Source organism: Chrysoperla carnea, chromosome 5, assembly GCF_905475395.1.
Source record: "Chrysoperla carnea chromosome 5, inChrCarn1.1, whole genome shotgun sequence".
NCBI classification, from domain to species: domain Eukaryota; kingdom Metazoa; phylum Arthropoda; class Insecta; order Neuroptera; family Chrysopidae; genus Chrysoperla; species Chrysoperla carnea.
Genome location: NC_058341.1, coordinates 43,098,814 through 43,220,709, shown reverse-complemented (window position 1 = coordinate 43,220,709; position 121,896 = coordinate 43,098,814). Strand labels below are relative to the sequence as shown.

At 29.2% G+C, this 121,896-nt stretch overlaps 1 protein-coding gene across 1 annotated transcript; it reads right to left on the bottom strand.

Annotated features, from left to right (window-relative positions):
• Positions 1-438: 438 nt before the first annotated feature.
• LOC123299894 (glutamate receptor ionotropic, kainate 2-like) lies at positions 439-63,218 on the bottom strand. The gene is made up of 16 exons (XM_044882299.1): positions 63,098-63,218; positions 58,730-58,879; positions 57,116-57,467; positions 56,602-56,743; positions 55,933-56,082; positions 34,042-34,209; positions 8,976-9,181; positions 8,696-8,912; positions 8,510-8,594; positions 8,303-8,441; positions 8,106-8,243; positions 6,797-6,995; positions 3,458-3,689; positions 2,244-2,359; positions 855-1,004; positions 439-783 (listed from the first exon to the last, which is right to left on the bottom strand). The coding sequence occupies exons 1-16, from the start codon at positions 63,186-63,188 to the stop codon at positions 589-591; spliced, it is 2,730 nt and encodes a 909-aa protein (XP_044738234.1). The 5' UTR covers positions 63,189-63,218; the 3' UTR covers positions 439-588.
• Positions 63,219-121,896: the final 58,678 nt, after the last annotated feature.

Sequence of the window (121,896 nt, the reverse complement as noted above, 5' to 3'; positions counted from 1 at the left end):
AAGGAAACGAGGATAATACAAAAACAGAAAGTTAAAAAAAGAAAAGTAAATAGTCGTAAGGTATAAAATATTTTAAAAACTCTTCATCTACAAGAATTCTATTTCTGGACTTCATCTGCAGTTTTTATTTTTTCTAATGGTTACTTATTGTAAAAATTCGCAAATTCACAACTGGCGTTAATTTATAATTTTGATTACTTTTTGTTTTTTGTTAACTTTTAATCATGCATACGGTATTTATTTACATCATGGTGTCTTCGATTATAATTGATGTTTTTAGTATGATACATACAGCGTAAACTAAATAATGACAAATATCTTGTCTAGTAATCTTAATTAAAGAGAATTGAAAAAAAAATAATGACTTGACATGAATCCAAGTACGGATTCGAGTGTATTTTTTTCAATTCTCTTTAATTATAGTTTTGAAATAATGTTGAATTAATTATCTTACTCTTTTAAATTTATAAAATTGTTTGCTATCAAGATATGAAACCGCAGTTTTTAATAATAAAAAAATAACACCTTGTAGGCTAAAGTAAGCACATTTATATAAATAATATTAAATTCTGTTTTACAAACAATATTTTACAAACGATTTTCTTTTTCAAACATTGCATCTAAACGTAAAAATGACGATGCACCACGTAACATACTTGCAGCAATACTTCGATTATCACCATCGGAACTTGATTCGGATGCATAAGCTTTTACAGGTTTGGATTTATTGAAGATTTGTATAGCAAACTTAAATTCTGAATTTAAAGCCTGCGTATAAGTTAACTGAAAAAAAATAAAATTTATAATATTTACGTAATGCGAGGTTGAAAAATGTAGTCATTATAAGAAGATACCTTATTTTCAACGGCTACTTTTCGTACATTCCATAAAAATTCCAGAATTGATATTAAAAATGCAGTTGAGCAACCAGCTATTAATAGTACAAATACACCAGCAACTTGTGAGAAACCCATCTCATTTGCAGTGTCATCTTTTTTATCTCCCTAAAACAATAGTTTCAATGAATATAATTTTGTATCTCATTGACATGGAAATTATCTCATAAAAAAATTATGCATTATACAAGCCATCATGAATCAGGAGCAACCCTTGAGATAAACACGAATAGCTTCCAGTATACAGGGTGTTCTGTTATTGACTGCAAAAAACCCAGTTTACCAAAATTAGCTCATCAAAAAACTCTTCCAAATTTGGATCTGATATCAAATTTGGGAGATACGGATATGAAAAAATTGATAAATTTTTTCATTTACTGACTATCATTCGAGAACCAGTAGCAAATGATAATCAATAGACTTGAGTAGGTTTCATTTAATAATATTCAACTATGGGAGGGATTTAAAAAAAGTTATAAAATGATTAAATTGGATTTAGTCAAATTATCGCACTTTTTATATTTTTATTATATTATTGACAGAAAACAAATATTAATATGAGTAAACATTATTTTATTGAACGCAAATGAACATACCATGCCCATATGGGCGTGATTTGTTTGTTTACTATAATGCTCACAATAATATTTATAATACAATAAAATTATAAAAAGTAGGATAATTTGACTAAATCCAATTTACTTATTTTATACTTATTTTAAAATCCCTTCCATAGTTCAATATTATTAAATGAAACCTACTGATGTCTATTGATTATCATTGAAAACTGGTTATCGAATGATAGCCAGTGAATGAACCAATACCCGTATCTCCCAAATTAGGCCTCACATACAAATTTGGAAAATCGTTTTTTTAAGGCTCTTGGTGAGTTTATTTTGATAAGCTGGGTTTCTGCAGTCAATAACAGAACACGCTATATAAATATACGAGATCGACCGACTCGAAAGGATTCGACCGAATTTTATGAAATTCTTTTCAGACCATTACAATAACATCTCATACTAGGAAGTTAATAAATAAATTTGGTATCTAGACTAACTTGTGTTCTGTGTCAGGTATCGTTTAAATGAAGTAGGTATCTAGGATGGTATCAGATTAAAAAAATTAAAATGATAAAAAAATTATTTTTGAATATAACTTAAAATTCGGAAATTTTGACGGTTAAGATGTGAAATACAAAAACCAATTTTTTTAAATGAGTTTCAGGTTCTATAAAAACCTGGGAAAGCTATTTACTATTGATAGAGAAAAGAAAGTTTAAAAAAAAATTTATTTGGTTCAATATAACTCTTCAATCAATTTGCAGTACATTAAAAAAATAATTACCCCACATTTTTCAACTACATCCATTTCCTCCCACCATTTCTTTTTCAATAGAGATAATTTTCCTTCCTCTTGTAATTTCAAAACTGTTTTACTGATTTGTGTTCGATATGGTGAATCTGAATAAAAAATAATAATTTCTTGAGTAGTAAAATCTTACAGCAAAAAATATAAACGATTTAATTAATGGACTTTGCCAATCGTAATACATGGTTTATATGACCGAAAGGCTTTTATGACCATCACACCTAGACAAAAATCGTCCATTATCGTTTTTTTTGTTGTTTTTTTTTAATTTTTGGCGACCATGGATGAGTTTCATTTCAGAAGTTTCCTTGGTAAAGATACACTATTTAGTAATATAATTTTGTGGATGAACATATAAGCCCATGGTTTGAATATATGGTTTACATTGAAAATTTAATTCTATCTTCATTTAAAAACAAGTGATTTATTGAAAATTTTATAAGAGAGCAACGCTGCAATGGATTAAGTTGTCCCCTCCACGTACTCTGCACACAACGAATAAATATAATTTTGTATTTACATACATTGCCCATGAAAATATTTTCATATTGCGGTACGGAATACTAATAGAAAAAGATAAAATCGTTTAAAAAATCAGAATATTACTATTAAATCAATTTAAAATATTTTTGATACACATTTGTACAGGGTGTTATTGTATATCAGCTTTATTTCATTTTTATTGGACAGTCATCTTGGGTCGGTCGTGGCATTAACAATTGGTTCACATTTATTAAGCCAGGATCCAGCAATAAAGCAAAATTATTGATTGTTTTTTTGTAGCTATTTGGAGTTTTGACAAATATAAGTTTGATAAGAACAAAAGATGACTGGCTTTAATCGTCGCTCAAATAAAAACGTCAACTTTGTACAAGTCAAATTATTCGATTTCAAACAAAGGAAAGGATGTTATAAGTCTCAAAAGAGTCGAAAAATTGTACAATTAAAATTCCATTTTGAGCCAACTGAGACACCATTCTGTCAATCATTTTCTTATAATAAAAACAACAGTTTACTATAACAGAAAGATCAACTTCAAGGATAGGATGAGATATTCCCCTGGAAAATAAAGCCTGTTTAATTTACATTATTTGTTACAAAAATGCTTTCTCTGAAGAAATATTAATCTGGAGAAATTAAAATTGGGTAACCTTCCATGATAAACACTTTGTATAAGAATAACCACTTACTGAATGGCATTGCAATCCCATAACCTTTCGAATCCAGTTTACCACCAACCATTGTGAGCTCACATTGCCGTTGTGTCACGTATTCAATTGACGAAGATTCCATGAAGAATGCAAAGTTACCTTCAGCATTTTTTACACGTTCAATGCCTTCATTATTATTTTTTAAGAAAACTGATGGACGTGTTGATTCCATTGTGGACCACATTTTCTGATAAGTAGAATGGTTTGAATCCTAGAAATACATTTAAAATTGAATATATTTCATTTGCATTTACAATTCGTTGTGTGCATAATCACATTTAGCACCTTGTCCGGCAATATTTATAAGATCTACAGCGTGCGCCATAATTTATATCGGTATGTAAACATTAAATAATTTTGACATTTGTCAACATGATGAGTTGATTAGACATGTTTTTGAAACTTCAATTCAGTACAATTTTAACTATGAATCACATCACATCGAACCAACGTATCGAAATTTGAAAATAGTCGTTCGGCTGTGTTAACTCAACGTGTATATCGTGGGAAATATCGTTGTCAACAGTCATAGTATAACACCACTGTTCGTAGTTTGGGGTAAAATTTTGTTGAACGCAGGAAACTGTTAGATCGTCAGCGTGACGATCAAACAGTCTTCATCAAACAGTCGAATGGTTGACACAGACCATGATTTTTTTTAAACAAATATGATGACTGACGAGAATCATAGAGAGAATTCACACGGGATCCATGAAACGTCATTGCATGCGCAAAAAGTGGACCAAAACGTAGCAAAAGGACAACATTTTGGCTAATAGAGGTCGCTTGATTAAAAAACTAGTCTAAATGAATTTTAAAGAACCAAGTTGATTAAAAATAACTAATATTTTTTACAAGTTATACAATTTTATATATCGCTGTTAAACCTTATACATCTATTCATTTCATTGAAAACGTGAGTTTTCACACTGTAAGTTGGTTCGAATCATTCAATTATGCTTTTAACAAATAAGAGTACTGCAACTAATGTATCCACGAATAATAACCACCAAAAAGTCGCAACGGTGTGTATATTCTAAGCCTTAGAAAGTTTCCGTGAACGACGTATAGTATGGATACATTATTATAATACTTAATATTTGCTTTACGCATAATTGAATAATTCGAACCAATTTGTAAATGTATTATTATGTGTTTGGAACAAGAAAAATGGTTAACCCAATACGTAATAATCATAATTCTGATTAAAATAATCTTGAAAGAACGGTGTCAGATGTGCAAATGTATATTTGTATAACCTATCTGTATACCGGTAAGCTTATCTATTTAAATCAATATTAACGTCAGAAAGAATATATCAAGAAATATTTAAAAAGCCGAAAAATCAACCCATATAGGGTTAAAATCGGTTCGGCACACCTGTATTAGAGCACCGCTCATTTCCGCCATTCAATATTTAAGTTTAAGCTTGCGTCATTGCGCTACTAATAGAAAGACGAAATATGCTAACAAATAACTACTTAATCAATCAACCATTAAGAAAGCTCATAAAATCTTTCTAGTATTGAACTCCAGAACTGCATAGTAACCTTTTGGAAAAATTCGAAAATTTGGTTTAGAGAAACAAAATATTTGTCTAGATTTTCATGAATTGATTTCTTAAAAAAAATTTCAATAGGTTTGGTGTTAAATTTTCATAATATCTATAATAATAATAACAATAATAAGTCCGTCTTCAGCTAAATATATATGAATGTAGTAATCGTTCAACATTTTGACATTGATGTATTTTTACTAAATGAAAAGAAAAGGTTGTTTCAAATGATGTTGTGGATAATAAATAATAATATCTTTAAGTAACTTTATATGTTGTTACCGCACCATAATGTAAAGTCCATGCACAGAAAATACGTACATTGAAATTAAAAAAAAATGAGCCAATTATAAAAAAGATGTTCAAGCAAATGAATTCAGATTGCTCAAGGAAAAAATCTTGTTTGTACCTCTACCGTAGGTGAGTTAAATATTATTATTGGGAAGGTATTTTAGGAACCTTAAAATTCACATCTTTTGTAATAAAAAATTGAATACATGGTGTCTAAGAATCAAATTTTTGCAATTTAAGAAGTTTGATTTTTTATTAATTTATGATGTACACATTCAAGTATTTGTAAGTTTCATTTGATTTGTCCTTTAATCCATTCCCGTCATTTTGCTCACGCTCGATTTAAAATATAAATGACTTTTACTGTTCAAATGGTGTAAGCAGTTGAATTTTTTTCTATCGTCATATAATTTCATTTATTTTCAAACTAAGAATTTTTTAGATTTTTTCAACCTAACTGCAGTTTTTAAAATTTACAAGCCCTTCATAATGTAAACAAAACGAAATTTTCGGGCCTGTACGTGTACTTTCGTTAGTTGCTGTTCGGCTCTATACGGTATAAATCGTTGAAATTTATTTGTCCAAAATATTGAAATGGCATAAAATTTTATTGTGTAATAATTTTAGTGACAATAATGAATAACTATTAATTTATTTTAAGTTTAATAAATACATATGACGTTGTGTTAAGTAACTTTTTTTTAATGATTTATTGATATTATAATTTTTATTGGAAGAATTCTTCCTGGTACATATCCTAGAAATATATTTGTTTTATTTATAAAATTGAATTTTGAATACGCAAATAATTAATTTAATGAATATTTATAGTATTTTTATTGGATTTGATTATGATAATTTTGATTTTTGTTCTAAAATCATTCACTTTTTGAAATACGAACTCGAAATAACGAACGCACGAAATATTTGATGCATGTGCAGAACGGGTGAGCAAATCTCTCATCATGCGACTAGAATTAGGTTTTGTATAGGATCCCTAAATTATATTTTCTGTATCATTGAGTTGCCTGAATTCGGTAATTACGAGGTACCTTACGTAGATGATTGAATTTATTAGATTTTTGATTTTATTAATTTTGACAATTCTGATGAGTTCAGTTTTAATTATTTAAAGTGTACAGCGGATTGTATTTTACCCATCTGACAGGTTATATAAATGAATTTTCTAACCATCCTAGAAATATTTGTATTAACACCAATTTCTTTTATTCGTACTTATATTTTACACGTGTCGAGTTTGAAGCATTAGATAAGTAATCTTTGGGGGTGGAACAGAGATAATTTCTAGCATATTAACGCGTACAAATATTTGGTTGAATTTTATTTATTTTATTCTCTTTTCTTTTTTTTTTTATAAATCCTCAAAAAATAATTTTATTTAAAATCTATATAAATGGAAGAAAATTTAATAATAAATAAAAAATCTATAAATAAAATTAATTAGAACTTACTCTGAAGAAATTTCCTGTGGAACCTCCCGCTACAACTCCATATTTTACTTTAGTTTGTTTGGCTAATTCTTCAGCTGATGAAAATGAACTATCCATACGTTCATTGGTCAAAAAAGCGGTTAAGTTAGCACAATACGATTGCGTTACAATTAACGCAAAAAACCACCAACAAGCTGTTGCGATACGAGTTGATGAGCCCCTTTCAAAATAAATAAATAAAGAGATTTTATTACCTATTAAGTCAAAAATAAGTCGTTTAATTCCAAAATTAGTTGACTTCATTATGTATGAGCCTGGAGGAAAGTTCAAGAAAATGTCAGCAAGCTTTTCAATTAGCGACAAGGTTATCAATAAATGTATTTTTTGTTATTTCAAACCCCCGAAACAAAAAAATGAGTGTAATAAATTTGGCCACAATGTCTGTCTGTGACATCGTAGCGCCTAGAAACTTTGTTGAATGGAGAGTGTTCTTAGCTATGTTTCAAGTGGGAGTTAAGGGTCCCGTACCCGGAACAACTAAAAAATAGGCCATGATCATGAAAATCGGTCCAGTTTGGAGAAGGCTCTAAGAAAAAGGTAATTTAATGAAGAGTGTTCTTAGATATTTTTCAAGTGCGAGTTTAGGGTTTTGTACCCAAAAAATTTTTCGGGGGTTTTTTTAAATTTTGTATAGTTCACTTTCATATCCAGGTAAATGAATAAGAAATATATCAATTTCTCCATCAAAAATATTATAATTTGATAAGAATTGTCGTTGTTTAAGATGTTGTTGAGGCGAATTAAATAGACTTAATATTTTTGTCGAATAAAATGATTATAAAGCCTTCTTTTTAGATAAATAAAACAAATTATATTAAATTATTTTCTGGGCGCCATGAAAAAAAAGTTTTTCTCAAAATCTTTCAGAGCTCAATTTTTAAATCATAGCGCCTATTAGAAAACTGATAAAAATAATGTTTTTATTCCAGGATAATTTTTAGCGTTTTAATTTGAAAACTGTTTTCTACAAATTTTCAAATTGTATAAATTAATTGTAGAGAGGTTTTGTTTGTGGAAATAAATATAACTCGCGACTCCAAGGAGCCATAGATAGAAATGTAATGGCGGTTGAAAACGGTATAAATATATATCTCCATATTATAAACAAACAAAAAATCGGAGAACACATTTATTTTATATTATTCACAACCCTAGTTCGTCAAGTCAATTAGTTAAAAAGATAATTTTTACACCCTCTTTAACTGCCTTTACAGTGCTAAGCTTCTTTCAAGAATTATTTCTATTTGCTTTTTTATTCTAAGAATCTTACTTTGGTAACAGATCACACCCTTGACACATGAAAGACCCCAATGACAGCCAAATACAATTTTTTAAGCACCATATATTTTCTAATTCTTCGGGTTCCGGATTACATGGGTGAGGATTTTCCCAATCTTTAGGACACATTCTGAAAAAACAGTTATTTTATAATAATTTATATACATTCCTTTATAATTTTTTGCCTACCTGGCAATTATGTATAAGAAGAATGAAACGCCTAAAAATGCAGTTGCTGTATATACCCACACACCAAAGGACAAGGGAGCCATGAAAGAGAAAAGTGCTGGTGGTTTTGGAATTGGTTTTCTAAATAAAATGCTAATTCCTGTAAAATATAAATAGTTGCTACATTATATCATAATTTTCGTCAGATATTTAAATTCATGTACAAACCTATTGTCATAAAAGGCATAGTAAAATCAACTGCAGATCGTCTATCAAAGGTTATCGTCAAATCACATACAGCAAGATCTGCATTCTGAAACCGATTAATAAGTTATAAATAAAAACCTGCTGAGAGAATTGAATTCGATTGAGATTATAGTAAAGATGTTATAGCTATTCCTATTTGATACTTACTCTGTCTAACAGCTCTTTTATAAGTCCATCCCATTTCTTTTTTGCTTTATCGTAGCTACCATAGTTACCGTCGGGTACTAAATAAAATTCATATTTAAATCCAATATGTCTAGCAATTTCATCAATTAAATCCATGACGTAGCCACGATATCTAGCATTTCCTTCAGCACTTTCGTTTGCCATCATAAAATATGGTGCTCCAAGTCTTGATGCAACTCTGTAATGGAAATCAATTTAAAACAAAGGCGGTTTATCTTATTACTCTGTTAATGCGGTTTACCTAAAGGTTTTATTTCGTATCGCAGCACTGTACTGAGCTAGTGTCTCATCATATGTCTTATTATTAATAACATGATGAATAGGATCCCATGTAGAAATTTGTTTGAAGCCCTCTGCTACGAGTTCAACAAATTCTAATGTAAATACCGTTCTACGTCCATTTTCATCAAACTGAATCGGACCTGTTAATCCATCATCCAGTTGAACCTAAAATATATGAATTTTAACTTAAAACTACAGATTTTTTATGGTTTCTTGGGTAGTTGAATCTGACTTAGAAGTTTGCAAAAAAAATTTCTTCTACCGTTCCAATATATACGCAATCGTAACACTCATACAAAACTAAAGACAAAATTCACTTTGAATTTGAGCTGTCGCATTTGATTGTAGTGAACTACAAGATTATGAGATTCTGGGCGAAATTTGCATACTTTAAAAGGTAATAAAATTAAAGTTAAACAAAATTACAAATAACTTTTAGTGATGAGCGCGGCCAAGACCAAGATCAAAGCCAAAACTGTATTTGATTATCCTAGTCTAACGAATTCAGTGTTATGGGCTAAGCATCTTTGTCTTACTCGTTGGTGTTGATCTTGCAAGTTTTGTTTGGTCTTTCACATCTGTAAGAGCTCGATCAAAGTACACCAAGTATGCTAGACAGAAGCAGTTAATTATAAACGGGCCAAGACTAATGTTTAAGACAAAGAGCAAGATTCAAATGTGTAAGATAAAAAAAGTCACATTAGTCTTCTTTTGGTCTTGGTGCCTATCTAATAAAGTTTAGTTGATATTATTTTTAGACTCCTTTTATTCGGCATAATGCTTCGGTTTCCCTTTGCTTATTGCTAAGAGTGTGGTACATATTATACACCAGTCGTAGTTTAGCGGGGAATTCACAAACTATATGGCATTTTTATCTCATCTATCCTTATCGAAGTATTTTCAGTGACTATATAATGCCGCGTCCTGCTTTTCTGGCAAACCAAGCGAGTTTAGTTTTAAAAAACAAAAATTAAAGTAGTTCTTTATAATTTAATATGGTATATAAATTTGATCTACTGTTTATAATTTGATAAGACTTTTTTTCATGGAAAATATAAATTGCACCATAAGCTTCAAAGAAGACAGAAGAAAAAGTGCAAAAAGAAAGAAGCATAATAATCTATTTTAAGTCTTTGGATCAATTTAAAATTTACCACGTGTCTGTATTTTTGAAATCACAATAAACCTTTCTTGTAAATTCATTTCAAAAACTTTTTCTATTATATTTGAATAAAATAGAAGAAAATCTTATAAACACAAAATATATGCAGCAACAAAAACAAAGGATTATAATAATTTAAAATATAATTCAGACATAAATTTTTGTGGTTAAAGTTAGTTTTGTACTACAGACAAAGCAGCATCAGAATACAGCAAGAGCCAGACTTAAAAAAAACTATCTAAATGTAAAACCGGTTTCTTATAAAAAAGTAAACAACTTTTGTTTGAAACATTTTTTGGTAAATATGTTTGTTTTCTCGCGAGAGTCCAAATTAGGGCAAAAAACATTTATTTTTCATTTACGCCAAAACTGTAAAACATGGAGAGTTGAAAGCTTGTAAGTTGCTTTAAACAGTAAGTCGATTGGTTCTAATTTCATACTGAACCCATCCGATAATATTAAGGGGATCAAAGAAGTCACTTTTCAGGAAAACATTTTTTGTTTGAAAATTCATTTCCAAGCATACAAGTTCCAAAAAACGAAAAGAAATTTTTTAAGTTATTTTTGGGGAAAAATGGCAGCCAATTTATCTTCAACACTGTTTATATAGGGTAATTCAACAAATAACTCAGTCAATTGTGTATTTTCACGTATTTTCTCTTAGATTTAAAATTTTTGTTGGTAGGCAAGTTGAAAGGAGTGTTCAGCAGTGCCGACACTCACTCGGAGGCCAGAGACTCATTGTGAAACCCAGTAAGTGCTTTTCCATCTTTTCCGCAGATTATTTCGTTTACTCATTTATATGGAGAGACTGAGTACACCTCATTCATGCATATAGCATACTAGTTAAATTAATTTTTGTTGTGACGGCGGGAATCAAGCTCGTTACTCTGACGGAAGCACTGATACAACACTTCCCTGCCATTTTTTGCAGTATGACGATCAGGTTATAGGTTAAATTTCGTAATAATCTAAAGGAGAATGATAATCGCACCGCTAATTTGCAAACCTTGCTATTGGTCTAAGACAAAATAAAATCTATAGTCAGTTTATAATACGTTCTCATATTTTAAGCAATTAAATATAAATAATATGATTGTAATAAACATGGTTCCAGGTGCAGATAAACTGTGTTTATTACATTTGTTGAATTTTTATGATCGAATTTACATGTTCTAGTCGTCTAGGTACTTGTGTATGTACGTTGTTTTTTTGTTGAAGACAAGATTTTATATTCTTTAATATAGACTATAGAGTATCTTCTATTTATCTAAGATCTTATAGGGTAAGGGTTTGTAGTAAATAGTAACCTCTACTTAATACTTCTACTGTCCACATGGTTTTGAGAAGAAAGACCTTTAGACAAAAATTAGATCCACTTCACTTTCAACCGACCCAAAAGAAGGAGGTTCTCAAGTCAGCAGGTACACATTTGTTGGTTTTTCCAAATTATTTTTCCAAGCACTCATATTCAACATTTTCTATACGTGTCTAAAAAGAATTCAATCATCAATTACCAATATCGTGGGAACAATACAATAACATATATATTATAGTTTTAAAGAAACTCCTGGTTCAAAACCAGGACAGATCGATTCGTTTGTGGCATCATAGCTGCTAAACGGATGAACCAATTTTGATTTTTTTCGTTTCAAAAAAATTTTACCAAAAGTGTTCTTAGCTATGTTTTAAGAAAATCTACTCAGCCGATTAAAGATCATCGCCACTTTTTTAGTTGATTTCAGGTAAGGTACCCTTAACTCGAATTTAAAACAGAGCTAAGAACACTCTCGATCAAATTATCCTTTAAAAAAATAAAAGCAAAATGGGTTCATCTCTTTAGGAGCTACGATGACACAATAAACTTGGAAAACTCTTTTTTTTTAGTCGAGGGTTATAAAGTAATTACAATAATTATTCCTTCAGCTTTGTTAAAATTCTTACAATCCCTATGTACGATAGTTTCAAACAGACTTGATTATACTATTTTCTACACCATCAATATAGTTTGAGCCTTTTCTATAAGCTTTTCTATCATCCTATGTTAAGAGATTTAATGGTAAAAGCATAGAAGTATTTTGCTCCATATTCTTATACCTTATACCCTCTTTGTTTGTTTAAGATACCTATATACAAATCTTAAAAGTATTTTATGATTTTTATATGAAAACGGTGGCTTTTATAAAATAAAAACAAAAAAGTATAGTTTTTTTGTAGAAGGGTTTAAAGATAAAAAACAAGCAGATTTTCAAGGAATTTATTTGTAAGTGTCTAGATTTTAGTTCAATTTATTATTAGTTAAAATTGTCCTTAAAATATCACATAATTATTTAAGGATGTGAAAAATTGCCGGTGTGAAGGCACTTTCTAGCGAATTTCTTCATCACGAAAAATGAGCGCATTGGTCATTTAGTAATCTACCAGTGATGAAATTTTTCAATAAATTTAAAAAAATTAGAAGTACAATCGATACTAAATATGTCATAAATGACAGCTTTGTTGACATATAGTATGTAGGTTTGATATCCATTTATAGAAATTTATGCAGAAATTCTACTCACTAAGAATGCAACTAACTTGTTTCAAACCTTGTCTGCCATTTCTGATAGTCTTTAAAATACGTGAGACCTCTGTTTCGATGGAGTGAGTAAATTGCAATTCCCGTTTTGGAAGATGAAGGAGTTGAAAGTGTTTAAATGCAAAATATACAAAAAAGCAAAGTTCTGGTACGTGTAAAAGTGAAGTATACGCTAGAAGGTTCTAGCCACTCGTTGTAACATCTGAAAATATTCTGTGAAACAAAATATTCTTTCTCCGGGCTTTATCATGTTTCTTACAATGAAATTTATTTGTTAAAGATTTTTGTGGTCAATGTTTTAAGCAAATCTTTACACGAAATAACTTTCGATTTTTGCCCCGTTTTCTTGATCATTTTTTGTATAATATAAATACATATTTCGACTACCAAGTAGTCATTATTAGTATGGTGATTTTTGCACGTTCATTTTAACTGTAAAAACTGTTATTATCCGTTTTTGAGCGAATGTTGTTTCCTAAATATATTTGATATATATTTACACGGTAGAAAATTTAAAGGTAGGTATTTAAAATTTTATCTAGTACGTTTTCAAAATATATTAAATATTAAACTGACGCATTATCGAAATCGAGGTCGAATTCATTAAATGAGAAAATTTAAATCTGTTTGTCGAAACAGTTCGCCATATTCAATATAAAATTTCATTAAACAACTATTACTTTGAACAATTCATTTAACAGTATTTGCAAAGCTAAAATTAATATATGTATACCTATCTAATACGACTATTGTTTATATCGACATAAGTGTTTTCACCATATAAAGGCTTAAATCCGAACATGAAATATATGGATACAGAAAATATAAGGTGGCTAATGAAGTGTGCGATTTTAAAAACAATTCGAAAATTATTTTTTAATCATCTTTATAAAAAACTTAATTCTCAAAATTAAATGCTGATTGTATTTTTTAACAATTTTTGTTGTGTTTTGTCAATATTATAATAAGTAAAGTTTTTCACATTTTTTATGTCAAATATTGAGTTATAATGGAGCAATTTATACACTAGCCTTGCACTTACACTGTGACAGATATTGCAGCACTAAAAACTTCAAGAATTACCTGGAAAAATACCTACTTCTGTTTTAACATGGTATTGGAGTTAATAAGAAAACAAGTAAAATTTAAAAAATCCAAAAATCCCCGACAAATGCGATTTCCTCCTTTTAGCTCTCTCCAAACTGAACCGATTTTATTAAAAAAAAGCTAAGAACAATCTCCATTAAATTATATTAAAAACTGAAACTTGGTTAATAGTAGCTAAGATGCCACTGACACAAGGAGACACAGGCAGGCACACATAACTAAATATACTTTTACTCAATTAGCTAAATGTACTTAAAAACGAATTTAATTTTTTCAGTATTAATTTTTTAACTTCCCAGGGGAAGTTAATGTAATGGGACCGATTTTGAAAATCTCCAGTTTTACATATTTCTGCAGTTTCAAGGCCGCAATATCCGAATAAAATCTTTTCAATGTGATATCTGAGTTTGTGTGTCTACGTATGCTATGAAGTTTTTTAATGGTAATAAAATAACTTGAAAAAACTGAATAAACAGAACCTCAAAGTGGATTAAAGACATCATTTATCTATGGAGATAATGATCGTTCTAGCATAAGCTGCAGTACATGTTCGAAGAATAATCTATGAAGGCTAAGAAGGCTTTTTTTTTAATGCTTTTCCCCCCTCTAGAAAGTTAATCGTGTGGACTACAGGGGTCGCACTCACACGATTCAGTACCACACCGACTATGTACTGATAATTTATCTTAAATGATTCAACAGAAAATTCTAAACAATTGATGAAATTTTTTACAGTATTTTTAAAATCGGACACTTTTCTGCCAGACACTCTATATCCATATATTAAACGAATAAAACAATTTTAAACTAGTGGTGTGACATCAAACGTAATGTTACAAATTGTAAATGCTTTTGGGATCATTTTAAATAGACAATTTATTAAGTTTGTTGCAGTTTCTGTCATTGCATTTATATGTATACACTCGTACTTTGTTTTAGAAGCTACACATGTAGAGTTAGAAAAGACTGCTTGCCAATGCCATTTAATTACTGTAAGGCCAAGGATCAATTTGCTTCAATAAAATATGTTTACAACACGAAAGTATTTTAGATTCTATTATTATTCACACTTTCTCTGTTTGAATAAGTAAACAAGCTGTTCATGTGTGTGCGATCCTTATGTTCACATCATCAATTTCGAACCCGTGAACACACATTCATAAAGTGCGTAGGTTCACACAAACTTTTCCTTAAAAATTTGGCTAATAATTTTCGGATCGATTACAAGATCTTCTGTGTACTAGGATATTAATAATTATCTAGTTGAGAAGAAAACACAAATTATACAACATTTTGATGACATAAGTTAAGGAATAGAAATCCCGAAAAATCCTTGGAACTTTCTTGGTAAAGTTTTATGCAAAAAATCTACTCTAGGTTTCTAAAAAATCACGCTCTGAAAGGTATGAAACAAGCAAACATTTTAATTGTTATGATAAATAAAATTGTTATTACAGTTGGGAGACCGTTCTTTGGAACACTTTCTAATCTTAGTATTCCCCTGGCTGCAATGACAATTTTATTTATCATAAAATTTTGTAGTAGTTGGATTTTTAAACTTTATTTTTCATTAAAATATCATCAAAGCTAGATTTTTCTGGATTTATATTCTTTCATTTATTCCGTTAAAATTCGGAATGTATTTAGTGCTTTATTCTAAGCTAGATACTCATTCCTAGTTACTGTAAGAAATGAAGCATTTAAGGTTGCAACTGTATGGAACAACATGACTTTCTATTGGTGAGTTTATGAGTTTGTAGATCAAAGTCATATTAATAAGTAAGTATGTTTTTACCATGCGCACGTGCTTAAAAATTTACCCAAGCTAAGTCTTTTTAAAATCATGAAATTTGAGAAAGCAGTACAATTTAATCTTATATTTTGGGCTATTCTAAGCATTTTTTATCTCGTGGAACTTTTTGCTAAAACTCATCGAAAGAAAACAAATAAAACTGGAAACTGAACCTACGAAAATCGAAAATTTTTTTGATAAAGTAAGTTGTAGAAAAACATTTAAACGATAATTTATTTTCGAATAACTTTACAGAAATATTAAGATAATTAATTTTATGAATTTTTATAACATTAAAAATTTTTTTTTTCCAAGTGCCTAGGCTTCTATTTAGGTACCTCTTGCATAGAAAGCGACTATTTTACAACTACCGAGCTCAGTTAATATAAAATAATTAATATTTAAGGGTTTGAAGCAGTTATAGAAAGATATATTTTCATGATTTTAATGACAGCTTTTGTAAGCTACCATTTTATTAAATAACATACATCATATGTATCGTCAGCCTTAAGTTTCCAACTTTAAACACGTATGTTCCAATTTATGTTCTAAAGTGTGAAATATCCATATTCGAACTTTTACTTTAAAATAGAAGTAGATAATTTTGAATAGGGTTTAATTTAGTATTGCTTATTAGCTAGCCATACATGAACAATCCTTTGATGTTGTGTTTCAGGTGTGATAACTTGTGATAAATAGAACGAGAATTACTAATCTCAAATCAGGCAGCGTTTGATTATGACCTCAAAAAAGTTGAAACATATATTACTCTGTTATTTCTTGTTATTATTTTTTAATTAAACACAAATAAATAAAAAACTAGTGAAATGTTGCAAAGTGTTTTAATTATTTTAATTTTTTTAAACCAAATTAGATTGAATTATGGGCATAAGCAGAGGCTGATTATCTATAAGGCAAAGTGGACAGGGTCCTACACGGAGCGAGGTTACAAAGGTGTACGCGCATAGAAGTTTTTAGAGAAACATAAAACTATTTGTGTAAGAATGCAAAAAAATACAGTCCGTTTATATTGACATTTGTACGGTTATTCAAATACATGACAGTTTAAGTCATATAATTTCTGCAAAAGAAAACTTGATGAGAATGAAAACTATGCAAGAGAAAAATGAGCAGCAAGCATTGGAACTTTCAATAGTCAAAGACATTACTTCTTCTTTATCTGATAGGGAAACATTCAGTATATCTAGTATAATACAGACTTGTGGTTGAACTTCGAAAGAGGTAAGAATTGTACAACAATTTTTACAGTAAAAATTCATGTCAAGGCAATTTGATCTATTTGAACACTAAAGAAAGTTCAAAATAGAAAAAATATGTTGTAACGATGCCTTCTTGTGACTAAGAAAACTGATGTTCCCGCAATTTTACAGGTAGCGAAATAAAAAATAAAGTGAAACTAAAGAACTGGAAAAAGGTATTTATTGATAAATTTAGATTACGGTAATTTTTGAAACTGCCTACGGGTGCAAAATTGTTCAATCCGCCTCTGTGAATAAACCACATTATTTAACATAAAATACAAAAGAAACTTCAAATAAACCGCAAGTATTTAACAGTGTGTAGGTTGTTTTAAACGATTTGGTGACTCAAAACCTTTGAAAATGTATGGTGTGGATGCTCTTTGTAAATGACAACAAAATCAAAGTGATCTTCAATGAGATCGTCTTAAAATTGACAACGCCTTGACGATCAGCAGGGTGACTATCGCTTACATTATAAAGATTAAGTTATTTGACGTCTTAATGTTGACCGTACTTGTATCAAATGACATGGAATTTTGTTTTAATGTCTCCAGTTTATTATAGTGTATTTTGTCGTGTTTTAATCAATATGAACTAGATATTCTGTACCTCATAGAGTTTGATACGTCCCAACTCTTGACAAATTTTTCTAAAATAAAAATTATTAAAATATGTTTATGAAGTTACATCCTGGATATCAAAACTACTAAACTTCATAAAAATTCAAATATGCACTAAAACTTTTGTATATATAATAGTAAATACCTTTAATAAAATTCTATATTATATACTTTTAAACACATATACATTATACATACAAGTCTTCAAAACACATGACGACGTTTTTATATGAGGGACTTGTTATTTACTGATAGGTTCAAATAAAAATTTGTATTTTCTTACAAACAAAAAATATCTACAGTCGTCTGTGATAACCACAACAATTTGAAAAACTTTGAATGAGTTGTTTCTGTAGGTATCTATTTATTTAAGTCATATTTTTGCCAGAACATATTATCAATACATTGATCTTTTGGCCAGGCACATTAGCAGCCATATTATAGATAAAACTAGCGAATAACTGAAATTTGCAGAAAGATAATGGTTTCTAAATTCAATATTGCGGATCAGAGTCTCCAATATCGCCATTTTAATCAATGCACCGAAAATTTCTCGATTTGTAATTAACCACTCAAAAAATAATGTCATCAAAAGTTGCAGAGTTTGATGGGTGACATTATATTCTGACATCAGATTGAACTTTGGGTTTCTTAAATAGCTAATTTAGATCCTAAACGGTAAGAGATAGAATAACACTTTAAGTAAGAAAGTTGATTCTCGTAAAAAAAACTAATAATTTTGTCTTAAACATTTTTTTGAAAAACGGTAGCTTTGGGAGGAAATGTGACTTCAAAAGATGTCATTATTGCACTTAATCGAAAGAAAATACACTTAAAGTTTCTCGATAATTGTAGGTAAAAGATATAAACATAGGTGAATATTCTCTATTGACAACTTTTGGCTAAGTCATTTTTCCGTAGACCTGTCCCGTTGTCTGTCTGCAATCAAATCTTGCAAGTCAAATTTGATTCACTTCCCGGTTTCCGATTAAGCTGAAATTTTGCATGCAAATTTAGTTTAAATGACAACGCATGGTAAGGTGGCGTCCTGATTTTCCCAACGCTTTCACCATATTTCATATATATATATATATATATATATATATATATATATATATATATGTTCAAGGTGCCTTATATATTGTATATTCGCAAATAATATCAAAATTTTAATGAAAAATACTTTTTAAGGGACAAGCTTTTATTGTACTAAAAAGTAAAACATAATTTTATCAATGAGTCACTCATACCCGACTATTTGTAAAAGCTTGATATCAAGAATGAATCGTAGAATAATTAGGCATGTGGAGTAGGTGAGACGTACCGATTCGTTTTTGATATTTTAAATTGAGCGCCACAAGCTTTTATTAATAGTCGGGTATGAGTGACTCATAGATAAAATTATTTTTTATTTTTTAGTTCAATAAAAGCTTGTCCCTTAAAAAGTATTTTTTATTAAAATTTTTATATTATTTGAGAATATACAATATATAAGGCACCTTGAACAGACCTTGTCAAGTTTTACATTTTCTAAAAAACTTGTCAAACACGCCCTTACAGTTTTTTCAATTGTAATTTATTGGATGGCTGTCAATTATGCTTTTTTTTTTGCTTGAACATTGTGACTGTTATAAACTTATAAAGTGTGTTTAGAAATAGCCAAAGGTACAACAACTAATAAATAGGTATTTCAAACTATCTATACCTATAATATAACAAACATATAATAGGTAATATCGTTATGAATAAATGATATTAATAGTTATCAATTTAATAAAACCATTAAAATGAACAAACCACACTAACTACTAGTTAGTTTCGCTTTAACTAAAACAAATATTAATGATAGAGCATTTGCGTATACATATTATATAAAATTGTCTATACAACTTCAAGTACCCATGGCAGTGATAAGTACGTTATAGAACTTCTAAAAATAGAAAAATAAAAGTGATAGTAAACAATTAAAATGATTAGCAAATTCTTATTATTTGTAAATTTCTAAGAATTTTTGCAAATAGCAGCATAAATGTTATTTAATGGGTGGCAAACTGTATACAGCATTATGCTTATAGTCGGATAAAGGAATACATAAAATAGCAGTTCTTAGGGAGTCCTCAATGACAGCTCCGATTTTGATGATCTTTTTTCAAAATGATCCTTTTTGTCTCCTCCTTAAAATCAGAAACATTCCAAATGGTGGAAATAATCTGAAAGGAGAATATGCAATGTCGCGACTGATATATCGACGTCCAGCCTAAATCACCAATGATATAAGTTTGAAATTTTGAGAAGATATTGATTTTATTCTGTAAGTTTCATATTATGAAAATATATACTACTTAACCGATTTTAAAAATTCTTTCACCTATAGAATGCTACATTATTAGTTATTTTTTGGCTGAATAATCGATCAAAAATGTTCGTGCGAAGATAATCGTTATTTCTGTGTATTGCTGCAAATGATTATCAGTCGTGAAAATTGAGGATTTGAAAATTTATTCCTGTGAACGTGGAATACAATTGTCAGTCGTTGAATTCTAATCTCAAAGAACAGAAATATGCAATCTCTTTATAAATAATGTATTATTTATATTTATAATATTATATAACAGCCCACACTGCGTCGCCATTTTATTATAACCCGAATGAGTTATATGTTCGAAGAATTGAAAGATTGTAGATTCACACTTAACACATTTAATTGTTAAAATATACTTGACTGTATTCTCTTGATGATATTTTACAATGACTTATGTATTTTGACTTGCTATTAGGGACATTCCATGGTAGATTATATCCTGAATCTTAGACCATCACGTACATAGACTGAACATCGTCTATTCTTCCGTATAGTGAGGGATGTGCCAACATCTGAGATAATTGCTTGGGTCAGTTAGAGACAATTATTAAACAAATATATTTATTAAAAGTATAGGGATATTTATAAAAAAAGTCACGCTGAATATCAGGACATTTATAAAAAAAAAACAAAATGGAATGTCAATATTTTATTTCACAAAATGTTTTACATAAAACATTGTGATTTCACTGAACTTTTTCGGCTTTTTTACTTTAAGAAATACTTATATCACATATCACTTTACATTTTGTCTTACGAATCTACAATAACAAGTATCACAACAATACTTGATTTTGACATTTCCACACCGCCGCCATGATGGATTTGCTCCAAGAAATTACTTCAGATGTTGGTACACTTTAAATCGTTTGACGCTCAGTCCATGTACTTAATGGTCAAAGACCTGATACATTGTGCATTTGGTTAAGACACAGCATGCTTCTTCACTTCATTATAATTATTGTTCATTTGATTAATGCACAGCTTGCCTAAAATCCATTATAATTATGCAATATTCCACATACCGTTTAAACAAAATTTAAAACAAAAATGCATTTTTCATTTTAAAAAAAATTCCTGCTCATCTGGAAATAATACTTTCATACAAAGATCTTTTGGGTGATTTTAATCAATATTTCTGTTATCTGTAAAACATCACAACCTTATTTTCTTACGTGGCAATTTGTAAAATCGTAAATTGGCAAATTTGGTTTTAATGATTTTTATTTTCTGCTAGTTTGTAAGTGGATGCGATATGATGAATGAGAGAGAAGACTGTCAGTGAGTTCTCCTGTGTCCTTGTCATAATCATTTGTGAATATATACTTATTATATGTATTAGTAAGTATAAGTATACGTATTAGACAAGGACACAAGGGAACTTACTGGCAGTCTTCTCTCTCGCTTTCCATATCGCATCCACTTACAGACTAACGTTCTTTATCCTATACCTCTATGTATTTCCCACCAAGTATTTACCAAGTAGTGTACAATGGAAGACAATTTTTTTGCGATTAATTTTATTGCTTTATTTTCATAAATTTTTGAATTCACCGTTTTATTTTTGCCTATATTTATTCGATCCGTGCGTGAGTTTCGTTTCCATGGTAACGATATACTACTTTAATTATATAATTGTATGGATGCATATATAATTGTATGGATTGCATTTAAAACTTACATTGAAAATTTAATATTATTGTCTCACAAATTTAAATAAATAATTATGATAATTTACATTTGAAAAATAATATTTGTGCAATTTGATTTCTTATTTTCACAATTTTTAATGCATTAAGTTTAATTAATTCGTGTTTTACAATACTTTTAATTTGACATTTCTATAACATTAACATGTAAAAAAATGCAAATTAGTAATAACAGCCCCCTTTAATGCCAAAATTTTTCACTGGAAGCGCTGGTATCGATTTTATTGTCCTTACCATGACCATGACGCACACAACCAATAGACGCATTAGCTACTGCTATCATTGCTTTGAACTATAACGAGGTTAAACGTAACATTTTTAGTAAAGGAATACGTCCATTTTAAAATAAAACGATATTATCCTCATACAAAAATAAATCATGAATATTTATTTTAATATCATCTATATATGTATTATGTATATATGGTTTTATTAGCACAGTTTTAATTAGATTTTCTATCTTGGATAATTAAAATATAAATTATCACTAATGACCTTCATTATTGTATTTCCAGATATGGCTAGACACACACACATATAGTTTTACAGTTCAATGTTTTGTTTGTTTGGAGATTTTTTTGTATTTTTATTGTAAAAAAATTTATATGCAACATTTGTATGTAATTTATATAAAAGATTTTAACTTCCGTATTAAGTATTAATTTCACTATGAACGTTTCTAAAGAACGATAGAAGAATAATTGCAACTATATAATTCATGTTAATGATGACATTGTCGACATACGTATCATAATATAACAAGTGAAAATAAATAATCGACTAAATTGTTAATTGTTGAAATATCCTGTATGGACAAGGTTGAATATCAAGGCTTGCATTATTTTTAATAAATTAGAGAAGTTTAACGTTTAACACGTTTGTAGTTTGTCTACCGGCCCCCGTTTGTTTTGAATATTTTGAACATTTTTCGTAATACTTTTTGGATAAAATATTTTTTTTTTGTATTTAAAAAATCTCTCACACTTTCTCTTTTTTGCTCTACCTCTAATGGTTTTCAACATGGACTCTACGGACAGACGAGCGTGTTTACGTACAAACGAAAATGGACTCATTAGTTGATTTTATGAACACTTATACTAAAATATTGTTTATAGCACGAATACTTCTAAGCGTTAGAAACTTGGTTGTCCTGTCTTAACTATAAATATACAATTCAATATCGATACTTCTAGATGACCCGGTGAACTTTGTTTCACCTACAATTTATTTCATTGTCACAATTGATAATCTTCATTAATCTTCATTAACCTGCAGCTCCAGTTCATTAATAGCTTTACCATCCTGAGCCCGCCCGCAAAGTGCGTTAAGCCAACGTGCAAGCCCGCTTCCTGCTTAACCCACCCGCAAATCACAAATTTTGCTACTATCTCTCGGGCAGACCTTCGCCCGTTGGCCTGGCTACAGCTTTTGGCAGTGGAGCTCGCTGCGCTTGCATATAGCTCTAATTATTACCTATTCAGAATACCTGAATGCTATTCAACATTAAACAATTCCTCAATAATATTCAAAATTCTAGATAAATATGGTGGGAGCGCAAATAAATACATAAGTTATGTAATTATTTATATGCATTTCCACCATTTATTGCATTTAATATTTTTCTCAACTTTTCTTATGTTTTGCTCAATTTCCTTAATTTTTTCTTTCATACAAACCTTCTTCTGACAATAATTAACACAGCAAAAAATGTATATGTGAAATCCACCCACATTATCAATTTCTATTTACATAAAAAGGCACATTATAACGCTTGTTTGTAACGCTTAAAAATATTGATGCTATGAACAAAACTTTGGTACACTGTCTATACATTGTATTTCAACAATTAACTCTGTCAACTGTTAGTTTTCACTTGTTATATTTTAAATTTAGCTACAATTTACGATCCTTGTGCAAATTCAGGATACAATTTTAAATAAGCATAAAGAGGAGAAGAAGTAAAAAGTTTCCTGCAATGGAAGTATAAACTTAAGCAATTCGTTTTGTAAAAATTTCACACCGAAAAAGTTCAGGATGTTACGTTTCCATATTATGAATATAATTTAACTCTGTTTTTTTATATTTGTTTACTTTTAATTATAATTTTTATTTCTTTTTATATATAGAACAAAAATAGTGGTGCTTTTTTTCTGCAGGTTAAATTTATTTAAACTAAACATAGAAATGTAAATTACTGTGGAAAATACTTTTCTCATATTAATAGTAGATATTATATGGATAAAAAATCTACATATGAGCAGTATAATATACACAGAATGTGTGAAAGTACCTATGCATTGAGTTTCACAAACAGCGATTTCGAAAGAACAATTAAACAAACCTGGAATGGCATTTAAAGTCCAAGCGACCATTAATAATAAAGCCCATTGAAGTCAATTTCATTTTTTTTAACTTACATAAAAAATTGACTTTTCCTTATATTGATTAAGAAATTAGGAGAAATACACCCGTAGGTAAATTTTATTAAGTTCTATATCGTTAAGGTTATGTCAGATGGGAAAAACGCCGGAGTTCTACACATCTTTGAATTTTTTATGAATTTATTTTAAATCTTCCATAAAATGTTTTCAATGAGACGTTTCAGAAAGTTTTGTTACCGGCTATCAGTAGTTTTGTTCTAGTACTATTGAAAAGAAGCTTCTACACGGTAAGAAATGTATGGCATCAACTACATTGCTGGTGTGTTATAGAAACGGATACTATAGTATCTACGATAGCATAGAAATTAAGTAATATTACAGTATTGAATAGGGCAATCCAGTATTCACCAGTAGTGTTGCGATATCACCAATCAGTATGGGCCTGACGAACATTGCATTGGCCACAACTATAAACCACAATTTATAAAAATAAATAAATTACAAGAATAATAAAATTCCCTTAATACAGTAGACATAATAGCCTTCACACCGATACTGGCATAGTGATATCCACAAAAAATTTCTTGCCGTGTAGTCTTTTTTTGCCGTTAACGTATACCCTTTGTAGATTTTTTATCACTTGTTTTACTCAGACTGCCCATAAACAACGACATTAAAACAGCATCGGAATAAGGAGTGAAAAATTCTAAAACAACTCTTTTTATAGTTTTTTGATGCAATCTACTATTAACGAGATAAAGAAGCACTATTAAGCGTTTTGATTCTTATTCAAATTTCTCAATTACGTACTATTAGTCGAATTCAATTTTTATAATAAACAAAATTGTAATAATTTTCTTCTTTCGACAATCACATGCTTTGTTGCGGTCTAGCGCTAGTGATATCATATAAACGATCGTATATGCCGAGGCTTCTAAAATTTTTTACTACCAGAAAAGTTATTTTCCATGATATCACATTACATGAGTACCACTGTATTTTATAAAATATGAAAAAAAAATTATGTTTAGAAATTTTAATGAAAAATTTAAAGATTCATTTTTATGTTGATTAGAAAAATTCTATTTCCTTTGTACAGCTTACACAAACAGTTATTTAAAAATTTTTGTTATAGGACAAAAAAAAAACACATCCATTTGTACAATTGCAACGAAATTATTTTTTTTAAGATAGAGAATTAAAAACTTTTCTAATTAAAATCATATTTTCCTTGAAAATTTTATCTTTTAAGTATTTGATGAGTTTTCTTCAAACATTTTAATTATCGCTTGAAGGGTTCGTAAGTGATTGATATTGTGTTTTAATTATTTTATATTTGAAATAAAAGGGTAAGTAAATTATTACAAAATTTATTCTTTCTTTTATATGGTTACTATAGTTTCTAAAACAAAAAGCATAAAGTGTAGTACACCGGATACAATTTATCTTGAATTATTTTCTTGACTTGTACTGCAATCTAAGAGATAGAAATTATGTAAAGACAAAGCTAGGTCTCTAGTGCAAATTGGCAAGCAAAGTTTACTACGAGAACGCAAGCAAAGATGACATATTTCAAAGTAAAATTTTTTGCCCTTGAACATGAAACCTAAATTAATGTTTATTGATGGGTATTTTGTTACGCCATATTTCAATTTTAAACGTAAAACGTTTTCTGTACATTTTAAATGTAAAAGGGTAAAATTTGTAAAAACGTATCGACATATACTTAGAGGCTTATTATAATAATCATTTATGGGTTAACGTGGCAAGAGTCAAAAAAAAAGTCTTGTTTAGCCCAAGTCAATGAAATGGCCATTTGAAGATGTTTGGAGGGGCTTTAATGATTATGTCAACTTTGTAATCAAGGGAACGATGCTGTCAGATACAATCATGAAATCGACGAGGGTACTCTTAGATGTATTAGGGTGTGATTCTAAGTACATGTCCATGGAATCTTGTATCATGCGCTATATAAGGTGAATTATTTTAATATATTATGGCAAATAGCTCGTTTTGTAGTTAACCAATCAAAAACAAGTTAAATAAAAGTTGCAGTTAATTGGAGACATTATTTTTTGACGTCAGATTGAATCTATTTCGTCGGGTTACTTTAGTAGTTCATTTAGGTCTTAACCCAAGTAACAGTAATGATCAGAAATAGAATCACACTTTAAATTAGAAAGTTGATCTTCATAAAAAAAAACTAATTTTTTATTGATTTCAAACATTTTTTCGAAAAAAGTCAGCTTTCGGAGGATGTACTCGACTTAAAAATAAGTCATTATTGCATATAATTTAATGAAAACACGCTAGCTACAGAATAATGTTTTAGCCAAAAGTTGGCAAGGGAATAGAGGACATTTGGCTGTGTTTAATAACTCTGACCTGAATTTCTAGTTTCAAGGTAATTTGACGTTGATCTTCAAATGATCTTGAAAAGTTGCCTGGGCTTAAATTTATTATTACAGACATATTTTTAAGTCGCACTTCCTCCGAAAGCTAACGATTTACGAAAAATTTTTTAATAAAAAATGTCAGTTTTTATCTGGATCAACTTTCTAAGTTAAATTGTATATCAGTCTCTTACCTTTAAGAATCTAAACTGACAATTAAAGCCACTCGGAGAATTAGGTTCAATATGATGTCAGAACATGAAGTCCTTCATCGAACATTGCAACTTTTGTTTAATTTATTTTTTGATTGGTTGAACTAAAAAAAGAGCTTTTAGTCATAATAGATTAAAATGATCCGTTCTGCATATGAAACTTTCTTATTGATGGGTGTTTTGTATCTTCAATTAAAAAAATGTACATTCTCTGTAGGAATAATAGTAGCCTATTTCCATGTTATATTTTTAAAATGGTCTTAAAAATCACATAAATGCACATTATAACTCTGGAAACACACTCTCTCTTACTTATTTTTCACAGGGATTGTCTTAAATATGTTTCATTTTTCATCAGTTATCGTCTCGGTCATAAGCGATTTATGTTTTTAAAGTAAAATAAAATGAATTCAGAGTAGCTACTATCAAATTAAAAATAATTTGAAAGACTATGTATAAATTTGAGATTAAAATAAGGATTATTGTCATCTGAGAGAGACTTTACCTCATTAAAATTTCACCGCACGGTCCTGATTAAAGGTCTTCTGTCACATACAATGGTTATTGTCTAGCCTCTAGTGTTCGTGTTTCGTTCTCGTCTCATTGTTATAACAATAATTTCAAAAACACACAAGGTACATTGTATTATTTTAGTTTTACATAATCTACGTATCTAATTATTATGTCCATCCGCTGTCATCTACAAGTTACTCGCAGAAACGACACAACACACTAAAAACAGTCCAAGTACGAAAAATTAGAACAGTTAGACGGATTTGAATTTTCTGCATTCGATTCGTTAGAGCGTCAAGAAATTTTATGACCTAAATTTATTTATAAGAAAAATTTTGCAATTTGCACAAATAATATGCATTTTATATTTGCATTTTCAGAATTGGTCTCCGAGGTACCTGGTTCTCTGGGTAAACGGTATCCCCGTCGTCTCCTCGATCGTCAATTCGGTTGTGTTCAACGATCCCAAAAATTTCCGAGTAATGAGCTTGGACTGATTACATAACAAATTTTCCTCAAAACTCCAAGACACGACGAGGATACCGTTCATCCGGGGTACCGGGGACATCGGAGATCAATTCTGTTGCAATATTCATGTTCAGAAACCGAAAACCTCCTGAGTAACAAATTTGAAATCATTTTCATCACTATTAACCGAATTGCGAATTTAGAATATTTACGGTCAATTTAAAATGAAATTATAAAATGCATATTATTTATGCAAATTGCATATTTTTAATTTCTATTTTTAAGTATCTAAAAGTTTTCAATCTAAAGAATAATCGATTCTTCAATTGCATCATAAATTTTATAACTTATAGTTTCAATTGGTATAATATAATAATATGGTGGTAATGTTAGGTTCGAGTGGCTGTCTTGTCGGAATCTAGGTCGGAGATGCCGTCAAGGAGAGGCTGGCTCAAGTAAGTCCGTCTTCTCATGGCATGACCTGAGCAATGACAAAGAAGATGGGACATTATCTCCTCCTCCTCGCCACTGTGACAGCTCCTGCAGTAATCGTGATACACTGTCAGGTCCAGGCGTTCAGCATGCCTGCCGCTCAACCAGTTTCCTGTAATAGCCGACTTTGCTAACAGAGGCCCTTGGAAGTAATATAAGATCTTCGGAACACCTGCGATTCTTCCCAGACCATATTTGTTTTGTAGTACCACAAGTACGCTTCTTCCTCCATCTAAGAAGTGACAGCAAGGGAAGTGTCTATAACGCGGTAGTCTTAGTTTTCAATCTAAAGATTGAAATTTCCCAACGAGTGGGTGGAAAACTCGTAGTATTCAATACATATACAGACTTGGGTGAATTAAGGCCAAGGTAAATACTGTTAATCGGTTCTTCAATTGCATCATAAATTTTTTAACTAGTTTCAATTAGTATAATATAATAATATACACTTAATTAAAAATTCCAAACACAATGAAGAATATAAATCCCAAAGGTGTTAAAGCATACAAATGTTATGTATGTATGACTGTTGTTATTTGCAACCGTTTTATTGTACCACAGTAACATACTCAGTTAACTAACTGTATGTAGCTACATACGAACCCATGTAGGTATATGTTATATGCATGTATGTATGTGTCCTTATATTTCCTATTCGTATAACGACCACCACAATAGTATCCTATTCTCATTTCCACAACAACATCCATTAAACCTCTCCATCAAACACCCACACATGTATACATGATAATTATACAAGAGAATAATATGATAATATGACGTCTTTATAATTAAATCTCGAATTACAACTTAAAAACAACAAACGGTCCAAAAATATAATATATAATAAAAATTCTGTAATAATATTGAGAAGAACATAGTGAATGTGGAAAAGTTTGAAGGTGGAAAAAATTCTTAAGGAGATATGCAAGGATTGAATAATACTAGGGATTTCAATAAAATTTTTAAATACATTTTTTGATTAACAAAGTTTCTAAAAATAACAAAAAATTCTGAGGTCATCGGGCTTTTTATAATTATTTGATCGTACAAAGTTGGCTGAAAAATGATGATTCATATAGGTTATCCTTTTCAGTTGGAAATTTCTATATCAAAAAATCTAGAGAGTGTCATAAAAAACTATCTAAAATATTAAGAAAATTTTGTATTTTATAATAATACCATAAAAATATAAAGTTATCGATGGTATAAAAACAAATTTTAATTCAATTATGAGTTCATCGAAGATCCATAATTTGATGAACAGAGACGACCATAGTTAGAGTATTGAAGGTTGAAGAGATATATCTATATTATAAAATTTATAATCACCACTTGCACACAATATATTTTTGTAGTTGCGTGATATTGTAAAGCTAAAAATATCACATTATTTGACTACAAAGCATGTATTTGGTTTATATGTGTGTACTGTGCAATAAACCAAAACTTTCTTACAATACTTAGGGAAACAAAACACCTTAAAACTATAAATAAGAGTAATCTTGCTCGTCATTTATATATTCTCAATTTTTTTATATAAATTTAAATGTCTTTTGATTATAACTAATCTTTTTGGGAAACCAAAGAAATTATGGCGGTTTCGGAGGGGCTGGGGTCGAAGAAAGTCGGAAAAAAGTGGATCATAACTAAAGTGCAATTTCGTTTTTTTAACATGCACTTTTATGAAACAAAAAATGGCAGACACAGAAATGTTTTTGCGTCATTCGGTTTTTCCAATAGCATAATAATTTTCTGAATGCACCTTGATTTTTTTAAGAACTCTTCTTCTTTGAAGCTATTATTTATTTAATTATGAATGACTATTTTATTTTAACTATTGTTTGGGAAACTTTACAAGAATTTTATGATAAAATTATAAGATTTTAACTATTCATTACTTATTTCTTTGTACTTATGACTGTTAGTTTATTTTTACCTGGCTATAAATGAACAAAATTTTCAGTACTAAATATTTATTTTACTAATGCGTATAATATTTTTGAAGAATAAAAGTTGCATTAGAGAATTTTTTCAAACTATGGACAATATTTTTTGTCTGTCACGTACGCCAAAGTATGGTTCCGTGAATCAGAATCAGAATTGAATCAGAATTATACGATTTTGGCAGAATACAACTTTATACCAAAATTTTTATCATCCACTATAACTGAATATAACTATAGTAAGGGAAATTTATGGAAATAAAATTCTAATAAAATCTGCGAGTTGTCTTTGTAGTTAAAGTTTTCTAAACCACCTCGGCAGGTCATTAATGCAATTCGAAACATCAATTCCTCGACAAATTTCTTATAGAGAAATATAAAAAAATTAAATGTGGAGAATACTGAGAGCTATTATTTGACCATTTTTGAGTTAGATATACGAAATTCAATAGGTAACTTATCGAATTGTTAATGCTGGGTCAAAATTTTGATCGGCGATGAAAAGAAGAAAAAACACTATCCTTAGAAAAATAAGGAAGTAAAATTCGTTTTGACAGTTAATAACTAACTCAAAAATGTCAACGCTCTATGAATAGCGCTTTTCTTAGATGAAAACAAGCATGCTATAGGTAATCAAGCAAAATATTTTTGCACTAGACATTTTTACAATTTTTAATATCATAAAATTAAATTTATAAATTTTTCGTATCCTCTCTAATTGATGCTTTAAGGTATCATTTTAAATTTTTGCGAAATGTCAAGAGTGGGATACTTTTTTTGAGTAATTCTATCTTAACTACATTTTCTGCTGGTTAGTGTAAATTTACAAAAGTTGAAGAAAATCAGACAAAAAGAATCCTGACCGGCTCTATCGAAAAATTTTAATAATGTAAAAAAATAACAGACTCCGCAGACTGTCAATATGACGATCGAGCATGGAAGCTTTTTTTCGAAAACTGGAAAATTGCTTTAAAACAGCATAACATGATGAAAAATTGAATTGTTTCCAGGTGGTTAGCTAAGATCCACTTTTTGTCCAGATATACACATACTTTATTTGCCACTTGGCAGAAAGTTCGTGTTCATGGATTTTTCGACGCGCCATATGCAAAAGTAATAACAAAGCTTCATGTAATAAGTTGTATAGTACAACTTACATTTACACACCATATTGTATGTTCTAAAAACATTAAATGTAAATAAATGCAAATGTAAATAATGTTATATATATTATTATTATATTTTAGAATGAGACACACAAAGTTTAAAGGTTTTATGGTCAAAATATAATTTTATAAAATAATGCCATGTAATATTTCGTGTAAGATTTTCTTCTCGGATAACTTTTTAATAATAATATTATGTAGTCAGAATAATAATGATTCCGATCCCGTATTATATTTACAATTTTATAATAATATTCTATCCAATTTTTTAAACCATGTATTCGCTCTATGCGTGAGTTTCGTTTCCATGGTAACGATACATTACTTTAATTATAGAATTGTATGGATGCATATATAATTGTAATTTAAGACTTACATTAAAAATTTAATATTATTGTCTCACAAATTTAAATAAATAATTATGATAATTTACTAATATTTGTGCAATTTGATTGCTTATTTTCACAATTTTTAATGCATTAACTTTAATTAATTCGTGTTTTACAATAATTTTAATTTGACATTTCTATAACATTAACATGTAAAGAACTGCAAATTAGTAATAACAGCCCCCTTTAACGCCAAAATTTTTCACTGGAAGCGCTGGCATCGATTTTATTGTCCCTACCATGACTACGCACAGAACGAATATATGTAATATATATCAAGGTATCCTAACTTTAGTCTCAAGTTTGTAACGCTTAAAAATTTTGATACTACGAACAAAAATTTTGGTATAATAATAATAATGGGGGTTTAACCTCCGCTTTTGTGACGCATGTCTAATCACAGAGGCCACCCACATCATTATTTGTTTATCTTTATTTATTTCATTACAAACATATTTACAATTACATTTTTGATGTGGGTGGAGTCGGTTGCTTTGTTCTTATCCAAGCGACGACAATGTGATCAACTCTGCACTCCCATTAATTATAAATTGCTCACACTGCCGCTGCCTGGATTCGAACCCGCAACCTAAGTCTAAATAGCCTAACGTTCTAAAACTAGCGCCTTAGACCGCTCGGCCATTTAGACTCTTAACTATACTTATACGTAAAAAATTTCTTAATAAATTTTGGTATAGATGTTCATAAATCACCTAATTAGTCTGTCTTTCGGTTGTCTGTCAGTCTGTCCGTTTATCCGCCTGACAACACGATAACCCAAAAACGAAAAGAGATATCAAGTTGAAATTTTACAGCGTGCTAAGGACGCGAAAATGTTTCAAATCGAGCGTGGACAAAATGATCATAACGCGAGTTAATTGCTCATGATATTACCGTTTTTGTGTTAATAAAATACAATTTTTAACTTTCACTTTTTGATAAAATAGAATTTCGTTAACGTATCCATTTATTATAGAAGGGATTAAGATATTATTATAAGGGAATATTAGATCAATATTGGCATAACATTTGAATATAATCACAGGAATTGATAATAATATAGTTGATTTGGTATCTTATTTTAATAATTGTAGACAATTTAAACCTACCGAATTATCAAATCTGCAATTCAAATGTGTATATATATTTATTTACCCCTTTAGTAATAATTTATAGTGATAACTTACATTATATAGTTTATAGTAGTCAAGTCGTGTAGATATCTACGTGTTTTTTTCGAAATTAACATTTGATATAGTTAAAGAAGGGTAAATCGTACCGTTATCGTATGAAGGTTCAAATAATGTAGAATTCAAAATTCGTTGCGTACAGAACCGAATTTTAGCACCGCGCTAGTTGTTACACCTATGTGTACATTATATAATTATTAATAAATAATGGTTTCGTTTCAATTTGATCATATTGCCTATATTAGCGACTTTTGGAAAAATTTCTTCAAATGTTCATCGATCCTACTTACTAGATGTCAAAAATGACCATCATTCGGATAAGAAGTCAATGAACTTATTTGTTAAGTTTTCCAATTTTTGTAAATACTTTTTCAGTTGAACAAAACAGCATAACAATGCTATTTTGAACCCTAAAAAATTTATTTTGATCATTATTAACTTTATTCTGAACCTTATCGATTCATATATCGATTATACCGACAGACTCTCGTTGGAATTAGTTAGAAATAACGAGTATTAGATCTATACATTAGCACATACTTTCACTTAAATATAAAAATGTTCATATCGCTTAAAACAACGGTTGGCCTATTGAATGCCGTTAAAACAAGTAAAAAATTTAACTATATAATTTGATCAGAAAAATATTAGAAAAGCGGCGCTTAATGCGACACTGCACATAAAGAATTGTAAATAAATAAAGCAATTTAAGTTCAATCTTCATATTATACATTGTGCAGCATTTATGATGGAAACGCCACCATATTTTCGTTATTAATAGGAATATCAATTGAAATATGTACACAGCCATACAGGTTGATAGGTTAGATTTCGGTTAAGATACATAACTGAAATAAGAACTTTAAACTCAGCCTACTAAAAATTTGACAAATATAGGACTGATTATTAATATTTTGCTTAGTGTTAGAGATATCAAAAAAAGTTATTAGAAATAGTTACAAAGAATATTTTTTGTTCATTTGTAGTAGGCTGAGTTAAAAGTCCAAATTTTAGTTAAGTGTCTGGAAAAATATGAACCATCGCCATACTCAAATGGATATTCCAATTAATAACGAAAATATGGGGTAGTCTTCATCTTAAATTTTACACACCGCATTTCAACTTTTAAGGGCTTTTTAGGTTTTTCACATATTATTTGTACACACTCCATGCAGGGTTTCCACCACAATTCGATACATTCGAATAATAGTGTTATTAACGTATTTCAAAACGCATCTCTAAAATGTTCAGTCTATCAAGAACAACTTAAGTAAAGGGCATACCTCTCGAATATAGTTATAAAGACGTTCACCATCGGACCATTGGTCGAATCCATCTTCACCGCCATCCTCACAAGATATTGAATCCACGCGGACTGATTGATTCAGTTCAGCCATCATTAAGCCATGATAAAAAACATCTACTGCATCATATAACAATGCCATCTCTGTCTGAAAATTAAATATAAAATTTAAAATTTTAAATGTAGAATAAAAAATGCATTAAAGGTCTTGAAAGTATTTAAATATGTTATACCAGAAATAAAAACCACTGTAAGGTAAACCTGATATTATCACTACTATTATTACAAAATGTAGAAGTGATTTTCTTTTTATTGAGTATCAACATCTTGTTTAAGGATATTTACGAAAATTTAATATTTGCTTCATGCAAATATATGAAAATCACGAAATTAATAAATTCGATTTTTTTCAATTTATTAGGTATTCTATAAATTTTATTTTAATTTTCCTGGTTCTTTTCTAAGCTTCAAAAGAAAATACTCTCTGATACGATAACGATGTAATACAAATAAAAGATACCTTTGAAATAAAAATTAATTATATAAATGAAAGGCTTTGACGCTTAATTGTATACAAGCTAATGAACAAAACACAAATAATAAGTACACAGGCCATTTAAAAAAAAACAGTTTGGACTAATAATTTCTTTTTTGAATACTCGACAAATAGCCGCCTAAGTAGCTTAACGATATAAGAAAGTTTGTAATAATAGAAGATAAAAAATTTCCTCAAAAAATAGATTTTTTTTAAATGTAAAAATAGAAAAAACTTTTTTAAAAATATAATGTAAAGTAAAAATCGACTTCAAAAATGTGTGTAATAAAACGGAGGAATCAAGTTTTTAACATTTGTAGAGTATTATATGAGTCTATATTGTCATTTATCTACGCCGCGCCCGTGAGATAAGAAGTGCTTCTCTTACTCAGTATGCGTAGAAAAAAAGTTCATTACTGCCCTAGTGTGGTAATGAATTCTTTACGGCAATTGTATCGTTATGAATTCATCACAACACTGAAAACTACTGTCAAAATGTAAACTAATAATATAAATTGCTACTATAATTTTCTTGACTTTTTTTGCGACAGTACCTACGTAACGGTTTTTCCAGCAACCTAAGTCTAAATAGTCCAATGTTCAAAGACTAATGCCTTAGACCGTTCGGGAAAATGCCTTGGAAAGTAACTGTATTTAGAACACTCAACATTTTTGAAGTCGTTTACATATCGAAAATTTATACATAAAAAAAACTCATAAATATTCTCTAGCCCTATTTATTACACGCATGATAACTTTACAATATACACAAATTCTATTTTATTTTATTTTTTCATAAATAACCATAAATTTTGAAAATTTTCCAATACTTTATTTCCTAGTAGCTGTAGTGTATACCTATCATCATAGAATCTATTGGTTTAAAAAAATGTTGTCGTCAAATATTACAAAATTCATTTATTTTATCACGCAAAAATATAAATTGAGTTTCCAAAAAATAAGAAGAATTTGACGATAATACATCATCATTATGACATCATGAGTGTGTTAATATTTAGTAATATAAAGCTCATCATAACACTAACATCACTATTAGTGTTCGATTCCATATTTTATTATAGTCACTTTTTGGAAAATTCAATTTATTTTCCTTTACCTGAAGCAAGTTTATATACCATAAAATTGACGTATTGTATACGTTATGTAGAAATTTGGTTTTTATGAGGGAAACATGGATAAAATATTATTGAGGACCATCATTAGATATTGTAATTCTGTATAACAAACATCTTAGTTTAAAAATAATAGGGAATATTCATGAAATTTAAATTTGGTTCAAATATTTTTTTCCGTAACTTTATTGGCTGGACAATTCAACTAAATCATTATTTTAGTAATTAATTACTTTTTAATTACTTAAAATTAATTAATAAAAGTACAAATTCAGTGAGAAAAATTTTTAAAACAGGAAATTCAAATTTTTAAACGGACGTGACATCATAGTACTGGCTTGTCAAATTTGTTGACATACTGTGTGGCATCAATTACTTACATTTGGTATGATATTACATTAATTTCTATTATTCTACAGCTTTTTATTATGAAACTTAATGTTAACGAGTGTAAATTCTACATTGAACTGTCACCAATTGACATATCACGTACTTATACATCATCAACAGAAAGTGCCAAAAAACTGCGTTAAATATCTCAAAATTATGATGTATTTTAAATATTTTTTTACACTTAATTACAGCATTTTTAAACAATATTTATATTTGTATAAATTTTTAATAAATTTGTATAATTGTTATAACGGTGCAAGCAGTACATGAATATTCCCTATTACTTTCGTAGGTATTCTGGAATTTGTTATTGTGAATACGTAACTTTTCTCTTGAAATTAATACAAATCGTTCGAACAAAATGTTTCGTGTTATTCTTTTTAAATTATACCGCTGCATATAAAAGTGAATCTTACCAGTTAAATTTCAAAATTAGAATGTTTGCTTTTTAAAGAAATTTTTCAAAAAATATAACCGGTTGCAAAAAAAAAAAAAAAAAAAACAAAACAAAAAAATAAAAATAAATTTTAAATAATATTTTCTTTAATATTTTGCATGCGAGCAATTTTGAAATCGACGATAGTGAGTACCAGCTAGGGTTATAGTTGGCGTCGAATAAGAAACGTAATTGCTCTCAAAGAATACATTGATGGCCTATATTGCGGGAAAATATTGATAGTACAACCAGATTAAATAGAAATCATGGTAATAAAGAAATAGCCTTGCTTCTTTGAAAGTTTTTTATTAGGTTGTAAAAATTGCTTCATCAAAAAAATAAGCCTCTCAAGAGGGGGGGGGGTAGTGGTTCCTAGCCTCCGTTATTGGGGATTACAAAAACTGTTTTTTTTTTTCAATTTTTTTTTTAAATTACAAAAACAAAAAAAATAAAAAGTAATGCATCAAACAAAATTTTTGGCTGACCTTTAAAATGTTAGAAAAATTGGTTTAATTTGGAACCAAAGTTCGAAATTTCAAGTTAAATCATTATTTTTCGAAGCAAACGTCAATGTAAATTATCGAAGTAGGCTAGATATAATTTGAGAGAATGTTACTAATAAATGCGGGTGATGTTTAGCCCAGAATACCGACCCATTTTTAACTTTCAATACCGGTCTAACAGAAGAAAATACTTTAAAGCAAATATGCAAATGCATATAATCCAATATTTAATTATTATGACGAATATATACATTTATCATTAGCTCCTAGGGTATTTAAATTATTATGAAAATTTTATTATGAAAAAGCAACCTATATAAATATTGCAACAATGAATGAGCTAGCTAGACGAGCAGGAATTTATAACAAATATAAATAATTAAATAAATTTAAAATATGTGGGTGATGATAAATATTTTGTGTATTTATTTTATACTAGCTTGATACCCGCCCGCTTCACTGAGCTTAAAAGTAAAAGCTACCACTTTATAGCCTCCGACTCTCTCTTGATCTCATTTATCCCATTTCCATAACGCTCGTGAGGATTGTTTTACACAGCTAAAATATATGCACAGTTTTCAATTTTTTTAAGTGTAAAATAGTTCTAATTTATTGAGTATATCAGAAAGGATGGCCATGCATTGTTTTATATTTTTTATTTTAAATTTTTACAGAAATCTTTAATTTCTATGGTCATAGATAGAGCAGTAAAATGTGAGGTACTATTCATTTTATTATATTTTCAACAACAACAACAAAAAATTAATAATAATCTATGTGTTTAATAACAGGACCATTTTACCGTTTAAGAGATAGTTGAGTATCATTTAGGAAACCGCTTGCCAAAATGGAACATTATGATGTATTTTAATAAATTAGAAAAATATTAATAATAATTGATTATAAATACGATTATGGCTTCTCTCCTCTATTGCACTTTGTTTAATTTAATGGAAAAATAAAAGAAAAAAGAGTGAAAATAATACTACAAATATAAAGTAAAAAAAAAAAATTAAATAAACAATTGAATGAATTAATTGTTGAAATATCCTATATAGATAATTTTTTAAAGATTTTTTTTTATATACTTGGAATCTATACTCAAATCTTTTTCTACAATCTATTTTTTTTAAATTTGAATCGCATTTTTAAACAAATTTCTCAAAGTCAAAATGTTTTTCGTGAGTTTCTTTTTCTACCATAGTTTGCGCCCTCACAGGTAAACAGTGATGTGTACGAAAAATTGTTCCAAACAAAAGTTGTTTATTTTTTTATAAGTTACATTTTTTAAAACTCAACTTCCATTCTACCTCTAACGGATTAAAAGATAGGTCCTGCGGACCCAAGTTCCAATTGACCTATGTGTTGCGCAGTTACCAACTCAAGATCATCTTTACGTTCTTAGCACGTTATTAGCTTGAATTCTCTACGTTGCACTATTAATGGTCGTGTAAGGGTTATTTTCGCGAATACGCAAAAAAAAGATTGTCTCCAAACAACCTAGCTATTGAATGAATTAAAAAAATTTGGTGGCATAAACTTTTGGGTCACCCGTCTTCGATTTTCGTAAATGCAATGGACTATTAATTTTAGTTTGATATTTAATCTATTTGATAATATTGAGGGTTTCAAAGGAGTCAGGAGTTTTATTCATGGTAGTTTTTTTCAAAATCTTCAAAGAAAGCTGCCTGTTAATCCACACTACAATGTTATACAACGATATCTATATAAGGTATTTCAACAATTAAGTCAGTCATTTGTTTATTTTCACTTGTTAACATTTAAGCTTTTATTTAATCTCTAACGGTTTACAAGATGGATGCTAAGGATCCAAGAGCCAAAAGCCAAGCTCCCTATGTTTTGTATTTACGTATTCAAACTCATTTTTTTATGTCTTCCATACGCTACAAAAATTTCAGTTGGGTATCTCATTTCGTTTTTGAATTATTGTGACAGGCGTACAGACCGCGAGCGGGCAAACTACAGCAATTTGGTTTTATGAGCACCTATGAAAAAATTTCGTTTATAGCATCAATATTTCTAAACGTTACAAACTTGGGACTAAACTTCATATACCCTGTCGTGTTTCGTATAAAAGGTATAAAAAGATAGATAAACAACCGAAAAAACAAAATGAGACCAACACATGACCGACCCCAGCCGACCATACATAGTGTACACCACACACAATGAGCAAAACAACAACAAAACTAGTTGACACACAAAAATATGAGAAAGTTTTGAAATATAAAATGTAAATTTAAAATAAACTTCGAAATAGGAATCTGAAATATTTAATATACAATTTAGAAAAAGGGTTTAAAAAAGGTTTTGTGGAATGGGAGAGAGAGACCTGAAAAACTTAATGTGGGATATATTATGTATAGAACAGTCGCTTGATAGCGTGGAGTATGGGAAATGTGAATGGTGTGAGCTCTCGCCAATACATTTTATGAAATTTCTGAGTGAAACTTATTGGTTTTACATCGAAAATTGAAAATATTATTGGAATATCTTTATGTTCTTAGGTACCTACAACTTTTCACTAAAGGTCTCGCGAATATTTCTGTGATAGTACCAGAACAAAAGATATGGGCGATTTGATATTTATATAGATAAACGTATTGAATTTAAAGATACTTCAATTCCATAATGTTCTTAGTTAAATGATAACTTTGACATGAGAAATTGGAAACGTATAAAATTTGGAATTTCTTTTTTAATACACTTAAGATCATCTTGGGTTTTTATAGCATAGTTTTTGTTAACAATGTTCGGTTTTGGTGCCATATAGAGTTTGATTGAAAAAGGTAATCACTCGATCACTGAAGTTAAGGAACATTGAGAACACTTAGTTCTAGGATGAGATACACACATTAATAATTGAAATTTACAAATTATGAAAGTTTTAATACTATAATTAATTAAAAAATTTAAAAAAAACAATTATTTCAAAGTTTTAAGTTTTCACTTCCGTTGACAGTCCTCCAGATTGACTATCTTTTTTTTTTCACATGACTCGAGGAAAACGCGATTTTAGACTTGAATTTGTTTTTGTATAGTAAAGACGGATATATCGTCTAAGATTGGCACTTTTTTTAAGATACTCTTTAAAGAGTAGCTTGCAATTCACAAACGGAACTCCTGGTTGCCAATTCATGCTTATGGCCGACAGAATTGTGCTATTTCTAGCAAGCTCATCGGACTCATGATTTCCTGGACTGCCCCCACGTCCCAGCGCTCATACCACGTTAACATTCATTTTTTCCGCCAGCTAATTTAAGAACGTTCGGTAGCCTTTTGCTACCCTGGAGATTAGATAGATCGAGCTGAAGAGTTTTAGTGCTGCTTGACTGGCGGTGAAGAAAGTTATGTCGCTGCACATGAGACTGTTCAATCTTATACATTTAACATGCATCGTAGATAATCACTACTTCCGCTTGATACACGCTACTCCATTATCCAGATTTTCAGAGAAAATCACCCAACCTATTTTTCTCACTAAGTTAGATCCGTCGGTGAAAAATATTATGCCCTTTGGCTTGACCAATCCTTCATCTCAATCCCGCTTGGAAGGTATTTTTACTGAGAACTTGTTCTCGAAGTTAGGAGGCGATAAAACTATACTGAATATCTTCATTGGGTTCCTTAGCCACAAACATATTGGTCAAGTTCCTAATGGTCATATCCACGACGACTAGTTCTCATGTATGAGATGACATGAACGAGTGGGTACGTATTCCAACCCTGCATGCTATGTAGTTTCGTTCACTGTTGGTGTTCACCGTTGTGTTGTGTATTCGAGGTTTTCTCGACAATTCTAGTTGAATGAAAATAAGTGGAAGAAAAACGATAATGTTGGTTTTGTGTGTTATATATATTTCATGTCTAGTTCATTGAAACTTATGTTTACAATCCAAAAAGGTAATTCATAAATATGTTCATGCTCTAGACAAGAGGATGATCGCGTTCCAAATTTTTGGAGAACATGGACAGATTTTGATATTATCAGTCAAACATAAACGCCCAGAAAATTTTTATAACCTTGCATATTGTTTGATGATATTTTGGGTGATAACTATTCGTTCCCCACCTGCTTCATTAAACTACTCCAGATGTGTAGGTCTAATTAATGAAAAACGAGTATGAAGTTTTTTTCTTTAGGTTAGAATTGGTCACATTATTTTAAAAAATGGTCAAAAAAATTAGTTATAGGACTATAATTTGTTTCCAAAAAAATCGTACCTTTCTCGCTTTCTACGTGTAGTCATACAATCTGAAGTCCCTGGCAATACCACAGACAATTTCAATCAATCTCATAGGCAAAGCGTGAAGCTGTTGCACATAGGGAACATAAAACGTGTTTCGTAGTAGACAGAATATTTTACAAAAGAGAAAATTTAGTAAAAATTTTTTTTAAATTACCCGACGACCTCTGTACGCAGACAATAATCCCACTTTTTTCAACTAACATGCTTTTGAATTGATGAAAAACCTAAGATACTTTTTATTTGTTTTGCCTCATTATTTTAGGAAGTGCTTCCTAATTTAAAGAGATGAGAGAACCAAAATGAAACAAACATTTTAGATTATATAAGTATATTAAAATATATATTTAATTTTTATTTAATCTATTCATTATAATTGTATGTTATATCTTGTAAGATATAAAGAATTTAAAAAATAATCTTATTGCGTTAAATAAAAACTGTTCAGTAGTTTACACAGCAACTTTAACTGTAGGAGTCCCGATTGATAAAGTCTCTATGTAAACTAAACGATTTTTTTTTCTTTTCAGTTTGTATTTTTGAGCAAGAATTTTCAAATACTTTTATAATTACGATAAGACCAGTTAATCTCTTACAATTAAGACGAATCTAATTACACTTCCCAAAGATCTAGCTGTTTTGACTGCAGAGTACCGAAAAGAAATAAACAGAACATACATACATACGTACATACATACGCTCGTAAAACATAACACTCTTCCTGGCACAGTCGGGTATAATACAAAAGAGCGAAAATCGCACACACTACGTCTGACTTTTCCAATTAATTACCAATTAATCAAGTACCAATATGATACGCGTCTTTAGTTCTTCCATTCCTTCATGTAATGTATTTTTACTTTCATGTACTTAATTATTTTTATCTATTTTACAGTGTTGTGAAAATGCTATAAATAATTATTTCAGAAGTTCACCCTTTTCAAGAACAGTAATATAATATTTAAAAATGTTTCATGTCCAGTCGAATGACCAAAACTATATTGGTATAGTATTAGAATACAAAATCAAGAATTCCGGTAACCATTTAACTCGTAACTAGAACAGAGATCACAAGACCTCTATAATATAACCAGCATGTTTGTCTTATGTACAGAGGTTATAATAAGGGTTCACAATATCGTTCAAATATATGTATACAAAAATGATAATTATTTGTACACATATTTTTCAGAAAAACAACAACTACAAACGAACTAAATATTATGAAAAAAGGACAGAGACACATTAAAAATAATAACAATAATGTTCATCGTCACTAGCGAATTTCTCTCAGTTGGTATTTTTGTATTAGTGCGAGACCAAATGACAAAAAAGAGTATTTAATTTTTCTTATCCTGAATTCGCAATACAATCCCCAATGAACTCTCGCCAACCAGTTATGACATTAATACGTGACTGGGCTTATTCGCCGCGGAATAGCGTATTTAAGAACTGAAAGAGATCTAATTTCAGCAGAATTAGTTGAGCCGTTTTTTAATGGTAATAAAAAACTGGAAGAAACTGAATCTGAAAAGTGGATAAAACACATCATTTATCTACGGGGATGATGACCGTTTCAGCATAAGCTGCAGTACATGTTCGAAGGCAACATAATCTATGAAGGCCAATAAGACCTGTTTTTTAATGTTTTTCCCCCTCTAGGAATTTAGTCGTGTGGGCTACAAAGGTTGCACTCACACGACTTCAGTACCACACCGACTATGTATTACCAATTTATTTTTAAAAGGAATGAATCAGAAAATTCTTTTTAAAAAATTTGTACTTCTTTTACTCTAATGTTTGTTACCATTCAAATATGTAATTAATATTCAATGCAAAAACCATTGCATAACTGACCAATGAAGAGTTCAAATAATATATAAAAATTATTATCAATGACTACTGAGCTTTGTTTTTATATGTTTTTAACAATAACACGTATGCAATTTCATGTTTAGTTTTTATGTGAAATAATAATAATAATAATAACAATTTTTCGTATTGTATTGTGTTTCTGTTTAATTGAATAATTTTTAAAAAACACTACTATAATTTTAAAAATAGCCCTGCTGTTATACTGCGCGAAATGATGCCAATTGATTGATTGAAATAAAACTGCACATTTTATACATCCAATCCAAAATTGGTAAATATAAATTATTTCTAAACAATTGAAAACAAACAATTGACTGAGTTAACTGTTAAAATACCATGCATAGACAGTGTTGATTATAGTGTTGATTACTCTATCACATTACACATACATACATATCACACATACGTAACTGATATCCCCATATAATACTTATTATACAATTTACGCCTAATTTAGGCCCTCACGGGTAAACAGTGATGTTTACGAAAAAATGTTGCAAACAAAAGGAGTTTATTTTTTTATAAGGATGTTTTTTTACATTTAAACTTTTGTTTCTCTATCTCTAACGGTTTACAAGATGGTTCCTACGGACCCATAGGTCAGGACCCAATTGACCTATGTTACTCATGTAAGAACTTGACCTCACTTTTAACGTCCTTAGTAGGATGTAAAAATTTCAGCTTGATGTCATTTTTGTTTTTGAGTTATCATGTTGGCAGACAGACGGACAGACGGACAGACAACCGAAAATGGACTAATTAGTTGATTTTATACACACCTATACCAAAATTTTGTTCATAACATTGATATTTTTAAACGTTACAAACTTGGGACTGAACTTAGTATAACTTACATATATGCATGGTATAAAAATTATTGCCACACTCTGAAACGCATGTCGTTCTATTATTCGCTTATGTGTAATCCCAAGTTAGATTGGTCAGGTTTTAGGGGCTTAGACTAAGATACACCTAAGTAAATCAAGAGGAGCAAGAGTATTCTGACAGAGTAAGGATGTCAACTGCCTTTAAATTGAAAAAGGTTTCAAAGAGTGACCCAAACGAGTCAATCATGGCAAAAGGTGGGCAATAAGAAGGTGAGCCATCATCTATTCCTCCTCATCTTGGCAGTTAATGCAATAGCCGTGATGTGCTGAAAGGCTCTTTCGTTTCGCGTGTTAGCTATTTCCATGTGAAATATCCATTTCAATTTCATGCCGTATATTGATCGTGTAACCTATGTTTCATTGAATTATCCAAAAATATCAACATTGAGCTCCGATTTATTGCAAATACTTGAAAGGAATACCATCGTACACACTTTCTGCTATTGTTTATAACTAACAAAATCTACAACCAAATTTTTTTGTCCCTAAATAAAGACGTCTTTTATTACATTAAGAATTTTATAGAACAAGTCCATTCATTTATGGATACCAACTGTGAAAAGTATTCTGCATAAATTAAATAGGTATAAATTAAATATTTAAATGAGACAAACACATCAACAAATTAAGTAAAATTGATCGAATTAATTACTGTTTTTTTAATGTTTTTTTATTTATTTATTGCATTAATTTATTCTATTTACATTTTTGTTAATGGAATTATGAAATATTATTTATAATTTGGATATAATGGTTTATTTAAATTGATATTCAAGTTGGTTATGTTGTTTTTTTGATAGTAGTGAGTATTCCTAAAGCAGGCATGGGCGAGTTATTTTAAGTCGAAATCACCATTATACCGTTATAACATTATTGGGTGCCATAAACTTTATTGTGTGCTCTTTATCCAAGTCCGCATTGCTCATAGAGGAGGAAGCGAGACGGGTTGTCACTGGTTAGGTTGTCACTGTCTTACTCGTATTTAAGATACAAAAGTCTGAGGGACTTCTCTAAGCCACATTTGCCCATGCCTGTTCTAAAGCACAAACAGAGTCTCAACTGTTGGCCGATTGAACCTACCTTATTCATCAGAATTTTTAGGTATTAAACTTTAAAAACCGTGCAAAAAGGGCCTTTGATGTGAAGTTAACCACTCAAGTGAGTGATATCATTAAAATAATAGAAGGTAAAAATTGTAGTTTGGTGATGTCATCTTGGAATCGACATTCCTACCTCATGATTTACATAAAGTTGAACACAGTCTCATAGCCAATCAATGAAGTTAAGCAACATTAGCATAGTCAGTACTTGGATGGAAGACTGCTTGAGAACATTATCTGCCATTTCCTTTTTATTATTTATAATAGATTTTTATATCCGCTCTATATCTTATATATAAAAGTTTAGTTTCCTTATGTCATTCCAGAGTTTTAAGTTTGCACTTCCCCCGGCAGTCCCTTTAACTGCCTAGCATTTTTATTTTTAGTTTATTATAAAATAGAGACATTTTTTAACTAATTATTAGCCAGTTTGATCCATTGTATGTATTTGTAGTTAGCTTAGTGACTTTGATCACCAATTTTTACACTATCAAAACTTCATAAAACATAAGCATAAATCCAAGAAACTTGACTCAAGGCTTGAGAAAGGGTATGCATACTAAAACTTCGACAGTCAATGTTGAGCCATCCTTGAGTGAAAATTGATAAACCAACCCCTAATTTATCAACCTTGGTCCATAGTTGGCAAACCAAAAACTTTTCAGCCTTAACTGCATCGTTAGCATTGACAGGTCCGTTTTAAACAACGTAATACGTTATTGTTCTTTATGTTACTTACAAAATTAAAACGAATCTATAAAGACAGATACTGATAAAATCCATCAAACGCGAAAACGCTGTGGGATAATCAATCGAATGACAAACAAAACAATTGATAAAATACTATAAAAAAAAAGGATTAATTAATGTTTCTAATTCAAAAAATAATAACAATGGATATAAATAAACACAGATAAAATTTGAAAATATAGTTAGTAGTTTAAGGGTGTGCATTTATGATTTTTAATTATTAATAATTTTTAATAATTAATAACATTTGTTATGATTACTACTGTTTCCGAATAGAAACACTCTTCCATTTATCGTATGTTTATACGAAATAATGTGCCACTTTTTTTTAAATAATTCCGATCATGTCTTTGGAAATTGACTTTAAAATATGTGGTGCTAACGTAACTTTACATTAGCACCACCAGAACTCTTATCAGTATTCCGCTCCTTTTCCATTTGACCTTGATATTTTAAAAACCATGGCACATATCAAAAATATATATTGTTTTCTTATTTTTCATCATGAAGTTATAATAAAATTCATCATCAAAGTTGAAAAGAAGGTACATTTTCATCAACAAGTAATAACTTTCCTTGGCGCTCGTACTATCTTAAACGTATATTTACGAATATAAATTATTGTTCAAAGCTCAAATTTTGATCCTAAAACCATTAGCTAAATTCAAAGAAAAAAACATCTTTCAAAAAAATTTGCAAAACGGGGAGGGAAGATTGTGTGAAGTCCTTTGCAGTGTTTTTATTTACATATACTAATTATAAAGAAAAATCATCTCTAATGATTGTGATGCATGTTCGAATTAATTAATTATTTTTTTTGCATTTTGTGACCAAAAAATTCAATTGTACAGATGTCGTCATATCAACGGTTTTTTATGTATAGTTTTTCTATTATATCTATATATTTAGGTATGCAATCATAATGCATTGTAATTTTTAAAATAAATGCACTATTTTGATTTGGCATGTTTGAATTTAATTAGTTTAAATAATTAATACAGATTAAACACAAAAACATTGCATAAACGGTAATAGGTAATATTATATTACCTATAGTAGGTGTACAATCGTACAGTCTGGTAATTAATGGCCAATTATAAAATAAATATTATTATTTTTTTTATAAAATATATTTATGATGTGATTATTTATGTTTATTAATAACAATAAAATATTATTAAATTTTCAATATGTATGAATTATATGGTACGTGTTTATGATCAAATTTATGGTGAAAATAGTTTAATGATTATTTGCAAACGAATTTTTGATTATGTCATTTCAGTGTATTTATTTAACACGTTTGAAGTGTGAACTAAATAAAGGGTTTTCAGTTAAAAATGATTGAACTTTAAGTTGATAGAGCATTTTATGGTTATTTGTGCTAACGCTCCCCGCTCTCTGTGCTGACTTTTTAGGGAGGGCCCTCGATTAAACCTAACGTTTCGACGACGTTCGCATGTTGTTCGATTATTTGGTGAACTGATTGATTTAAAATTTCTTACCAAACGATAAACAGTTCCTATTGGCTACCTATTTGTAATTAACTCAAACTGAGCATTCGTTAAAAAAAATTTTATTATTTTTTTCTTTCACAATTCATGTAATCTTGAATGTAGTAGACTCCCTCATTTTAAATAATATCACAATGCTTAGCGCATGTGTGGGTTATATTTGGCTGGTATCATATATCTCAAAAATTGTCTCAAATTAATGTATAACAAGTGAAAAAAAAAACAATTGACTGAACTAATTATTGAAATACAATGTATAAACAGTGTTGATGACGCACTTGTTTGTTTTTTGACGACAAGCAAGTAAAGCATAATGCATACTATAAAATTTGCATCTAATTTGTGCCCTCGTGGGTAAACAGTGATGCTTACAAAATAGTGGTTCAAACAAAAGTTGTTTATTTTTTATAAGGAATATTTTTTATATTTAAAGTTTTGTTCTATCTCTAATGGTTTACAAGTTGGACCGGAAGTGGACTAATTAGGTGATTAAATGAACGCCTATATCAAAGTTTTGTTTTTAATTGATATATCAGGTATATAATCCGATAGTACCTACATAGGATAATTTTATCCCCAAAAAGTGTAAAAAAAGGGGTCTTTTAACTATTGGACGAATAGTTCTGCAGATATTGTATATAATCCTGTATGAAAAGTTTTCATTTTGGAGGGATTTTGTAAATATTTTGAAAAATATTATTAACTATAATCAAATCAACTGGTTTTGTATATTTTTCGACTTACAATAACTCAAAATAATTTAACGAAACATAACTTGATTTTATGATGAGATGACTCACACTCTAATCATACAATAAGATTAATAGAAAATCTGCTGTATTTTTTATTTCATATGTTGGAAATATGGTAATCGGGATATCCGACATTATCATTATCATTAATATTAAAATATTAATTTATTACATGGTATCAATACCAAAAAAAAAAACTGTTCAATTAATCGAACAAGAGAAAATAATAATATCGTTGTTTAAAATTAACAACTACCCACCTATAGGCACAAAAAAGCACCAATCAACTCACCATTTTTCATTACAATAATTACACCAAAACCATAAAGGAATTAATCATATTTTAATTTTATTAATTTGGTTAAATAATTTTTAATCAGGGAATTTTTAAACATAATATGTTTTTAATTATTTTTTGAAATGACACAGATTCATACAAAAAATTGAAATTATAATAAAATGTATATTGGTGACTATAAAGTTGAATAAAAACAAAATGTTGTTAAGAAAATTGTGTAACCGATTAGATTCTGATCAAGCTGAATTAATAAAAAAAAATTATAAATATACGTGTTTAATATTATTTATTATTTGTATATTTTATGTATTGAAGAGAAATGAATATTTATTGAACAGAAATATTATATATACCATATATATATATGAAAAATACATAGTATATTAAGTTTAGTCCGAAGTTTATAACACTTATTTTGGTATAAGCGTTCAAGGAATCACCTAATTATTCTATTTCCGGTTGTCTGTCTGTCTGTCGTCTGCCTGTCGCCTGTCTGTCCGTCTGTCATCACGATTACTCAAAAACGAAAAGAGATATCAAGATGAAATTTTTAAAGCGTGCTGAGGATTTAAAAAGTTAGGTCAAGTTCGTAAATGGGCATCATAGGTCAATTTGGTTTGAAAAATTTTTTCGTAAACACCACTGTTTACCGGTGAGAGCGCAAATTATGCGCAAATTGTAAAGTATGTATGTTATGGCTATATCAGTTATGTATGTGTGACATGTATATACGTGTAATGTGACAGAGTAGTCAACATTGTCTATACTTGGTATTTCAACAATTAACTCAGTCAATTGTTTGTTTTCACTTGTTTTATAATATATTTGAATACGAATATATGGAGCAAAAAAAAACCTTTTCAAAATAAATGTTTCATTTGATGCAATCACACACTCATTACACATGTTAAACAGAACAATTTTTTTAGCCAAATGTTGATTTGTTGACCAAAATTTATTTAAACGCACTTGGTAATTACTATTCAAAGCACAGGAAAAACCGTTTGAGGTACCATTACTTTATACAAAGCATTTTTTACAGCATAATGTACCATGCCTCAACATTAAAAAAATAAATTTTTGAAAGCAGGTGGAATGTTTCTTACTTTTCCATTCAATAAAAATTCAGTTTAAGTGAATTTAAAGTGAAATTTTACCATTTATTGTGTTAAAGATTAATTAAACGTATGGAATTTGTAAAATAACATACAAAAAATGATAAGTATCTTACCATAAAAGTCACCGCAGATTTTTAATTTGATTGACCGGAGGACATTGAAAGATTTAGTCATAGATGGTGTAGTTTATAAGGCGGTACCGCAATTCAAATATCTTGGAGAACAGGTGCATAACGAGGCAAAATGAGTGCCGCCATAAGAGAAAGGTTGCAGATTGGAAAAAGGCCTTACTTTGTAAATCTCTTGACGAACAAACTAATTTTACGTAAGCATTTACGATACCCTGATTCGACCCATCATAACATATGACAGTGAAAGTTGGACCATGACACGAGAAGATAAGAAGGTTTGAACGAAAGATCATAGGAAGGATATATGCTGCAATTCCGAGTGAACGAGGAAGCATGGCGCATCCGAACCAACAGAGAAATCCAAGAGATCCTGAAGGGAGAAGATGTTGTGAAGTTTATCAAATCACAGAGGCTTAGATGGTTTGGATATGTGCAAAGAATGAAGGAAGGAAGGATACCCAAGAAAATATTGCATGTCAATGTGTACGCTGCACGAAGAGCCTCGACTCAGATGGTTGGATCAAGTTATCGACCATCCCAAGGTGATACGAGTCACTGGATGGGGATCCGCTGTCAAGGACCGAGCAATCTGGAGGAAAGTGATCGAAGAGGCCAAAGCTCAAACCGGACTGTAGCGCCTGTATTTATCTCCTTGATAATATTCTAGGATATGGCACGTAAAAGAGGCAGATATAGGACATATACAGGGCGTTCTGTTATTGACTGCAGATCGTCAGCCTACAGAATAAGCTCATAAAGACGAAGGAAAAAGTCATTTACCAATTTTGGATTTGAGCCCCAATTTGGGCGCTACAGGTATGACAAAAATTGATAAATTTGTAAATTCACTGGCTATCCTTCGATAAAAAGTAGCCAATGATAAAAAGTAGATATTAATAAATGTCATTTGATAATATTCAACTAAAGAAGGGGTATGAACTGATTTCAATTGGCTTATATTATTTTGAAAAAAACATTTAAAAAATACTATTTTATTATTCCATTGGTTTGATCAATTCCCACTTTTTTTTATTATTATATTTTTTCTTGAAAACATCCGATTCTTAGTAAATAAACAAATAACGTCACAAAGAAGGCGTTTCTTGTTTATTTACGCTAAATTAAAAAAACTCTTTTTGTGACGTAATTTGTTTTTTTACTAAGAATCGAATGTTTTCAAGAAAAAATATAATAATAAAAAAAAGTGGGAATTGATCAAACCAATGGAATAATAAAATAGTATTTTTTAAATGTTTTTTTCAAAATAATATAAGCCAATTGAAATCAGTTCATACCCCTTCTTTAGTTGAATATTATCAAATGACATTTATTAATATCTACTTTTTATCATTGGCTACTTTTTATCGAATGATAGCCAGTGAATTTACAAATTTATCAATTTTTGTCATACCTGTAGCGCCCAAATTAGGGCTCAAATCCAAAATTGGTAAATGACTTTTTCCTTCGTCTTTATGAGCTTATTCTGTAGGCTGACGATCTGCAGTCAATAACAGAACTCCCTGTATATGGCAGAGGTGTCGAGATAGAGAGGAAGGATGAAATAAAATGAGTAAAAATTGAAAAAAATGTTTGCCCATTATACCAAATAAGCTTCCTAATATTCGCACAAACGTTACATACTACTGGCACTTTACATTTTTGCGGTAGATATGAAAATTATTTGGCAAGGACCAAGGAGCAGATATTTTTTTCAATTCTTACTCATTTTATTTCCCTCTTCCCCTCTACCATATATAAGTCCTAGGAGAGAAAATGCTTCATATCGACTATGGTTTGTTATTTCATAAAATTTCAATATTTTTTGAGGAATTTATCAAATTAGTAATGTTAATTAAGGAAGTTCTGTCTTGTAAATTGTACATTGTATCCCCATATTATAAGAGATAGTTTTGTCACACGCCATACATAATTTTTAGCGAGTAACCAGAAGTGATAAATAATGTTGATGTAAAATAATGATAATTGATAAAATACGATAATAAATAAAACATAATGAAAATATACAATATTAATTACAAATATGTAGTATACCTTTTTAAACAAACAACTCACATAGTTTGATGCTCTACCCACTACTGCATAGATATATAAATGTATTGTGTATAAATAAAATAGGTGATCATTTGAACCGATACCATGATAAAAATCCATATGTTGTTTTTTTTTATAAAAATTTTTTGTGAAATGTTTTTTGTTCATATTTTAAGTATTTAAGGGTTCCGCACTTCAAAATGATGATTTTCCGAATAAAAAGCCATAAAAAATTATATTCTGGCAAAATTTAACACATTTACTTGCCATAAAATTAAATCATTTTTATTCTGTCAAAAACGCAGTCATTCATTTTGGTGACGTAATATTGATAAAATCAACTGGTCATTACTTCAAAACATTAGTACAGCAATTCTCCCCATAGCGGAACACACACTTCAAAAATAAAACAAACGATGCCACAGACAGCCACAATGGTACAGAGTTACAGACAAGTTAAACTTAGAACATCTCTCTTTTAGCCGAACGGAGGTTAAAAATATAATGAAACTGCAAACTAAATTGCTTTATTTTAACTTGAAGTGCAAGGTATCATCTTGAATGTTTTTTCTTAAGAAAAAACATAGTGGGCACACATAATTATTTTACTTAAATTACAATTAAAAGGTAAAAGGCGTGAGTATATCAAGAGAAGGTGTAAGCAATGGAAAAGATGAATTTAATTTCAAAATCCTTTTCACTATTTATTTTTTAAATCATAATATAATATTCAATTTATAAATGTCCTGCAATTTCAAACTCTCAATTCTTATCTCGTCGCGAAGTACCAAATTTTTTTCGCGAAATACAATATTTTTACCGAACAAATAGATAGACAGACGAACAAGAAAATAAGCTTGTTATGTCAATTTGTAAAAATTTATGCTAAGGCATAACTTTGTAAATATGGTATTATAGAAAATTAAAAATCAGTGATCGTATTATTGTTTTTCCAACAGGTTTCAACTGAGGAAATAATAATTAAATAATTTTTTGTTTTATTTTGCAATACAATATGTATATGCATAAAACTCGAATTGCTTATTTGATTGAAAAATATTACTAACGTTATATAACATCATTTCCATAAACAATATCTTTATTAGAATTTATTAGTCTAGAAAAACTTCGCTTATAATAGCCTAATAGTTAGTTTTAGCAAAATTTATATTTTACAGGTTGTTACATTTTGCAACAGTAGTACATGACCCCTGTAACAAAATTGCATTCGAATTTTTTTTGTAATATCTCAAAAAATTGTATGAATCTATTTTCGTTGAATTTATAATTATTTATTTGCAGTGGGCTACGTTTCTTATCGCGCGTTTGACGGATGGAAGCTAGACAAAAAAAATTTCGATATCGACTGATATCTTCTTATAGTTTATTATCTTGAAATATTAATGCTGCTTTGTATGGCCTTGTGATTACAGGGCCAACTCTACAGGCCGAAAGTCGTCAGGTCAATAGGTAATAGGTAAGTACATAACTTGTCGCGAAAAGAACATAGTTCGTGGTACGTGTTCCACGACCCTCCCTTTTTTTTAAAATTTATCAGAAAAGAGAGTGTATATTTATCAAATTATTGAAGTCCTAAAAATCAATATTCAACGTATTGAAGTCGTAGAAATTGGTGTAATTTCGACATTCATAATCAAGCGTTCAAAAAAGATTTGTATGATACTGAGAATACTTATAAGACTCACTTACTAATACTGAGAAAATGAATGTTTACTTAAAGCCGAATTATAATTTCACCTTCAACTTGATTTTTTAAGTTGATGGCAGCTTTGTGTTTTTAAATTAGTTACAGAATGTCTGGAAAAATCTCTTTAAAAAACCTCATCGAATAAAAAACATTTGTTTTCTTAGTGTCGAAAAATTTCTAAATTTGTTTTCAAAACTAATCAGTTTCAAACAAACGAAAAACATCTGAAACTTTTGTTTTTATTCAAAAAAAGTTCTCATTGTTTCAAGTAAAAGTTTATTATTAATTGCACTTTTTCTAGACTATAAAGTTATATAATGAGCAAATTATATCGAAAGAAAGAAAAAATTAATTAAATAATATTTCAATAAAGCAATAAAAACAGTTCATATCATTATTAATATTTCTAGTTTAAACCTGTTGAAAAATCAATGGTAGCTAATGGGGTGTCAAATAATAAGGGGACATGCAAAGATTGAATAACACTAGGGATTTAAATAAAACTTTATATATACATTTTTTGATTTACAAAGTTTCCAAAAATTACAAAAAATTCCTAGGTCATCGGAAAAATGATGAATCATAATGGTTATCCTTTTCAATTGGATATTTCTATATAAAAAAATCTAGAGAGTGTGATAAAAAACTATCTAAGATTTTATGCAGTGTATCAAAGTTCTTCATCACGCCAACTGTAGATAAAAATTAGCGATACAATATTTACAAAAGTCATAATAATGAAATTTGCCAAAAAACAAGTTTCGACCGTTTCTAAGGGCATTTAAATATCCAAGACAAAATGCTTATAAATTCACATTTATAAAGAAAATAAATTTCAGTTTTATAAATTTCTATCCTGCAGTTTATGACCTTTTACATTGGACATTCAAAATAACGGTATAAATATTTTTTAAGTCAATATTTTTATCGCATACTTTTTAATATCGAATAATTATTAAATAATGTTTAATAACGGAAAAATAAAGAAACATTTCTCAGAATTATAAATTCTTTTTATATTGCTACTTTAACTGTGCTTAAGGATGTTTTTTTAAAGGATATTAACTATAAACCTTAAATCGAAATTAAAAACATGAGAATATTATCAACCGTCTCCATACTGGATACATTGTAGAAGTGATTTATGTCATTTGTGTTAAAGTATAATTTTGGATATCGCATCCGGCTAGAATGAGGCGTAAAGTGATACGATGCCAATAACATACATGGCCACATATTGTTTCTAGTAGGATTCTATTTGACAGTTGACCGTAAGTTGATGCTCAATTTGCTTAGATATTCTCCCGAAAATAGCCCTAAGCAAGAAGGCTTAAAAAACGAGAAAAATTGCTCCATTTGTGACATCTCACACCTTTTGATTATTTTCTGTGCATTGAAAAAAAATTAATAATAACCTATATGAGGTTGTCTCAACCTCCTCGCGAGATTATATATGGCAAATGGTGCCACGAATGTGATACAACTACCGTATGGGGTTGGGTGGTGAACTTATCACAAACGCATGAGTTGTTTGTATGAAAGTCACATACTGCTAAACAAATTTCAAATATTGTTGTTTTGAAATGCAACATAGTTTTAAACAATCTTTTTTTGATTGGCTCTACTACTTATAAATATTATAACAAAATACTAATGTGATTGTTACAACTACATAAGCAGGTAAAAAAAATAAAAAGGATATATGCTAATAAGTTTATAAAAAAAAAATTAGATTTCTTGGAGTCGAATTTTAGTGTCCTAAGTCTACAGTTTAACCAACTGCGCTACCGATGCTTGTTATATACATACCAAAAAATGTGGTATATATTATAAAAATGATCAATAAGTTTATTTCAAACTTTCTGTATGTTTGTAACAACAATCTTCATGTAGTTTGCTCAGTTACAAATGAACTAGACATGATAGATATGCAATATTAATAACCAAATCCTCTATTTATAGCAAACGCAAAGAAATTTTCTTTTAATTCATCGATTCGCTTTATTTACACGATTATATATTCCAACTATATAAGTACAATTTTATTTTCCATCGATAAAATGCATGATTTTAAACTAAAATCAATCTCTTCCATAGAAGTAATGATTTTGTTTGTTTAATTTCAGTGATTTTGTATCAATGAATTCATATTTTGAATTCAATCGCATTCTATTGTAAATTCAAACATTTACCTGTACTTGTTCCAATCGTTAGGCAATTACTTTATTTCAATATGAAACGGATAACTTCGGAATCAGGTTGTCATTATTTTATTTTTTTTCAGTGTGCTTATGTGATGTTGCTAGAATGCGCCGATAAACTACATACGAAGGCTAATAATTCAATATTTAAGAAGAGTCTGTACATAGCCAAGAAATTTATCAAGATAGTAAAGCAAAAATAAAATAAAAAACTTACTGGTAATGTTGCTTCTGTAATACCAGATATTTTGTCACTCAAATCAAACACAACTCGATTAACATTTCTGTTATGTGGATTTATAAGACGTAATGCTGTTATGTTACTCATATCATATTTTATTTGTCCATAATCCACTGTATGGGCATCCTAGAAGTTAGTTAAATGTTAGATACCAATTACAAAAATTATTTATAAAAACTAAATTAAGGATGTACGAGCGCCAGGGCACTTTTGCATAAAAGGCTTGGTTTTTTTTAAATATGAAGTTGGACTAAGTCTAAATCAGGAATAATTGACGTGAGATATTACTATTTATATTATACAAGCGACTTGGTCCGGCTATTCCGAATTCATTCCAGAACATGTATATTATTTGCGCATACAAAATATTAATAAGAATGTGTTATGATGATCAAAACCGTTTCTAAATCCGTTGCTTGGTTTGGAAAGAGTTAGCGGATAAACAGACAGACATACGCCCTTTTTAAAAAGTTTATTCCGAATCGGATATAATACAAAATCATCCATATAAAGTATATTTCAATGAAAGAGAGCTTGCTTCCAGTCATTTTCAGTTCTTTTTTAAAATTTAATAAAATATATTGGCTAGAATTAATATTACTAACGTAAGTAGAAAATATGCCTTAATTAGAAGTTTGCACTTACCAAATTAGTTAAAAGGTATTGCATGTATTCCCCCAACATACCAACTTCCAAGGCCTGAGTTAAAACTTCACGAGTGACTTCTGGTGAAGCATCAAGAATTATATGTGTTTCGCCCGAAGCCTTAATTTCCTTTAACAATGCTCTGAAATTAATAAGTAAGCAAATTGAATGGGTTTGTTAAAAAATGTATAAAAGTTTCTTTTGGATTACTCAACAGATAAAAAGCAGTACATGGCCGGAAGGAAGCCATAATTGTGTTGGTTTATTAAACTTTCCTAGTTTATAAAAATAATGTAAGCACTCACATTGAAAACTTCGTATACATTTCAACAATTAACTCAGTCAAGTTTTTTTTTTCACTTGTTTTTTAGGAAGGAATAATTTATTTACTGCAATTATCTCGAAAACGAAGGATTTTGGTATATAAAAGTTTGTTTTGAAATTTCTTAGAAGTTTTTTGGTATATTTATGAAATATCAGGTAATCATTTAAAAGAAGAACTAATTATCCTTACCTATAATCAGGCCCTTCATTCAATTGTCGTACAGTAATTGTTGTATCATATGTTTTATGTGCTGTCAATATACCTTGTAGTCGTTTTAATGCATCATCTGTTTCATACATAATTGTAAAACTTTTCCATTCCATTGCCTTCAATATATCAGCGTAGCCTTCGGATAATACATCAGCATCCGGATACATGCTAATTGTCATTGTTGATAATTTATCGTCAGGTGGTGTTGCATCCCAATGTGTTTGTATATGCGGTATTTTTAAATTGTGACAAATTGAACTAACAATAGAGCTACATTCACGATTCTGTGGCCCAAATATTATTGCAACTCTTTCCTCGGTCATATTACATGCTGTAAAAATTTATAATTTATTGAAGCAATAAAAATGTTTATAATTATAGTTTTTTAATATATACGCACAACACAAATACGGTCTAAGCCTAGAGTAGTTCTCATTGAAGTGTACAGTTTCACATATCTGTTCTGTAGTGAATTGTGTTAACATAAAAACAACACAGAATTTTGAAACAAATGTACGTTTGGTTTGAATAGGGTTTTATATAAAAAGGTTTAATCGAGGGAAAAAAATTCTTGGTTCAATGAAAGGTGGGTAATGAAATCTATCTAAGATTTCTAGTTCGATTAAAATCTCACTTTGAGTTTTTAACTGGTAAGAATTAAGAAGAACGTTTTTGCAAAACCGAATAGTTAGAACAGAAATAAAATGGAATAAAAATACTTTTATGAGTGCTTTAATAGATACTGAATTGAAATAATTTAGGAAAAATTAATGAAATATTCTGTAAGTCGAAATTTAATATTAGAAGCCTAGTTCCATTTCGGACGTCAAATCGTTTTCTTCGTTCTATAATGCATAATTTGATCTTTTTCTATCAACATTTTATTATTCTTAAAACGAGATAGAATCTTAAGTTAGAAGGGGGGAGAGAGTTCGAGAAATTTTATTTACTCTTATATGGAAGTAGGTGGTTCAAAATCGCCAAAATCATCCTTACGTAATTACTAAATGTCCACTCTACACCTCGGACAGTAAGTAAGATGCAGGAAACTAAGTATATGGTAACCTACATAGAAAACAATCGGGCTATACTAATTCGGTCGAATTATTCTAATATTTGGTTTTTTAGTAGTAGGAAAACTGAAATTGAAATATCAATAGCCACTAAATGTGACGGTAGTGGCCCCAACGCCAACGACAACGAATTCGTGTATCATTTTTCATAAAATAAAGATTTTTCCATGTGAGCACAAAAACGAACGATTTCTCTCGTTATTTTTATTTTTATTTTTAAATAAAAATAATTTATTTCAAATATATTTTATTTTGTTTTTAAATAAACATAATTTATTTAAAATATAATTTATTTTCTTTTTAAATAAACATAATTTAATTACTTTTCCCTTATTCCAACGATGGTCAATGACCCAACTTAAAACGCTTTTGTTTTATCTTCTAACAAATATAAAAATATTACTTGGATCACCATGAATCTACCAGCCTCGAATATTGCTACTTATTGTTATAATATTGACCTGTCTAGTTTTCTACGAGCTTTATGATAATAAAATTAATTAAAATCATGTATAATTACCCATTTTTCCCGCCTTGAAACTATCCAATCTGGATACTTCATATATTTTTGATGTAAAATAGAATAATCCATCATATAAATTAGATCGTTTTTGTAATTGTTGTAAAAATGTAATTTTACTATTTGTATTGTCATGATGAAATATTCCACCTAAAACAACAAATGAATAAATTATTTTAGTATGAGTTGATATGCCATATGTTATGGATACTGTACCATCCAAAAAAATTCAAAGCCATAGAATCAGAAATTATAGCAATGTACTTGTTTTTTCGAAAGAAATTTCGGAATGGTTAATATATATTAGTGTTCTTTGCATGCAAAACAGACAAATTTGGCCAATTAATACCAAAATAAATAAATACAATTTACTAAAAATATTGGCAATATTTTCACTAAAGTGCTGGAACTTTTGTGTGGAACTAATAATGTTATGTAAAAGGAGAGTGGGAGAGTACAATTAGTAAGACTAAACTTTGGAAAATTCTACAAACCTAACAAAGATAATGAACTAGTAATTAATCATAAAATATGATAGAATATGATATAGGTAGATTTGAAAACATTTTTTCGAGATATTATTTCGTATTGACACTTAAACGAATACGTGGAAATTTTATTTGCAAATACATTTTTATTTATAGCTTTTTGTTAACGAAATTTAGGCATAATTTATCAGGGCTTAAATTCATGCAAGGTATTATGTCGGAGAGAATAACTCATATTATAAAGCAATAACTACAAATAATGCCTAAATCAAGGATAAAGTAGTTGGATATTCTATTATTATTTCTACGTTCTGCTTGATAATAGCGGAAAACTCATCTAAACGCTGCATTAAAAACCCAAGGTCATGCTGGTTAACGAAAAGTTCTAGAACGAGAGAGGAGCTTTTAAAAAAAAGCTTCCAATATAATAGGGAATATATTCATGTATTTTTTTTTTATTAATATTTTTAATTCATTGTTTACACCGTTATAACAAAGTAAAAAATATAAATACTGTTTGAAAATGCTGTAATTAAGTGTAAAAAAATATTTTAAATAGAGAATTATTTTGAGATGTTTAAATTCAGTCCTTTTGGCTCTCTCTGTTGATGACGTATTATTATGTGACCTGCCAGTTGGCGACAGTTCAATGTACTGTTTACTACAGGAGTAATATCCACGTATGTAGTAAATATAGTATATATACATGGTAATACCATACAAAATATAAGTAATTAATACCATACAGTAGGTCAATGAGTCTGACAAGCTACATACCATGACGCCACGTCCGTTTTAAAATTTTCGTTTTTTAAATTTTAATTTCTCTCACTGAATTTGTACTTTTATTCATTAATTTTAAGTAATTACAAAGCTATTAATTACTAAAATAATGGTTTACTTATTAATTACTCAAATGTCTAGCCAATAAAGTTACGGAAAAAAATATTTCAATCAAATTTAAATTTCATGAGTATCCCCTATTGATCACCAATATCTTTTCATTTCAATTTTTTATCCAATGGTTCATGTTTAACATTTGAAGAAATATTAGCGACGTATTCGGCAGCCAGATTTAAGAAACCCGGGTGGTAATTAAGTTTAATAGAGCGTTTTATTTCAAGTTCAACTTTTCTCAATGCGATCGTACTTTATATATTACAATTTTTGCTGCATACAATCAATCATGACACATATTTTAAACCTATTTATATTATATTCTAGAAAATAGCCACGAGTGCAGTGAACTTCATGTATTATGACATTGAATACATGAGTTTGCAATTAGGTCACTGAAACTGGACTTCATGTGAATCAGACGATACATTTATTTATGAAATAAAAACGAATAATTGTTATTATTTACTTATAAAAAAGTTGAATAAAAAATTACACTAAAGTAAAGTAATTGAAATTATTTTAATGATTGCATTTACTTCCCCAACACTGGAAAGTTAATTTCTATTCTGGAAAGCTAGTAAAATCGTAATCTTGCTTCTAAATGCATAATACAAAACATAATGGCGATCTTGTGAAGAAATTTTTTGCAAAAGTTCACATTATATTTAACATTATTGGACCATTTCCTTGTCATATTTCTTTCTTGAGTGCTTCAAATCTCGGTAATTAGTTATCTTGATACGCTTTAATATTCAGGTAAACTGAAACGAGTCGAAGGTTCTTTATTCAATCCGAAAAATTTTTAATTTAATTATCTCACTAATAAATACAATTTATAATTAACTTAAAAATACACTAATTTTTTATCAAACTTAACGTGGTGTTAAAAAAATAATTTGGAAAATAATGATGCGAAGCCTTTTCAAATTGATTAACAATGGGTAACTCTGTCCCACTGTTTTTAATTAAACGCAAATATTAAATAAAAACAAGTGAAAAACAAATAACTGAATTAATTTTTGAAATTCCATGTCCAGAAAGTGTTGTATCATTGTTTGCATTTTTTTTTTTATAAATTAGAATAATTTAAAAAACCACCACAATTATGGAGGTCTTTTGGCCACCATTTGTTTGTTTTTTGTTTTTCATGAATATTTCAAAAAACCATTAATTGAAGCTATCTCAAAAATTTCTACTACATTTCTCTATATTTTATAGTTTTAGAGAAAAAGAACACCAAAGTTTTGTCCTAATTTTAACCCTCACAGATCAACAGTTACGTTTACGGAAAAGTTTCAAACAAAAGTGGTTTATTTTTTATAAGGAACATTTTTTACACTTAAATTTTAGGACTCAAGATCCAATGCTGCTCATTGTTGACCTATGTTGCTCATTGACGAACTCGAACTATATTTTTAAGTCCTCAGCACGCTATAAAAATTTCAGCTTCATATCTCTTTTCGATTTTGAGTTATCGTGTTTACAGACGGGCAGACAGACAACCAGAAATGGACTCTTTAGATGATTTTAAGAACACCTACCTCAAACTTTTGTTCGTAGCATCAATATTTTTAAACGTTACAAACTTGGGACTAAATTTACTATACCTTGATATATATTACATATATAGATGGTAGAAAAATTTTTCTTTCCTGTCAGTCAGCGTAATAATGAGAACGAATGAACAAAATTCAACACATAATCAAAATAAATTACTATCACTACTTGACTTGGTTTTGTTTGAAAAATAAATCGGCTTTAACTAGAAATTTCGGAAAAATAATTACTGGAATATGTGAATAGTAATAGTTTTAATGGCAAATATTTTGTTAATAAATATGGTAAATATTCCAAATGAAAATTTCAGGAAATTTAAACAAAACCACTTTTTGACATAATAAATAAATAAAATAATTAAAACATTTCTATGCCGAGCGATTCTTAGAAAAATGTTACAAACAAAATTTTGATTGCACAAAAAGCAGTTATCTGTAAAATTATTTTTAGAATAAATAAATAATTTTATTGCGAAATGAATTCTTAGAATTTTAACCCACAAATGTTTTTATTAAAATGTATTTAATACTGGCTATAAAAAGCTTATACAAATTATACAAATTAATAAACTAATAGACAATGAAAATGACTGCATTCATATGTCCCGAATCTACCGCAAAGGTTTATAGCCAACGTTTTTTTTTTTTTTTTTTTTTATTATTTGTAACAAGTCAAATAGTTGAGTATACGAAGTTTTTTGGAAGTTTAAAGACACTTTTTTTAGTAGGTACAAACCATTTTTGTACATGTTTTCAAGCAATTTAACTTCAGACTACAGAGAATTTTTTTCATCTACAATAAAGGTTATTTCCATTTTTGGTCTAAAGTGCACGGTTATGGACATATAGTCTAAAAAGGTTTTCCTTAAAATGGAGGCACCTCTTCGCCTATTTTTGTAAGGATTTTGTGCATTTACATTCATAACGTCATACTGAACCTGTTAAATAATAAATAAATAAATAATTCCTGTAATTAAATGCATTATGGACAAGAATAACTAGCTTCTATATAGCCTCTAGTATCTTCTTATTAAGATAATAAAAAAATGGATAATTATCGTTGATTTTAACAAAGTTAGTGGTCATATTTTAAATTTTTCAACATCCGTTCTAAAAACGGCTCTCTCAGTAACTTCAGGCTACGTAAAGAGTTTGTTTACTAAAATATTTAACTTGTCGCAAGTAGTTCTAAAAAACATGAAAAAACAACCACAAAACTTATATAACTGGCAAATAAACTGTAATTTGGTTATGATTAACAAAAATTTTCCTTAACGAAAGGTTTTTGGAAATATTCTTTACTCGATCACACCTTAAATAACAATCTCAATATTTATTAGGTTACATTTACAAAAACAACAAAATACAATCTTTTTTTTAGTTAAGTTAGTATCTCACACGGATTTTACATCAAAATTACGTACCAATTGGTATTTCTTTCCGATCCCCTAAACAATAACATGTACAACAAATAAAAACAATAACCAATATTTTGAAAATTGTCGACGACACCATATTTTTTTATATTATTTTTTCATAAGTAAGTTTAAAAATAAAATTTTATTTTTCGTTTCATTTGATCATAATATTATTACGATATGAGTTTTGTGTTTAAGAATGTTCCTTTAAAATTGGTACATACTAATAATATTATTTTGATTATAAAGAATACGTCGATGTCGTGTAAATATTATGGTTATCCACGTCGATAATATTACTCACTTCTTTCAACAACGAATACTACTTAAAAAGTTTTTATAATATTGGCTTTTTTTTCTTCTTTTTATAAATTCGTCTTTTCGTTATATTCGCTTTCAACGAACGTTTTAGTAATATCACATCGTTTCTTCTCTGTTATTGGTTAGAATAGGATATAGTGGCGGTCATGTTTGGTTTGAAAAAACAAAAGATCAAAAAGTATGAAACAAGAAAATATTATCATCTGAAATTGTAATGATAAATAAAATCGTTATTACAGTCTGTGGATCTCTAAGATTAAAAATGTCTTCTAAAGACGATTTTACTTGACATAACGATTTTGTATTATAATATTTTCTTGTTTCATACTTTTTAGAGCTTCATTTTGTATTCGTCGGGATTTTAGTTTTTGAGTTTTGTTTTATTAAAATTCTTTTGAGGATATAAGTATAACAATTTATACATATTTATTTGAATTGTGCTTCTTAAGTTCTTTTCTTTCAAACTCAACACGATACCTATTATTAAATTAAAATTTTTGTTTTGTTTATGGCTTGATGTCCTCTAGAAGGGCGTTATACTTAATTTAATGTGACATCACATATATTACAACCAACGAACGATCAAAACGCTTCCAACAATACCTCATTTGTCTAATTTTGATTAGTAGTTTTAGAAGTTATGAAGGAAGAGATGAAGATACGTATAGGCATACATACCAGGCAAACACATAACCTTCGCTGTCGTCGGGGAATAATTGAACATGTGTAGAACATTTTCTTTTTCGTTACCTTCAAGCACTCAGCCCTTTCCACTCTAGATTTTATGTGTTTAACCCAAATCAATTCACTTTTTTTGTTATTTTTATTAAAGTGAAACTTGGTTTAAAGCGCAATTTTGATCCAAATCATACAAATATCGGGCTCATTTATTTAACAATTGAGTGCGCCGTTTTAGAGATACGTTCTAAAATCCGGTACGAAATGCTTTTATTTCGGAGCATGTGTGGAGATATCTCGAAAATTCTTATCTTATAATCAAATGACCTGGATTTTTTTATTTGATATGAATCTTTATTACCATAAAATATCAAAAGAGACAGAAATTGACATTTTTTTTGGAAACGACAAATTTTTGAGGCATTGTTACGTGTTATCACTAAAGTATTTTTCCAATTTGGCATTAATGGTTTTTATAAAAGGTAGTAGTAAATTTTACCTCAGGAATTGGCCACAATTTCCAAATGGGGAAAACTGTTGCTAATTTTATTTTCTTTGAAGGGAAAAATTGTTGAAAACAAAAATCAATGTGTTTTACTGATTGCACCATGATTAATTGCATCTTTCCTACAGGAATTTTGTGTAAAGGGTTTGAATGCTATCAGAAGATTCATGTGAGGAACTTATAAATTACTTCCATTAATATTTCGATATACGTGTGCCACTATCGCATGTACTAATTCTAGTTACTTACTTTTTTTTATACTTAACGATGTTTGACGAATAATGTTATTAGTTCGGCAATGCTTTTAAAAATAGATTTTATTTTGTGTTGTGTTAGATGAAGTTTTGTGTGTTGTGTATTTCAAATTAAATGTTGATTTTCTTATTTACTTAGGTATATATTCGCCGTACCATATATAATATAAATTTATATATTGTATTCATGTTTTGTTTACATGACGAAAAAAAAAAATGTAATCAAAACATAAAAAAAGTTGTAATCCAATTTTTCTTTTTTGAGGTAATTTATTTCTTCATCGAATTGGTAATAAGCAATAAATCCGTAGTCAATTGTGAAGAACCTTTATAACATACAGAAAATATATTAATGAATAGTCTCAGTTAATCGATCACTTGGTAATCGGAAAAGTTTTGTAATAACTAAATCCTTTTTTTTTCTATTTAATTTCTACTCTACTGTATTTCGAAAATTAAAACCATGAAAAAACTTATAGGCCTTGAAACGAATTTGATACCTGCATTGGTATTTTTGGTGATGCCACCTTTTCTTTGTTTCCCGAATGTAACCACAATTTTTATAACACCTATGTTGTAAAAAACAGTTCCGGCGATTGTACTTTACAGTGAGGTCAACCTCAAAAATCATGAAAGGAAAAGGAGAAGAGATTATCCAAAACTTACTTACTAAAAGAATCATGTGACAAAAAGTTCAGATTAAATTATTTAAAGATGCATGAGTGCCAGGGCAATTTTGGATAAAAGCTTTGATTTTTTTTTATATGAAGTCTAAATCAATTCTGAAAATTATAGGGGGGATTGCCCGATTATTTAAATAAATAAATGACTTCAAAAGTAAGCATATTAGTCTTATGGGAAAACAGTAGATGGATGATATGTTTTCATTAATTTGTCCAAAACTAGTCGGTGGAAATTAAAAACCTTAATGAACTTTTGAAAACGAAAAAGCAAAAACCGTTGTACCCGACAATTGAGGATGTATTGGCACAGCAGTGAGAACACAAACATGACATAATTGAAAGAAAAATAACATTTTTAACACAGGAGAAACGTGTGAAAATGGTAATCTTTTTAATTTTTTCCAGTGACGGAGAGTTACCGTTTTGACAAAAAACTAATCAGCATCACCCTTTAATACAAGAAGTCGTTGCCTAAAATCTCATTTTTTTCGCTTCCGGCAGAGAAATTCCTTAAATAAATATTTGATGATAATATATAATTTAGAGGATCACTCTAAATTCATAAAATACTTCAGCGACAAAATAAAAAATTTCATAAATGATTATAAAAAATTTATACATTATGATAAATTTTGAAAATTTGTTAATTCACTGCTATCTTAATATAGTTTTAATTTGATTTTTTCAATTGCATAAACATTTTCAACGTTTTCTGTGTATAATAACAAATTTTAAAGCTCTGTAATTATATTTAATAATTTCAGTTCAAATATAAACCCAAAATAGAATCGAACGAAAAAAATAAATACAAACAATGAACTCCTATCAAATATAAATATAAAGTACTTGAAAAATAAATATGTTTCGATGAAACAATTATGAAATAATTCCAATCATTATTGAAAAAACATTTGTTGTTTAATCAAAATGAACGTGTAACAAATGATTATTATCAATTTAGCTTGAAGGTAACGATTGAATTTGCATTCAATACATATATGCATACATTAAAGGGGTTTCCATTAAGAACTTTATCCTTCAAGAAGATTCGTTATTATTATCCCTATTTTTTAAATGTGAAAGCAAGGATATTTTTTGTAACGCATTCACGTGAAAACTAGTGAATGGATTTGAATGAAACTGTACAACAAAATAGCTCGTACATCAGAATAACACATGAGCTATAATTTATAAAGATATATTTTTAAAAAATTTTTTAAAAAATTAAATTTATTCTGACATTTTACTGTCCCATCTCTCATCATTATTTTAAACCATAAATTAAAGATTTTTGTAAAAATTTATAATAGTAAATGTAAAACAACTCATGGCCTTCTTTTCTAATATACTCAATAAATTATGACTATTTTACACTTACAAAAATTGAAATTTATGACAATTTTTTAGCTGTGGAAAGGGAATAAGTGATATAAAGAGAGGTGGAGGCTACAAAACGGTGGTTTTTACTTTTAATCCCAGTGAAGCGGGCGGATATCAAGCTAGTATATTATATGTGTAACTTTACATATGTTTTATGTGATACCTGCCAAATTCAAAACGGAGCTTCGCTAGGGCCGAATAGATTCGCTTTGGTATAATAAGTGGCATTGTTTGAGCTTGCTTTAATGGTACTGGATGAAACCTAGTGTTTTGACGAAGTTCGTGAGTTGTTTAATTATTTATTGAACCAGTTTATTTAAAATTTCTTACCAAACGACGAAAAGTCGGCTCATGTTGACGATATGATCCAATGAATATCCTATGGAACACGGTAAGTAGACCGAACTGAACACTCATTTAAAAAAAAAAATTGAATAACAACTTGATTGATTTTCCATGTAATGTTCCATAAGGTTCCTTTTTAACTCCCGAACTAAAAAAAGGAAGTGTTATAAGTTTGTCGGCTATGTGTGTGTGTGTGCGTGTGTCTGTCTGTCTGTGGCATCGTAGCGCCTAAGCGAATGAACCAATTTGATTTTATTTGAAAGGCAATTTAATGGAGAGTGTTCTTAGCTATGTTTTAAGTGCGAGTTTAGGGTTTAATACCCGAAAAATTCGTCGGAGTTGTTTTAAATTTCGAAAATTACTCTTGTCAAGGAGCTTTTATAAGCTTCATACGTATGATTGTATGTTAGTATTTGGCATACTTATCAAGAACCGATGATCATTCAATTTTTTAAACAGTTCGTTTAAAACAGTTGTTCGTAGCATTAAAATTTTTAAGCGTTACAAACTTGGGACTAAACTTAGTTTATCTTGAAATATACTACATATATACATGGTATTAAGAGCGAAGGGTGCATGGTGTCATTAGTTAAAAATATTTTATTGTTAGATATGAGTAGAAGGATTGTCATTTTGATAATATCTTAAAAAGCATCCCCCACGCTTTTTTTTACAATAAATATTTTTTTCTTATCAACGCTATTCTTAATTTATATTTATTAAAATTTTTAATACCTACTATTCTTAATTCAAATTTATTAAAATTTATTATATATTTTTTAGTTAGATTTTCTATAAAAGCCTGTTTTTTAGTTTTTTTTAACTATTATTTATTCATAAATATTTCCCAATACCATTTGGTTCGCATCAATAGCACAAATAGCCATAATAATATAAGTATCATACACAAGTTATTGAACTGAGAAGTTTTAAATTCTGTCATTCTTAATGGAAAACTTATCATAAACGCACGGACCGATACAATGTTTTAAATTATCCAATTACAATTTAAACATACAATTTGATAAAAACCATTAATTTTATAAATTGTACCTATACCTACATCTACCCTATAAATACAATTCCTGTACGGTACTCATATTTAACAAAACGAAGTTAAACGCTGTAAACGCCTACAGTAAGTTCAGAAAAACAATAATATCAGCGTTATATACTCTCAAATCAAAATAAAGAGAATATTTGATATAGCTATGAACACTCTTCAATAAATTACCTTTAAAAACAAATCGTGTCGCAAGAGCTGATTTAGCTCAGCGAATTTTCTCAGAGATTGAAAAAATTGGGAAAATAGAAATATTTATGAATTCACAAACCTATAAAATTCATTAAATTGGTAGGTGTCACTTTAGAATATAGAGGGGACCATCATAAAGCAATAATTTATTGTAAGTTGAAAGTTGATTTAATTGGATAGCAAATATTAAAAATAATATTTTGTTTTCTTTATTTATAAACAAAATAAATAAAATAATATAAACCTATTTTTTAAATTATTTCACCAATACAGTGGCACTTAGATGTGGGAGGTATCAAATTATATATTAACATGGGTACAGGGGTATTAAATTGTGTAATACATAACACATAATGTCTTTGGATGTTGTGTTTTGCTATGATACAGCCTGATCATAAGTCAAAGATTAGCTTTATCATTCTTACTATTATACATGCCAATCCAATTTGTTTCTGATACCAATTTCGATTAGTTTACAGATCCATGAAGTTACCTATATTGACTGTTCATATAGTATGAACAAATCTACATTGATCTGATAACTTATTGAAATTGGTATCAGAATAAAGATAATTTAATCACGAAAATAATGAAATATTGCCTGCAAAAAATTGTTCATGGAAAATAATGATTTAAATTAATTTAATTAAAAATAGCCATGATCAATTTTCGATAGAAAAACTATAATAGGAAAAAATCAATAAAATTTCAAAATCAGATGGATCAAGTTCGACTTTATACCGTCTCTTGTAATAACACATCAAAGTTTTCTGCACACTTGAGTACAAAGATTCCAAAAGAGATGGTCGCCATCCTAAATTTCCTGAGGAATAGTTTAACTCGATTAATATTCGAAAGAAAATTTGTTATTTAACAAAGAAAAACTGTTGAGAAAAATGTTTTTAACAAGTTTTATTTAAAACTTTTCACCGTTATTTTTCTTATTTTAATAGTTTAAGTTTTACAAAAAAACGTCATTGATCGTTGAATAATTTTTGTTTGAGTTGATTCAAAACTTATAATCCTCAACAAGGAACCTAAAACAGGATGCAAAATGTATTTGATGTTTCTGAATGAACCATAGTTTCTATCTACAATTCATATACCTAATATTTAACAAAATGTATAACGGAATTCGAAATATATGTTATGTATCTCGCTCGATATCGATCCAAATATGCTAAAATATAGATATTTATTATATCAATTTTTTTTATATATGTGTTCTAAACGCTTGTATGTTCGAAATCGTTTTCGACATTGGGATTTAAAATAAATAAATAGATGAAATTATTTTTTAATTATTTAGTTTTTCACCAATTACTGTGTTTTATCATACGGTATTTTAACAAATCCGATATTTTCGTTAGTTAAATTCAGCCTATTTGACGATTATATAAGAGTATTTTTCGGGATACCTTCAGATTCGATCCAAAATAAAAGCCTTTAAATAATATTTTAGATGATATTTAAAGAACTATCCACCAAGTTGTTAAATGAATCCAATTTTTGTACATTTTGGGTACAAATTATGCTATACACTATGTTTCTTTAAATTCCAAAGTAAAATTTTATTTATAATTTTCTCATTCCATTTTTCAAAAAAAAGATAAACTTAGACCCCTGTTACGATTGTAGGAGATGCTTTTGAGATATCGGCTAACTTGTATTCGAGGTGTTGATATCACCGAGAACTCGCCAGGTATTAGCCAGGGTAATTAGGAATCAAAATACATGAAAACCAATTCATTTGACTATTAGATGAGTAATTTTTGAAATATCTCAAGAATTGCTCCGAATTAAAAGCTTTTTGCACGGTTCTAGGTGATTTCTCATAACCTTTCTATGAAATGATCAAATGAACACGGATTCTTTATTATTCGGATAAACTTTCTTTTATCAAATTCAGTGTCACAAACCACCTACATCCATTTTATACCCTTATCACAAATAAAAAATTATTAATTAATCAAAAGTGCTGATAAAAATTTCTTATTTTGTTTCCTTCAAAAAATTTTCTGGAATAAATTAATACTTATTAAAATAGTAATATCTCTTACATTATATAAATAATTAAAAAAAAAAAGAAAAACAATTAAAAATTCACAATATTATATTTTTTAATTAAATAATTGATATGAAAGTTTTTCACCCACTTTTATAGCAACGTATATAGCATAAAAGTTTTTATCAAACTTTTTATATCTACAACACTTAAGTAGAATAAACGAATGATATGTGTGCTTGCATTAGTTAGTTATTAGATTTATTCTTGTCAATAGCTCTGAAACGTTTTTAATATCTCTCACTTTTAATTACGCCTTACTTCCATTTGCTCTGACTAGTAGTCCAAATATGAATTCTTAGATAAAAATTGAAATCTATAGTGTGTAGAGCAGGGATTTGTGATGTTAAAAATGCTGTAAAAAGATATTCCACTAATTTTTCAAAATAATAAATTTTATTTAAACCAACAAATTGTATCGGAAATCAACAAGAAATATTTTCATTTCGTGTATTGTGTTTTTCCTGTCATTCGTTCAGAAACAATTAGACAATGCATACTCTATCCACTGCCGAAGGCCCTTCTTGGGATAGAGTTTAGCGGGGTGGATTTAGCGAGATGGGATTTGTGGGTTGCGTTCAGTGGGATACGTTTAGAGTTCTGGTTAAGCATCGTATAGGTATTAATGAATTGTAGCTTCCATAGGACAACGTCTGTCGTGTCCACTAGCAGTTTCTAAATATGCACTAGTAATTTTGTTGATTAATTTTATTAATTTTTTTTTATTTAATTAAAGACTGTTGTACTTGGGGACAATAAAATTGCAGCAAAGCTATATATCAGATATATTTGCTGGCATTACAACACATATTAATTCATGTATATTTTTCAACCAGCAAATAAAGCTGATGTACAGTAAAGTGTTCTATCATACTTGCTTTTTAAATAGGCCCGTCGAGTAAAGTTTGTTAAATTTAGCGAGTAGTCGTATCCAGCAACACTCACTTTGCTGTAGTGTTCTTATGTGCAAGTGAAACACATCTGCATAACGTACCTACACCTTTATACCTACGGGTTCACCACTTATGGACAGCTCATTCGGAATTACCGGTTTCAATTTATCCATTGTCTATTCTATGAATCTATCTAAATACGACAATTCTCACACTCTCGTTGACAAACTGCTGCTCATTCATAACAAAATGAACTTGAGAAGAATAAGTGGTTAGAAGTATTTTAATGGTAATAAATATTATACACACTAACCAACTACCAACTACTAACAATCATCCAGAGAACAACAGGAGAGAAAGAGAGATGAAGATGAGCACGGCTACCATCATCATCTACAACAACAATAACAACACTATACGTAGTACTATGGTGGACTATGGAATAATGAAAACTTTGAGAGAAATGTGTGTGGTTGCTGTTGACAACAATAAACAAAACTGTATGCTGGCTGTATTATAACAGGCTGCCTGAATATAACAACACATTTCTGTTGTTGTGTGTGTCTAAAAAACAATATGGTGCATATAAATTGGGACCATAGCCGTATAAGAATAGACCACGCTGGTAACGGACGTTCGTGTAAGTGGGATTTCAGACTCTGTAAAGAGAGAACGATGCTCTGACGCACGTTTTGTGTCTTTTTTTGAGCGTGACTTACTAGTGCACTTGTCCATTTACAGTAAGTACTTGTCCAAAACCGTTAATACGCAAACGCAACTAAAAAGAAACAAAACGTACGTCAGAGCATCGTTCTCCTTTTACCGAGTCTGGGCGGATCACTATAATAAAGCAGTAAACTATAATGTAAAACATTTCTTTTCTCAAGCTGAGTTATGACAAGGAACATGCTTAATTGCTTAAATTACCTCTCTTCATCCTCTCGCACATGTACCACGCAAGGTGTCATTTTTAACCCCTGATCCAAAAAAGTGGTGCGATAAGTTTGGTAGCTAGGCGTTTGTGTGTCTGTCTGCCTGTGGCATCGTAGCGCCTAAACGGATAAACCAATTTTGATTTTCTTGTTCCGTTTGAGAGATAATTTAATGGATTGTGTTTTTAGCTATGCTTCAAGTGCCAGTTTAGGGTTCAATACCCGAACAAATGAAAAATAAGTTATGATAGTTTAAATCGGTTCAGTTTGGAGAAGAAAATGTAATTTATTGGATAGTGTGCTTAGATATGTGTCAAGTGTTAGGGTTCCGTAGTCCGAAAAATATGTCGGTTTTTTTTTTTAAATTTTAAAAATTTCTCTTCTTTGAAAGTTTATTCAGGTGGACCATTTTCCTTGGCTTTGCATACAAGATATTTTCTATACTTCGCGTCCGTCCATTGTGAACGTTGTTCTGTTAGATATGCAAAACGTCCCTCTGTTTTTCCAAGAAAATTATATGTATCGCAGTGTTATCTATCACCTTACGATATCATAGTAGCATCCACCACCCCAACCATATTATGTTATCTTTAAAAATTGTTATCTGAGGTTTTCCCATATCGATAAGTGAGTATAGTTCCGCATGATATCAGTAATGACTATTCACATAAAAAATTTCTTCGATACTAGTGTGTTCCCTTTTGTTATCTATCATCCCTATTTTAAACGCATTAATCCGTGATAGTTGAATGGGAGTAATCGGAAAAGAAAACTCAGACAAAATAGCCAGGTGTTATATTGAGTAAGGAATGGATATAACTTAGATAATTTTTTTATGTTTTTGTATCGAATAATTTTCAGTCATGAAATCTTCCCTTCTCTCTCAAAATCTGAATGTTATTAAATTGGCTATTTAAAAGAGCTTTAAGTTTTTTATTTGCCATACAGTTAATGAAGAAGGTAGAATGATGATGTTGTATAAGAGTAGTCTTTATATGACATATATCTACCTTTTATTTATATATGTGAACAAAAACAATGTTTTTGTTAAAACATTAATACGTAGGAAACTTCTGTTGGTAACACATTTAAGCAACAACATACACTTATAGACGGAAAATATTATAAGAATAATACGAAAAACTTCTTCAAAATAACAATAATATTAACATAAATGCGCGAAATGAAAACACAGTGGAAAACTTTTATTATTACTAACTTTTCATTTTCAAGTTTTAAGTATGTGATAATTATTTAAGTAGAATGGAATCTTGTAGAATCATCTTTAATTGTTTAGAATTTGTATTATTCTTTTAAGCCATGTAAAATTTTTGTCTCTTATAATAGCATTAGATATGAATTAAGGTCGATCTTCACCCATTTGCTTGCGGAATTTAAATATTTTTTATGAATTATTAAGTGCTAATAAATAATCCGTCTATGTTTTGTCTAAAAATATGGACGAATTTTCCTATTTTCGTTCCACTATCATCGTATATAATGTCTAAGCTAGTATTGGAAATAAGGTATTAAGTTCAATTCATTCAAAATTCTACTTCATCACTCGAATTACATATTAATATATTAAATATTTTTTCAAACATAGTGAAAAAGGTTGTACGCAGAGACTCGGCCGATAAAGACAATTGTAATGTTTCGTAATTGTGGTATTTTTAACCCCCGAACTAAAAAAGGGGTGTTATAAGTTGGACCGCTATGTGTGTGTGTGTCTGTCTGTCTGTGGCATCGTAGCGCCTAAACAAGGGGAGTCAATTTTGATTTTTTTGGTTTTGTTTGAAAGGTAATTTAATGGAGAGTGTTCTTAGCTAAGTTTCAAGTGCGATTTAGGATTCCGTATCCAAAAAAAAAGTCAATTTTTTGAAGAGTGTTCTTTGATATGTTTCAAATGCTAGATAAGGGTTCCGTAGCCGAAAAATTTGCCGGTTTTTTTTTTAAATTTTGTAAATTTCACTTGTTGTTAAAAGCAGCCTTGTTAATTTTTTTCGATCGCAAGGATCAATTACATTTCATAAAAAAATAACATTTATTCCGTTAGCAATTGAGTGAATGTCGGCCTTAATTCGTATCCTATACTTTTATCATATAGGTATATTTGAAATAATATTTTCTTCTTATTTACGTAGACAGGTGCTTTGAAATGAAGCTTTATTAAAGATATAAATTTTTCGAGCTCAGGTATAAAGGAGTTTAGTCAAAAATATTAGTTCGAGGTTTTTTAAGTTAGTAGAAAGTGAAATTTTATTTTGAGCGTACCAATCATAGTGCTTAAAATTAAATTAAAATGCTTAGCCTTGACTTAAAGTTGTTAATCTTTTTGAATCATAAAAGATCCGTTAAAATAGAGCTAATAATCATCGCTCAAAAAGAGTTAACTGTGTATTATAAGTGTGAGGCCAAAAAATGTTTATTTAATGTATGGAAAAAATGACTTTGGATAAAATAAAGTAAGTTCCAAAAGTATTTTAATCTCTTTTTTACCAAATTGTAAAGTTTGTTTTAAATAACCTACTTTCACCCTTTCTACCTGGCCGCGAAAAATTATAAGTTTACTTTCTAGTGTAATATTTGGTTTTGAGATTTTTAATTTCAATATATAATCTTATATTTAACTTCACTTTCATTTTGTTTAAAAAAAGTAAAATAGAAGTTAAAATCATTATTTCGTATTTGGCTGTTTTTTAAATAAATAAGTAAAATTAAAATTTCAGAACAAAAATATTGTAATCGAAATCTATCTTCAGAGATATACTCGTTTTAATAATGATACCAACTTCCATCGGTTTTTCAAAATTAAATTCATAACCAAATCTTCTAAGATCTAGTGCTTTTCTTTTAAATGCTCTTGTAGGGTATTTAACAATACTTACTCAAGGTATGTTTTAGGTGTATGTTTCCTGCCAATAGATTATATAAGTTTTAGCACTGTTAACTTTATCCAATATGTCTGTAATCTACATTAAAAACTGGCTACCAACACTTAAAACCTTGCTTTCAGCCGGGTTTAGTCTTAAGACAATTTAGTAAGCCATTTATGAAAATACTAAAAATCGTTTGCTGTTTTTCATTGCATTCACCACAGTAATAGCCATTTGTAGAGATGACCAGTAAATCGAGACTAATTTGACTATAGCTCAACAGTTAAAAACGTGTTGATTATATCTATATTGTAGGTACACTTGGGCTTGTGCTTGGGTTTTACATATTCGAAAACAAAGTGGTGACGAAATAATTTGGTACGAAAGCGATAGTTATAGAATTTTTAAGAAGAAGAATAAAAATTTTTTAAATGGCTGACTTAATGTCATATGTTTACCTTTAGAACATTCTACGAAATTATAATGAAAAACATTTCTTGACACTTATAAGGTAGGTAGATTTTGGATATTTATAAAATTCCTTCCAGCATTTTCCTAGCACAAAATTTTCTATACAGAGTTGCCTATCTAAAATGAAATACGTTTTTCTATTATAGAAAACATATTCTTGAAGGATACTTCAAGTCAAACTTAAGAAAACAAGAAAAAATACGCAGCGTTTAAAACAGAAAATGCTCTAAGCCAAAATATAAAAAGTTATATAAGTTAAAAAAAAAAAAACAAGTGAAAACAAACAATTGACTGAGTTAATTGTTGAAATACCATGTATAGACGTTGTTGGTGGGGAAAAAATTTGTTTTTTGACGTCACGTAAGTAAAGGAAGATTTCTACTCTTAGATAGCCACACCATAAATGATATTTCCATAGAATGCATACTATAAAATTTGCGCCTCGTGGGTAAAGAGTAATGGTCACAAAAAAATGTTTCAAACAAAAGTTGTTTATTTTTTTATAAGGAACATTTTTTATATTTAAACTTTTCTTTATATCTCTAACTATCTCTAACGGTTTACAAGATGAGTCCTACTGACCTAAGACTCGATTGACCTATGTTGCTCATTTTTGAACTCGACCTTACTTTTAATTTCCTGAACACGCTATAAAATTTCAGCTTGATATCTATTTCCGTTTTTGAGCTATCGTGTACACAGACAGACAGAGGAAATGGAGTAGTTAGGTGATTTTATCTATTCCAAAATTTTATTCGTAGCATCAATATTTTTAAGCGTTACAAACTTGGGACTAAACTTAGTATACGTTGATGTATATTACATATATACATGGTATAAAAGGTAATCGTGAACATTCGAAGTACAGAAAAACAATGACCTCAATAAGTGAAAATTGAGTGGACTGTCTATCAAGTCTTTAAATTAAACTGAATGTAATCTGTTTAATTTTCATTTTTTTGCTGTGCTTTTTGTGTTTAATAATATTTAAGGAGGACACTCTGCCTTATTTCGTATACAAAAAAACATATGTTACATAAAATATATAATAAAAACGAAAATGAAGCGTTATTATTGGGTATGACAACAACGCATATAAAAAGTATTACGTGATACAACTACAAATTTTATTAAATAATATGTAATGCTATCTATATATAATAAAAATGGGGCGAAAAACTGTTTTTAACTTTGATGTTTGGTGTGTATTCGTTATATAGTACCTACTCAAATATATACGTGTCAAGGTTTTGTATTCAAAATGCTATACAGATATAATATTATCAATTATTTCCCGTCTATGCACAAAAGTAATAAAGTCCATATTTTTTCTAACACGAGTGAAATTTACAAAATTTAAAAAACCCCTGACAAATTTATTGGATGCGGAACCCTAAACGCGAACTTGAAACATATCTATGAAGACTCTCAATTAAATTACCGTTTTCCTTAAAGTCTTTTCCAAATTGAACTGATTTTGAACATCATCGCCAATTTTTAATGTTTTTTCGGGTACGGCTCCCCAAACGCGAACTTAAAACCTAGCTAAGAATACTCTCTATTAAATTATCTTTCAAACAAAACCAAAAAAACCAAAATCGGTTCTTTCGTTTGGGCGCTACGGTGCCATACACAGACTCACACACATAGCAGTCAAACTTATAACACCCCTTTTTTTAGTTTGGGGGTAAAAATGAAATATTTTGATGAAGAATATTGGACTCGAGTAACGAATAATTTTCATTCCATGAAATCAAGAGTCCTGGTGTCCATCAGCATACATTTTCATTGAAAAATACCCTTGTTGAAATTGTTGTGCGGTTTATTTATGACTTTTATGTGTGTAAAAATTTCATAATTCAAAATTGTAAAAAATGTTTTCTTTTCTACTAAAGACAATCTTATCTTATACTAAAGAGAAATGGAGATGTTTGCTAGAGTGGGTCATATCGCAGTTGAATCATCACCAGCTCGTACTCTTTGAGCCACAAACGATAATATTATTTCGCTTTCTAACGTCTGCGGTTGCTAATAACTGAAATAATTATTACACCCTCCAAGGGTGTGGTTTACTATTTATGTTATTTAACTTATATTCTCCTCTCCTACTCTGCATATCAAAAGTCTGAATAGAGTGACTGTAGACGTAAGATTTTTTATCTGCTTGTCAGAAAAAACTAAATTCCATATTTTCAAAAAATTATTTGAAAGCCATTTGCCCCAAAGATTACGTGGAATTTTGTATACATAAAAGTATTCATTCATCATAATGCTTTTTCATTTTTGATTATCATTATAAGTTATCTACACTAATTATATAAAGAGAAAAAAATTGATATCTAGTTTTTTTGTTTGAAATGAATAAACTCGAACAATACTGGATCGATTATAAAAATTATTTCACATATAGAGGGCCGTATTTAATTTTCAAAAAACTAAGATTCCGCACAAAAAATTAAAACTTTTGAAGCTAAAGCGGGAATAAGTGAGAGCAAAAGAAGTGAAGTCTATAACGGAGTAGTCTTTGTATTTAATGTAAAGTTGAAATTGCCCAGCAAAGCGGATGGGAAACTCCTAGTACGAAATAAAACTGTCTTTACCATCAATACCCATGAAAATGTTCAAATGTATCACCTTTTCGCAGTCTTGAAAAAAGGAAATATTTACATTACTAGAAGTATTTTGATAAAGACATCGCAGTAAATTTAAAACAAACAATAAACAGTAAAAAAGCATACCACATGTCAAGTGTCGATTGGATATATACATACATACATTTTGATATCGAAAAGAGTCATCAGTGTTGTTGGTTAATGCTTATGTTCGTTCGTTGCTGTGCCATATATGTGGCAGATTCGTTGGTATAGTATAAACCACAATGAAGATGATACTCCCAACCAAATATAACAATAGTATAAAGAGTGATTGCACTTGATTTGAAGTAGATTCTACTATAAAATGTATTACACTTCATTCGAGATCTTCACTTTAAACTCCATACATAAGTACTTTGACTAATACCCATACGTCGCAACCTACTAGTCAATGTATTGTTGTTTGAGTCTATGTAAATATTGGGCAATAAATTGCTTGATTATTAAATGTTACTGAAATATCTACACGATGAGACTACAAACTCCACAAAAATATGCAAAAAAAAAAATGTCCTATGGCGCTATTTTACATAGGATTACTATATTCCCATTCTTGGCAGTATTTTGATAACAGAGAAAATAATATCTGACCTAAACTGATTTATAACAGAGGGGACTATTTAGTAGTGAAAAGAAAATTAGTCATCATTTCGCTTTTCTAGTCATTTTGACACTCGAAAATCAGCTATGTGCTATACCGCAATAATGCTAGTTACAGTGCTATACGGTAGACAAAACACAAAACTAGGATCTACCTTTTTAAATGCCTAAAATCCACAGTGCCTAAACTCGGAATCCACGGAACAGAAAAGATGATGCTATGAAGTAAATGAATCTCATGATTAAATGAAAATGGAAAAACAGTCGTTCCTCGTTATTTGAACTTTTACAGTATAAAAAGTACCTCTGTACATAACAAAAAAAGAACCATGAGAAAGAGAATTAGAAGAATTATCAGTCATAAAGCCCTCATACTCACCCTCATAGTCGCCCTCACTAGCGACTAATAGCGATTTCCGTTTACAAAGACATTAAGTTAAATTTCCTTAAATACATTTTTTTAACTCCCGAACTAAAAAAAGGGGTGTTATAAGTTTGATCGCTATGTGTGTGTGTCTGTGTGTATGTCTGCCTTTGGCATCGTAGCGCCCGAACGGATGAACCGATAATTTTTTTGGTTTCATTTGAAAGATAATTTAACGAGAGTGTTTTATAGCTACATTTCAAGTGCGAGCTTAGGTTTGGCGAAAATTGGCGATGATCTTCGAAGTCGATTCAGTTTGTAATTCATGACACATAATTTCAATATGTAAATAATTACTACGGAAAGAATAGTCAAATAAACCTGTTTCAATTCATTTCGAAAAGTGAAATGGTAAAATAATTAGGTAATTCAAAACAATAATTCAAAAAAACAAAGTCAACTCAAATATTTCAATTTCAAGTAAAATATTTCCAAAAATTTGTCCCAAAAAATAATAGCTCTCTAAGTATCATTTTCATCTAATCTGATGTCCTTGACCATCACTTTGATATTTATTAAAGAAGGGGTGTTACAAGTTTAAAGTGTTTATCTGTGCGTTTGTGTCTTTCTCAGTGGCATCGTAGTCCCTAAACTGTCGAACCGACTTGATTGAGAACATTTTATAGCTAAGTTACCAAAAATCGGTTTACAAAGAATAAATCGCATTTGTCGGGGGTTTTTAAATTTTGTAAATTTCACTTTTTTAAAGATTAACTCATTGTAGCCCGATTTTCTACAAGTTTGTGGGTTAATATTATCAATTTATTCTTTAAGGTACAAAACTGTTAATTTGATATCACTTAAGTAAGTCCATGAAATCAGTGCCCAGGTTACATAGTCCCGTTATTTATGTGTTTGTGTGTGTATATGTTGTCCTAATACTGTAGAAATGTGAATAGATATCATTTGCCTACCTTACTCTCTAGGATAGTTCTCTATAAACCAACAATCACTACCATACCTACCTATTTGACAATACTTTTCATGAAGAACAGAACATTAATGTAAGTATAGTAAACTTTGCTGAACTTGCTAGAATGATGAATGAAGACAAAATGTAAATTTAACTGTATTCTGATTTTACCAAAATCGATGGATGTATGCAAATTTCTTGTGTCAAACAGGATGGCCATAAGTACCTACCTCTATTTGTTGTTCATATAACATTGTAAAATGCCTACACACAATCGATTTCAAAAAAGTAAAATAATTTAAAACAGTGAAATTTACAAAATTTAAAAAACCTCCGACAAATGCGATTTATTCCTTGTCAACCGATTTTCGGAAACTTAGCTATAAAATATTCTCAATCACGTCGGTATGACCGTTTAAGGGCTACAATGCCACTGAGAATGACACAGAAGCACAGATAACACTTTAAACTTATAACACTCTTTCTTAAATCAATATCAAAGTGATAGTCAAGGACATCAGATGAGATGAAAAGTTTACTTAGAGAGCAATCATTTTTTGAGAAAAATTTTTGGAAATATTTAAATTGAAATTGAAATATTTTAGTTGACTTTCTTCTTTTGCATTATTGTTTTGAATTACCTAATTTTTATGTTACAATTTCCTTTCAAATGCAACCAAAAAAAATAAAATCACTTCTTCCGTTTAGGCGCTACGATGCTATAGACAGACGCACACACATAGCGGTCAAACTTATAACATTACTCTTTTTACGTTAGGAGTTAAAAAATATGGAAAATATATTGAAATGTTTTCATTTTAGATACTCTTTGTAGCCGTATAAATTTGATTGAAAAATTAAACAACGTATAAAAGTTATTAAGGTTGTTGATTCACTACAGAAAAAGAAACCCTATTAGCTTAAAATTTTGATAACTTGTTTTTCAACATTGTAAGCAGTCACAGTTAAATTTTTAAAAAGATTAATCAGTTTTTCAGTCAAAATTAATATTTAGGAAAAACTATATGTAAAACAATAAGAAAAATTATTAATTCCCAAAAGAATTGATGTCAATTTACGGAAACTTTTTCTCTGAAAAAGTTAAGCATAATTTTCAATCATTTAAAAAATTTAATTGTCTTACTCTTAAAATTTTATGTTTATCATTTAATTTTTATTTTTTATTGGTGTTTTCTTTTCTTTCTGCCTGACGTTTCTAGTACTAACGAAAATTAGTTGTGATTTTAAATAAATTCAGTCAGTTTGGTAAGTGTTATTTACTTTTTCTATGAGCCTTAATAACAAAAGATGACGTCCGTCTAAGCGCAGACAATTTTTTCAGTATTTATAGCTCTTGTTGAATTTGGTCTTGACAAAACACTTTACAAGGTAGGCACAATGCTAAGATACTCAACCGCGAATCCATTGTGACGAAACGCCATCAAACATGCCCTTTTAAAGTAAAGCATGCCCTTTTGATTTCCAACTCACTTAATCTAATCTAACATTATAGATTCAGAATTTACTTAATAAATAAATATAATAAATTTGAAAGCACAGTACGAAGCGCTTTAAAATGCAATTAATTTTCGATAGTACTCAATTTACTAAAATACTTTTTTTACACAGGAAGGTGGCTAAAAAATCATTAGAAAAAATTCCTGTTTACACAGAAAAGTGTGCGTTTTCAAAATCTCACTTTTCTACCTCACGCTGTATTTACCCAATCTCCCCTAATTTTCTGAAAATTCGGGTCAAACCTAAGACCCCATTAATGTTGGAAATTGATCAAACATATAAATTGATACAATATTTTAACTGTCACCGTAAATGTTATTTGAAAACAACTGTACAATAACACGTAGATAAATATAGTATAATATCTATATATTACGTACAGATAGATATCAACTATATTATTGTTTAGAATCGAATGACTAGGATAAAGGACGATCTATTGTCTATAAAATAAACATATTATGTTTGTCAAGTACCTTATATTTACTACTGTTGTCCTATCATTCATACAGAAGAGATACACTATTGTGTACCAACAAAATATATTATATATGTCGCCAATTTTATTCATATTATTATTACATCTACTGGCTGGTAAAAGGTGTTTATAAAATAAGGAAGGTGGAAAATGAAAGGTTGTAGAAAAAAAAATGGCAAGGTCATATAGACTGCCCATAGAAGTGAAAACTTAAAACTTTTAGTAAATAAATTTTGGAATTGCATAATATTTGAAGTAAAATTATCAACATCAATCTGGTTTTCACATCTATTGACACTCCGAGCAACAATTATATGCATATTTATATGGTTTTTTATTATTTAAATACATTACGGGCTGTATAAGATTATGACAAAATATAAATGCAATTCAATTGAAATAACAATTAATATACAATCATATGATTTGTGGGTTGTATTTGTATTTACATAGTCGAATCAAATTTTATACCTAGAGAAATACTACTTTACTCAATAAAATATATAAAATACTGCTTAACTCAAAAAAAAATGTACTTACATAAAAGTTTTAAAAGACTAAATTCCGAGTGTAATGCTCGACCTTAAAATTTACAAAAACGTAAAATAGTATATTACACATCTATGGAGTAAAAATAAAGAATGTCCCAGATCTGTTCATGCCTGAGGCGAAGTCGAGAGTAGTAAACATGAGACCTGAGATTTTTTTTTTCACTTGCTTCCGTGGTGTGTATACTATTTTTCAGCTTGGCTTATTGTTTCCTTTTTTTTTTTCGACTTGCTTAAATACCAACCTTAACGAGCCTATCATATTTTTTGATATTAAATTTAACAAAACCATAAAAAAATATTTTCACCTTACTATAGTACATTATTTGATTCCCAAGAATACATGTACAGTGGTCTCAAGTGCAAAATTTTCCCGTGAGATTTACTTACACCGTACGAGTTACAATGTTTACACACATACGTAAATAAAATTTTTATAATTATTTCTTTTATGGTATTTTAAGGATTATTGTGTATATACGCTATTGTACTTCACAGTTCTTGTCCTTAGGGAATGTGAAAAATAATCCCATGAAATCATTTAAGCGTTGTTAATAAAGGAAACTGTTTATATTATGTTACTAACATTATATTATGTTTATGAAACAAGTATTGCGATTCATACTCAAGCATTGCATTCAAATTATACGATCAAACTTGCATGCGAGTCTTATTCTCAATGAATGTAGACAGCACATTCTTATTTTGATCAAAGTACCAATTGGGCTACATCTTTCGCGTTTATCTTTTTCCTTCCCTTTACCTTTGTAATTCTAAAGTCTTTGAAAGCTTGATTCTGTAAGTTTGGTAAGCGTTAACCGATAAACCGAAACATGTATAGAAACTTAGGTTCACAAATTCTTGGAAAAGTATCAAAAGTATTAAAAGTATCATTGTGTACAAATTATGGGAAAATTAGGACAATTACTTTATAAGATCAGTGTATCCAAAACTGAATAACTGAACTGTTTGTGGCTGCTGTATTGTTTATCAAAATATTTCGCGGGACCTCGAAAAGCTTTTTTGGTTGTTATTAAAATATTATTTTAGAATATATTCAAATCCAGGAAACACCAACACTTTTGGTGGTTCATCGTACCTGTAAATATCCTGTTACGGTTATTTTTTGAAAGATATTGTGTGACGTATAATTGTGGGACTATTTTTTGATTCTAGTTTCCAAAAAATACCTGAAATAGAAAATATTTTAGGCTCGCTATAATGCAGTCACATACAAAGTGTTTTCCTGTTAGTATTCATTTGAATTAAGGGCGTAACACTGTAAACTAGATAAATTTATCTGCCATATTTTATGAACTTTTCATACAAAACAGTATAATCTTAGAAAATAATATAATAATAGGTCAGTTATAAATTCTATTTTATAATTTAATTCAACAACAAAACAATTTTATTCATATGATTATAAATTCTTAAGAATATTATAATGTTAATTATTTAGTTAGTAAATACATAAAGATATTGTACAGGGTGTAACGTATTGCGCTAAAAATACATATTGCTTTGTTTCGTATCGATACAAATATTTTTCCTCATAAAAATATTTAAAGAATAGTTCAATAATTTCTTTTCGATTTCGTTTTACATTAGACGTAATCCGCAATTTTGATTTTTTCTGGAAAAAATGTCATATGTCAAAAAAGCTTCAGGTTATACTTATATAATATAAGTCGTAGGGCAGAAATACGCAATAAAAACAGAAAAGTATTTTTGAAATTTATCATTTATTTATATTTTGTTATCTAGGTAATATTTATAGTCGCATATTTGAATGTACATTCATCATTCAATAGCAACGCAAATACTACGTCGTATGAAATATATGTATATGCTAATAAAATTCAGCAAATATCTTTCGTTCTCTCAAAAAATTTATAATTTTTAAAAAAGATAAATTAAATATTACGGCCCTAAGCCAGAAAGATGGATTTCCTGGCGTGTATGATATAAAAGAAGAGACTTTAAATCACACATGGCTGGCTTCCAACATTCTGTATACTATTTTTCTGTATTCTCTAGTCAAAAGTATGATCTAAAAATCGTTTAAACGATTAAAAGTTTGTATACTAAACTTCCTACAAATTATTTTGCAAAACCAACAAAAAATCACGGTTGTTGTAGTAACAATGTCACTAGGGATAGGAAAATTTCACGATACATTTTTTCTAATAATTTTAAAATTCTTTGTAACATTGTTATTACAACAAACGTGATATTTATATATTCAGATTTATTTTGACAGATTATGTCAACAACTGTTGTTATGCTACCGAGTCACAATAATTGGGTACATGATTGATATCGAATTTGGAACTATACCATGTTATGTTATGTTATGGGATGAAATTAGACTTCATCCCATAACAAAATTTGAAAGTTATATTAAAATTGATTAAAAAACGACATATTTTTATGAATAAAATCTCGTACTGCATAAAATCCGCTTTGCTTTTGTAACACTCTGTTAATTACGCACTAAATATGATAGAGAAGTTCACGCTTCTCTGTGACTCTCTGTACATGTATTTTATAAAATAATTGAATAATACGATCATTTATAATCATTTGTGTGATTCTTAAATATAGGTCTTCCTGTTATTCAATTTAATATTTTATTGAAAGAGCGGTACATTATATATATTTTATTATATTTATTATTATACAGCAGCATTGATGTAGAAAATTCTATACAAATATTTAAGTATTTGTATGTATTATTATTGTTTACCATAAATACCTTTTAAGTATCTTGCTACCTACGTTGAAAATATATTTATTCTAGTTTATAGGATGCAAAAAAGAGTTTCACTATTATATTTAACGTGTTTATGGAAGCGGTGGTGAATCTTTATGTATCAACGTGCTATTCTTTCTAAACAAATGTTTAATGAGGCCATGCACGTGTCGTCAAATAAGTTTGACTTGATTCTTTGGAAAATAATAATAGAAAATACTTTCAACTAAAAACTCTTTATTTACTATTTAAAAAAATTTTACCAATGTCTCAGTTATACGCGTCATTCAAATGAAAATAACTAATGAGTGTAACTTCTGTTGTTGCAAATTATATTAAGACCGTTTATAAGGGTTGTAAGATGTCACTTTAAGCAGAATGCATGCTGAGCTTGAGCCGTCTGTCAAACGTTTTTTAAGCCAGTCTTAAATGTTTTTCATTTCCGAATATAATGACTAATAGGCAAATGTAGATGAAAATATCGTTAAAATAGCACGACCCAGCTCCTTTAAACAGTTTAATGTGTTTGGTACCGAATTTCATGTTTCCAAAATTTTGTTATTGGTATTTTTATTTATATTTCTTGCAAAGCTTTCACTTTTATTTCCTTATTTCAATAAATTTTTAAATTTGTAAGAAGTTTAATGCTGAAATGTGGAGAAAAAATAATATTGACTAATCGACATTTTGAAATCCACTTTCTGAGGGTAATTGGTTGTTTTGTGTAACCAAAGTAACATAGACGAGATGATAACCATAGATCTCATTGATCTTGCATACGATCAATAAAAAATAAGAATCACCAGGTCGTTACAAATTCTTATTGAACTAGACTGGAAATCAATTAGCTGCATTTCAAAATTTTCAATTTCCAACCATTGGAATTGAGACAAGTTTGGTTTATCAATTCAGACACATCAGCTTACATACATCTATCATTAGCAATTGTAATCCAATATATAACTACAGTAACACACGAATAAACGATTGCACATTCGTTAAATAATACTTCAAAGTTACCTAAGTAATCGGTGGTGTGCCCAAAATATTGTGTCGCGTGCCTTCAATGGCATGCGTGCCTAATCCCTGGTTTATGCCAATCGTGAATCAAGAGTGCTGTATCCACCACGATTTAGAGTCGATTCCGAAGTGCCAGGAGTGCATGGTAACGAAGATAAAATACGGGAAGGAGTGAGATGTGGGATTATATCGATGAGGAGGAAATGTAGATCCTTAACAGAAAATCATTTACAAAAAGGTAGTCGAAATATCGTTATTAAAGGCCTACCGGCGGGGTAGTTTAATACAATAATTAATTTGTTTATTTTTTTAACGTTCCATATTTAGACCTACTAACGATGAAATAAAACATATTTATTAATCTTTCAAGGAATATAAAGCAACGCTGAAATTGTATATTAATTAAAAAAAGAGTAAATTTGTCTTATAATTAGTTATTATTACAGTGGTGTCAAATTGACCTCAGTGGATAGTATTTTGTCATAATTATTCACATTTCTAGACTGAATTTATTAATAACTAAGTTTTACCACATTGTTGCGGCTATTACAGGACACTGGCCGGGCGGCAGCCATGCTAAAAGCCTGGATCCGACCGTGAATCATGACTAATGCAGGAGCTGTCACAGTGTGGAAGAGGAGGTGCCGATGTCTCATCTGCTCTGCCACTGTCCAGCTCTTTCCATGAGGAGATGGACTTTCATGAGACAGCCTCTCTTTGATGACCTCTCTGATCTAAAGTCCATTGACGTCAAAATACTCCTGCTGTTCTTAAACACTTCAAAATGGTTCATGGAGTAGTCGGGATAGGCCAACACTTTTTCGGTATCACAACGTACCACATGGTGTAAGTGTGTCCCACCCCAAGACAGCCACTCTAACCTAGCCTAGCCTAAGTTCTACTACCATTGCTAGACGATAATGCAATAAGAGGTCTTTATTAAGATCGTTAAACGCACCTTTTATTCCGTTAGATGCGCGTAGTCGATTCGAGGATTTCACTTTCAACGCTAAAAAGCTGACCATAGCTTACTTTGAGAGGGTACAAATAGCTACTAAAGGTGTTGGAGGTTATTGAAGACGAAAAATAATGTTAATAATAGTATTTAATATATAAATAGTGGAACATTAGCGACTCTTTTTAAGTTAAATTGGGTGGAACAAAAATTAATCGGTCACCGTGATTGCGTTTCGAAACTTTATAGCATTATCTATGAACGAGATATTGGTAAATTTAAAGTTTTGGGAATCACTGATTTACTAAATTAAAATAAAGAAGTCTTTTTTCTTCATTATTTTCATTGTGCTTCTTGATTCGACTTTTTTTTTCTATGCACTTCTTTATCCTCAACAAATTTGTCGCAAGATATTAGTATTCATTACTACAAAAAATTCATATACTCAAGTTTTTATAAAATAAATTAAGTAATTAATCATATAATTTATATTCGTTATACGTAATTAAATTAGATTTTTTGAATTTCATATAAACAACGTAAATATAAGTATAGAGAAGCACAAAAACAAAATGTTGAAATTATTTATGTTAAACAATTTTGATAAAATTAGTGAAAATTATTGTAATATAAAAAAATTATATTCATAATCTTTATTTTTAATACTTAAAAAACAATATTGTAAATGATTAATTTAATACAAATTTAATTGATATTTGTTTCTGTCCTATGTTTGATGATGAAAATAAAATGATAACCATCATTTTATTAATTTATTATAATAATAATTTTATATAAGTCGTATAATCTTAAGTATAAACATCCAATTTCGAAACTTGTTTTCAAGGAAATCGCCTAATATGGTCTATTCAAATATTTCCAAAGAAAAATTTGGAGTTTTTTGGATGTGATTCAGTTTTGACTTGGTATTAGTATTCTTAAAGTGGTTTCCTGACAGAACTAGGTGCAAAATATTAGCGAAAATAAAAAACGAGTTAGCTTACAAACATGAAGATAATATAATTATGCTGTGAAAATAAAATATCTTTATAATTAGAGCCGTATCTCTGGAACCACTGTTTTATTTATTTTCAGGGTAAACATGACAAAAACTTTAAAATGGTCTTAGATGAATATTTTAAGGTGTAAGTCATAGAACCAATATGATAACCCAACTGCGACTTTGATAAGAGAGTAAAATTGAAAAATATTGTGGAATTTAGATGAGTAATAATTAATTATTTTCTTGTAAAAGTTGCACGTCTAGTAATCAAAGTTATTGTCAAAAAATATAGATTAATATTGTCCTTTTCGTCTTTTCGTCACTTTTTAAACTTAAAATTCAATTCGATTCAATTCAATTCAATTGTACAGAACATGTCATAAAATATAATAAGGAAAACGAAAGGAAAAGTCAGGTATACAGCTTAACTGGCTTTGTCAGGAACTATCCCGGTATAACCTTTGCGCAAACGTAATGGAAAATCATAAAAAGCTATGGGCAGGATATCGGGCATCTGATAGTTAATCTTATAAATATATTTTTAAATCATGAAAAATTATTTAAACTTTTGTACTTGTTTTTGTCTATTTACACCTGTTCTAATGAACCTGTATTAACTGAATATAGGTTCAATTAGCTTTGGTATTACTTTGGCTGGTATTATTTCTTTTCTTGTTGAAATTTGAAGGAAAGTAAGCCCCACAAAGGTGCAAAATTGTAACTAATATCAATTAGAAAAAAAAATACCGAAATTTAGGTGTAAAGGTATTTTACAAACACCTTAAAATCTGATCTTGTTCCATAAAAATTTAGCTAAATAAATTTCAGCCCAAACTTTCGTGCTGAATGGCAATTTTTCCTATTTCATTGAGTTTTTATAGAATCTGATTTAGGCATTTTATAAAAGAAGAGATTTATTTTAGATCAAACTTTTATAAAATACGTTTCAAGTAACAAATTATTTATGGATCTGATTTAGTTCTAATACATCTGGATGGTATTATCTCTAAATTCCGTCAACAAACAAACAGCTCGCAGCAAATGATTCTCCTATTGTACTGACTTGCTTCAACTTCCTTAATAAAAGTGATACAGCTATTAAACCAAATGTAAAATGATAACTATTTTGCAATCATAAATTTTAAATTAAATATGCAAAGAACATTTGTATGTATATTCCCTCAACACACAGATTCTTTATGTAAAGGGTCAAATGTTATAGTATACTATTTTAGTTTTATACAGATAACACATGTTGAAAAAGCTTTATACTTTAAAAGGATGAATACCTTACCATTTTCTAGTTGTCTACAGTTATAAAGTTATAACTTTCTCATACCATTCTATGTCTAGAGCCCGATGTACAAGTATTCGACAATAGGGAATATTCATGAAATTTTAATTTGTTTCAAATATTTTTTTTCCATAACTTTATTGGCTGGGCATTTGGACTAAACCATTCTTTTAGTAATTAATATATTTTTAACTACTGAAAATTAATTAAGAAACGTACAAATTCAGTGAGAGAAATTCAAATGTCTAAAACGGAAATTCAAATTTTAAAACGAACGTGACGTCACAGTATGTGACCTGTCAGACTTGTTGACACACTGTATGGTATTAATTACTTATATTGTGTATGGTATTACCATGCATGTTTATAATAATTACTACATACGTGGGTATTATACTTGTAGTAAAGAGTACATTGAACTGTCACCAGTTGACAGCTTACATATTAATACGTCATCAACAGAGAGTGCCAAAAGGACTGCGTTTAAACTTCTTAAAATTATTTTCTATTTTAAATATTTTCTTACACTTAATTACAGCATTTTTAAACATTATTTCTATTTTTTATTATCGTATAACGGTGTAAACAATGAATTAAGAAATAAAAAAATAAATAAATATTCCCTATTATTTTACAACGGTTCGAAAGAGAGATTATTTTCAAGAATCTATCTTTAAAATTTTTCGTCTATAAAAGTTTTATTGCCGGCATTATCTCTACGTATGGGAAGATAGATTAAATCTAAGGACTATTGGAAAAATTATTTTCATTTACGACAATTAATTGCTTAACTTAGAACTGAGATGGTATGCTTAAGTTGGGTTTCAACAGACGATAAATAAGAAGATATTAAGAAACCTTAACAATTTACAACAATACCGTTCGAATGTATGATTGAACTGTTGATTAAAACACAGTCCACTCTTTTAATTGTCTAAAACTAAAAGCAGGAATAAATCTTTTTCAGCATAGTTTATGGCATGATTAGACTATTAAAAGAATGTTTTATTCAACAGTTCATTCATACATTTGAACATTATTGTTGTAAATGGCTAAGGCTTCTTAATATCTGCTTGTTAAACGTATAATATATATTAAGACACCTTAATAAATTACATAAAAACTGTTCAAATGTATGATTGAACGGTTGAACAAAACACAGTTCACTTTTTTAATGGTCTCGCCATTGCATAATTTTATTTAACTCTGCTTTTGACTTCCTATATTATCATTCACAATAATGTAAGAAGATCGTTATAACAAAGTGAAAAATCACTTTGTCGAAAATACACGAAAACCTTTGACCGACACCCAAATAATTTCGAACAAAATAGTTTTTGGATTTGTTTTTTCGATAACATTAATAATTTTCTAGGTTCAATGAAAGAGAAGTCCACAGCACTGAAAATTTGTATGGAGAAAAAGTTTTAAGTTTTTCTTAGATTTACAGGTGAGATAAACGAAGTTTCAAATACTACACCTGGATCTGGAATTATTCGTTTTGATTTTGTTCATTCAACATAACCGACTAACACACACACAAACACACTATAGAATGACACATGACACATAACACACGACACACAACCATCATTTTGAATAGAAGAAAGGAATATAAATGTAAAACATATTGTTAAAATGCAGTGAGTTTTAAATTCTTGAAAGTGGCATTATTTTACAAGTGAAGTTTACAAAATTTAAAAAACCCCCGACAAATGCGATTTATTCCTTGTAAACCGATTTTTGGAAACTTAGCTATAAAATATTCTCAATCAAGTCGGTTCGACCGTTTAAGGGATACGATGTCACTGAGAATCACACGGACGCACAGATAAACACTTTAAACTGATAACACTACTTCATAAATCAATATCAAAGTGATGGTCAGGATATCGTATGAGATGAAAAAGGTAATTAAAGAGCTATGTTTTTTTCGGACAAATTTTTGGAAATATTTAATTGAAATTGAAATATTTGAGTTGTTTTTGTTCTTTTGAATTATTGTTTTAAATTACCTAATTATTTTACCATTTCACTTTTCGAAATTAATTGAGCCAGGTTTATTTGACCATTCATTTCCATAGTAATTATTTATATGTTAAAATTATATGTCATAATCGCCAAATTTTTAGTTTTTTCGGGTACGGAATCCTTAGTTTGCACTTGAAACATAACTAAGAATCCTCTACGTTAACTTATCTTGAAACAAATGAAATCAAAAAAATTAAAATCGGTTCATCCGTTTAGGCGCTACGATGCCACAGACAGGTACACACCCAGGCACACACACACATAGCGGTCAAACTTATAACATCCCTTTTTTTAGTTCGGGGACAATAAAATATCCGAAGTGAACTATTAGCAGATAATTATTTTCCAAAAGAGAAACTAAATAAATTTATTTGGTAGCGGGAGTGTTTGTTTGGATCACTTCGATTAAGTTTATCATTTCGAATCACAGGAGTGGTAGCATTATCACGGTAAATATCGATTTTCTCGAAAACGTTATAGAATATTCCATTTTGGAGAGATAGAAAAGGTTTTTGTATTTTATTTTATACAGGCAAACCGTTTCTACCCTCAAACAATGATATTTGAAGTTTCAAACAAAAATTATAAGCAAATATATTTTCAAAAATTTTTGTCTGTTGATCTTTTGTTTCCAAAGTTGGATCGTTTGTAGAATTAATGTACGTCCATCAGTTTTTAATGCTGATGAAGGCCCAATTAATGTAAAATTAGGTTAAAGTTTGAGCCACAAAGATAAATGAAAGACTTAAAGTCTTCCAGGAACTACCTTTTGAAGATGTTTGGAGAAAGTTTTGTCAAAATATTAAGAATATGACAGCGAGCTATTTTATTCTTTCTAAATGTTTATCTCAATATTCGAGGAAAGAGAATTTTTAGCGTATATGTAGTCAATGATGGATCAATTAAGACCATAGGGGCTTACCTTAAACACTTGTTTTAATTTTTGAATGCATAGTATTATTTTTAACTATCTATGTGACGGAATCATTGAATGTGAATTTCACTCGATTCAGGTCTGATTGAATTGAAACTCGCACACTCATCAAGACAGATGATAATACAATAATTTAATAAGTTTGTCCGATTATTCTGATTAGGATCTTCAGGATCTACGATTAACTACAAAATCTTTAATGGTGGAAGCGCAAATAACATTTCATAATATTTCAAAAAAAAAGTTTACAAAACTACGCTTTTTTACGATAAAGTGATTTTTTTCTTAATTAGATTATTTTATTTTTTAAAATTTTTTTCTATTTTTTAGTTCAGCAGTTACAAAAGCGTTTTTTTTTTAAACCATGCAACGATCCGCTTTTCCTCACATTTTCTTATTATTTTTTCATTGATGGGAGTGCTGAAATTACTTCACATATTAACACTAATAACAAAAAAAAAAAATCGATTAACTGTATTTTCTCTAATGCTCAGCATCCATACAAACTCAATAAAATTCTTCCTTCAATCTTCAAAGAGATTCCTGTTTTGAATTTGTAACTCTGTACAAAGGAATATAAAAAAAAAGAGAATGTAATACAACACAATAAATTCCTATTAAATTTTCAATACTTCATTTCACATTTTATTTACACATCGGTCATTTTAAGATGTCATTTTTTTTATCGTTGGTCGTCGGTGTTTTTTCATTTGTTTGGTTTCCACTTCAATATACGAAACCTTAGGCATTATTTAGATGTAATTACTTTGCTACTTATAAACGAATTCACATTGAAGATTTTTTATACTTAAATAATTTTTGCTTTATATTATGTTTGCTTTTAAAAATGTACCTTGTGAAATGGAAAATGAGCTTTTTGAAGCTATGTATACAGGATGTTCGGAACAAATTTAAAAAATTGTGTTTATTAAGAAGTTTTTTTTTCGGTTAAAGTCATCTTTGTTGTAAAAGAAATATCTTAGAAGCTTTTTTCAAAAAAATAAGCCTATGATGACCTACAATAAAGAAATATTGTCAGAAAAATTGGAAAAAATTCATCTTCTAGAAATTAATCCTTTAGACAGATTTTTCATCTCACAACCAGCTATTTTTCAAAATTAAGAGCACGTATATTTAAAAGATATTTGGGGATACGTATTTAATATTCACGGAATTTTTATCATCGTGTCCAAAGCGACTATTATTTCAGAAAAATCGTAAGACACACAATAGAAGCTTTTTGTAAATATAGCTAGTTTCTTGAAATACTTTTTGTTTCATCGCTTAAAGGAAAAAGACCAATACCATCTTCAAGTTCATTTTTTATCTATTATAATGGCGGTATACCTGGGTAGCGGGTTCGATTTCCGCCGTCACAACAAAAATTAATTTAATTAATAGTTGTGGTAGGTTGGTGCAGAGCATGGCATATGCATGAAAGAGTTGTACTCAGCCTTTGAGAATAATTGAGGAAAACACATATAAGGTATCAAAATGGGCTATATAGTCTAAGTGTGTCCTTCGTGAACAGCCAATATAACCTAACTTAACCTGACCACAATGACTTTGGTGGAGCCCACAAAGACCAAGTATAAACAAAATTCGATGTATGCAAATAAATGTTGTCTGTTTTTAACGATAAGAAATATGGGAAGTTTTTTTGCCTCTTATTTACCAATTGACCAATTTAAAATAATTGGTCAATTAAAAAGTCAAAATTTAAGCAACATGATTATTTGTTATCAAGCAATTATTATAGCTATTTTAAATATCGCCTACATAACACTAACATAATATATTATGATATGTAAATAATCAGGGAGAAAGTTGTACCAGAGATGAAAATTTCCTGTTATACGTTTTTTAAATCTATTATTTTTTAAATCACAACGTAAATATTCTCAAAATTACAATTAGTAATTAATTTAATAAATAGTCTCTGCTTTAGCATTTCTCAATACTATGTTTTTTTCGAGAATTTCAACATTAAACAGCTGTCGAAAAAAACGTACAATGGTTCATGGTACAAGTTATACCTAGAATCAGTCACCCTCATTAATTGTCCATGAAAATGCTTAGGCGTGTAATCGTTACAGTTCACTGTTGGGAACAGCTTCATACAACTTCCCTGGTTGCAACATATGAAATTCTTTTAATTTTCTCTAATAGGAATCTTCTTTTCCAGAACCTAAATTACAGTTTCAACAAGTATTTTTATTAAGGATGTATAAACAGAAATACGGTAGTGGATTTATCATCAAAGTTGAAAATGAGATTTAAAAAAAAATTCCAACCCAAAATACAAGGGATCTATGAGCAGGGTTGCTCGTATATTCCTTATTTGGATGCAGACACTTGGTTTTTTTTCCATGTAATTGCTTATATGTTAACTTTCTATTAAAAAGTTTTTTTTAAATTTCGTTTTCATACATTCCAAGTTTAACATTTTCACATTCCAAAATTACCAAAAACTTTCAAAATATATCTTTTCTTGAAATTTCTACAAGAGCCAAAGTATTTTATATCGATTTTTAATGTTTTTTTTCCTTTCCAAAAATTTGTATGGGTAAAAATTTTGAGCCTTTAAATAAAACATTGTAGTCATGCACATCTTTAATTCATTATTTTTCTTATTAACTACTTAATATGATACTTAAAGTTTTGTGCATTCCTATTATCACGTATCCTTTACCTATGCGGACCACTACTGATCAAGTAACACAATTTCGATCTCGTATGTGGAATGCTTCTCTTTGGTAAGGGAGAACATTGATAAGCCGTTGTATTCAGGATTAAAAATTTCGTTACTGCGTCGAACATCGAAATACAATACGTTGCTTGATCACGCACATGATGATCCTTCTCAGCATATTGTGTTATAAACTAAGGGATAGCAGGAAAAATACCTGCCAATATAAGTAGAAAAGCTTTTACAGATGAAACGATAAAAAATATTACATCTATTCAAAAACAAATGTACATGGATAATGTTTCTCTACGTTGCTTTCCTTCTAGTTATAAGACTTTGTCTTCAGTTGCTGTCTCAAAGCATTTTTCAGGAAATAGAGACTGAGTCAAGGTACAAAAGTATCCTTAGTTCTACATCCTGCTTTATAGTAACTTTGTGCTAATAAAAACTTTTCTTAGAAAATTTGCGTTCTACTTTAACTACAATAATATAGATATAAGACTTATTCTATTATATAAATTAATTAAATAATATTATAAATTATTATTCATAATGATTCACAATTTTTATTTAAGTTACAAAGTACAAAAGTAATATGGATTCATTTATATGTATAACATGACAAGATTAATAGCAAGAATAATATTCATTTTATATGCAATTTACTGATTTTAAACACCGTAATTATTTCAAAGTTAGCGTATACATGGTGCGTTATTTAAGTCGAAACATAAAAAAAATCTTCTAATATACGTCAAAATTATAAAAAACAGATACATTGAGTTTTAAGGGGTCAAGGAGGACATCTTTTACTTATTCTAACCTCGAATTTGACTTAAGTATTTGACGTCATTTAATCAGGTACCCAAACGTTAGGAGGTTCCTTCTAATTTCCAATTTTATACATGGCCTTATCGATTCGGGACCTTAGATGACTATGAAGTGAACCCAAAAACATCGGTCGAATTTGAGATCAGAATACAGTGTCCCGCATTAGACTCCTTTAAAAAAAAACTCAAAATTCCTTCAATAAATTTAATAATTTATTTAAAGAGAAATATTTTTCAAATATGGATGTTTTAGCTATAAGCTGGTTACGATAATAAAATTTTTATATACTTTTAGTACCCTCATTACGATGCTTCTTTCTGAAATCCATATTATAAGGAAATGAGGGAAAAAATTCTAGCAAGGATCCTAACATAGCAAATGATGTACGTGATTGACTGACGGCGTGGTTATTTGTTTCGCTTTTACAACAACATCCTTGCTGAGCAATTACCAAAATTTTAAGGGCACCTCAATAAAATGAATCAGAATAGACAATCCTCACCAAAACATGGGAGTCATTATGGTGCGGATAATTTTCTAAATACACGTTTTCTTTATTGTGCTCCATTTGTTGGAATCATTTTTTCTCAAACTTGAAAATATTTTCTTTGATACTACTCTTCTGACCCATGGACAATGGAACAACATAAAAGGAAGTTCCTTCAATTGTGGTAATCAGATAAGGAGCTTAAGGGCTGAAATATGTATAGTGAAAGAACGAGTATGGATCGTTAACGAATGGAAACTGAACTGATCTTTCGTCACGAATCTATCGATATATAGTTTGTTAAAATCAGTCCAAGTGCTTTATTTCATATCGAAACATCTGCAAAGTGACATACAGATATATGAATCAACCAACATACTCCTTTGTCAAGTAAAATTCAATTCCTCATCAACACTGACGTCAGTAAAACTTAAGGTCATTGAAACTTTTATAAAAGTATAATTTTTTCCCTTGTTCAATTTGCCAATCAATTCATTGCAATATTTTGTTGAAAATATATATTTATATGTTGGTATTACACACACATAAAATTTTTACACCAGAAACTTTTCTACTACATTTTAACAATGCATCCCTTAAGGCACAATATACCAATAAATTTTATTTAAAAGATTATTACAAATTATTTCTTTACACATAAAGATGCCGTATAAATATTTTATGTTGAAAATGGCAAGCTGAATTTGTTAGTTACACAGGTACCTACATCAAAAGAAAATAAGTTTAGTGCAATTCAACAAGGATTAAACAATATCTAACAATTACATAATAAGGTAACAATTACAACTTACTGCACAAATAAGCAAGAGTTGAGAGAAAAACTATAAAACAAAAAGTTAAGTCTATGGTACAGGTGTGTATGTACGTTCGTGGTAATTTTTTTCTGATCGATAACGCGCGAACGAATTAAAAATGGTATCGACTTCGTTTAGGTGTTGATCGAAGCGTATGATCGACAATATAATCCGAACTGAATTTCGTAACATTCGGTCGAGTTTTTTTTATTTTTTTAGTTCTTTATTATGCTGGGAAGCTATTCGTCTGGGACTCAAGGGCTGCACCACACTCACCTCACAGCTTGCTTAGTTAGGCTTTAGAAGCTTGCATTATTTTCTGAAAGTTTCATAGAGGATTTATATGAAATCAGGAAAGGAGATGGTTGTGTCATAGTTTCTTCGCTCGTATCTCTGCAATAAGTTAATGGTACTAGTTTTATATACTACAAATTTAAATAAACAAACTCTGGTGGCAAAAATAATTATAATCTAAACATAATTGCGCCTCATCAATCTTTGTTTTTGGAACGACTCATAAATATTTGTGTTTAGAACCCTTTTAGGACACGTATTGACTATTGCACAAATAATCGTATTTTATATATTCGGTTAAAATAACTCGCACCAGAAGTTGTTATTTGAGTGTGCTTCTACAGTTCGTCTCATGACGCTTATAATATTTATAAAGTAAAACATTAATAACAAAAATTTATAATCATAAATAAACTTCTTATTTTATTATTAACAAACGCATACAAAAATAAAAATAGGCGATAGGCGACTATGAGCTAACAGCAACAAATTTGATGCTGTTTATCTAAAAAGAGGTCCGCAAAGCACAGGAAATGATTTTTATCAAATGGATGTTCTAGGCTTGGTCAATTGCAAATCGAGTTTCTAAGAGTAATTAATATTTCTCTCATCTTGGTTCATAGCAGTGTCGAACTTATATAATGATGTTTTAACATCAGGATGAGGTATAAATAACCAAAATTTAAACAGTTTCGGGAGGGACAACTTTTTTGACAAGGCTGCATCGATAAACCTAGACAGGTAACGATGTTCATATCTGCGATTTTGAACCAAATTTTAAATAAAAAATGTAGACATCAAAATTTTCTATAAAATAATTTCTAATCACTTTTGACGTATTTGCAATAGAAACCGAGATATTTGGAATAAACAAATCTAAAAAGAAGGGATTTTCACTAGTCGGCTAGGCTATAAATTAGGTTTGTTTATTTTGAATATCTCGGTATCTATTCCGAAAACGTCAAAAGTGATTCGAAATAATTTTATAGAAAACTACATTATTTATTTAAAATTTTTTCCATATTCATATTTTTCGAAATATTTTCAAAAAAGTGATATTTTGGGTAATTTTTAATGTTTTTCTACCTCTTAAATAAAATCAATATTTTTTTTACCATGTATACTTCAAATTTATGTCAAAACAATCTTATATTCAAAAACACAGGCTTCCGTTTTGATGGTAGTTTAAATCTTCATTTTATTGGATAATATTTAAACTGAGTGACAATATTTGAACTGAGTCAACTGGCTTTTTTCTTCATAATTAAAAAAGTGGCTACATATTGAAATTTAAATAATAAACTCGAAGAAAAAAATCATCTCACCGGTTTTCAACAACTCATATTCAAGGAGACAGCAGTTCTGTTATATATAAACAGTACTCTCACTAGTGGTGTGTAGACATACTTACCCAAAAAGAATTGAGGGTGTAAGATCGTTAAAAAGTGTAATATTCATATTTTAACATATATAAAAATGATAAATTGTTATACTCAACGAACGTTAGTGTTGTGCTTTGTTTGGGTCTAGTATATAGAAATGTAGTGGGAGAGTGTGGTTGTTTAGTATAATAATATTTTGTTTTAAAATTGTAAAATGAGTTGGAAACAGGCGGTGTGCTTTTAAACAAGTACAGTGGCGGCAGAAACAAAATACTTTTCTAACAAATATTGCCTAATTTAATCTCGCTATTTAAAACTATCCTGTTGATGAATATCCATGATGATACATGATCTATTTGTGACCACAGTGTAAACTGTTAATACATTATTACTAATTAATACATTATATCAATACAATACACATACTCCGTACATCAATACACAAATGTAAAAGTTTGTTTTTTTTGCTAATCTTGCCAAAAAATCTAACAAGAACCGTTTCTTCCCCAAAACATCTTTTCAGGATTCCAGAAATGATACAGCACACAAAAAAGGAGTCAACCTCGGAAGGAGAGATAATAAGCTGAATTTACGTATATAGTTTAATTTGGCGAAAGTCTCGTTAAATCACTCGATGAAACACAAAAGTTTTCTTTAACAAATTTTTTTCGCCTATTTACCTCTTAGTTTATTGATGGGGAAAAGTTCGACAACTTTCAAATCACTTCCAAACGATTTAAGATAGAGTGCTGAAATTTTTTCAAGAGGACTATAATACGGATTTTTTGCTACATTAAGCGCAATAAAAACACATACACGTACACCAAAGGGGGTTAAAGGTAAATAAATAACTTGAAAATGGCATGAATCATTATAAAATGCGCGACAAAATTAATATGTGTTTGTGTGCGTGTATGTAGTATGTGTGAGTCATGTGCATAGACAAGGACTCCAAGTCTCGTCATTTCCACATTATTTAGTAACTCCCCTCATGTAGATGCGTGTCCGCAAATTAAGTCCGAAAAAAAATCATTGTGAATTTTTTCAAAATGCGTTATTATGTCTTGAAAAACTCTTGATAAAATAAACTATCACTTTATAAATCTGTTCTCCCAGTCTGACCCCCTTAGGATACTTTATAATAAATTTATCATAAATAATATTTTCGGTTATTACTTGTGTGTAACCTTTCGCCACTGAAATATAAATTTATATACAATAATCATTCCTAAATATTTGCAAAATAAAACTGTGGGAAATTACCTATTTAAATTTTTGTTATAAAGAAATAAATAAATAATAACAATCAGTAGGAAGACTTTTTGGTGCTGTGTTTATTCGTTTCTCTAATAAGCTTTATAAATTCACAACTTGAACGGAAATACCTTCAGGTTTATCCAGCTAATTATTTCCATGTTGGTAACCTAGAAAAACGAATTGAATGCATTTACAGGAAGTAAGAACACTTTTTAAAAAAAATGAAATTCTAAGTGTTTTTTATATCGTAGTCAATTTCCGGTAATATCTTCTATGTTATAAATAAATCTATGCTAGTAAAAGTTACACATTTTTATAAATATTATCGGATAAATATTATAAATATTATCGAAGTTCATCGATTGGAAAAAAAGAATAATATATTGAACCTAATTAGGATATAGATTTTTTTTTTAAATTTCAAAATTGGAAATAATGGAATAATATAAATAAAAAACTATGAAGAAATGTCGCAAAAATTCATGAGTGTAGCACTTTAAAATCGGACTTTCCTTAATAGGAGATTCAGACTTGTTCAAATACTGGTTTTCCGACTCTAACGTAAACGTATGTAGAATAGGTAATAAATTTATATCTATTACATCCAGATTGCTTGTAATATACGACGCATCCCATTTAAGGCAGCATTAAGGCAGCTGAAAATATCTTCTACAAATGGTTTTTGAAAAAAATGACTCGAAAATTTTGTATATTTAAAGACAGACATCTCACAGATTGTTTCAATTTGACTTTGGCTTGCAGGGTCAGTTAAAGTTCAACTAATACTCTTTACAAGTTTTTTTTTTTTAAATAACAAACAACTTTTGAAGAAACCGAATTTTCCTTTAGAACAATTAACTTTTGGAATTAGGAAATCACAGAAACTTCTTAAATCTATGAATATGAATTTATTTTTAAATGTTTTTGATGCTTAATGTCTTTGTAAAATTTACTTCTTCGAATAGAACAACTGCTTCTTAAATCATTTTTACCAAAAGCTATGTTACACTGTTGCTTTGGACAATATAATAAGAAAAAATAGCTTAATTTCATGTGAATATTATTGATATTAATTTTTTTTCTCCGTATTATTGACAGATTTATAATTTTACCATTAGCAATAATAAGTTGAAGTACAGTCAATTAATTTTATTGGTATGTAATTAAAAAAAATATTATTCTAAAATACATTTTTATGAATCAATAGGTAAATAAATATACGCCTAGTCTGCATACAGAATGTTAAAGGAATAGTTAATAAGATCATAAAGACAATCGTGTTTACGATACTAAAGACTTTGATCCAAAACTCAAAAACCAAGTGTGGGTGTCCTTCGACATTGAATCTATTGACTGTTGGACCAAGGCCGTTAGCGTGGAAGCTAAAAAGAGCAGCTCTCTCAATGTTGGGGTGCTAATATACCACACGGTAAGAAATTCATGGCGTTTATAACAATGTATGTATGGTATAGGGACAGATGCTTAACAAGTGTTTTGATAATACTCTATGAAAGCACCGCTTACATAAGTAAATAGTGAGTTCAACTCGACAGTATGGTCTCATACTACATTGAAGATGTCGCAACGCAACTTGTTTTTTCCGCTATGATTTTTGGTGCGTCTATCAATATGCATTATTAAAATACCATCAAATTCAGTTTTGGTGTAAACATTATGTTTGTTGTCACACTGCTCGTCACTCAATTATTCTTAACCTATTTTGCCATTTTAAGTATTGCTGGTATGCCATAAGTAGCATCAGTGACTTGTAAATAATACTATTTGCCAGAAGTATTGTGAATATCATCAGAAAGTATGGACCTGCGCCCATAATAGCATCGGTTCATGCGCCCTAACAGTTGCTCATGTTTCGATACATTTAATGATAGAATCATCTATGTTTAAAATAAAACCATACAATATTGCGTTCACGCCTATACTTACATAGTTATATCTGAACAAATTTCTTACCCTCCACCTTAAGACTACTTTGCCACAAATTTTTGACTTGTTGAAAACAACTACCTGTGTTTGAGATTCCACATAAAATTTTTAAAGAAATAATATGTCAACTCAGTGAGGTTTATTAAAATAATTCTTAGTAAAGATAAATTTTTACATAATAATTTAACTCGTTTAACTAAAAATGTTACCGTTCAAACATTTTGAAAAAAAACTCTATAGATGCGTAGAATCATTGCGTCTTGGATATGCATCGCTTTTCCTGTAACACTTTATGGTACATGCATCATATTTTATAATCAAATACTCATGTATTTTGGATTAAGCTAGGTATATGATATGCAGAGATTGGTTGATTTTTTTTATTGTTGATAAGGCTTTAGTTAATTAAGACCTATTCCATTCCACAGAGTGGCGCAAAATAAATCGTCCTATTGTGAATAGAAAAATCTGTCTGGAAATTTAGACAGCTTCTATGATATTAAGTTTATGAAGATATTTACAAACAGAAAATTTTCAAACAGAAAATGATTGTACAGACCGAAACATGTCATAATGTTGTAAATTTTAAAAATATTAAATAAAGAGTGGCACAATTCCACTCTTATAAAAAAAAATTAAGTTTTCTTCAGCCAAAAAATGTTAATAAGATTTCTATGTAATAAGAGTCTGTGTCTTCTGGACTAAAAACAGATGTTAAGTTTAAAACGAATCTATACAACCACGATTTCACAATTTTCATATTTTGACACACTTTTCATATTTTGATAGCTCTACCTGAAAACTTTAAACCCTCTTCTTGCTACGATTATTATATTGAAAGAGGCATAATGCTATAGAAAAATAAAGTTGAAAAAAAAGGAAAAAACAGAAATTTGGTATTTAGCAATGTTTTCGAAAAGGCATTCGATTATATTTTGAGCATTTTATTAACACCAGTTATAAAAATAAAGGACTTCTACAGTAAGGAATTGTTGGTATAGTCTTTAAAAGTCATAGTCACCATAGATTGCCTTTACGTGGGACAATTGAGATCGAACCTGAAAAGTTTGGTTTTATAAAAGAAAATTCGATTCGAATTAGTTCAACTTTGTAAACTGTATTTATACATAAATGACTTGATACATGCATTACCTGGCGTGGGTTTCTCAATTTGTTTCAGAAAACTCTTTTTGCTTGAACATAGTATTTTTAATTTAAAGTCTGAATATACGTCATTAGTTCTTAGACATTTAGGTGATATGTACTGCATTACGATTCGATTAAAGGAAATTTTCAATGTATGCTATTTTTTGCTTCAAAGAATTCAAAATTGTATATATAAAACAAAGTCGGACTAGTTAGACCATTTATAATTCGTAAACGGCTGCGTGCTTTTAATGACCGCTGGTTTTTTGGATACGTCACCGTTCCAAGTAGCAGAATAACTATTAGAAGCCCCGCCCCCTTGTTGAGGGGGAGACAGGAGATTGAACGGTTGTATGAAAATCAGTCATTTTTAAATAAACAACTTAACCGATTTTAAAAATTGCTTATAGATTTCTACATTGTCAGCAAATAATATGGATTATGCTTTATTGTCTAAAAAATGAGTGCTCCTCACCAAAAAATTAAAACCCTCGAAATTAAGAACAAAGGGGGAGAAAAATGAGGGTAGGGTAAGTGGATGCTGTAGACACTATTCATTATGTGTTAGGCGGTATAAAGTTCGCCGCTCAGTTGGTTATAATAAGAAAAATTTTTGTCCAAGCTGTTAAAAATATTTTTTGATTCAAAGCTTTTCAATCTTAAATAAAATGAATTTGAGAAAAATGATTTACTTGACCAGACGCAAAAAACTTGCTGCTGTTTTAATAAAAAACAGCTGAAATATTAATTGATAAACCCAATTAAATATTAAAAATTAAAAATCATGGTGGAAGCGCAGAACATAGTACAATGTTTGTACAAAAGAAAGCAGAAATAAAAGAACCGGTCTAAATGTGAACTTAAATGGATTTTTATTATTTTATTGTTGAATTTTTAATACAACATACTAAATAAAGAAGAAGCAAAAACAGAGAAGAAAAGAAAAAATGTTAAGAATCATAGTGCAATTTATAAGTCAAGCATCCACCGTTACGTCAACAATTTAAGGGGGATGAGTGGGCGTAGAGTGACTATCGTTATTTTGAACGTTACATAAAACTAGTATGTGTTTAGAGCGTAGATAGCGTAGCAACGTTCAAAATGGTATTCGTGATGGTGTATAGTGTGCATTATTTTCCTTTTTCATTTGGCGCTCTATACGTTAAAAAAAGTTCGTGAAAACTTAAAGATGTAATCAACGCTCTTGTACTGGCTGAACCGAGCTATTCAAACTAAAGAAACCTTGGACATCTATCTCCATAAGACTTTGTTTTCAATTTTCTAAAATAATTGTTAAACAAATGGAAACAAAAAATTGACTGAGTAAATTGTTGAAATACTATGTATAGACAGTGTTGATTACTCTATCACATTACACATACATACATGTCACACATATATAACTGATATTCCCATATAATACATACTATACAATTTGCGCATAATTTGCGCTCTCACGGGTAAACAGTAGTGTTTACGAAAAACTGTTTCAACCAAAAGTTGTTTATTTTTTTAAGGAACATTTTTTACATGTAAACTTTTGTTCTATCTCTAACGGTTTACAAAATGGATCCTACTGACCCAAGACCCAATGGACCTATGTTGCTCATTTACGAACTTGACCTCACTTTTTACGTCCTAAGCACGCTATAAAAATTTCAGCTGGATATCTCTTTTCGTTTTTGAGTAATCGTGATGACAGGCGGACAGATGACAGACGACAGACAGACAGACAGACAGACAACCGGAAATGGACTAATTAGGTGATTTTATGAATACCTATATCAAAATTTTGTTCATAGTATCAATATTTTTAAGCGTTACAAACTTGGGACTAAACATAGTATACCTTTGTATATTTCATATACATGGTATAAAAGTAGAATGTAGGTTGTTTGGCAAAGGGTAGAAGATAGTTCTTAATATAATGTTCGAAAGTGTCAATTGGCCTGAATAAATTGTATGTACGACTTATTTATAAACATCCATCAAAAAGGCGATGTTTAATACTTTAGCGCTGATTTTTGTTTTTCTTCGTTATCAATTACATTATCAAGTACCTACTCAAATATTAAATTAACCCGTTCAACTTATTCTTGTAGACTTCTCAAGAGAAGTTTTTGAAATTCTTATAAGGGTAATGAGAAATTTTCATCACTCCGATAGTTTACGATTAGTCGTTTTCTTCAAAATTTAACGATTTAATCCCCTTTTCCTTAAATGTCAGCGCCTTGCTAGTCAGTACAAAACTTCAATTGCTTGAAAAATAGCATTGATATACATGGTTTCCTTTTTTACCTTGACATATGCGTGAAACTTGAAAAATAAGTTTAATCGAGGAAAATGTTTGAAACTAAAAAATATTAATTTCAAAGGTACATCTTACACGGGTATTGAATTCAAGTTTTCCAGTTCAATTAAAACTGCCCTCTAATGTATAACTGGCAAACATTAGACGAACGCTTTAAGTTAGAAGGCTCTTCTTTATAAAAAATATTTTTTTTGCAAATCGAATATTTTAGATAGTAATTGATGGCAAGAATACAATAATACAATTTGAACAAAAATGGTCCTTATAGAAAAATAAACCACTTATTAGACAATTTTTTTGAATAAATTCTGCAGAATACATACGAAAAACCAAATTTTGGGGAAAACTATTCAGTCTGTGTTTGCTAAAACTGTACGGTTCGCGGAAAAATGTTTCGAACAAAAAATGTCACTTTTTATGATTTTATGAATGTCAATCTGTTATCATTTATGGAGTAGACAGAGCTTTCCATTAAGTCTGTAATTATAGGTCAAGTTTAATGTCTGCGTAAGATGTGAACTTATGCACTTAACAGTTTTTGCTTGATGCATTTTTATCGATAAAACTTAGTTTTTGAGTTTTAAGCATATGTAAACTTAAGAAAAATCACCGGCTACATAGACTTGTCGCGCCCTAGAATCTGTAAAATTCCTGACGTTATTTATCTATTTTGTTCCAGCTTTCTATCTTTATTGATAATATAAACGGCGTTTAGAACCAACTTGCTCAGCAAAAAAAAATATTCTTTAAATCATTAATTCTCGAATAAAACGTGATTGAAAATTCTCGAGGTAAGCTATAACTAATTTTTCGGAAGAATTCTAAAAGTTGATGTGAATGGAATCAATTTTTTGAGCTAGCGACTGGTCTGCATGATAAATTTTGCCACCTTGTGTAAACACAGATTTTTCTTCAGTCAGTTTTTCACAAACTATCTGTAAAAAGGGATGCTGTGTATTTTCTATATATGTATATAGATAGATCGTCGACATTTACTACATATATAGAATTATATGGCGGGTTTGTACGGCGCATGACAAAAATATTAATGGAACGAATACAACTCAACATATACACTATACATATAAAATGGTCAAAACGGTGTACGAGTATATCGAGTTGAATATGTGAACGATGATGATAAACTCGAAACGAATACACCACCATCATCTATAGCACACAGGCTCCGGGATTGTCGTTTGCTTTCTGCAGTACGGGTTGCAGTCTCGTTCTGTTCATATCACAGTGATACGAAATCTCGTTACAACTATACCAAACCCATTTAAAAAAAATTCTGACAATTAACAAACATAATAAAATTTCTATAGAAAAAACGTGACATAAAGTTGTTTGCTTTTTTAAAGTGCGTTTTTTTCCGGGGGTGAGAATAGAAATTTTTGTGATTTATGTTTAGTTTTCCTCTTTTTCTATTGGTTGCAATTTTAAAATGTTATTAAAAACATGAATAATGATAAAAAGGTTATGTTAGGTTAAAACTTAAACCTTGTTCTAAATCACGTGCTTTGACTCAAAATAAACTGAAGTGATTGTTTTGTTTTGCAGGTGTCAAAATTTTATTCAATTTAACAATTTGCCTACAAATTTATGGTAAGCAAAATTTTACTTCTGTTGTAATTTCTAAGACCCTTGAATAGACTATACCTAAAACCTATTATTACTTTGTACATTTTTTTTCCCAAAATAATTTGGATATTCGAAACATTTATTTTACAACCCTTTAATATTGAAAAATGAAAGGCTGCATGTATTCCATTCATGTAAAGACTTCTCGTTTTCATTAAATCAGCTGGAGATAATTTGAATAGTATTTAAATTTATGGCTTTTCAATGTTCTTATTTTAATTTGCTAAAAACTGAATTGTAAAATTGAAGAAGAAAAAGTGTGGTATCGGATTTGTAGTATCGAAATTATATGGCAAATATGTAGCAAAACAAGTAGTTAATTTAATAAGGCTGAGATTAAATTACCCGATTCACTCCTCGGGGATTCGGGAATCTTTAAAATGCATAAAAATCCAAAACAGTTAAAGATCCAAAGCAGTAATCAGGATTCAATAATTCCGATTAAATATCCGAGAAAAACCTAAAATTTTAACCATCTTAAGTAAGGATTATTAATAATACAAAACATCCAAATTGTGAATAGATATCTAGAGCTTTCACGGCACTTAGTATTTTTGAGCCATTAGAAAGGTCATGAACTCGATTCTTCCCCTAAATGCAGTTTTGTTTTCTTTCTACCATTAATGTCTGCACGTTTTTGTCATTTCTCTCAAATTGGCAACGTAATTTGGGTAACATTGGTAAATTTTTTAAGAAATCATAAACTAGATTAGTCTAATGCTGGATTTGTGAAAATTTGGTTGCACTTTTGCAACAATTCTTACTGCTTAACTATTTATCACTGTAATCGCAGGAGTTGACATTTCTACATATGTCCCGTTAAATTCAAAATTTCCAGTGAGTTCCAATTTTTTCCTTATTCTTTTACCCATGCCATTAGTATCACTAAATATTTTAGGTGTATTCAAAAATTATTTGATAGATTCTACAAACTTTTTAAGCCATATTAAAAGTGTTTCAGTAAACTTTTTTTATGATTCGACCTTATGCTATATTTAAACCGCTGGATATTTTCAAATTGAATGACAGTTTCAGATTGTTACATTTATTAGAAATGTGATATGTTCCAAATACATGTCTAAACGATTTAAGTGGTAACATCTTTTTCATCAATGTATTTTTTCTCAATTAAGTGGTATCATCTTTTTGGTCAAAACTTCTACTATCTACGTTGTATAATCTCTTTGACTAACCCTGTATTTACTTATTATTATATATGATAAAATTAATATTATTCATTTAACGCGTCAAAGGCCGCGAGGCACCCGACAGCTAGTTAAAAATGAAAATTTCCAATTATTTTGTATTAAAATGAAAGTACATATTTATTTATTTTTCCCCATTTTTCTCGCATCACATAAATTGAATTTCGTTTCGTGTGAAAGTCTATAACCGTGAAATTGAATTTTCATTTCATTTCAAAAACCCTATGTCAACATATAAATATTATTCCCAAATCAACAAAAAAAAATTTATATATGTTTATGTATGATATATTTATTTAATCAAACAGCGTTTTTTTCTTGTTGGTATATCTCGAACGAATTAGAATGTCAATAAAAAAAGAACTTATATATCATTTTTAAGAATATGACTGAATGTTGCATATAACGTCTCATCGCTATTTACAGTAATAGGAAAAGTTCGGTAGCTCTTACAATACTTTTAAGTGGTTCAATGTAAAGGTCTGAAATTTAAAAAAAAACTATAGCTAAACTAACTAAAATGTTATAGCCAATTTTTTCCAAAATCCGTTCTATTTGTCTTGAAAAACCCTTTCGCAAATGAACTGTCATTTAACCCTCCACCCATTTCATTAAAGAAAAGGTTATTTTCCTCCTACCTCTATGAGTGATCGGCGGTATTTTTAAATGGGCAAAACGGTGTTATCGTTAAACAAATAGAAGCCCTCTTGCACTAGAAAAGATCAGCCCTGTACCTTTAACCATTTGAAATTCATTAAATGAGTCATATTATATTTAAGTGCATTTAGTTTTCGACAGTAAAAATTCATTTCCATTTCAAAACAATGCGGGATGTGAAACAAAGCTATGTTTGGGCTCTATGTTAAATTGTTGGTTCCATCATACGACACAAAAAAAGAGCAAAATTGTTCTATATTATTTTGTGGAATATACTTTTTTTCATATACACTTTAACCAAAATGTTCTGCCAAATACATATTATCACTGCCCTAGAAAAGTAAAGCCAAATTTCTCATTGTTTTGGATAACATCGAAGTGTCACAAGCTGTTGCAGTAGCTTACTAAAGGTATGGCTAGTAGGTTCAATATTCTTCATGTTTATTACAGTATACTAAAATAATTACTTTGTTTCTTGACAAAACGTTATTATTATTTTTTTTTAATTGACCGTTATCAGTAGCTAACTACACAAGTTATCAAAAGCATGTGGATATGATGGTCACCCTTTTAAGTTCACATACTCTAGGTTAAATTGACTCTCCACGAAGGACGCACTTAGGTTATACAGCCCATTGTGATACCATATATGTGTTTTACCACCTTTTCCGCTGATAATTTCATTTATGAGCTCCATTATTTTGAGAGGATTAGTGCACCTTTTTCATGCAATTACCATGCCCATCACAACCATTAACAACTCCAGCCCATCACAACCAATAATTAACTTAATTTTTGATGTAACGGCGGGAATGGAACCCGCTTCCCTAGGCACATCACGGACGGAATTGATTACGCCATAACCAACTGAGCTACTAGGATTGACATAGTTTACACACATTAGTAGATCAATTGATTAAAGTGTAAGCAATGCCTAGGGTACCGGGTTCTCTTTTCCCGCCATCACAACAAATATTAATTTAATTAATACTTGTGATGGGCATGGTATATGCATGAAGGAGGTGTACTAAGCCTCTCAAAATAATGGAGCTGATAAATGAAATTTTCAGCGGAAAGGCGAAACCGTTCGCCATGTATATACTAAGGAATTTAAACTATTTACTTATAACAAGTAAATATTTCTTGATTATCTCAATAATAAAGTCAAGGATCTGAATTCTTCACCAAATAAGCATTTCACTGCTTAATAATGAATGTGCCACAGTAATTATTTTTTGAACTTAGAAAATATTCTTGCAACTGGTACTTTTTGTTATTAATTATTATATCCTTAGCTTCGTTATGTTATTCGAAAGTACGCTACCATCTATAAACATGTTATTTGACAGCAAAGGTGGAAAAAATAGGAAAAAGCGCTATTGCTAGTAAATTCAACGTTTTCATTTTAAGTTAAATGTTCAAACAACCTAAGCATTTGGAACCTAAGAATATCAAGAAACCTAAGATTTTCTCATTCCATTAGAAACTATCTTGTACTCTATTCGCACCGTGTGCGAGTTTTATTGGAGGCGTTTCCATGGTAAGGATACACTACTTTAATTATAGAATTGTATGGATGCATATATAAATGTATGGATTGCATTTATGCCTTAAATTGAAAATTTAATATTATTGTCTCAGAAATTTCAAAAAATAATTATGATAATTTACATTTAAGAAATAATATTTATGCAATTTTATTTTTTATTTTCACAATTTTTCATGCATGTTTTTCAATAATTTTAATTTGACATTCACTATAACATTTGCATGTAAAGAATTGCAAATTAGTCATAACAGCCTTGTTTAATGCCAAAATTTTTCACTGGAAGCGCTGGCATCGATTTTATTGTTCCTACTATGACTAAGCACACAACGAATAAGCAATATTCCAAAAACGCGTGTTTTTTTATTTCTTATAAATAACATTACTTTGTTTTTGCCCGACGTCTTGGTTTTCTCAACTAACAAGAAAAATTCGGTTTAATAAAACATTTTCTTAAATAAAGTAAGATTCAAACATTTTCACTACCACTTTGTATTTAAAAAATAAATCGCGTTTTTATTTTTTTTAGTTATTGATAAACTACAATGAAATTTTTTTTTTTTCATTTTAGATATTTATCCAAATTTTTATGTTTGTGTTTGTCGAATTCCATCTACATGGCTTAAGGTTAAATTTGTGTGTGTGAAAGCACACAAATACACACTAAAATTTTTTTATGTTATACTTTTAGTTTTATTATTTTTGGTTAGTATATTTTTTATTTTTATTTTTATACATTCTCAACACTGTATATATTTTCTGTGTACAATTTTTATGGATAAAATACGATATAAATATACATTGTTTTTGTTAAATATTGAAGGCAGAATTATATCACATCATGAGAATATGATATCACAAAAAAGTGTCGGGCTCTTTTTCTATAAGATATCATAATCAAATCAAAAATAACATAATTAATCAACAATTTTATTGGTTAAGGTGAAGGGAAGACAAATCGGTAAGCTTGAGTGATAGATTAAGGCTTTAAAAATATGTTTTATTAAAATGTAGACTAAAAAGTACAACAAATTCTTATTGCAAAGTACATTTTCATGATTAAAAGCATTGAATGCTTTCTAACTAGGTACTGACAGATGAAAAATCCAGATTTGCATCATTACAAGATATAAAAATTGAAAATTTCCAATATTTTTCAGGTTTTGCAAAAAACAAACCGTTGGTATTATCCGACAAAACATAAAAAAACTTAAATTTAAAAAAAAAAAATTTAAATCCGATGATTTGCTTGAGCTGTACCAGATGTTGAAATTTTTCGCAATACTACGTTTTTCTTAAAATTCACCTCACTTTTTTTGACCATAAGTTATATTTGCATCCCGATTCCAACTCAATTTCTTCATTTTTCGATAAGTTATCAGAGAAAGTTGAAAATTTGTTTGCTATGTTCAGTATTGGAAAGCAGCCTATGATTTGATAGCCGGATTTGATGTAGAAATTCATAACAAGCAATTTTTTTTTATTCGTCTCAATCCGGTCAATAGAAGCAGTTATGTTCAAGAATACATTACTAAAAAAAAAACAATTAAGAGATAATTTTTCCCAAAACCTAGTGCTGAAGGTCATGTGGAACGTTCGTAAAACTGCCTTTCTCTGTGTTTTTAGAAGAAAAGAAACCTTTTTTTTTTTTTAAATAGCCTTCTCCTAACATTTTCCGATTTGATTGTCAAAAGCCGGAAGATTTACCCCACTATACTTCATAAAATAAACCATGAGAAGGATTCATCCATTTGAATGGGAACATCAACCGTTTTTGGGAAATCTACATCCTTATATAGTAAAATAAGGGAAGCGAAATTGTATGAAGTATAAAATGTAAATGAAGTAAAATATGTAAATTAGTCAAAAATACAATTTTCTAGATCATTTATAATAATTAAGTAATTACGATCTTTCCGTATTTTATTAAGTACGATATTTAAAAAAATAGTCATTTTATTTATTGGAATTACAACCATTATTTCTATGCTACCTAGTCACAAAATGACGCTTTAACTTCATTTGTTTTAACAAGCCACAAAAGGCGTTCTTTCTGGAGTCAAATGTAGTTAGAAAGTACGTACTTTCGACTAGGGAATGTGGAAAAGTCATTCTCCTGTTGATAAGTTTTTAGATTCACCCTTTATAAAGGTTCGAGATTCTTATTAAATGAACTCAACCTTCAATTTCTTGAAAACTCTCTGTATACATATATAGATATAGTTCTGGGATTGTATGTTGCTACCAACATTTAAAAACAATGATGCATTTGGGACAATAAACTTTACAACAATTTTGCGTTTTGTTGTACACTCTTCATGTTTATGTTTATATTTGTATTGTTGTTATGTATGTATTATGTACGTATGTATTTATGTTCGTATGTTTTAGCAACTCTGCTAAAAATTAAAAATTCAAATTGTTAGGTTTGTTTAGGTTTTTATTGCATATAAATTTATTGACTCAAATATTAATGTACATACATTTTTTATTTCGTTTATATTTATTATTATTTTTTAATTATTTGTACTTAGTATTGTTTTTCATTTAATGTAACAGAAACATATTTATTTTATACAGGGTATTTAAAAATTGTACCGCAATATCTTTGGTAGGTATTGACTAGCAAATAAGTTAATATAATAAATAAATATCCGAAAATAAATTATTATCGAAATTGAGAAGGCTTTAATATTTATTTTTCTAAAGTTAGTAGTTATAATCATTAACGTAAAACTATGTAACCGTAGTTTACGAAGCTTTAAAACATTTATTGAATATTGTTACTTACTTTTTTTGCAGATGATTGAAAATTTATAGCTTGAGTTACCAGTTTCATTAGTACTTCGTGTAAGTGAAATAGTGCGAGTATTTCACTTACACGAAGTATTTAATAGTTTATAATTTTGGGAGACTCCACATTTTGGTCATTTTTACAAAATAAACATGTTTTTTTCTTAGATTAGGTATCTTTATTACTCAAACAAAATAATCGTCTCATACTTTTTGCTGAATAATAGAATAAACATCTAATATATATAGTACATACATTCCCTAAGTTTGTCTTTATTATGGTCGTTAGAGCTCAGTAGTGACGAATTTCCTTGTTTACTTACAATTTTTATGGCCAGAAGCATAAGTAAGAATTTTTTTCGAGAGCCCTTAAAAGTTTTGTTTGCGTCCCAGGCAGACTGTGATAGACCAAAGTCTATTAAAGAAAATTATTGTCGTATATTAGAAATGTTGTATCGTGGAAACGAAACAATTGAAGAATTTTTTGGTTTTTATAACCGTCTACTGTCTTTATGTTCCCTACTTGAGAAAAAAATAGTACATTTTTTATACAGTTTTGCCATTTTATTCATATATTATTTTTCTATGTAACCCGCAGGAAAGCATTATAATAATTATTACGAGTGATACTTAAAATCATTGAAAACTGAATTGTACAATTGAAGGATACTAAGTGCAGAGCTATAGGATTGTAGACTGTGATTATAAATATTGTTAATAACTATAATCCTATAAACAATAATTTCAAAACTTTGCATATACTATCAGGACGGAGTACCTATCTACTACATAGTCAGTTTACAAAATAATTTTAACAATACTTTTACCAGATGGATCAAAAGAAAATTCGAAATGATATAAATCTATTTAAAAAATTTTATTTTTTCAAGTCTTTATGCAACTGTCAGAATTTTTCTCATCATAAGAGTAAAGATTTAAGCAAAATAATATTTACTTCGAATATTTTTGGGTCAGTTTCATTAGTTTAATATAAGTCGTACTCAGTTAATTAAAAAACTTGTGATGAAAATACGGTGAGAAAAGTTATCTTCAACAATAATAATTTTAGAAAAAAAAGTTTAGAGTAAAAGTTTTAGGAAATTTGTAGATTTAGAAGTTAAGTTATAATCGTTTTTTTGTAAATGTTACCCATTCAACCTGTACTAAGTAGCAGTGATATTTTGAACATTGCTATATGGTAATGTTCAAAATATTAATAATATTATTATTATTATTATTATGATATAAACCAAGCAACCACTACATAATAAAGTACTCTTCTTGTCTTGTTTTACTTATAATGTGAATTTGTGGTTTACTTAGAGCTACACTTGTATTATTGTTATGTATCTTGAAGATATGAAATGTCATTTCAATATCATTTCAAAATATTCTTACTTTACTTGGTAAGTGGAAGTGTTTGTATAACATAGATATCATATTATGTTAATTTGTTCAAATGCAATTTGAAGATTTTCATTTGCGGTTTGATTGGTTCTAACGCTTGCTTATCTTAGAATTCTATTTGTAAATTTAATGGTTTAATGTAAGAAACAAACTATCAAACCTATAAATATCGTAGACATAAACATTCTGAATATTGCCTATAAAAAATATTAATCCAATTAATCTGCGAAACGGATGACAAAATTGCAATCAGAAAACAAAAATACGTTGTTATAGAAGAAAGAGTCAAGAAAAATTTCCAAAACTTTTTCTAATAAAAACTGAAGCTTTGTGAACCTACCACTCATAACTTCACCGAAAATTCACTTTAAAATCGAAGAAGTAGGAAAAATTTAAACAAATGTAAAAACGGCTATTTTCGCTTAAAATTTTTCGGCTCCTAAGTATCAAAATCGAACCTACCAGACTAGAACTTTCCCATCTAGAATTTTCCAATTAATTTTTTTGCATTGGACTTCAACTTTTTGTTTTTATCACAAGGAAACCCTTTGTTTTTACTTTTTGTGAATTTTTTCGGTTAACTTAACCATTAATTAGCCGTAAACACAAAACGTTATGTTTCTTGGCTTGTTTTCTTCTATTACAACGTATTTTTTTTGTTTTCTGATAGCAATTTTGTCAAATCTAACATTGGATCTTCGTAGATTAATTGGATGATATAGCACATGTCAAAGCCCTGAAGCCAAGTAACATGTGCGAAATAGTGAATACATAGTCTCCACGGCGTTCTACCAGGTAAAGTTCATGTTGATCGATCGATATATAGTTAAATTTTTTTATTGGACACCAAAAAATATTAAATTCATGATTAATATAAAATTGGCGTAGTATGTAAGTGTTTTTTATTAAAATTTCCAAACTTTCTATACCAATCAGAGTAAGGAATTTTAAGAATTAAATTTCGATTAGGTAAGCTGTTTACTACAATAAAGGTAATGATAGTTAACTTCTATAAGGCTCATTAGATACTCAAAATTTTCCAATTGAATCATTTTTGGCAGTTCTTTAGACTGAAAAATATCGTTAATAATTTTATTTAACGAAAGCGATACTAAGCACTGGAAATCTAAGTTTATACTTATGGAACTTTCAGGTTGGCGTGGAAGAGACGAAAGAAATGAGCTTCAAAAAAATAATGATTTCTATTAAAGCCCTGGTAATTATTAACAGTGAAAGTTAAAGCAACTAACTGTACTTCTTAGCCTTGCCGGAATTAACCTAAAAACACCTTGAATTTTACAAAAATAATTATTTTGCACCCATTTTTTAAATATTTTAAAATTGAAACTCCAATTTCTTGTTCCGTACCTGACTTTTTAAGTATATTTGAATTATATGTTAAGTACCTATGTGTCTAGATTTATGTACTTTTCATTAAGCTGCGTAAAAAATAACTTATTCTACGAATTCTGGAAGCTGCTTAGGTACTTTAATCTTTTATAAACCCAAGTTACAAAAAACACAATAAAAAAATTTATACGAAAACATTAAATAATTTAATAGTACCAAATTCTCTATTATATGAATGTATTCCTTGAAATGTGTTAATAAGATTCTTTCTCAAACTTTTCATTTTCATATATATATTTTCTAGGAAGTCATATACGAGCAGATTTTCATAATATTTTATTTTTTTTTAAGTAAAATATTTTCTGATTCTACAGAATGGCCTTCTAGTTACCCAAAACAATGAAAACAATGAAAAAATTAAACAAATAAAAAAGACAAAGGAAAATATCACATAAGGTTAGTTTTCATTTTTTTCGAGGAAAATAAAATTGCTAGCACAGTAATGGTAAGAGCTACAAACAAATCATTTGTAACATGTTTTCACACGAATGTATATTTATTTTTCACTTGTTGTAGGAAATCGAAAATGAGGGCTAAATAGGGAATAAGCATGAAATTTAAATTTGATTCAAATATTTTTTTCTGTAACTTTATTGGCTGGACATTTCAACTAAACCATTATTTTAGTAATTAATTACTTTTTAATTACTTGAAATAAATTAATAAAAGTACAAATTCAGTGAGATAAATTCAAAATTTCTAAAAGGGGAAATTCAAATTTTTAAGCGGACGTGACATCATAATATTTGCTTGTCAAATTTGTTGACATACTGTATGGTATTATTGACTCACATTTTGTATGATATTACCCAGTATTACATTGATTTCTATTATTCTACCGCTTTTTATTAGAAAACTTAATGATAACGAGTATAAATTCTGTGTTGTAAATTCATTTTTTAAAGGGTAAATTATGCATTGAACTGTCACCAATTGACAGATCACGTACTTATACACAGAGAGTCATCAACAGAGACCGCCAAAATACTGCGTTTAAATATCTCAAATTTATAATGTATTTTAAATATTTTTTTACACTTTAATACAGCATTTTTAACCAGTATTTATAAATATATTTTTTACTATGTTATAACGGTGTAAACAATGAATTAAAAATATAAAAGAAATACATGAATATTCCCTATTCTGTGTTACAAAAGATTGGGGAAAACTATACTGAGACATAAGTACCATCACTATATTTTGAAGTTAAATTTAATTTAGTGTTTTATCCACTTTTCAGGTTCTGTTGATTCTGTTTTTTCTAATTTGTTTATTACTATTAAAAAACAGCTCAACTAATTCTGCTGAAAACTCTTTCAGTTCTTAAATTCACGATTACGCAACAAATAAGACCAGTCGCGTGTTAATCTCATAACCGGTTCGCGTACACATACACACACAGACATCAAATTGAAAAGTTTTGATTCGGATATTAAAGCCTTGAAACCGCGGAAAAATGTAAAACAGGAGATTTTTAAAATCGGCCCCATTACATTAACTTCTTCTGGGAAGATAAAAATTAAAAATACTTTGGTGGTCGTAGTATTCGACTTAAATTTGATTGCAGCCAATACTGACAAATAAATTCTTTCAAATTTTAAGCAGACCAATCTGTATGTACTTGAAGAAAATACTTGTTATTCTTTGAAACTGTTATTAACATAGTATCACACTGATTCTCCTTCCATTCTTTGCTGATTCGCCATACGATGTACTTCATCGCCATACGATATTCATAGCATAACTCTCTTTATTAGAAATGGAGAAGTTTTCTTCGAAGATAATAAATTTTTTTTCTTGTAATATGAAAATCGACGTGTTGATGCGATAGAAAAATATAGAAATATTGTTATACGTTCACCAAAGCCAGCGTTTCCTTGGTAACATCTTAAGAAAATCCAGCTTTCCCATTTAAATTTGCACATGATGCAACTAAAAATACATTTTGCTTGACTTTCTACAGAGAAATACTGGACAAACATCACATATCTGCCGGGAATTGAACACATTGCGTAATTATGGACATAATAATTTCTTGAAATATATCAACCAACGTGGTGATAGTAGAAAATAAAATTCTAAGACGAAAAGTACTCTTCCGTTTTTTAATCTGATGCACGGATAATTATCTATTTATTAACAAATTCAGCAAATCAGAAGCTCGCTACAGAAGCAAAACACTGGGGGGGGGGGATTCATTACTTCTGGGACACTCAGTATAAATCTTTCAATTTTTAGCCGAAACTTATTCGCTTGTCATCCACCTTGGATTTTAAAACTGCCATTTTTAATGAATGTAAATAGATAATTTTTGAATAGATAAGTCTTAATTACAAATTTATTGAAAGGGAAATAATAAATCTTCTCAAGGTAGACATTGTATTAGCACATCGATAGCAAGGTGTCATTTACAATTTTACATTAAATCGAAATAATTTCGATGATAAAGCAAATTGGAATACACACTAAATAGATATCGGACCTTTTTTTATGTAAATAATATGCATATTATGCGATATCTCTCTGTTGCGTGCTTTTATTATCAAACAATCAATTAAATACCGTTTTTTTATCACAATAATTTGTAGTAAATTTTATTAGCTGAAACAACAAACAACACCAACCAGCTGCCTTTATACAAATTTTGTAAGTGAGAATGTCGTACCTTGCATCACAATAATCATTAGTATATTTTATAAAGCGATTTAAAAAAAATATAACAATGCAAATAATAAGTTGATAAAAGCTATCGTCAAAAGCTTTATTTATATTTTAATAATGCATGATTCGTAATACAATCTTACAATGCACAATGGCTCACTCTCTATTGTACCTAGGATCATCCCAAACAATTCTACCTGTAGTCGGCTTAATTGTATTATTGGAAGTAGAAGTAGTCCAGCTAGATTTATAATCCACATTACCTTGGAACCATTATAAGACGTGCTGTGAATTTTTTTCTAAAGCTTAATCCATCATAGAACTTAGCTTCAGTTGTGGTTCGTTTAAAAGCATATAAACGTTATCTTTGAATCCAGCTAGTGCAAAGTCAACTCTATAAAAAGAAAGGAAAAGTAGGTATACTCGATAAATTCTGTTTTTTTTTTATTCTTGAAATTTTCAGAATATTTTGCTTATTTCCTTTGTTATTTATTTAAAGGCCATGATGGAATGGTCTTTTCAAACTTTACCTCCTAATTATTTTACGTTACACTTGCGACTTAAAATACAGCATGGCAAAAACAAATAATAATATTCCTTTTATCATTAAAAAATATGATTTTATTTCACTTGAAAATAAATTCAAAGGGACTACCATTCTCGCGGCTGCTTGCCTTCTCAGTTACTATTTCATAGCAATATCATTCAAGAAACTGAATGGTGATTCAACGTACATTAAGCCTAAGGTACAAAACTTCTCCTATGTTGATGTTGATAACTATATTCACACACCAAATAAAATGGGTTTAATGATAACTAACGCTGCTTCTGTTCTACATTCATTCTGTTTATAGTGAATTTTAGTTGTTTTGGTGATGATATATTAGATTTAATCAAAAGATAATAAATGTCATAAACACTATATCTATTCTACCGACGACTGGTACTAGAGTAGAGTTTATAAACATCGAACCCCTGTCCACAGCAAGCTATCACATCAGCACATTTAATTCATTGAATAAATATTGTAGGTACACAATGTCACAGTTTCCATGAAAGTATTCTATTTGTATGCTCAAAAAATGTATAAGGTCTTAATTAATTTCTTCCCTAAAATTTCAAATTCGTCTTAATTCTCACAGGTTTTTTGGTGAAATAGTCATGAATTTAGTAACATCCATCAGGATAATAATTACGATATTTGATTATTTTACATTTCATCTAGAAGGGATAATACTAAGAGGAAAATAATACTTGTGAAGTTTTCTAGAGGACAAATTTCATGGTTTTATTTATCACAAAATCCAGAAATAAATCGAAACTAATTACATATATTTGTTACACTCTGTACAAATAGATAATTTGCTATGTGAAACGAACCAAAACTTCTATCTATTTTATAATGTGTATATAACTTTATATAGTGTTTAGAAGGATTAATAAGGTAGACATGGAATGAGAGAGGGATTGTACATGGAATATTTGTGGTAGAATTGTGTATTATTAATTATAATTAATTGACATTATATTGACATGTACATAATAAATTTCATGAAAATTATTATCACAAGTGATATAATGGTTAAGCAACAATTTAACTAACGTAACAGTGCCTAAAATATTAATAATTATTTCTGGATAATGTATATAATATACTGTACCCACTATTTAGTACAGAAAGTTTGTTAAATATTGAACTTGGAATTTAAAATATTATTGCAATACATTTAACAGATACAGACATTCGTGGTTTTAGATATCACAATATTGAATCACAGTTATTTTACAAACGATAATTATGAAAAACGTCATTAATTTCCTATTTGTAAAATATATTAAAATTAATTAAATTGTTTGGTTTGTTTTCAAATCTCTTTCCATAAAACTTTTCAACATTAAACTTTAGAGATATGAGCTGGTTATAAGTTTTTAAGCTTTTTCAATTTTTGAAAACTTATATAAAATTCACATATATATTATATTTCAAGAGTGGTTTTGTACCGAATTTGCAAAAATTTCTTCATATGGCTTTCGCTCCTGCCTGTTGGCTTTAATTGGAGTTAAATTCGATATCTAACTTTTGAGTATGTGAAAAGGCTAGAAATACAAATTTTCGAAAGCTTAAATCCTTTGTACACTAATAAATATCATTTTGTGTAATTGTGTAAGTGATATCAGGTGGTTTCAAACTCCAGAATGCTTGGCATTATTATCTTTGCATCGATTTGTGACAAGGATTTCAATTAGACTAGATGAGTCGAATTCGATGAAAATCTTTTTTTCAATCTTTCTTTTAAAGGCAAGCTAGTTTCTTAGGTATATAGATTAAATGACGATAAGAATATAGCTGGCATTGTAAAAATAAAACATAGGATTAAAATGAATAATTTTGCTGTGATCCGCTAATAAAAGTATAAAAAGTTTCTTTAAATTTATTAAATTCATTACCACTTGCTTCGTCCCTTCAAACAGAGATCTGCTTTTTGAATGATACCTGCAAAACGGATAACAAAATCTTTTTTTTGTAGACCTTTTTAG

Bases quoted from the DNA above. Each gene is read 5' to 3' on its own strand.
- LOC123299894 (XM_044882299.1), bottom strand. From the start codon at position 63,188: ATGGTGTCGTCGACAATTTTCAAAATATTGGTTATTGTTTTTATTTGT. The intron at 8,442-8,509 runs GTTTGTACATGA...TATATTTTACAG, and splicing joins TATGCCTTTTATGACAATAG to GAATTAGCATTTTATTTAGA. The intron at 8,244-8,302 runs GTAGGCAAAAAA...CTGTTTTTTCAG, and splicing joins TTCTTATACATAATTGCCAG to AATGTGTCCTAAAGATTGGG.